General features: G+C 42.4%; 2 protein-coding genes across 3 annotated transcripts; one reads left to right on the forward strand and one right to left on the reverse strand.

Annotated features, from left to right (window-relative positions):
* The first annotated feature begins 9,385 nt into the window (after positions 1-9,385).
* On the forward strand, positions 9,386-11,489 carry SIVA1 (SIVA1 apoptosis inducing factor). The gene is made up of 4 exons (XM_069018427.1): positions 9,386-9,691; positions 9,807-9,983; positions 10,630-10,786; positions 11,262-11,489. The coding sequence occupies exons 1-4, from the start codon at positions 9,574-9,576 to the stop codon at positions 11,317-11,319; spliced, it is 510 nt and encodes a 169-aa protein (XP_068874528.1). The 5' UTR covers positions 9,386-9,573; the 3' UTR covers positions 11,320-11,489.
* Positions 11,490-27,240: 15,751 nt separating this feature from the next.
* Positions 27,241-105,631, reverse strand: AKT1 (AKT serine/threonine kinase 1). 2 transcript variants are annotated; one of them, XM_069018425.1, is made up of 14 exons: positions 105,247-105,631; positions 98,651-98,827; positions 66,352-66,480; positions 59,576-59,687; positions 56,725-56,872; positions 50,013-50,144; positions 49,780-49,845; positions 47,870-47,938; positions 47,040-47,165; positions 45,634-45,762; positions 41,201-41,415; positions 33,800-33,887; positions 29,141-29,243; positions 27,241-28,593 (listed from the first exon to the last, which is right to left on the reverse strand). In XM_069018425.1, the coding sequence occupies exons 2-14, from the start codon at positions 98,694-98,696 to the stop codon at positions 28,514-28,516; spliced, it is 1,443 nt and encodes a 480-aa protein (XP_068874526.1). In that variant the 5' UTR covers positions 98,697-98,827; positions 105,247-105,631; the 3' UTR covers positions 27,241-28,513. The 2 variants fall into 2 exon arrangements, with proteins under 2 accessions (XP_068874526.1, XP_068874527.1); XM_069018426.1 differs by lacking the exon at positions 105,247-105,631 and adding an exon at positions 104,559-104,588.
* Positions 105,632-114,608: the final 8,977 nt, after the last annotated feature.

Below are 114,608 nucleotides of genomic sequence, written 5' to 3' on the forward strand. Positions count from 1 at the left end.
ATGGCATGAGAGAAGTGGAATTGTACAGCCTGCTTCAGGGAGGTGGGGAACTGGGTCCTTTTTTTCCCAGATCACTGGTCCATCACAAACAAGCTTTGATAATGAGTGCATTTTACAGAAAGATTTCAAGATTTTGCTATTTAATCTCACATATACTTACAGGAAATTAGTTGTTCTATAATACTTTAATGTGTTTTTAATATCTGTAGTTTTCTGGAGCAGACACTGTTCATTAAATATTTGCCCATCAGTTCCATAAGATGGTAAGAAAAAACAGGAAAGAAGGTCTTTTGTAAGTACATACACTTTATATCTTCCATTAAGGTAAAAAAATTTTGGCCAACAGCTGCATTTTTCAGTGGTAGAAAACAGTACAAATTTTAACATTATCTAAATAAATGTGTTTGGCAAGAAAATGTCTTTGTCAGGGAAAAAAACCCCAAACACATGTATTTGAATGTTTTCACAGTCTCAAGATAATACACCCTTCCTGTGACAGGCATTACCTTTCAGGAGCTGAGCACAGACACCAGAGTTTACATAGCAGGGCTGTAAATAGTGCCTCAGATAGCAGTGTTGGGTTTCAGGTGATACCTTTACAGTGCCTGAGGAGTGGCAGAGCACTTCAAACAGTTTAGGTGGCTGCTGAAATCCTTAAAATACCCTGGGCAGAGACACTGGAGACAAGTTTTCTTAAGGACTGCAGAATACAGTCAACTATTCGTGCCCTTCCGGCAGAAGTGGCAGTATCCACCTTCATCTTTCCCCACAGGAGACAAAACTTTTCATGCCAGCTGGCCCTAATTCTTCAAATGTGAGGAAATGGTGTTTACCACTGAGGTTTGTGGGCCTGGCTGGCTTGTAAATGGAAAAGATCCCAAGCAAGTGGTGCTGGAGCCAGCTTTTGGGGAATCTGACAAAATGACAAGTGTGGAAATACAGTGCATTACCAGTCACGATAATAAAAAGGTGTTTCATGGTGCTCTTTGCACCATGAAGAGGAAACTCACTGTGTCAAACCTACAGTAATTAGAGTTATGTTTCCATTGAGATTCTTAAAATAGTGCAACCCTCTACCATGAATGGAAATCTGCCCTTTGAGCTCTGAATTCCAGAGTGGCTGACAAATGGCAAAGACATTGATAAGCCTGGGCGCTGGGCCATGGAAAGCTCCTGAAGCTCAGGAAGAGGCTCAGGGTTCCCCATGTCTCAGTACACTCTGGGAAGCACCTGCTTAAGGAGCAGGTCAGGTCAAAAAAGACCTGAGGTTTAAATGAGATGTTAGGATGAGTATGAGCCAACAGTGCACTTTCATCTCAAATAAAGCAAATGGTCTGCTGGGCTGTACTGAGGGGGATAATGGCCAGAAGAGGGAGGGAAGGTGCTTCCTATTACTTATGTTGATGAGCAGTACCACAGATTCCTGCTACATGTCTGCTGGTATCCATTGTAATGGCATGTTTTGTGCCTTAGTAAAGGGGTGAAGAAGAAAAGGAGAATTGGCAAGATGATGTGATGTTCTAGTTTCAAGACAGAGTAAGACTCATTTTGCTCCCAGTGCACAGTCAAGTGTATGTCAGTACCATGGTCACAGATTTGCTGCTCAGTTCCCACCCCATAGCATTGAAAACAGGCAGTGCAGTTCGGATTTCATACTTCAATTTTCTTGTTCTTCATTTCTCCCAGCCATTGAGGCTGTGCCTTTGTGGTGACCTTGGCAATGACTCTTATCACTGTTTCGTGCTTTCGTTGGAAGCTGGGATCTTTCAGAATTCAGGAATGCAGTTTGTAGCTGTACCAACGGGGCCTCAGTCATGTCTGTCTGAGATAAAATATAGCTTGTAGACATTTACTGAGTAAGTTCACAAAAGGTTTGCCTTGTCATTCTGAAACAGCATTAAGCTTCTATCTATACCTTCTAAAGGAGATTATTGGAAAATGGGACTAAGACATCAAACCCATTCCCTGAGTATTTTGTCTACTGATTGTTAGTATATATGTTCTGCAGAAAAAATAATATGGCTTCAGTGATCTCTATTTGCATAGATTGGTACTGGAATAAGTAACATCTCCAGCTTTGCCAGAAGAACTGAAGTTGTAATAAGAAAGCAGGAGGCTCATGTGCTGGGTGCTGAACCTGGCCTGAAGAGCAACCCATGCCTGGGACAAACTGGTTGGGGGCTGTGAATTTTGAAGAGCTAGGAGGAATGTCAGGCTACTCTTCTCCCTTATTCAATCAGTTATTCAATGCCAGTATCACAGTTTTATATTTGAACCAGCTACAATGGTGCTACATTTGTATATTTAGGTAGCCCTTCCTACAGCTTAGGCAGTGATAATGGATCAGTATTAGAAACAGAGGCTACACTGAACACCTTCACCTACAATCTGGAGAACTTCTAAATCTTGCAGATAGGAAAGGAGAAAAGAAGGACAGGATTGTGTTGCACCAATATCTTCTCTGAAATCCTCATGCAGAAAAAAAAAATATTAATGCATATACATAAGAAGCTGCTGAGCATAAATACATGGAATAAGTTATAGATTTTAATATACATGGAAAAGAAGTCAAGTGAAAGAAATAAAAGAAGTTAGCTAGTTAAGGCATTACAAATAGGATAAGGCATTTTGTCTATTAGAGATTGATTTGCCCCACACTATGTAATTAAAATACTAAAGCTGGTACTGATGAAAGTCTGAGCCCTACGCAAAATGCATTGATGATTTCCATGCAGAGGAAACATGCCAGCAGCACAAAAAAGTCTCATTCTATTAATTGGCACCCTGGATGGTAGGCCTAGGACTGAGCATTACTTTTATAGCTCATACCACACCACTCATGCAAACTGCCGAGCAGAGAGCAGAGAATGAGTGCCTTCAAGACTTCCCAGCATAAATGGATTTCATCTGCAAAGGCTGTGCTCAGGAAATTTCCACATTAGCCCTTGTGATGGTCCCTGTAGCTGTGCCACGTTATCCTGGCAACGTTCAGGGAATTGCCTTGACTCTGTGCAGCTTCTGTTCCCTGCACAGAGATCTTCTCTGTGCAGGGCTGACAACACAGCCACACATATTTAAAATAAACACATTTTGTGGGCTGCTGCTGGGGATGGTTTGTTAGACATGGTGAGTGCAGAGTTGGGTTCTTGGCCAGCCTGCACTGACAGTCCCTTTGAGCTGAGCAGATGCACCTTGAGTTATTCCATCTGAACGGATGCTCTGGGGAATGGAGAGAGGAGAGCACATGAGGAACAACATATAAAGCTGTCTCGAAGCAAGGATTCACTTCCACAACAAGATAATAAGAGCAGGGCTGGATGCAGCTGCAACATGGAATGAGGAAGGTTTTGCCCAGCCCTTCCCAAGCCATGTGTGGGAGAGGATGCTTGTACTGTGTGGGGATAGTGAAAGCTACCTCTCAGAGCCTCTCCCACAGAAATCCACACTGAATAATGGATAGCACAGCTTGGACAAAAATTTAAAGAATTCTTAGGACAACCACCTAGTATTAAATCAAAAACATCGTTGCCTGCAGAGAAAGAAAACAAAACACTTGTCACCATGTTAGGCCAGCATAGCAGTTCTCACTGTCAGAGCTCATATTCCTTTTTTCATTACAGGTTTAAATAATCTGGAAAGAAGCAAACTGAAAGGAAACTGTGTAACAGAAATGAAAGCACACTATGGAAGGGCCAGGAACAACAGCAGCCGTGAAAAAAACCTGGGGAAAGCTGCTCTTTTGTAAACCCCATCAGCACAACAATAACATCTTTGTAACAGCAAAAATAATTTATAGTTTTAAGGGTGCCCTCTAGTGAGTGAGATCCTCGGGTGCTCTGATCTGCTGAGCAGCACTGGTGTATCTCAGGGCTGGCAGAACAGAAACACCCTCTGAAACTCAACCATGCTGTGCTAATTTAAGAGCAAGCACTGGCTGGGGTGCCAGGATGGCAGAGCCTTGACTTAACAGCAGCATGTCTCAAGAGCCAGCCCTTAATCCTGCACATCACTGGCTTATCAAATATTTTTTGGATGTGCACATCAACTCATCAAGATGTGGGCACGAACTCTGTGCTAGCAAGTCCTCATAAACCAACAGGGCCGTGTGAACAGATAATGTTTGAACCAGGTGTAGCCCTCTGAGCCCAGCTGTAAACACATTGTTTGTTAAGGCTGGCGTACTAAGAAAAGGACATAGAAAAAAGAAAACAGCCCCAAGCCCTTCCAGTGAAAGCAGGTTTATGCAAAGAGGGTTTTTTTATCTTCAGATCCATATTGCAGAGCAGAGAAAGGACAGTGCAGTGGGACTGAGCACATGGGGTGTGGTGCTTTACCCCAGGCCTAGCAGGGGATGTGTGCCCATCCTGATAGTCCATCCCATATAACACAGGCTGCATGCTGGCACATGGCCAACTACATGAGCTAATATACTTTCCACTTGAAAGAATTTCCAGAATATTCCTTTAACTGTTTTAGCATGAAAACATTAGAGAAGAACTAGCGAGTTGGCCAATATCCACTCATTTGATACCAATTCAACTAAGGAAACTCCATATTTAAAGAGGTATAGGAGGCAGAGTACCACCTCTGTGTGATGTGCTTCAGTATCTTTCTAAATGGCCTAGTAATGAAAGAATAGAACAAATGGGGGGGAATTTTTACAATGAACCCATGGAGAGGAGGGCTTTGGTATAAATGAAATTGAAGGGAAAGTAAAATAATTTGAAAGTCTGGATTGCTATTTATCTGCCACCTGTTTCTGAAATGGAACACTTTGGTTTGTTACTGTAAGTTTCCTGCAAAACATGGCATAGAGGGAAAGAAGTAAGACTGATAAATATTTAGATTTACAAAGCCAAATTCATCCATCCTGGTATTTTTCCTGACCCTGTCTAAAACAGAAGGCAGAATTTTCTTCAGTTTGCCATGTCCCAAGCTTGTAACTTCTTTCCCTTTTAAGAAAGCTTTCAGTATTGAATTGCAATGTCTGTGACCTACACTTTGATTTTTATCTGCCTGTTTATTTCTAATTATGTTTTGGAGTAGTTGAAAGCATTGACTGACAGGTAAACATTTATTATGATTGTCTCACAGATGGATCAGATGGATCAGATGGATCAGAAACAAAAAAAAGTCTTTAAACCTGTAACTGCTTGTTAGAGTATAAAAATCTAAATCTACGTTTTGTGGGCAGAGTCTGTAGCACTTCAGGTCAGAATGTGATATACTTAATTAAACTGGTCTCAGTGCAAAAGGAATGCAATGACAATTGTTACCAAGGGCTCAGCATGATCCCAAGGACAGGATATTGGTAAAACAGAGGAAGCTTCTGCCCATTCAGTGTATTTCTAAGTACTCTAAAGGAGGGACACAAGCAGTGAGGTATCAGAGAGGTGTCTGTGCAGAGCCCTGGGGCACCCAGGGTTCCCTCACTTCCCACACGGTTTTCCAGGCTGTGAACTGGGATGTGGCATGGGTGATGTGGATCAGGACACGCTGCAAAGGAGTGCTTCAATGTGCAAAAAGTATTTCAGCTTGAATAAAAAGTGAAGACAACTTTGTAGTCATGGATGTTAATCAGAGAGTCAGTAGGGAATGGTTATTCATTGTTTTTCATAAAATCAGACATAGGGGGCACCCAGAGTTCTTCTGTGTCTGCCCTGAATTTCTTGAAGCACTGGTAGAAATAGAATACAGGAAAGACAGGCTTAACAACAACAGTCCATTTTGCTCCTTAAATTTGCTTACTGGAAATGGAAACAGTTGAATATATATATAAAATACCATTTTTCTTTTTGCCATAGCTAACCAAGCTACCAACCAGACAATTTGTCTGTAATATTCACACAGGCATGGGAGAAGCAAAGTAGCAAGAAAAATACTGTAATTTTTATTCTCTGGTTTTTGGGTTTTTTTGGTTTTTTTCACAAAAAGATTTTCAAGGATAAAGCAAAATCATGGTATTTCACAGTTACCTTCACTGATTTGGGATGTGTTTGGGCTGCTTTTTCACATTCAGAATCTCATTAAGCAACCTGAAAAATCACCAGCACTTATTTTCAGGAATGCTCAGTGCCAACAAGATTTTCCAGGTCAGGTTTTTCTGCTACTTCTAAATCACCAGTGGATCCTCCTCCAGGCTCACTGCTCTGAAACTAATAAAACACTCAGCACCATTATGCTGGGTAACAATTCAGAAGACAGGCAGGTGAACCAATTCCCTCCCTGCAGGGTGCTCAGGCCTGCTGGTACACAGCAGAGAGAATTATTTTGCCTTCATAGCTTGCAAAGAGAAGAGAGTTGGTCAGTAGCAGGTGTTGGTGAAGGTGAGTCTTGCAAAGCAATTAAGGGGTGTCACCACCTGAGGCTGACTCAGAGAGCAGCAACAGAACATTCATTCCTGCAGTGGGGTAGTGGTGGCAATGTGTCAAATGTAATCAGACCTCAGGGAAAGTTGGACTTGGTGATCATTGTGATTCCCTTGCAACTCAGAATATTCTGTGATTCTGTGAAAGTGCCCTTAAATTTACTCTTCAGTGACAGCAGCAGCAGCCTGAGCTGCTCCCTTTCAAATCTACTTTGTATTTGAGATCAGTGTTTCAGAGCACTCCTTCCCCACAAGTGGAATAGTGCTTTTAGTTCTTTCTTCGTATTTCACCCAGTTCTCAGACAACTTTTATCCACGTTTATCCCATGCCACGTTAATGAAACATGTGATCCACTGTCCTTTATCCTTACAGGGCTCTTTCCAACTGGAATTACATTCTGATTAACCAATATTCCCCAGAGAACTTCAGGAACATCAGAGTGTATAGCTAATGAATATTTACAAAGTAGCTTCCTTAGACAGAAAGAAAAGGCCACGAGTTTTCAGTATGCAGTTGGAAAACTCTGCTGAACATCCTTAAGCATGTATTTGCAAGTATGTGCAGAAAAAGCCAAAGCAGAAATCCTTACAGATAAAGGAGCAGTGCCAGGAGTAAGATTTTGGAGCTCAGAAGGGATTTTTGGGAATCGCTGTGAGTTACAACCATGACTTCCACTCCACAGAGCAGAAGACTGGGCTGATCAGCTCTACAGAAAAAAAAAAAAAATCACATTAACCTCTATGAAATCAGAGTGGTTGTACCTGCAAACTATTAGCAGTTCAGCGACTCACTCTCATAATTTTGGTGTTTGGACAATGCTCTCAGGCACTGGTGTGATTTTTAGGGCTGTCCTGGGCAGAGCCAGGATGAAGAGATTGATGATCCTTGTGGGTCCCTTCCAGCTCAGGATATCCTGTGATTCTACAGCCATAGTTAGACACTGTGCCCAGTACTACTGCTCTTGGTGTCTCAATAGTTTTGGAAGAACTTGAGCAATGAAACCAGACCAAAGTTAGTCCATTAGGTATTGTGGCCCATTTTCAACACACTGATCTATGTTGTATATCTTGCATAATTGTATTTTCATATAAATTATTGCCATTCTAAATCTTGTGCTGGTATTGAAATTGTACATTGAAGTTTTTATGAGTTTTTAAATGAGAGAAAGGCTTTGAAAAAATACTGATTCTGTCACTACTTTTTGGGGAGATTGTTATCGTTTGGTTTTTGGTGTTTAGAGGTTTTCTTTGTTTCTTTGTTTTTTTATTTCTTTCAGGAAGAAATGTACATCTTTACTTGATAACTTGTTTTTGACCAGAACAAAACAAAGAAACCATGAGTAAGTCCTTCACTCTTAGCAGACTGTAAGTTCATTCATGGAATAATCACTCCTGTACTTGGTTGTGATTCTGTCCAGAATCCCACAGTACATACGGAGAAAGACCTCTCTGGAAGAAATAAAACTCTCTTGACAGATCACCTCCTTCAAGTGACACAAAACAGCACCTGAACTCCAGCACCAGTTTTAAACTTGTTTGCCCTGAGGAAAACAATGTATTTTCAAAATATACATAGTAACCAGACTGGCTGCCACTTGGACTGGCATCTGAGGCTTTTAACCCATGAAACCGCATCTGGGCTGCTATAGAGACCACCTGTAAAAACCAAATTAATTGCAGTAATTCCCTTTTACAGCAGAAGGCATCGGGGAACTCCAGATTTAGCTGAAACTGTGTCAGTCTCCAAAAGCTAACATGCCCACAAGTGGTGAACCCACTCCTGATGTTGGCTGGTGCTGAGGAGCCCACCAGAGCCCCCTGGCCAGACAGGAGTTCTCCAGCCTCCTCGGTGGTTTTAAAGAGTGAATTCTTGTGCCTGTACACATTTTTTTTGGTTCCACAGCATTCAGACAGCCCAAACCTAGGCGGGGGGTTTAGGCTGCACAAAGAGCTCTGTGAGCCCAGCATAATGCAGGGCCCTGCCAGAAGGGAAAAGAGGATTCATGAATGATTTGGATGCAGGACTGGAAAGGATACTAAGTAAGTCTACAGATAAAACAAAATTGGGAGAAGCTGTTCCTTCCCTGGAAGGCAGAGGCCTTGCAGAGAGACCTCAACAAGTTAGAGGGCTGGGCAATCACCGACTGTATGAAGTCTGAAAAGGACAAGTGCTGCTTTCTGCACCTGGAACAGGGCAAACCTGGATGTAGAGACAGACGGAGGAACTGGGAAAGGGACCTGGGGTTCCTGGCAAGTTAAACATGAGTCAGCAGTGCCCTGGCAGCCAGGAGGGCCAGTGGTGTCCTGGGGTGCATCAGGCACAGCATCACCAGCCGGGCAAGGGAGGGGATTGTCCTGCTCTGCTCTGCTCTGGGGCAGCCTCACCTCGAGTGCTGGGGGCAGTTTTGGGTGCCACAAAATAAGAAAGACATAAAGCTATGAGACAGCTTCCAAAGGAGGGCCACGAGGGTGGTGAAGGGTCTGGTGGGGAAGACATGGGGAGTAGCTGAGGTCACTTGGTCTGATAGCCTGGAGGAGACTGAGGGGAAAGCTCTGCAGCTCCAACTTCCTCTTGAGGGGCAGAGGAGGGGCAGACACTCATCTCTTCTCTGTGGGGACCAGCGACAGGACGTGAGGGAATGGGCAGAAGCTGTGCCAGGGGAGGTTTAGGAAAAGGTTCTTCACCCAGAGGGTGGTCGGGCTCCGGAACAGCCTCTCCAGGGAAGCGGTCACAGCCCCAAGCCTGACAGAGTTCGAGGAGTGTTTGGACAATGCTCTCAGGCACATGGTGCGAGTTTTGGAGCGTCCTGTGCAGGGCTAAGAGTTGGACTCCATGATCCTCGTGGATGCTTTCCAACTGAGCAGATTCCGTGATTCGGGGTTTATTGACAATCCCGAGTCCCAGAGCTGGTTTCGCCTTGCCCCGCCGGCTCCACGCTCGCCGCTGCGGGCGCACGGAGGTGACGCCTGGGGGGCGGTGGCATCGGGCGGGGCGGCGGGGCCGGGCCGCCGCCTCTGCCAACCCCGCCCGGCGCTCGGGACGGGGCGGGAAGAGAAATTTTCCTCTGCGAAGGAAGCTTTCGCTTCCCCGCGGAAAGAGCGGAGAGGCCGCGGTTCCCGAGTGCCCGGGCCGGGATGTGAGGGAGGCGGTGGCGCGACCGTGACGCGGCGCGGCGCGGCGCGGGGCGGGGCGGGGCGGCCCGGCCATGCCGAAGCGCTCTTGCCCCTTCGGGGACGCGGCCCCGCTCCAGCTGAAGACCCGCGTGGGGCTGCGGGAGCTGAGCCGCGGCGTGCGGGGCGAGGACTACCGGCGGGAGGTGTTCGGTGAGCGGGGGGCGCAGGGGGGAGCGCCGGGCCGGCCGCCCCGCCGGGGGATGTGCCCGCCGGCCCGCGGCCACGGGGAGCCCGCCCCTAACTCTGCTCTCCTCTCCCGCCGCAGAGAGGACCCGGCGGCTGCTCTTCAGGGGTGCCCAGGCGTACATGGAGGGCGCGGCGGCCGCTGCCCGCCCGGCAGAGCCGGGGCCGGCCGGGGAGGCGCAGGGCGAGGGGCCCGGCTGGAGCGGGCAGCTCCTCATCGGCCACGACGGGAAACTGCAGCGGCGGCCCGCGGACACGGGTGAGTGGCCGCGGTGTGTCACAGAACCGCGCAAACCCCGAGCTGCAAGGGACCCATGGAAGGGTAACTCCTGTCCCGCCCAGGACGCCCGCGACGTTTCCAACCATGAGCCTGAGAGCGTTGTCGGAATGATTCTTAAGCTCTGGCAGGGTTGGGGCCGTGACCGCTGCCCTGGGGAGCCTGTTGCAGTGCCCGACTACCCTCCGGGTGAAGAACCTTTTCCTAATATCCAACCTAAACCTCCTCTGACACAACTTCAGGCCACTCCCTCGGTTCCTGTCCCTGGTCACCACAGAGACCAGTGCTGCCCCTTGGCTTTCCCTCACAAGGCGGTCTGTACTACCATGAGTAGTTGTGTGCTGTGTAGTTCTTCTTTATTGACTTTACTTAAAGGAAGTGTTAGATTTGAGCTGACGGATTTCCGAACTGCCGCGTGTATGTTCTGCTTTAAAATCCCTTAGCCTCTTGCTGCTGAGCAGAGAAAGAACCGAGGAAGTTCCAAGAGGCGCTGCTGCCTGTCCCTTTGCCTGCCCGAGCGTCCTGCGAAGTGCTGCCGCCTGTAGCTCCGCAGCTCCTGGGACTCCCAGCTGCTTTCTCTGCCTTGCTGTAAAGCTCATCCATTCTTTACCGTGTCTTTGCCGAGCAGTTCCGCCCGTGGCAGCGTCCCGAGCCTGCTCGTCGTGTGTGAGGACGGCCGATGTGAAGGACGCGTGTGCGCAGTGTGACCGGTTCGTCTGCCAGAACTGCAGCAGGCTCTGCAGCTGCTGTAACACGGTTACCTGCTCCTTGTGCTCCACTGTTGAGTAAGTGCTTTTCGCGTTTTGAAGCTTATTTTAATTACACGTACCCTAAAAGCTCTGGATGCAGCAGATCTCTAGCTCATGCATGCAAAGAACTCAAACTCTTCCCATGCTTCAGCAGCAGTGAAACTGTCTGAAACATGTGAACCAAGATGCCTGTGTGAAGCAGTCTTATCAGCCTTAGTGCAAGTCTAGTTTAACTTCGTATTTAAATGTTGTAGGAGACAAAAATTTCTCCTGCTTTCCCACCAGCAGTATAGCATGCTGGTCAGTGCTGAATGCATGCACTCCCTAGGAATAATCTTAGTTTTTTGCCCTCATTGTTAACAATTCTGTGACACAAAGAAATGCTGAGTGTGCTGTGTGGGAGTCCCATGGTTGCAGTTGATAATGGAAGAGTATGCCATTGTTATGTTCCAGAAACAGTAGGCACACTGACTTTGTTTCTTCTGCTTTTGTTTTTTTTTTTTCCCCCTAGTTATGGTGTTGTGGGAGAGCAAGTTCTCTGCAATGGTTGTTCAATATTTCAAGTCTGAAACTTGATGAAATAACCCTCGTGGTTAAAACGTCCATGAATTTCATGAAGTCTTCTCCTTACAGCTAATCCTTTTAGCATGTGAATTAGTTATGGAATTTCTATGTTTTATATCTTTATACTGGACTTTTTAAATATTGTAGCTAAATAAACATTTATATTTTAAAGCTTTTTAGATTATTTTGAGTCAGCTTTTTCCTTTTACCTAGCTGTGATATGCCTGTCTGGAAGGGACCACTCTATGCTCTTACCTGGTGCTCCTGATGTGATACAGGATTCAGAATATTCTCTCCACATGTTGGTCGTGTTAGGACACACTTTTGTGGGATCAGAATAGAAATCAGTTGCTCCTTCTGGGCTTTCAGGTGAGTGTGAATCCATTCTGGACACACACAACATTTTCTTTGTGAGCTAACTAGGAAAACCAGCCAGGCATGAAGGCTTTTCCAAATAAAACAATGTGCTGATTCTGGTTAAGATTTTTTAAGCTATCACAATTTGTGCTTACTGACAGCTTGAATGGTTTTAATCTTTTTATGGTAACTTTGATAGAAAGAGCAATAGCACACGAGGCTTGGAGCAGAAAAGCTTTTCTCGATAGTTAATGTTCCAGTACCTCCACTGAAAGGTCTTTCTTGGAAAGCAACTTACCTGAATGAGTTGATCATCTGTACTGTAAACTTCATGTTGTCCTGAATACCCACTCAGAAATAGCTCACAAAGTGGTCTGAAAGATGGTCAACACTCAGGGGTACCTCTCCATAAACCAGCTCACTCCTCATTTTCCTTTCAAATCACTGCAGAGGCTTAGTATTGTTTGTGCTGTAGGAGTGAAGTAAAGTACTACTGAACAGCCCCTCTAAGTAGTTTTCTTTTACTGATTTTGCTATGTTTCATAAAAAAAAGACTTTTCATCTGGCAAACCAACTATGCCCAAGAGAAAACTATGGTGGTCTTTGCCTCAGGAAAATGCTGATTTGAGTGGCTGATTTCAGACTGTAGGATAAAAGGAATAGATTTGACACACACAAAAAATGAAATCCTTGTGGCACAGCTAATGGTCTGTTTCTCAAATTCTTTGCCTTGAACTCCTGAAGCAAAGCCTGCCTCTCATGCTTCCCAGTCTTCTCAACTGTGATTAGTATGTTTTGGGTGGAGTAACCTTGTTTTACCTGTTTTGCTCCACTTTAGCCATTTCTGTTTGAAGAGATGGAAAGGCCCTTGCAGTACAAATTCAGAGCCTGACTTCTCCCTCGTGGGGACACCTTTATTTGACATTCTGTTGGAGGCATTCTGGGTTTTTGCATGTCAGAATACTGCAGCTACCCAAAGAGAGTGGTAAATGCTCTAGCAAAGGGTGGGGGTAGCTGTTGCTGAAGAGCAGCAGTTCTGCATAGCTGCACTGGCATGGCTTTGGGTGTATAAGCCACAGTGAGGTGCAGGATGACATCCTTTCTAGCCTCTGTAGCACTTTGTATAACCATGCAGACACTTCAAAAGCATTCGTGCCCTTTAGCATTTCCTGAGGGATGTCACTTCACTCTCAACCATCTGTGCCAGCCTGGACTGACCATCTGTGCCAGCCTAGATGTGCTGATGGATCTGGTTAGTTTTCCTGTTCTGCGTGTTTTGGAGCCAGTTAAAGTGGAAGACTTCACTGGTTCTTACTCCAGTCTTCATTTTGAGCAACTATGAAATGTCTCTTATCTTTGTTCCTGTAACAAAGTCTCAAGTCAGGTGAGTAGTGAAAGAATTAGCCAGGGTGTGCAGGAATTCTACAGCATTATCTATCTTTTCAAAGTTCTAATAGATGAAGTCAGGATGGTGGCAGATCTCTGGTGCAGTTCCCAGCTGTCAGGTATCACAGAGCAGATAAAAACGTTGCTCCTGTGGCAATCATTTTAAACCACAAAGCTGAGTTTTATGGATGGGAAGAACCTGTGGCTTACTGCATTTAGATGTTAGTTTTAGGAAAGAGTTTTAAAACTTGGCTTTGTTTCATTTGAAGCTTTAAGCAGTGAACAGAAGTGTTTTTCAGTCAAGCATATTTTTCAAAATGAAACCTTTAAGTATGTGTCTGCTTTTTCTTACTCTCTCCTGAGGGCAAGAGACTGAAAACAGTGTTTTGCTTCTAGGCTCTGGGAGAGATGAGACATGTTGTTTACAAATGATTTGTGTTTCAAACTAGCTGATAGAAATGGGTTTTTGGCTCATTTAGTCAGTGCTGTATTTCATAGAAAGCTGTCCTCTGTAAACAATGACACGGATTTCATGGCTTAATGTTCTTATTTGTTATCCTCTAGCTGCTTGAAGGATGGTTGTGCATTAGGATAGATACCCAATGCAGTATGAAGAGCTGGGAGAAGAAAAGCAGGAGGGCTGGAAGAAGGGTAGAGGCTGGAAGGAGCAGGGCAGGAGGAGCACAGAACAGTGTGGCCACCTCTTGCATGGGGTGGTGCTTCATACATATAAGAAATGGGGTTTAGTGGTTCCCACATCTGTTTCTCTGGCTTCAGAAGGTGAGAAAACTGCCTGTGTCTACCAAAAGACTCAAATATTATTCAGGAAAGTTTTTTTTCTAGTCCTGCATTTCTCAGATAAACAATGGGAGGTAGGACTGAGGACTGTTTGTAAATCTATAATGCCTACAGAAAAAAAAAAAACAAAAGACCTGTGTGAAGGGAAAAATCTTTGGGTGAGAGGTACAAAGATTTTTTTCTTTGCCTAATTAACTCCTACTCACAAGAGCTTGTCTGTTGCCACTGATTGTTGAGCTGTAATAGAGTTGTAATACAACACATAGGGTACCCCTAGGACTGTAAAGGAGAGCCAGAGATATTGTCTGGTTTATTAACTGAGCAGCAAGTTGGGTTTAATACTGTCCTTTTTTGTTGTTATTGTATGTTCTTCCCCTCCTGCTCAGTGCAAAGTGTCAAAAATCAAAGTTTGCCTGCTGTTCCAAAGGAAGGACATCCCCTGAGGAGCCAGCATATTGGTGGGTAAAAATATCCTGCAGTAATGATTTTACAGATGGATGAGAAACTTCTGAGGCCTGTATATCATTACTGGTGACATATGTCTCAAAGAGCAGACCTTTATGTCTAAAAAGAAGTCAGCAGATCTGATCAGGATTAAACAATTTCTTTTAAGACTAATATGTGAGTAAATTCTAGAAATGTGTGGTTTCAAAGACACCAGATATTTAAGGACAGTCTAAAGTGGTAAATGTCTACAGTAGTCTCCAGTATCTCCACAGTGTGTTAGAACAAACCCACAACATTGTAAAAAAGCTCAGTGGAAAGAACAAATACACTTGAGTAGTCTCCTTCAGTAGCATTTGTCCTGTGCACATAGTAATTCCCAAATATTTTGCAGTTCAGGCCAGAAGTCTGCTTTTTTCCCAAGAGGAAAGTGAGCCATTCTACAGGTGATCCAGACAACAGGAAAAATAAAAATAAATAAATGTTAGCTCTCCATTCTGTGATTGATGTGTCTTTTGTTTAATATAGCCAGCACCTCAGCCTCTTCTCCTCCTTTTGTTTTAGTGTCCTACACATTTGGGCCCTGACTTGTAGTCAATTCATATACTTTTTTTGGTATTCCTTTCTGAACAGGTGATAACTAGGTGCAGTTGTATTTTATCTCAGGACAGGGCATAAACCCCAAATTATGCAGGTGAGAGTGAAAGACAATGTCTTTTTTTTCCTTATGAATATGGGTAAGACTTTTATGCTTTGCTTCTGTGCTATGTTTGCTGCCATCAGCTGTGACACTCAGAAGTGTCTGCAAAGGGCTTAAATCTTCTGAATCTTTCTTCGAAGGGGTGCAGCCAAGAAGTAGAAATGGAAACAGTATCTTTGTCCCCAGTTTTGTTAGGCCCGGTTCTTTTGAAAACACCCATCTGGCCTCTGGGTGGATTGATTAGACAGCAGCAAATGCCAGCACTGTGCAAGGAATAAATACTTCTCTTTCACCATGCTCCCTACTAGTCATTGTGTGATGGCCTTGGGTTTTGACAGGATCAAACTGGATTAAAAATTTGAATCCCAGCAAAACTTACCTGTCATTAAGCTCCCAGGGATGGAGTATGTGTACAAACTTGCATATACTGCTGCATTGTAACTTCTGGTTAGGTGTAATACTGTTTCATCATGGCAAATCCTGCAACTAAAAGCTGTTTGTCCTGACTTTACCTTTCATCTGGATTCCAGGAGTGCTGACTACCTGGACATGAAGCCCTCTGTGCTTGGAGAAGCTCCAGTTGGGATAGAGTGTGACAGAGTATCTCCACTGTTTGTTCTGTGTCTGTCAAGCTTTGTCCTCTGTTCCTTGCAGTGATTTACTATCAATTGTCAGACTAAGCTGAGATCTCAGCCTACTGCAGGAATGTGTGGAGTTGTCCAAGCAGAGGGAGGGAAACCTCAACTCACCCAACAGCAGCACTCAGCTATGTGCAGAACAAAACTGCTGCAGCAGCACAGGGACTCCAGAGCCCAACTTTGCAGCACAGCCTTGGGTGTGGCAGCTTGGAAAAGGAGAGGGGTGCTGGGGGGCTCTTCCCAGAGAGCATCTTTCTCCCAGCAGGCTTTTAAATGAGGACAGGTAAGGCTGAGAAACACCACCTGTACCCCGTGTTGAGTTGCCCAGTGCTCTTTCCTCCACTTTCTTTGGGGCTTTTCATTACTGAGAAGGGGAAGGTAGCAAAGCTTTGAACATTGTTTTTAGTAAGGCAAATTGGTTAACCTATTAAAAGTAGCCAAGAGGCCTCAGAAAATGTTAATGATTCTTTAAAAAATAAGTAGGAGCTATGTAATTTAAAGACAAATACTTCTTGTGGATAGAAAACTATTCTAAATTACTTTTTATTTTACATTATTATAATTGCAATAGTGTGAAAGTGATCACACACTTTGTATATTTTAATAGCTAACACACACATATATATAACTTCTTTTTTTCATATAGATATTTTATATTGATAGATACTGAAATACCATACCTTTTGCAGTTGATTGCATTTTGAACTGCTACAATTGCAATGCAAGCTTTAGTATTTGCTGGTGGTGTGTATTCTGGGTTTTTGCTATTTTATTTTCTTCCCTTGGGGAAAAACTCAGCTGGAATCAAAATATTATGTCTTACATTTTTATTACAAGTTTTTAGTTCTCATGGTTGTGATTTGCATTAAAACCCTGTGATAGATGTTAGGTTACTTACCTCTTGCAGAGCTTGTAATTGCTTGAACATTTTGTGGTTATAGGATTTACTTAAAATTTTAGGATTTATTTAATTGTATTTTCTTACATTGTTTTACTCAAGTGTAATAGTTTAAATAACGATCCACTTCTCATTTGTTCTTTAAGATGCAGATGTTTTTCTGTTTCTTCTTTCCCTAACAAAGACATAGTTGTAGGTTTTGAGGGCAGGTGTCCCCTTGATAACCTACACAGCCATGTCAGAACCCCCATGGTGTCACCAGGTACTGTCCTGATCTGTTCTGTACGATTTCTCTTAAACTTGCACTGAATTTCAACAGCTGCCAGCGGCTCCTTGTGCAGAAGTGCTCTTTAATCTGATTAGAGGCTTAAAATAAAACAGAATCCCTCCTCCAACCTTCGCAGCCGAAGTTTCACCTCCAAGCCACAGGGTGGCAGCGTGATGTTGGTTTTGTGTCTATTGTTACCCAAATTCTTGGGGTTTTTTTCTCAAGTCCTCAAAGCTTGATTGGTACTGTAATAATTGGACTGCAGATTTGGGGAGGAAGTGTGTTTAAAAATATTCCCCTCATAAATCTGTAGGACAAAACCAAATGTTCCCCAAACAGATTTTTAATTGTTTTTTTTAATCCCAAATATTTTGTACCATCCATAAAATATGGCCTGAAATTCAGAACAGACTATTTTGCTGCCTGCAGACAAGAGCAAAATGTAAATCAAATGCAGAAGCATAAATTGATCACGTTATTTTTTCCTTTGAATTCTAACGTAGCAGTATGACAAGGTTATTTATATGCCGACATGTAAGTTATGTCACTTTTTTCTTAAAAAAGAAAGCCCAACAACAAAAAACAACCCCCACCAAAAAAACCCCAAACCGAACATTCCTATTACACAAATTTTTTTGCATTTAATTAACATATCCTACTCAAGTTCCTTCTCATAAAGACATGAAAGAGTACAGTGATGTCCATGCCAAGAGCAGGACTGTAAGTCTGGACAAGGAAATGTATCGTGGGGTGCTGACTGGCAGTGGCACCTGAGGGCTGGTCCTGGTGGTGGTGGAGTGAAGGTGAGAATTGTGCCAATCTTTGAGGAGAACAATTTGGGGGATGATGGGCTGATCAGTCTGACCTCAGTCCACAGGAAGATTAATAGGGTGAATCCTCACAAAAGCTGTGTCTGGCTCTACATCCAGGCACGTGAAGGGTGAGAACACAATTGGAAACAGTCACACAGATTTATCAAGGACCTATTACATCTGACCAACCTCACTGGCTTTTTTGATGAGACGAGCAGCAGAGGATGAGAGGAGAGGAATGCAGGTGTCCTCACCTGGGGAAAGGCAAACCTTGTTGGGCTGCAAGAGCAGGGGCAGCACAGACCCCCTTGTGCCAGAGATGCAGAGCTGCTACTGCTGCTCATGAGGCTTTAGTGGCCCTGGGGACCCTGCAGTGCAGAGAAACAAGGGAACAAGAAGCTTGGCAACTTCCAGGTCGCACATGGGGCACATCTGTTCTCTTCAGAGTCTACCAAAAGCACAAGGATTTCATTATTTTTTGAGGACTGAAAGGCTGTGTATTGAGGTGTGGTGCTTTTGTTTACACTTAGGAGTTTATAGTACTGTTGAAACTCTTCAGCACTCTAAGATCTACTGCCTTCTTCTGTTCTCCTGAGCATTGATTGCTGCTGGCAGAAATGAGGAACTGGTACAAGGCTATGTGGCCTGAGTATGTCCACTCTTACATCCTGTTTACTCTGCTAGAACTACTGATATGATCAAACTTACTCATATCCTTAGGTGTTTTGGTGGGATGTGCTGTAGAGTGCAGCACTTTGCAGAATATTGATTCCTGAGCCTAAAGAAATGATTCAATTTTCAACCAAGTAGTTTACATACAGAATTTAATGCACTTTTATGTATCTCGTCCCAGTGAGTTTCATTTTTGGAGCTTGGTTCTCCCACGCTTTCTTGCACTGAGTAATACCTCCCCAAATGAGTAATCTGATTGTTCTGATTTCGCTTTCCATGATAGCAAGATTATTTACTGCCCCAAAATAGATTTTGAAGTATTTTTAAATGGAGTAAAAACAAGCTTAGAAACCTGGGACTGTGATCAGTTGGGATGACCAGTATAAGGAGTTAAAGAACAGTAAAATGTAAGGTTGAAAACGTGTAGTCAACATACAGATTTTCATGGTCTCCTCCCAAAAATATTAAAAAAGAAAGCCAGCTTGAATATTTCCTTCATAAATTGTTTCTTCTTCTTAAGTGGTTTAACTCCAGGCTGTTCTGAAAGTCCTCACTTCTCTGAAAGAACTTTGGTCTCAGTTGGGTGTAGTCGCCTGTACTGCTGCTTACAGAGCTGGCTTGAAGAAATTTGTGTACTTAGGTGGGTCACAGGAATGCAGGAGCTTTCTTGCTCAGCTCGGGCATGGAGTAAAGAAGTATTACAGAAAACTGCTTTGTGAGTTTGGATCAGCACTGCTGAACACTAACTTCTGTAAGTCCTGAAAATACTTTTTGTTCCTCACCTATCTCATACTGGAGTGTGCTGTCTCAGTGAGACCAAGAACTAGAAGTTATTGAACATCGAGTTAGAGGGACTTTCTTTCTACACTGGTATGAGACTTCACTCTGTTTACTCTGTGCTCTCTCCTGTACCCCCGTCATGTTTGGGATCACTGCTAGAACAGTTTTTCTTACATCTTGCACTGACTTTGTCCCTTCTGTGCTGATGCTGCTGATAAGGACACAGTGAGAGCCTGTGCACTTCTCTTCCCCTTAGCACTAAACAGTTTCCCATTTGTGAACTGCAGTGCTGTCCTTGTTCTGCTGAAGAAATCATCAGTGCTCATGATGCTGTCCCTTCATTGCTGCTGCTTGTAATCTACTGCAAAACAACATGATTTGGGGTTCTTCCACCTTTTCCTTAGTGCCAGGCATTGTGGCAAGTGCAGCTTCATGAGGAGTTGTGGCTCTGAGCTGTACCTCAAATGTCTGTGGTATTGATTCCACACATGGTTGCTTCTGCCCAAGTTAAATGAAAACTTCCACCATAACGAGTGTTGCCAGAAATGAGAGTACCCTTTAAAGTTCAGTGGCATACATCACTTGGACATGAAAACTAGTTCAAACCTCAACACTTGTTCTCTGTATTTTCTCAAGAATTTCAGTTCTTGTGAGGCCTTTAACTTAGAATATTTTCTTGGTTTGGTTAACTCCTGCTACCATCTGTTGTTCAGTAACAACTCGGAGCCAAGGCGGCTGATGGAGATCTGAGTTCTCCTAGATCAGCACTTGGCACCACGAGCTTTTTCACAACCCAACAAGCAGTTCCAACAGCTGCATGCATGAATCACTTAAGTTATAGTACCCTGCAGCACCCTGTAAGAATGGGTTTTGACAATCTGGTCAGATGCCACACAAGCAAAAGCGCGATGAACTGAGCTCCTTGGAAGGTGTGACATAAATTTAAGATGATTATTTTGATACGTATTTTAATGTAACATGCTCCATGGTTTCATTACTGTTCAGAAAGTTTTGGGACCACCTAAATTGCATGTAAGAGTTTATAATTACTGAAAAAATTCAGTGGGCTTGGGGGTGTGTGTGTTTATTTGTTGTAGCAAACTATTATGACACATTCCCTGTGGCATTTCATATTACTGAGAGACAGTTTGCCCCAGCAGTAGAACAGCTCTTCACATGCTTTTGAGTCAGTCTATATTTAAACCTGTCTCCAGCAGTATTTTATTTCAGTTGTTTTACTCTGGTTTGCCTAGCTGTGGATGCATTCTTGATTATGATCTGTGTTTATTGAAAATTTGCTGTCACCGAACCATAGAGTCTTTTAGGTTGTAAAAAACCTCTAAGATTATCAAATCCAACCATTAACCCAGCACTGCCAAGCCCAGCACTAAACCCTGTCCCCAAGTGCCACATCTACACAGCTTTTAATACCCCCAGGAGGGTGAGTGACTCCACCATTCCCTGGGCAGCCTGTCCCGGTGTTCACATGTGCTCTTCCACAAATGCTGCAGAACATCCTTTCATTCAGAGCTTGGCACTGCAAGGGCACCTCTTAAAGCTTTGCAGAAGGCTTGTGTGGATTCCTGGTTGGTTTCGTAGCAATCAGCCTGGTGTCACTGGGCAAACTGGGCTGCACAGCTGAGGATCTGCCCCTGTGTGTCATTTGTGTTATACTTGTTTAATGATAACCATGGCTTTGGCTGAGTGTTTAACACGAGGCCATTTACAAAGAATTTATGGAGTCCATATGTTTGGATTTCACTTAGCTGCCCAAATAAGGGGGGAGGGAGCAGAATGGAGGTTGATTTTATTTTGAACCTGCATCTGCAGACTAGCTGGAGCCAAGCAGGGTAACTATAGGATGGGACAGTATCATCCAGGAATAGGGTGTTAAAACTTCTTGGGCAACTTCCACAGAGCTGCCTGGCAGGAATTCCCCCTCAGTTCCTCTAAGAAAATGAGATCAGTGGGTACCCAAGGGACAATGTGGGCTGGGTGCCAGAGAGGAGAAGCTTTCCATGGTTCTGCAGTAGGATGGGAAAGGACATGATTAAGTCTTGAGTTGCAAGAGTTTTATCAATATTGTTGTTACAAGCTTTTCACACCACTAGAAAAGTGGATAAATTGGTCTCAGGATGTACAGGCTGCAGACAAAGGCAGTGAACTTGAGGATGCTGAAGTAGCTTGGTTTTAGTTTCCCACATTTTAAAGAGTTGTTAAGCGTCTCTAAGAGTTTTAAAGAGAAGATGTAAATATTTTCCATCAGCAATTTTCAGTTAGTGTCTTATCAGGTACTTAACTCTACATTTATAGAGAACTCTAGATAGGTTGAACTTGATAGTTCATACCACAAAGCAAACCAAAGTGAGATAAAGGACAGACAAATTTTCTGTTTTGTTTTCCCCAGTTTTTTTTACACTTATCAGCTGGAAATCCACACAAATTTAGGTATGTCCTGTAACAGAAATGGATGCCAGACAGTAAGGGGTAACCAGATATTTTTAAAGCAATCAATTCTCTTCTAACTCTACTAAAGGAGCAAGAGTGTGTGACAAAACGCACTGGGCAGTTATCTTCTCCTCTTACCTGTAGCAGAATTGATATTAAAAGTATCAATAGGAATAGGAAATCACTTTAAAACTCAACAGGAGACTTGCTTTTTTCTTTGTTTAGGCCAGTATTTCATGCCAAAATACACCAGTGAAGAATCTACATGAAACTTGAGGACATGGGTCTGTACAGACAGTGTAAGTGTTCCTATGGATTTGGGTCAGATGAAGTCTCCACAATGACCCAAGGAGCATCCAGCATGAGGAAAATAATTATTTAAAAAGATATTCTGTCAGTTGATAGCAAACCCTCTAAAAGGGACTGCAGAAGATGAGAAACAGGGAAAGGCACAGAAAAAGAATGAAGGTGAGGGAGGAGGAAGGAATCCCTTGTTTCCTGTGTGCTGGGAAGGGACAGGAGAATGATGTCATAAGACAAAAGGCAAGTAAAGAGAACTGGAATTCTGAAAAAACAGACTGAAAAAAGGGAAAAGGGACTCAGTAGTGCAGGCTGGTCTCTACAGGTACCACCCAGCAATCTGCATCCAACCTCCGTGCAGCGGGGAACTGAAAGACCATGTCCATGTGCCAGCTTTTTCCCTGCTCCCAGGAGAGGAGATCTGCTCAGCAGAAGACAGATGGCATTGCCATTGCCTGTGCTCCTGTGGGGGCTTTTTCCAGATGGGGAGTTGGAAGCTTCTTTGTGCTGCTCCAGCCTTCCTGTGCAGCAGCCCTCGGGTGCTCAGGGCTCCACCAGCCTGCGTGCCCAGATCTGGTGCTGCTCAGACGTGTGCAGCTCAGCACTGAGAAAATTGCAGCTGAACCCGTAGGAAAATAAACGGATTTATATCCAGGGTTTTCTTCCTGTTTGAGGTGTCCTCGTTGACTTCTCCTTTCTTGTAACATGCACCTGTGTTTTCTTACTATTGAGAGATTGCTAATAAAAGCTGAGTTACTGTCAGTGATCTGAAAAGAAAGTTGCCACAACTGTTCTGCACAGGGGAAGCCCACACAGCCCTGTGCCACTCACACTGACCACCAGCCAAACCCAGTGCTTTGCTGCATTCCTTGGATGCCTCTCCTACCTCAAACAAGGCACAGCTATGACAGGTTGCTCAAAGTTACCTGAAAAAACACTGGGCAGCCCAGGAAGCGTCGCCCTCATTACAACTCAATTTGCTGCTTACAGGAATTTTTAAGAAAAGATCATTTTAAATACCATTAGCCACCTTTGATCTCCACTTTCTTCGTGTTGAGCAAGTCATCACAGAAAGTAAAACTTTGCAAAAGTAACCTGATTCTAAGTTTTACAATCAAGTAAAGGGAGATAATAAGTTTAATCCCTTTATCTTAGTTACACATTAAATTTATGACCTCACCTGCGTAAATAAGTATATTTTGATCCGCTTTCTTCCACTTCCCTTCCTCTGCAACTTTCCAGTCTGCAGTTGCTCCAAGAGACTTTGTTCTCTCTGTTTTTACTCAGTTTTATTTTACATGCATTACTGGATGGTCACCAGGTATTCCTGTCTTCCTGTTTAGTTTCATTTCTCCCAGTAATATCAGAATAAGGGACAATCACAGCAGCTAAACACACCACACAGAAAATTTACTATGTGCTGCAACCATCTAAATAATATCACTCCATTTTTGTTCTTGAAGTTCATTGAAGGGCTTATGTTTTGATCTTTCTGCACATCCATAAAGCCTTTAACAATCACTGGAGCAATTTATCAAATTATGTGAGAAAAGTTCATTAGCTATTTAGAAAAAAAAACCACTCAAAAATGCTGTATTGACTCCAGCCCTGTGTGTGGGAGAAGGTGTTGGAATTGTTCTCCAAAGTCAGATCTGTGCCCCACTAAATTAAAATAAAAACCCAGTTTCACAGTAAGGAGCCTCTAAAGCACAGCAAGTCCTAATTGCAGAGAAGGATGACAGAATTACAAAATAAGCCGAGTTGGAAGGGACCCACAAGGATCATCAAGTCCAGCATGCTTAAGAATGGATTTCATGCTCCCTTTAATCAAATTTTGATGAACTCTCAGGCACTCTGCTGAAGATCACAATCACTATTTTTTGTTCTGATATAGATTTTCTCAGTACTACACAACTTCCTGGCTAACAGCATCAGTACTGTAAGGACATGACAGCACAAAGGAACAGATACAGGAGTTTACCAGTAACTAAAGATCACAACATTTGGGGTAGGGTTTGTGTGTCCTCTGTGAAGAATTTTCACGCTAGCATAAAAATTACTTTATCTTCTGCAGGGTGAATGTAGTATATGTGGAGAATTTGAGAGACCTTGAGAATCCAGAAAATACAGCAAATGCTGTCTGTGTTGCCACTTATCTTCTTGAAACAAACTCAAAACTCTGATGAAATGCAACATCCAAGCAGTTACAGTAACGTGACAGAAGACATGAAGAAAGTGTGGAAAATAGGGTTACATTTAACACAAAGCCCATCTCAAAACCCAGTTACGGGCAAAAAACCCCATATGAAGCAGCACTTCAGCGAAGGGGAAACAGAACTGAGCTATGTGCAGGCTGAAAAACCACAGAGGGAAGTAGAGTTTTTACACATGAAGACCTTGATTTGGTCCTCAAGAACCCACCACGCTCACAAAACCAGGGTGGTGACCAGCAGTTACAGTAACTAAAAAAAGTGTCAAGCACTGTAACAAAATGCATTTGTTTAAAATGACTTTGGACAGAGAGCAAGCAGCCATCACCTGATTAGAATGCAGCATATGCTGCAGCAGACAGCGGGCACACGTCTGCACGCTCAGCTGCAGGGGGATAATAAGCTCCTATAGGCACTGTGTGTTCCTTGTGCGTTACTCCTCGTGGCAATTAACCTCCCTGCTATTAAAAACATCGCGCCCAAAGTGGAAGACAAACACACTCATTTGCAACACTGAAGAAACAAGATCCTTTATGTTCGCCTGTTTCTTCAACTGTGTTTTTATCTCTGAAGTTCTTCTAGATACAGTGAAATAAATCAGATCTCCTAAGCGATCATTTCCCAAACTTCTCAGGCAGAAGATCCGTACGAGTCTCACAGGCACTTTCTGTGTGTGGGCTTCTCTTCTGCAACTCTTGTCTCCTTGGCGTTTGCACTCCCACTGTGGGCTGTGACCTCTGATCTGAGACCACCATCCTACAGCCAGCTACTGGAGATAAAAATCTGTTTTGGCATGTGCTCTCTAAGAAGCCAAGGGTATTTTCTCTGACAAAGATTGAAACGGCCCCACAAACACTCAGGAGTATGAGAACACAATGCTGTTGCACTGAGCACTTCAACACACAGACACAATCCAAAGCAGCAAAAAAAAAATTCACCATCACTTAAAGCAAGGACCATCCAAATCAAACAATCCAGGCAAGTTTTTGCCCTCAAACCTCCAAAAACTATCATAATTTGTTTCTCAGGTGGAAAACTGGGAACAAATTCAAACAGCAGCTAGGACACTTGAGGCCAGTACGAGAGCTGGAGAGCAGGTGGAGGTCACCTGCTGGAGGGGTGAAGGTGTAGAAACAAAAATGAAAAAAAAGCTGCTCATTCTACTGGGAGGGTGGGCGGGGGGGGCAGTGAGAAGTCAGAGTTTGTGCAAAATTGGGAATGTTATGAACCACAGTTATCTTCCTCCACTTTAAAGGGAGAAGAGCCTGACATATCCTAATGGGATTGTACTGGATGTTTTAGTTACACCAGAGAATATAAAATGGAATTTGCAGAATTACCTGGCTCCAGCCCATGTCTCTTAACCCCGAGCAGCACTCAGAGCAGTGTCTGTTTCAACCACTGCCCAGCTGACCTCAATTCCAGACTGCAGTCACAGGCACACAGAGAACTTACTCATGTGCTCCTGCCAAGGGGTTTTTTTCCTGTTTTTCTCCCAGTCTGCATTTACAACCAAACTCCTGGTCTGTAACACAGATACACTACCAGTGTTCAGAACTTGGGATGCACCATCTTTACTGCAATGTGCAACACCAGAGCATGGTGACTTTTGTCAGTGCCAGAAGGAAGAATGGGGAGGTTTTGGCTGTAGAGATTGTTAGAAAAGTTCTGAAGTTTCAAATGAAAGAGCTAAAGAAACATGCAAGATTTAAGCAGTCTCTGCATATATAGTACAAGAAGAATCTGAGGTGAATGACACTCAGGTCACAGATTTTTGCAATAAATTTTCTGTGCTAAATCAAAATGTAAAGAACACATCTTATGTTTGCAGATAAGCAGCTGTAACAGCCATAACCACTCAATTATGGACAACAGGTGTTTAGAACAATCACTGGCAAAATGAGGGAAAGTGTCCAGAAGACCCAGCACTCAGGTGTGGCCCTCACAGTTCTCAGTTGCTAACAATACTAAGATTCAGAGATCTTTGGCAGCTTTTTTTGAGTTCCATTATATATAAGGGAATTAAAACAATCCATCAGCAACAACTGGCAGAAAAATGCTGAGACATAATCAGCCCCAACAAAACAACGTGATCCATGCCTGCTCCTGCACTTGACAGAGCAGATTTTCCTGGGGCAGATTATGGTAACCTTTGCTCACTCATGTTGCCTATATTTGGATGCACAAAGTTGTGTTAGTTCAGAACTTGTCAAGACTTGTAGACTTCCAGAAGAGTTTCCTTGGACTTCGTCCCTGGGCTGGCTGGAGACTCGGATGAAGACTTGGAAGCAAAGGAAGGAGAGCAGTTAGATCAGACCTGCCAAACAGGACAGGCTGTCCAGCACCAGTCCCTACAGAGACATGGATCTCTTCTTCCCCCTTCCCTCCTTGCATAAAACACACAGTAAATTGCACTGGGAATTACAGCTTATTCTTTGAACCAAAAAACGTGCTGGATGTTTAATGGCTTACTACAGCTGCAACTCCTGTTGCTCAGTCTGAAGCACACTGCAGTTGTTGCTGGATGTTCGTATCTTGTTCTTTGTATTCTTGTTTGAAAAAGGACATTCCAGCCTTCTGTAACCACCTCCCAGCTGTGATTAACATTAGTGCCTGGAGAGTGTTAGAGATTGTACAGCACAGACTGGCCCGAGTGGTGGAACAGAAATACCTTTGCAGATCAGGACCTTTGCTGGCACCAGGAGGGCAGCAAAACAAGGCCAGTCCTCATTCACCTCAAGACAATTTATTCCTGGCACACGGTGCATTTCTCTGAACAAGTGTTTTCCAAAATTATCTTTGCATAATGATCAGCACAGAGATGAAACAACTCAGGAGGAACAGAACAGCCTGAATCCCTCAGTGATAAGCACATCAAACTTGAGAAACTGGAGCAGTTCTTGCATCTCTGCAAATTCAGAAGGCTCCTACCACAAGAAATAAGAACCTAACTTGCGAAAGAAATTTTATTTGCAAATATTGTATTTGTATTTGGGGAGAAACTTTAGTATCATGAGTAAAAATACTAGAGTTGAATGTTGTTAAAAAAAAGTCAAGATGATGTGCAAGCACAAGAGTGTCTGATGGAGAGGGGAAGGGAGGGTTTTCATAATATACTTCCTTTCAAATAAAAATATTAAATGCTACTTAACTGGAATACATGTCATCATTTTTTATACAGTCAAGAGAATGAAAAAACCAAAAAAAAGGCGCAATTTAAAGAACGCAACCTACAATGGAATAACTTTATTCGCAGCAGAGACAGAATAAGACTGCTTTTATGAAAATTACAAAGAAACATGATACAACAAAAATAGGGTGTGGGGGATTTCCCACAAAGATTAAAAATGAAAAACAAAAAAAAAAGTTCACTTTTTGAACACCATTATTATTCAAACACATATGAAGTTTAAACCTAGTTTTTTTTATACATGGGAAACACTGTTAAACTGAATCTTCAAGAGTGAGAAGGCACCATGAACTGTTGGTTGATACCTTTAATGCACACTCAAGAAAGAAGAAATGATCTGGCATGATGCAAAAAATCATTAAGTGTTTATATATATTCATATATCTTTTTGTAAAAAAAAAAAAAAAACGCGGCAACAAGTCATTACGTCAGTGCCAAATGTACTCGTGTCTGGCCGACTCGCTCATGAGGATGATTTCTCACTTAGACCTGTGTGGTATTTCTGTACAGTGGTGGAAGTGGGTGATTTTGTGTTGTTGCCTTTCATATTAGATTGGTAAATCAAGCGTTTTCTAGGTTCTGAGAAGCCAATCCTATGAAGTATTCCTAAGTTCTATGCAAATGGAATCATTAAATGCACTGTCTAGAAAGAAATACTCATCTGTACGGTGTGGCAATCCCACCGGATTCAGTTTGATATGTAATGTCTTGTAGCAGATGTTATAACAAAAATAACTTTTGCTTTTTGATTTACCTCACTGAGGCCATTAATGCTGTTCCTATAGTTGGTTTTCTGGAGTTGGATGACACTTCACTGCTGTCCAAAATGAGTTTGAACCTTAACCCTCCAGAGTTTGTTCACTTTGTTGCTTATATTATCGCACTAGCTACTAAAGTCTTATATCTTCCTATATAAATCTAATTGTTCAGAGTGCAGATTCTGTATTTAGATAATGAACTGTATGAAATAAATAAAATAAGGGGATTTTCTGGTCAGAGTTGCTGATATGTTGAATACCTTAATTATTTCTAAAGTAAACAGTTTTGGTGTATATTCTTAAAAACCCATGGTCATTCAGCATAAAAGCCTTGACATAATACTTAAGAATGGATTTGTTCTCCTTCTCAAAAATGCATCAAAGAATTGTTTTAAATACAGAATCTGTGAGGCTTCCTACAAATTCACCTAAGTCGTAATACAAACACAGTTTGTAACTTGATAATATAGAAAGTTCTCTAGTGTCCATTGAAGTAAGGTCCCCAAAATGCAGTCTGTTTTGTTTCTGAATGGCAAAACATTAAGCGGTTCCACTGGCTGAGTAGGAGAACTGAGGAAAATGAGGTCTTCTCTCATTATCTACACAATCCATGCTGTCATCTGAAAGACGAAAAAAACCACCAGGTAACATCTGCTACCTTTTTTTATTTTCAGCAAATCAACAGTAAGATAATGCATGGTACAGTTATTTCAGAAAATAGTTGTTCAGATGTCCATTTAAAATTGCTAGGAGCTGCACTGCTTAAATCCACATCCACTGTTCTGAATTTCTGGCAGTTGGGATTCATGCTCAGTTATCACAAAAATATATTTTGATTGAATATGGACATTAGCCCGTGCTCAACTGACTGCTTGCATATATACAGTGCATGTGGATATGGAAATGTGCAAAACTCATTATTATCAGTGATTTCCAGTGGGAATGTGCAGATTTGGAAAAGACAACAGTACAAATAATTTCACTCTTATGAAACAGGTTTCTCATTTCCCCAACTGGAAAGATGTGGAAAGTTTCACCTCAATTCACCAACCTCTTGGTCAAATACATATGGAAAACCCTCACATTTAAACTGATGCTTTTTCATATGTGCTGAAGAGACTCATCTGATCTGGAGAACACAGTGAGAAACATTTGGAAAAACTTTACCTTGGTCAGGAGGAGTGATTGTTATCATCTGTGCTGTAAATTCTTCATCAAAGTATCTTGTATCTGTTTCAGATGTAACTTGTGGCTTGAACGGAGGTACAAGCTATGAAAAACAAAAAGTGTCCATTACAGGCTCTTGCAGTACCGTTGTTGAAACAAGTAGAATTCAATGTAGTTATAAGCTACAGTGCCTTTTCCTACATTCCTAAAATGTCTAAAAAATACCAGTTCACAAGGAATAATAGTAAAAAATACTTACTTAGGTGTGCACTTCCTATTTATGGGGCATTTAAAGCATTTTTTTCCCTAGCATTTAACTGCACAAAGAAAAACTTAGAATCCTAAAATTTCTTCAAGTAATAACATGCTGACCAATGTTTAAAAATAACAACACATACTGGTTCCCCACATAATTATATGGAAATTAAGGAGGATGAAAATGAGTAAGAAAGATGCTCAGTGATACCAAACTGATCAGCTAATCTTGTGTATCACCGTAACAGTTGTAACATGCACCAAAAAGTTTCAGCTACAGAGCTACTGTGCCCGTGCAGCTCATGTTGGAGGTCTGACCAACCCTGGAGAATTTAGGCCAAGGCACCAGCAACATTAAACTTAAATACTCCTGGTCCCCAAAAGCAGTTTGATGTCAAATCTGAACTTCAAACACCTGGAGTGCTTACAAAAACCTGAGCCCAGTCAGCAGTGAACATCCTCCTTTTGCTACAGCAGGAGCTGTGCTCGTTGGGGGTTTATTCCTGAGACTCGCTTGGGCAGACAGGCTGGAAATCATCCATGTGTACCTAGGCAAGCTCTGGCAAGAGCAGCTCCAGATGGAGCAGAGCTGCCTGGCTGGGGCTGGAGGAGGAGCGCGCCTGGGAAGCGGGATGGGGAGCTGGCTGCATACAGATGTACACACTTGGAACATGGACAGCTCTGGAGGGCAACGGAGCCGGGATTCAGACCCTGCTCACCCTCCCCTGCACGGGGCAGCAGAACCAGGATGTAAACACGGCTCTGCGCCCTCCTGAGCACAGGGAGCCGCGCTGGGATCCCGCTCGCCCACCACCGGGGTTACGTGTGGCCATCTTTTAATAGCACACAGCCACACCAGGCAGCAATTTAGGAGCGTGATTGAGGAAGCATAGGGCTTCCAATCCCAAGCTGCAGGGAAAGGTTTAGCAAGGAGGACAGTAAATTGCTCCAACTGGAATTATGCACTGACCCCAAGACGTGCACTTCTGCACTTGCACAAATAAGAACAACACTGACAGAAATCACTGCCTGGAAAATATCAGCAAATCTTCAATATAGAAAACACCTCTTCCCCACACCCAACTTTTCCTCCTGCTTGGATGTGAAGAATCATTTGTTTGTCAAGTCAGCAAGTAAGAAAAGCACTGATTTCAAACTCCCTGTCACCAGGATCGTCCTTCTGATCTGTTTTGAGAGCACCTAAGAGTGTCCTGCCATACACACAACAATCCAGTAAAATGCCTTCATTTCCAATGTAAAAGACTGTAAGAAATGTAATCTATAAATATGGCAGCGTTCCACATACAAAGAAGCATTTACTGTTTAAAATCAATCTTTAAAAATTTAGGGACATAAAAGCTCTGTTTATTGTAAGAGAGCACAATTATGGTATATATTCATCATCTTTTTTTTTTAATTACTCACAATTCTCTGTGCCCAAGAACAGCTTAAAGGAGCTGGGCACATTACCCTAAAAAAAATATTTGGTCCTTTGAAGTGTTTTTTATGTCCTGAATTTAAAAAGGAAAAGGAAATAAGATATCCCAAAGTCAAGAGTCACTCTGAGCCTTGCATTCCCCCTGAAGCTATCGAAGAGGGAATGCTTCACATTATAATGTTAATAACACTTCTCAATCAAATCACACCAACATATTACATGCAAAAGCCCTGTGGAGCATGAGGATTCTTCCTTCCTCATGTAACTCTATTCTCTCTCTCCTTGGAGCAGCCTCTGCCTACTTCTCAAAGTGAACCTGGGTTTGTTTTTGACGGGCTGTGCATGTGTGTGTGTGAAGCTCTATCTGTCCTTTGAAGCTAATGGTGGTTTTGGCACTCACAGTGCCCCTGGTTGTTCTGCTTGCTGTGCACAGCATGGAGTGATTTAGGACTTGGGCACTGCAGCAGACACCTGAACTGAGCACATCAGAACAACTCAGAGCAGCAATCCCAAGCCAGCACACATGTTGAATGGCCTAGTGCTGCCTGTATAATTTTCCTTTTATTTTAGTATCTGTTAAAAGCAATTTGAGACAGATTATGATGCACCCACAAGACATCTTTTCCCCCTAGCTGTCAAGTTCTGAGCACTATGCTGGAAACAGAGGGGAAGCTACAGAAAGCTCCAATGCCGGCTTTAACAAGCAAATATGTCGCCTTACTGAAAAGCTGTCACTGCAATAGCTCTGCAGTTCAACTGGTGGGGAGGTGCCACCTGTAGCCTCCCACGGCTGCAGACCAGCATTGCTACCCGCAGGCTCATGCTGGTTTAAGAGAGAAAAAGGACCAGAAAAAACCCCCATGTGATTAAAATCTCTGTGTATGTTTTGCTTGTGGGTGGGCAAAATACTGCAAATTAAACTGCACCTTTCTCTGCACCAGAGACAGACAGCACTCTTCCAGGTGAGCCTAATAAGCATTTTAAATTTGGGGGACAACCCCAGTTATTCAAAGCTCCTTATATTATAAAGCAAAGCTATGTTTCCAAAAAGCTTAATTACAAAGCAAATGTTCTGGATTACCCAAACCCATATTCATATACACATTCAGCATTTCTGGAGATGGTGGGTAACCAAGCCTAGCACATAAACACCTCTTGGCAGCTGACAAAATCCAACTTTAATCCATGGGTCTGCACTTCAGGTAAATGCTGCAAGACCCTCTTTGGCACCCAGAATGTAGGAAGCAATTACCTACAAGCTCTCCATTTGCACAGCACGCCTACTTCAGATGCAAACACTAATGGGACACGAGCAAAGCCAGGATCTAGACTCCTTGGATAGTCCAAAGTCAGGAATAGTCTCAATTAGCACACAGTCTTCTCCAAAAGATGTGAATATTTGGAATTTCCTGATAGCTTTCAGAATAATCTGAATCAGTACCACTACAGGACAATTTATGAAGACTTTCTCAGTCCTATGAATAAATACATTGCCTCCACCTTGTGTGATTTCTCTTCTGTTCAGGGAACTGGGACTACCACCAAATACCAAATAACTTCACTGAAAATGTTTGAGCCCCATTGATGGCTTACCTTAAATTGCATAAAACCAGCAAACCCTCAAGCAGGCAGCTTGTCAGCTGGCTGAAAATGGGGACAACTTCCTGTTTAGAACAGGAATTCAGATCTACTTTTCATGTTATAATGAATAAACTCCATGGAACTCTCTCCTGTCCTCATGACTGCGTGCAGCTCTCCCTCAAGGGATGCTCTGAAAGGACTGAGGTCTAAAGTCCTATCTACACTTTCAAGGCACAAAACCTTGGTTTATGATTTTTCAGTTCCCTTTAGCCACATAGATCTGTGAGGAAGTGAAAGAACAGCCCTCTCTGTAGCTGTATACAGGCACTGGACAATTCTCCCATTACAATATGGGAACTCAGTTTCTGCCAAGTTTCCTACCTGCTCCCACCAAGTTTCTGCCAAGTTTCTTACCTGCTCCCACCAGCTGGAGGGACAACTAAACTGTATTTAGAGATCAAATGAGATCTGATACCATGAGGAACTGCTGGGGGAAGGAGGGAAATCAGGAAAGGCTGGGATTGAGTGAGATCGTGTGGCACCAGTAAATGGGAACCCTGAATCAGCAGCCCCATGGTTTAGCTGGCTGCATTTCACGAGCGTTACGAAAATGTGGCTGGTGAGAATCAATCATGAGAGGACAGCACACCACCCTTAGAGCACAAAGCAGGGCATCTTGGAGGAGTGAAATACTTATCTGAGAAGCAAGGGGCAGTGAGGCATAGACAACTGATGAAACACATTCTTACAGGAAGGGCTGGGCTTTTTGGCTTCAGTGGCTCCCACTAAAAAGCCAACAAACTCAGTGGTCTCAAGGAAAACCCATCAGAAATACCATGAAGTGCAGACACTTCATATCTGTCCTTTGCCACATACAAAAAATTGTATTATGCTTGAATTGATGTAAAAGACTACACTTGTCTGGACTTGTCTTGAATGCTGACATTAGACTGAACAGGCAGGAAAAATGCAATTGCAAAAATGAGCCCATCGTCTACTACCGCTTCTAGGCAGTCTGGCTTCAGATGCTCATGAACCAGCAATAACTCTGGGCTCACAAGGGATACATCAGACAAAAGCAAGAAATGGCAACAGGAGTTCACAGGAAAGGCCATTTTAAAAGCTTATATACTCTCTAAATTTGGAAGCGATTTTGATTACCTCCTATTTATTCAGCCATAAAACCATGTATCTCATTAAGAGACACTCCTATCTTTGCAAAATAAAAATCCAGAACTAAACTGATTACAGTATTTTAAGTTGTTGCTAAAAACAACTGCAAACCTTTTCTGTGGAGGGTTTCTGTGTACCTTTAGAGAGCAACAAATTTGAAACATTCATAACCACAGCTACAATTCACCTTGGGAGAACAGTTGTATAAATACCTTTTTCTCGTATACATCTTGCCAAACAATGCCAGCAAAGAATTTGTGCTGCATAATCTCCTTGGCATCATCAGGACCACCACCTAACCTGTAGGAGGCAAAATATGTAATTAAATGTTTGAGTACAGTTATTTTTCTAATACATTTTTTATTGCAGTGTACTGAAGAAATTCTGAGTTTATATAATGCATTTGGGAGCAGTTCTAGCATTTGCAATGTGTTTGATTTTTTTTGTGCAAGGCCTATTTTAGGCTTCAACACAGTTCCACTAAAAGATTTAAAAACATGCTAACAACCAGAACAAAGATCTCTCTTAGACAAAGAAAAAAAAAAAATAATCACAATTCCAAAGATTTGCCCTTCAGGAAAGATGCTGTCCTGGGGACCACAGCAGATCCTGTAAAGTAAAAGGTCTGAGGCCCAGATCCTTCTCTCTACATTAACATGCAACTACCCCTTACAGTTTTCTAGAGCAAAGTAATGCTAGCAGTAAAACTGAATTTGAAGTGAAAGAGAGGCAAGGCTTTTTAAGGCGAACTGATTTATGCAACCTGATTTAAATTTCCATTAAAGAAAACAGTTGACAACTGCAGTGATAATATCACAGTATATGCAAATCCTTCCTCCTCCTTGGCTTCAGGAAAGCACAAAGGGTGTTTTATTGACTTGAGGTATATCAAGATAAAGCACTTTTATTCCAAAATAAAACTGTCCACACAGCTTATAGATGTGATCAGTTTAGCTAAAGTCTTGAGCTAACTGATGCTTAAATTTTGCTGTGGAGGTTAAAATGTTCTGTAAAAGAATGAACCACATCTGCAAGCAAAGGCAGGCACAGAGACAACAAAACAGATACTGGGTAATTAGCAGGAGAGTCTTTCAGGTAACAAGGTTAAGATGACACTCAGGATTTCAGGTACAAGAGGTGTCACCATGTTCACCCAGGCTGATCTCCAGGATGTACCTGTTCTCCGATGCTTGGTGCCACTCGCAAACTGAGATATTGACCCTGTTTCAAGAGTTTGAAGCAATGACTCATCAAGACCCAGGCTAGAGTTATACTGCTGCAGACATGAGGGACACAAGGCCTGTTCTCTGAGCCTGAAGCCAAGACCTGGCCAGGCCTCATCCACTGCTGCACAACATCTGGCCCTGAATGTCCTCTGGGCCACGTGCAGTAACCCCGTGCCCCAGTTCATGATTATCTGGGGATAGAAGGGGGGAGTTGGTTCAAAATCTCAGAGAAAATACGAAAGCTGGCTAAAGCCCATTGAAGTGGTATTTTTACAGCCTGAGACTGCATGTGCTGGAATGCAGAATGAAGGCACAGTGCTATTGGGACAGCACTGGATCATAGTTCAGCATGGAAAGTCAAATACTTCAACACTTTGTTCACAGTGCCAACTGGGAATGGATCCTGATGCATTCAACCCCTCAGCCATGCCCGAGCACCATCTGCAGAGAAGGCACACTGGCAGAGGCCACAGCTGTACCAGAGAAATCCAGCAGCAGAGGTGCCTGACAGTCCAGAGGCTGTGCTTGCTTCCTTGCCCTCTTCCATTCAGTGCCACAGTTAACCTAAGGGGTTTGTTCCTTATCACCCTTTAGAAAATGTGCACTGGAACAGCTCCCCAGCCTTCCAGCACCTGGGTGACTCTCTCCTGCCCAGGTAAGCTCTAAGACTAACCCAAGTCCACCCTAGAGTCCCAGGGGCCAAACCAAGCTGGACAGGTGCTCTCCCATCTGCCTGACAGCACTTTATACAGCTGTGGAGCAGCCTGGAACAAACTCCAGGGCAGCCTGGGAACAGAAACAAACTCTGTGAGTAATCATTTCTCGGCTGGTTCCCCCCAGGTCTAGTGGCTTTGCCAAGTCTCTACCAGACTCCTTGTTGCTTCCACAGCACAGATGATGATGGCCAATGAAGAGAGGGTGGAGTCAATCCTCCATCCACAGATGTCAACAGACTACACAGGAGTTTAGGAGTGACTCTGGGCGAAGAAGCACCTGAATGGTGTCTTGCAGAAGCAGGCAGGAAGGCTGGCTGGCTGCAGCCACGTACAAGTGCTCTGCAGAATATGTTATCTAATACGAGCCTTTGTTCCATGAAGGGCAAACACATACTCGGGGAAATGCCAAGAAAGACTCCAGATGTTTTACTTACCTTTTAAAAATTACGCAAATCCAGTCAAAGAGAATGGCAAAACAATAGAAACTTATTATTTTGGGTATGGATTTATTCCAAAATACAGTTTTGTTTTTCCAGAATTAGTAGGAAAGGTCCCTCTCAAGGAGAACAAAATTAAATTGGCAACTAACACAAAAATCATGGTTAAGCACCAGTGAGAATGCAAAGAGCAGCAGGTTTGTCTTTCATAGGGACATGCAATAAATAAAGAAAAATACAGAAGAAATAAGAGCTCTGATGAGATTCCTGGATAACGAAGTTAAATTCTGCACATTTATGTCTTCAGACAGAACCAAAAATAGTATATATAGGATTTGCAAAGCAAAAGCTATAGAAATTTACAGTATACAAAGAAATACAATAGAAAGTGTAGAGGCCAAAAAGCAATCTAAGGAAAAACAAGAGAAAACATCCCTCAAAACCTAACTGCCAAACAATTCTGGTTATTCATTCAGCTTCTACCTACTTGAGAGACTTTCTTATTTTAGTTAAATCCAGAAGTGAAAATTATTAATAAAGTGCAACATCAATATTAAACTTAAATGATTTTCACATTTTAAATTTTTACAGAACTGCATATTGCTTTCAAGTCCCTTTAACCATTTAATAACAAATGCCTGTGCTCCACAAATCAAGGGCAATCAGCCATCATTCCACAGACACATCATGTAGAAATATTTTAAAAACTTACTATACTGTATTGTTAATATATGTATATAAATACAGTGTATGAACACACAGGAAGACTGCAATTAGTGGATGGCATGAAAAATAATGTATCTCTACTTGCCCATGTAAAAGAAAACAGTGCTCAGCTCCCAAGTCCATTCCCAGCTCTTTAAAAGGAACCAGCACACTTCTGGTTTTCTAGCCCTGTCTTCACGTGATTTCTCTGAGCCACCCCTGCCCCCAAACCTGGTCCTACAACAGCACAAACATTCCCACCAGGCTCAAGAACAACAGCCCCGCAAAAGCTGTTGGTGTTCACAACTCTGAGCACACAGATGCCCATTTCTCCTCTGATACAGTCAAGATGGAAACTAGAAACTTACTTTACTATGGCACTTACCTTCAGAGGCTTCTAATAGCCACAGGGAAGGATTTGGGAATTGTGTCCACATCAATTTCCTGTGACTGGCACTATCAGCACAGAGAAGCTCTCTGTGGCTTTGAGAACAGCATGATTTGATGACTTCAGATTCGGAAGGAAAAAGCCACATTCTTCCCAAAGACCTGCACACAGAGTCTTCGGGTGCTTTCCTGCTCAGAGATTGTGGAAAGCCTAATGCAGCTAACTCCCAGCTCTTTGCTGAGCTTTACTTCCCCACTTCCTCATTAACCACATGCATGTAACACAAACATGGTAGATCCAAGAGGCACTGAAAAAGCTCCCACTTCCCAGCATCAAGAGTCATGTTTAGGTTGGTGAAGCTTAGGAAGTCTCTAAAGTAGTGGTTTCTATAAAGCTGGGAGAAAAAATTCTTTAAACTTGCCTCTTATGTTTTTCTCAGCTTCAATTTAGATCTCTGTGGGTGAACTGTTTGTCTAAATCGCTGTGGACAGAATGGATTTAGACCAAAATTATCATACACAACAGCTAAATCTCAGCCTATCTCAAAACACCTGTTGAAACATTAAGACTTGAGCATTTGCAGTTCAGCTGATACACAGAACACTGGAGCTGTGTGGAGACAGAAGCAGTTTCCTACTCAAAGCACACACATTTCAAAGCAAACACAAGTTGCCTGTCATGTGTGGTTCCAAAACTCTGCATGTCCATAAGGCATTCAAGTGTGCTGTCCAGGAGGACCAGCTCTTCAAGGTCACTTCCTCCTGCTGGCCACCAGCTAGCTGGGACCACCTCCAGGCCCCTGCAGTCCCCACAAATGTCACTTCTAACTCCTCCAACTCCAGCAGTGGCTGTGAGGGCTGCAGACCTCCCTGTGCCTAAGAGCAAGGGTGCTCAAGAGCCATCTAACCTTTCTGTAGCAGAGCACCACAGAGGACACAGACATCCAGCTTAACTACAAATCTCCTTTCAGAAGGGAAAAATCCAAGGAGCTTGATTTTCATACAAGTAAGGGCTTGATTGACTTGGATATTCCTGAACATCTGTGGCCAAAGCTGCACTCCAGATGTGGAAAGAACCACCATGGCTAGGGAAGAATGAAGTACCAGATCTCTGTGTGGCTGCAAGAACTGACCACCAGGTCCTAGGGAGCACCTTCAGCTCTCCAAAGCCACAACCACAACTCTGTGAAGTTATTAGATCTTTGACCAGTTTGTGAAATGCTGCATCATCTTCCTCTCATTCTTGCTGAATGGCAAGGTCCAACAGCAGCACAGAGGCAGGTAAAGCAGCCTGTGACAAGGACTAAGGCACGAAGTGAAATCCAATGATCAAAATTCAGATTAAACCATCCTGAAGTTCTTTCAAGTTAAAAGCCTGCCAAGATTCAGAGCTTGCAAGACACTGATTATAAACCCACCCACCCATCTAAACTTAGCCCTCTTACATGGGGTGCTCTGACCCATGCCCACTTTCACAGGCTGCAATCTCCACAGCCAGAGGAATAACAATAAAAGCTAAAAACTTTGTTGTTTTATGTGTGAAAAAATGCTCTGATTACCTTCTTTCATTTGATCCATGTCACAAAGCAATGAAGGGGAATTTCAGGTCACATTAACAGGAAATATTTACAGAATAGGTTTTTTCCTTCTTAGGAAAATTAGGGCTCACATTACAAGATTAATAAACTTCTATCAATCCCAAAAGAAACTTCAAAATTCCTTTTCTCTTACAAAATGGATTTCATATGACCAAATTTAGAAAACAGGCATGATTAAAAGCAGAATGCAATTTATTGTTCTTCACATTTTCTCCATATGCCTGGGAGTTTGAGACCGAACTAGTATTACTGAACACAGAGTGCTAACACTGCTTCTATAAATCCAGCTCAGGTACAATAGGTCATTTTTAAGATTTAATTCACTGACACAGATCACAATTCCTTAGATCCTTGATATCTAACTTAAACTATCCTTGTCACTGAGCTTCATTATATCAACCTTTATTGTTGGGTTGGTTGGTTTTTTTGATGATTTTAGGGGAAGTGACAATATTTCTCAGCTTCCTTTTTCTCATGGTTTTGGCTGCCTCCTCCATCTCACTCTGAAGTTCATCCACAGTTATGCTGCCAATCCTGATGCTTTCTGCCACAAACATTACAATGACACCAACTTCTGTCCACCAGTGGGCTTTACGGAAGAGGGGATTTCTGCTGAATTACACAGTGGCTCCCCAAAGCACCAGACTACCACACATTTTAAAACTTTTCAGTAATGTATTTTTCAGTAGCTCTCTGGCCGTTTTTTGTCCATATGGCTCCGTGAGCTCAGTGTGAGTCAACCACCAAGTATGCCAGTCACCCACCCCCCAGCACCCAGACCACCCAGAAAAAGGAACATAACACTACCAGGGCAGGATGCAGGACTTCTACCTCTAGTACTTCCAGATCAGTTCTCCATGTTGCCTGAAATGGCACAAAGTGCAGGGGGTTTGCTGAACCACAACTTCAGTTAAAAAGTTGTGCGAACACTGACTGGGGAGAAACCAGTATTTAAGAACAGTCTATGATCCAAAAAAAGCTTGGGAAGCACCAGTGTAAATAGGCATAATTACAATAAGGCATGTGTGCAGGCCTGTCTAGTCAACAGTTACTTCTACCAGCAGCACGAAAATCACCTGTCTACCAGACCAGAGCAGTGCTGCTTCCAAGTCTGCAGAAGACACATGTGTAGAAGTGGCTATTTGTATAAAGTAAGCATATTGTGGAGTAATTATTGGCACTGGGAAAATCTCGTCATTCGAAATGAGTGGGTGTTCTTTGTTTGTAAACAAATTGCATTGTGGTTCATCAGAGATGCTCCTTTAAGAACAAACTGCAGCAGATGTGGCTTGTGTTCCCAGTGACTGAAAGGCCCCACCTGAACAAGCTATGAAAGGGTCACAATCGCCTTTAACCCAGCACTTTACTGGACAGGAATGCTGTTGGCAGGGGCTGCAGCCAGGCCTGCAGAGCACAGAGGCTGGGGGCTGCTCATCAATTACACAACCTTCTCCGGGAGGTCCCCTCGCAGGGGCTGGCTTCAGAAAGAGGTGCAGCTGTTGCCACCTTGTACAAGGCTGGCCAAGTTCTGGGCTGCAGCCGTGCCCCACTCCCCACGTCACCATCAAGATGAATCCTCCAGTATTAGAAACTGTGGATTTGCATTACAAGACCTCCCAACAGGATTTTCCATCAGAAATAGTGACGGAAATAGACTACAGTGATGACAGAAATCCTTGCTACAAGTATCCAGGTAGTGGCAAACCCCATTTTCCTGCTGTGTGCACACACATGCACGGAGACTAAACAAACACCAGAAAGCAAACCGGAATTCTCTGCTTGCACCTCACATGAAAGGTTTCCCATTTGGAGCCCATTAACAGTGAAAGGTTCAGGACAGGAGATCAGGGGCAGAGTCACAATATTATTTGTTTTAAAAATGTCTGGGTTGACAAGATGGCAGGTTTTTAAACTGATGTTTATCTTTGTGTGAAGGTCAACATCCTCTCTGGATCTTGTTCTATTTTCTGTTTGTTAGCCATTAAGGGCTTGGGATTTTTTTGTTTTGTCGTTTTTTTTCTGTTTTTAAATCAAGGGTTATTTTTTAAATAATACAGCAATAAAAGAAAAACAAAAACAAAAGGAGGAAATAAGAAAAGTCGATTGAGCATGGTATAAACTCTACCACAAACATGGTACAAACATCACCACCTACTGTCCAAAGCAGGATGCTAAATCACTGGCACAGATTTAGACAAAGATTCAGGAAGGGACAGCAGTCTCAACTGCGACAGAAGGTAAGAGCATTTGGTGCAGAGCACCTTGTAACTCACAGCAGCCACTGGATTCATTACAGCCAGGGTTAACTTTCTTTTTCCCAGGCTATAGTTTTGCTTTAATGGCAGCCATCATACTCTGAAATTCAGCACCAAAGGTGTTTCCTATCACTATTCACGCTGTCAGCTCATATAAAAAGTTGAAAATAAATGAGTAGATCCACTTGCTGCAGCTTGCTGGATAATCATTTTGAATGGATTAAAAATTAAATTACAATTTTGTCTCAAATACCTTAAAAAAAGTGTAACTATTAAGTAACAGCCTCACCTTTGCTTAGGATCTTTCTTCAGCAAACCTGACAAGAGAGATTTTGCTTCAGGTGACAATGTGCGTGGAAATCTGATCTCCTCCATAAGGATGAGCTCAAAAAGCTTTTCATGGTCCTGATTGTAGAAAGGGAGCCGGCCACACATCATTTCATACATCACAACTCCTAAACCCCACCAGTCCACTGCACGGCCGTAGTCATTATCCTCCAGAACCTGCCGAATGTAAGGAAAAAGCTTTAGAAGATACTCCCAAACCAGGCATGACCCACAAAACTCAAGAAGCAAAATTTACCCCAGCTAGTCCATCTTTCACAACACAGCCAAATCTACCAGCACAGTACTTGCAGAAGAACCATGTGAAAAGAAGTGGCATCCATGCTCACCATCCTAGGTGAGCAGTGGGGGGAAAAGGAGGCAGCAGGTATGTTACAGCAGCCTCCTTGTCTTCCTTCTCCCACTCTCTGTTGCATTATGGTCACGATAAGCACAACCTTTGGAAGTCCAAAGGCCAAGAACTGTTCTCAGATTACAGTACCAGCTGTTAAACTCTCCCTTATTCATCACAAACTGTTCCAAAAGGGATCCAAGTTTTTAGAAAAACCACAACCCACCAAGAGGCCAGTACAGAGAGAAAAGACCATCAACCTGTTCCTTGAAAAGGAACATTTCCACCATCTTCTTATCAACCTGCACGCCAAAGGGGTGGCTCTGCACATCCTAAAAGGACCACCCACAAGTACTCAATGACTAATGTACATTAAACACTAAGAACCAGAACACCACTCCTAACATTTGACAGGCTGTAAGGCTGTAAAACGGCAGCCAAATTGTCTGGAAATGTTTCCCCTCCAACCCCTTGCCCCGCTCCAAAGGCACTCCTGCCTCTGCCTAGAGGGCTGCAAACACAGGAACAGTCAGTGGGGTGGATTTCTGCCAGGTCTCACAGCAGCCCAGCACAGTCCATTCTTCCCTTCCCCCAGCATTTCTACCTAGCAAAGCAGCGGCTGGTGCAGGGACTCGGGACCCCAGCAGCACTCTCCACCTCTCCCTTGCTCCAGAGAAGCCCTCCCACAGTGCATTTCTGAGCATCTGCACAGTGGGTTGCTGAAGGGAGCAGGAAGAGTTTTGTGGCTTGTGCAGTGGATAGTACAAGGACTTCTCTAGACTTCGTGTCTCCTATGCAGTTGTCTGTAGCTGACACCAACATCTCATGTTCCAGATCCTGTCCTCAAGTTTTAGTTGTCATCTTTACTCCTTGCACGGGTCTGCACTGAGCTGCTTACTCTTGCTAAGAGCACAAACCACAACTGCACAACCATCCTGTTTTCTTGCTGCATGGTGTCTGAGTGAGCTTTACATTCCTACGATTCAGAATACTTAACACTCAAAATTAAAAAGCTGAAAGAGCCAAAGTTGGTGCAAGTTAAACAAAAGAAAGATCTTAACCTCTTACGAATCTTGATATAAAGGTTTTCTGCACATAAAAAAGAAGCATCGAGGCACTTCATGTAACAACTGTTTGCACTCTGCCTCTCTTTACTCACTAATTATTCCCTTAATTATCTGAACAAGGGAGAGGGCCTGCAGTAAAAATCAAAAGGCTGCCAGGTATTAGATTACCCCACGTCGGTCTATTTACAGCATCCCCGGCCCTATGATTCACACCAAACGACAGCTGGCTGTACAGCTGCCCCCTCCATGTACACGGCCGGCACAGCTGCCGGCCCGACTGCATTCCAGGAGCGCCCCGTCCTTCCGAGGCATCCCGAGGCATCGCAGCCTTACAGAGATTGTGTGACAATGCAGTTCCCGCTCTGAGTCACCCCACTCAACGAGTGCTTCCTGTTCGCACTCCCCTACGCTTGGCTCACCTAAAATAAAACACTCACATGGCCTCCAATTTGTATTTTTACTTTTTAAACTGCTGCAAGACATGCAATAGGAGAGACTGAAAGAAAAAGCAAACCATGGAAGCCTTTGCTGTGCACGTAGTTAATGCTACAGGTGCTTTCAAAATGCAGTAAACACTTCAGATGTTACTTTTAAAAGTGTATTAATACTCTGTATTATAAGCTAAATCATTAACTTCAGTGATTTTCTTCCCCTCCATTAATTTTAAACAGAATACAAAATGCTTATTTCTTCGAAGTTCTTTAGGACAATGAGCATACCCTCACATTAGTGATTGCACAGAAAAGAGTAATGTTGTGAGTATCAAAAATACACCGTAAAAAAAAAAGATATTGCACTCATCCATTATTTATTGCAACACACTGGATAGCTGGGGAGCAGTAAAATAACAAGGTTATTTCACTTAAATAAGGGATCATCATTTTCTAACAAGCAGCTCTAGACTGTTGAGCAATGGAATTTGAAAGAGAAGGCAGAACAGCTGTAAACATCACAGCCAGTGATGCATCTGACACATCAAAGTTGACATGGTTCAGTCACTGTCATCCATGCATGAGATTCCAAAAAAAACCAACGATGCAACAACTGTACAGACACGCTGCTGTGCCCGACTCAAGTTACAAATGCAGACAGGAGCATCAACGCCCCTGCTTTTAAGGATCTATGACCTTAAACACATGGAATATTGCTCACACACAATTTCCAAATTTTCTGCATGCTATCAACCCGATGACAAAAGCCTGCAGAATTTAACACTCCAACTCACAGATGGGATTTGCAAGTAAGAGAGAGAACTGAGTTAATCAAAAGGATTTGTCCTTCAGGGTTTTTGGATGAGCCAACTCATCATAAATATTAAATATTAAAAGTAAAAAATAATAGCAAATAACAGAACAGAAAGAAAACATAACTGCACAGGGAATCCCCACATTCCAAGTTAGGGAAAACCAAAACAATAAATATTTTTATCCTCCACATAAAATCCTTGATGAGAAACTGAAGTTCAGCAATTGATTTAAGAGGGAAGCTAAAATAAAAGCCATGCTTATGAATAATAAACATTCCATCATGCTGCTAATTACTCTCTGCATCAGTAAATCTCAAATTGTGGTGCATGGACCCCAATTTGGATTCACTAAAGACTTCTGGTGATCCATGGAAAAGCTGGCAGTCATCATGAGACTGGCTCCACCTCTTTGCTGCAAGCTACTTCGACAGGTGCCCATGTTCTTCATTATTACAAAGGACTGGGGGCCCTTGAAAGCAGCTGGGAGTTAAAAAAAAACAAAAACCAAACAAAACCCAAGAGCATGCTGCCACCACTATGTAAGCAGGGAGCACAAAAGCGCTGATCAGCAAAGACATCAGCTCTCAGAAGAAATATTCCTCCTCCATGCTGGTTTTCCATACTTTGCATTTCTTCATAGTTCAGTTCAAGGCAGTTTTGCAATGCTCAAGTCTCCAACTCAGAGGAAAGCTGTGCCAACAATCTATAACCTGCCGGCACCCCAAGACTTGCTTCTGCCTGTGCTCCAAGCAGGATGGAAATGTAAACGCCACGGGAAGCACGGGAAGCAAAGCCCCACTGCAGGGGAAGCAGCCCTTCTGCAAGGCACACACCATATTAGCTCAGGCTCCGTGCCCTACAAACCCAGGAGTCTGCTTCCAGACAGATCAGAGCACGGGCACAGAAAGCAGCATCTGCCTGCGGAGCACCGAGCGTACGCGTATCCCCCACAACCTAACTTCACTTTTGATCTGCCCCTAACTCACTCCCAGCTGTAACACCACCCGTGTTGCACAACTCACAGTGTTTCCAGGAGCAAACCTGCAAATGCACGTTTGCATTTTGTGCTTGAAAAGAAAAAATAACACTTGCACAAAACAAAATTTCCCCAAAACATACCGTTTGGGGACTGAGATCCCCTGCCTGGATTTATTTCCTCTGAAATTGAAGCATTCAAATCAACACTGAGAAGTATCTTGTGCTTTTATAGTCATAAAACAGTCAGTACTTTCAATGCATGCCATGCTAAATACTGCAGAAAAAGCTTGGTCTGTCGTGTTTCTGAAAACATGTCACCTTTTACTGCCCTCAAATAGTAAAAGAATTGGACAGTACTTTTACTTTTTAAGTGAAGTCCTACTGATAGCTTTTAAACAGGACAACACACAGCAAGCTGCAAAACAGGTAATCAAGTAATCTATCATGTAATATTTGAAGTGATTAAAAAGGGGGTTTTTTTAATTATGTATCTGATACAAGAAACAAGCACTGTTCTTGTAAAACGTACATACTCCCTCAAGTGGAAGATACTACCCCGCCAAAAAATTATCACATATCATTATGCTAAAGATGTGTTCCAGATCATGATGAATAAAGGAGTCTCAGTATGTGTAATTATATAACAGCAGTTAGTGCATGAGCACATCATGGCACAGGAATTATTCTGTACTCCTACTGCTACCATGGAAGGCATGTAAGAAGGCAATTTAACATAACAGCCAACATAAACATACCTCTGGTGCAAGATACTCTGGAGTGCCACAGAAGGTCTTCATTGTTGCTCCATCCTTGATGCCTTCTTTACATAGTCCAAAGTCTGTTATTTTTATGTGTCCATCTTTATCCAGCATAAGATTTTCCAGCTGGGAAGAAAAGCCAAATTAAAAGACATGATTACCTGTAACACACACTGGTCCTGAGCATAATAATCAAAGACATTAATTTTGCAGATCAGTTTTCAACCTCATTCTCACTAAGACCCACAGTAGCTGCCAGAGCACAAATGTAAACATACGTTTGTAACATTTTCCTCAGCTCTTTAGGGAACATTAAGTAACTAATTTGTAGTCTTGGTGTAACTGACCACATATATATAGAAAGATTACAGAGCATAAACTCTGTATTTATGCTTCCACAATATTATCATAAATAGAACACCAGTTCTTTTGCAAGTATATTAAGTATTCCCCCTCACACAACTTCATCCCACCTTTTACTCTGATTTTATGAAGTCTGTGCCAGTAAGTAATAGCAAATAGAACAGAAATCATATACAAGGTTAAGGAACCACTTCCAGAGAGACCCTTTAAATGAGAATCACTGGATACATGTACTCAGCACAAGGTATTCATCCCACCTTGAGCCTCTAATTTTTGAGAAAGTCACCCAGGTATAAGGATGGTTTCCTCAGTGGATCAATAAAGTGCATTACAGAGGAAATCACGGTGATACGGGAGACAAAATCCCAGCAGAGATCCCAAAATTACTTTGACATAGTCTGAAAACATTACAGAACATGCTTCATCTTAGACTGCCCGTAAACAAACTACCAGTATCCCTTCATCCTGTCCTGAAAACTCCTCTCTGGAAGAAAGAAAATGCTATTGTTGCATTTTCCTCAAGAATTTCTCAAGTTTGTTTGCCCTGAGAGATCTTGTTTGGTCGGGGTTTTTTTCCTCTTCTGTCCTCACCAAACAAATGAGTAACTTGAAGCTTAGGCAATTTTCTAACTGCAAACAGGTACTTTGAAGATGACGTGACCACACTGCAAGGAAGTGCAACATCTACACAGTGTGAATTTGCATTTACCTGGTAAAACCAGGATTATGTTCCACCATGCAGTAGCACCAGCAAGGTTTCTCTCAGAACACAAGCAGGCAAGTGAAAATCAAACCCCTGTAGCCCAGTAACCCTTCATGTTCTCTGAAATGCTGCCAGAGTCACAATAAATGCCTTATGTAGCCTCTTGGACTATCAAAGGGTTTAGACATCCTGTAAAGTCCAGCCCAACAGCTGCAACAACAGTTTGGATGAAGTTCAGTCAGGAAAGAATTTCTTAATAGTTCAGGATCATTTGCTTTTTTTAACAACAAACAAAAAGCCAAACCCCAAAAGCCTGTAAAATGATTTTTCTACATACCTTCAAATCTCTATAAACCACATTCTTCTCTGAATGCAGGTAATCCAGCGCTGAAACAATCTCAGCCCCATAAAACCGAGCTCGGTCTTCAGAGAAGACACGCTCTCTTGACAGATGGAAAAACAACTACAAGAACAATAATTTGTTTACTTTAGATGTTTCTGAAATATGTCTTGCACTTCACAGGCCGTCCTGCCTGGAAGGTGCTACTACCTATGAGAAAACCCCTTCCCATCCTCACTCAGCTGTGTTCCCAAATGAGTTAAAAAGCATCATAAATTAAATGATTAGATAATTATGTCTCATATTCACAGATGCACACTGATAATAAATTCATGTACTACAGTCTTACAGGTTCAGAAAATTATAAAGCTATTTTTGACTGAACTACAATTACATATTAAAACCACAGCCTAATGCACGCTTTAGAGAAATGCTAATATTCCAACTTTTCCTTCTTGACTGTAATAGTAGCTTAGCAGTTTCTAGTTCTCCCTCCAAGTATACTCACATTATTAATTTAGAAGTGTTAAAACTTGTCTGGAGAGCAACTAGAAAGCAACCTTGCCTTCTTGAACTTCTAACTGTCAGATTACAATATATTCCTGTCATGTAAAATATGAACCTATGTCCAAAACCTCTATGTTGTAAAAATGGAGTTAAAAAAATTAAGACTCTTACTTAATGTTAGTTAAACCTGCAAACAGCTCTGTTTAACTGGGACAACTTGGATTAATTAGAATTGCAAAAATGGACCTTAGCTAAATAATGTCAAGCAGAATTAGAACAGGAAAATCCTAAAGTATTAAACAGTATTGTATTTCCCTTACCTCCCCTCCATTAGCATACTCCATAACAAAACACAAGCGATCATGTGTCTGAAAGGAATACTTTAAAGCCTGAAACAAATTTAAACCAAAACTTAGGAGACATAGTGACAGTTAGCATTTTTAATAGATTTTCAGAAGCAGACATGAAATTTTCTATTTTAGTGAACTTTCTGTCCTTAAATCTTATATAACACTTATACTTTTCTTGTTGCAGCTGAGGACTTAATTCATTAAATAAATTTAATAAAACATTAAACAAATCCCTTGCAGAACCTATTATCACCTAAAATGCTGCAAAACAAAGTCCTGCCCCATTAACAGGGACTCAAAATGTACCAACAGTGACTGTGAAGTTTCCTCCTCAGGCCACAGGTTCAACTCTCAGATAAGAGGCCAAAACCAAACCCTGGAGCACAAGGTTTCACCGCACTGGCTACAAGACCTCTTATATGAAACACATACGTATTTTCACACACCAGCCCCCTGGTCTCTGCCCTGCTGCCTGCAACTGCTCCTGCTGACAGCCTGCCAGGGGACTGGCCAACACTGTCAATACCAATTTGTGAGCAATTCACAAAAACAGACCGGATGGAGGCTGTGATGGAGAGTCACAAGGTGCCTGTGTGTAGTCCTGTCACATGTATTCCCATGACAAGAGTAACATCAACTTGTTTGCCATAGTACTAAGATTTTTCATCACAGAATATGCTGAGTTGGAAGGGACCCACAAGGATCATCAAAAGTTCAACTCCTGGCCTTGCACAGAACCACCCCAAGAATCCCACCATGGGCCTCAGAGCGTTGTCCAAATTCTTCTTGAACTATGTCAGGTTGGTGCTGTGACCACTTCCCTGGGGAGCCTATTCCAGGGCCCAACCACCCTCTGGGTAAGAACCTTTTCTTAGAATCCAAGCAAAACCCAGTCTTGTAGCTAACTTCTCAGGACAGCCCTAGTTCTGGATATTTGGGTTTATAAAAGCATTAAAAAGAAAATACTGCATATGATATTGTTGTCTTCATTACAAGGGGTGACACTATTAAACCAGTCATATATTTTCCAGAAAAATGAAGGACTAGGTTTTAGACATGTCAACATTATTGATTATACTCAATACAGGCAATATTTACTTCCAGAGGTCATGAATTAAAAGGTCTGAATTCCAGCTAAGCCCTTGTACCTGGCCAAAGGAAACAACCAGGATCCTACAAAATCTCTTGGAGGCTTTAGTAAGTTGTAAACAATTCAGAGACAACTTGTAATAAATATCAGAAACAAAATCTTGAGACGGAACCTGGATATCTGAACTCAGCCCAGAGAGACTGATGGCACTGGAGGTCTAAAATGAGAGTATGGTTTGATTTTACAATGCAAAAAGAAAGGAGCAGATAAAGCACAGTCCTGCTCTTCCCTTCCCCATTCCACATGCTCACACCACCATCCTTTGGCTGGCATTACCAGTGCTCTGATTCCACAGTGAGCTGTTTCTGGGAGCTTAAAAAAACAACAAAGACAAAATTAAAGGGTTTTCCCCGGCCACTGTATCTTCCTGAATTTGTCTGTCACAAGATCAGGGTCACCCTGATCTGTGCTACAAAGACAAGACCAAACATTTGAAGGACAAGGAAAGCAGATACTTCTCTCAGAGATAGCAAGTCATTAAATGGGTGAGCCCTAAAGTCAAACCACACCCTGAAACACTGTCTTCAAGAGGTGCTAAGGACCTGCTCTGCAAGAATCAGAAAACTTTAAAAAGTATTTTAATTTGTGCATCCCAAAAATGGAAGGGTACAAAAATACACAGCCACTCTGAAAACACAAATCTCAGCTGCATTAGGTAAGTAACAAAAAATAAGGAAAGCCTTGGTGGTTGTAATGTCAAGTTACACTGAGCAGAGGCAGAAATGCTTACTGTTAGGAACGGGTGCCGAGAGTTCTGTAAAACTCGGTTTTCTGTCAGCGTGTGCGCTACTTCATCCTGAAACACAAGGAGAAGGAAATCAGCAAAGTGATTCCCCAGATCAGGGGTCCATTTCAAACACTAACAGAGCAATTATTTACAAGTACTCTGAGAATCCTTCCCATGACTTTGCCCAAAGGGTGTATCAAGGGTGAACCCTGTCCCCAAGCTTCCGATCTACTCACCTTTGCTACAATAACTTCCTTCTTCAGAATTTTCATGGCATAATACCGTCCAGTTGCTTTTTCTTTAACTAAAATGACCTTTCCAAAAGTGCCTTTTCCCAGTAGTTTAAGGTATTCAAACTCATTCATGGTCTGTTAACGACACAGATAAAGAAGAACTGAATTACAAGATCTAACTATTCTCAGACCAGAATTTCTGTTCACGAGAGAATGCATTGCATACGTCACACGTGGTTTTTTTAATCCTTTTGTTTAGTAGAATTCAGGAGCAGAAATGATTCTTCCACAAAAATGAATGCCACTGCACTCCCAAAAATAATCAATCAAACTATTTACAGAAAACCGTAAGCTTTCAATTAAATGAATGCTCTTTTGCATGACTCAACAGTGCAAGTAACACTCAACATATTAATCCATAGCCATTCTGACCTCTTTGTCAGTGCAGACATTCATTAAAAAGCACACGCTGCTCTGATTCCAGGGAATAAACCCACACCTTTTTTCTGATGTTCCCCACCTCTCTAGGAGACCAGTTTTCTTGTGCTTCATTGAACATCACCGAAAACCAAAGACAAAATGACTGCCTGTAAGGCCTCTATCTACTCGCTCAACAGGACATTTGAAAGGGCTTTACAGTGGTTCATATACTCTGAGTCGGACACATGGGAGAAATACCAACCAGATACTCTCATGAGGGTCAAAACAACACACAAGTTTACTGGCAAACTTCAGAAAGTCAGGCAACTTTGGCTAAAAGTTTACTGCAACATCCAATCAACAATCAACATTCTCACAGCATTAACTTGGACCATTCAACTTAGCAAACTTTAAACTCATTCAATGGTGAGTTACTCAAAATATTCCAACAAGAGGGAATCAGAAGAAAAAGAAAGGAAGACAGAAAAGATATAGAAAAGCACACATACAGCTACCAGCTCCTGGGTTCCAGCCATGTTCAGATCCAAACTCCAAGAAGAGGTAGGGTCCAGACAAGATGATGGCCTCGTGTTCGGCCTTAAATACCCCTTGGCCTTCATGGGCCTTTTCCCCAGGTGGCACTTGTGGTCATTTGGCCACTCAGGAGCTGGGTTAGGGGAGAGTGGAGCACTGCCTCTGGTGTGCCAGTGACTGGCAGCTCTGCCAGGCTGGGTGGGTGTGGGACAGTTCACTGCCTCACCAGGGCAAGGTCTGACCTGCCCCTTCTCCCACACACATGCATCCCAAAATGTTGCAAAACATCAAATCCTTCCATTCCCTGACAACCACCCTGCGGCTCAAGATATTGACCAGGACCACAATAATGGTACCTTTTGTCTCATGGTCTAATCTAGTAGACAGAGCAGAAAGGAAAGGACAGGAAAGTACACTGGAACTCATATAACAGGCAATTGCTATTCCAACAACTAAAGCGTAAATCTAGTGAATTTCCTCCTGTGCAGTTCATCACTCCCCACCCCCTCAGTCTCTAGAACTGCAGGCGAGGTGTGATTCAAATCAGGATCCGGGGGAAGAGTTCATGAACCATTCTCTCAGCTGCAGTGCCTCAAGAGTCCAGCAATTTGGTCTGTGATTTCCTGTGCGTTCCTTGAGACAGCACTCCTCTTCTGCGAGGTTTGGCATTCTTGAACATTAGATAATTTTATACAATTATAATTGATACTTGTTGGACTGGTAAGTTGGGCTCCAAAATAGCTTGGCGAGTTCAATTTAGGATTCTCTATGTCTTATTGATAGTGCAATACATTGCCAAACTCTGCACGGATCAATAGTTAGGCTGCTTTGCCTTTTGGAGTCCATTCTCTTAGAGGTCCAGGTTTCAGCACAACCTAAACAAATATACATGTCCCAAATTGCCACCCATATCCCTCCCACCAAGCAGGTTTCGGGGGGGATTACTAGAACCTGTACCCATGGAAAGAGGCAGAGGTCAGTGGGCAGCATCAGAAACAACATTCAGTAAAATTCTACTACCAAATGGTCTGAATTGCCTCAGGAGTGGGGTCAAATATATAACAACACTCAGTCATTCCAACCTCCACAGCATATCATTTTAGTCAGGGTCCTCAGTTTGGACCAAACACTTTCCAACTTTACCAAACCCTTCAGCAGTTCTCAAACCCCAAACCTTTTTTCTCTTAATCACTTATGCCTTCTTTATCTGCAGCTGGAACTTCCCAGCTCCACTTCAGCTCCATTGTCAGCCCCCTTTCTCCCTCCTTCCAAGGCCACCAGCAGTTCAACATCCTCTCCTTCTGCACAATCATGCTTCACACATCGCTTACCATTACTAGGTACACTTCCCTCAGTACAGTAATTTTATACTTTGCACTGACAGGAAAAGGTATACAAATTGTTTCCATCATCACATGAAATCCTATGTGTGAGCTCCCAAAACTATTAGAGGGAGGAATCTTTTCCACTCACTCTGGTGACAAGAGAAAATATGAATATCTCAAAATATTGCAGCCAACAAACTTATATAAACATATATGAACATAAGTATCTTAAAACCTTGTAAGATAAAAACATGTAAACACTTGGTGCAGTGAAGGACAGAAACTCCTCTGTCTTGTCACCACTTCATCCTCTCATGGAACACTTCTAGGAGAATCTTGGTTCCACTCAGACCTAGTTCAAAAAGAGGAAGCATCCACTTGGCAAACTTTTGTGTTCTCTGCCATAGAAAGTTTCACTGAATAACTAACAGTCTGTGAAAATAAACTTAGAAGACATCAAAAATGCAACTATCACTAATGAAGCTTAAGTTATCTAGTACCTTAACAATATTGAGTTAGAGCAGCCAGCCATCCTTTTGAGACCTTTTCACTTTAGACAAAATGGTTTTCGTTGGATCTACGTATTCTGTTACATCCAATTTTGCAAATTTGAACTCCAGTCCTTAGAGAACCAGTAATGCAAATTTGTTCTATATGTGTGATGTTAGAGTGGGAAAAGGACACTGCTGTCTTTTCTTTCTTGCTCACTTACCCCTTTGAAACCATACTTGCCACTATAATCATTAGGTACAAGGTCCTGCTAGGGTGGTGGACTAATCCTGGAGCAAAGAGCTGTGCTGGCATACTGGGGACACTGTTCTGAAACTACAAAATGATAAACCATTTCATGTATTTCACTCTGGATTTCAGATTTCATTGCAGCTTTATCTGCAGCGGATTAACTGTTTACTATATTGCCCAATACAGTCCCTCTGTTTCTCTTTGTCCAGAGCCGACTTTATTCACATAATTTAGATGCCTCCAGCTGCAGATCTCACAGCTCCATGTTCACTTAAAAGTCCTTTCCACTTCTGATAAAGCAGCTCTTTATTCCACTTCCAGACATACATCCAGTCTTCTGGCTGGTCAGGATATACTTGAACATTCTGTGTTATTACCAAGACTAAAACAACAAACTTGCACAGTGACAAAAGTATTTTTTCCCTTTTCAATAGGTTATGAATTCTGCAGCAGTTCTGCCTCCGGCCTCTAGTGGCAGGCAAGGCTCAATACCCACTGCTGCCAGGAGGAGGCAGTGTAGGAGGAGTTTGCAAAGCTTCACTGCAAGTACAGGGAAACTGAACTTCCATTTATTTCCACTGAACTTTTCCAAGTATTTGAATTCACCACCCTCTCCCATCTCACTTTTTGGAGCTGTCGCAGAGAGTTTTTTGTCTTGGTCTCAATCCTTGAATTTTGCAATAAATAACAACAACATGGGAGAAGGCCGACAGGGCACCAGCTGCTTCCCGTGCATTGGTTGGAAGCCCACAGGCTCCCACACTCTCCCAGTAATTTTATCACATGTTGAAGTGGGAGAGGGATGAGATTTTCTCCCTCCAACAGGTTTAAACTTTTCACACAATAGGTTGCTTCCCTCCTCAGAAAGCTTTATTTCACTCCCCATTACTGAAATTTTCAAAACATTTTCAGTATTGTTTTCTTTAGGACAACTGCTACTTTTCCCTTGCAAATTAACCAAATCTGTTGCAGAGTGTGGTATCATCACAACTGGCTCTGCCTCTTGATAGCAGGGCTTGGGGTGGAGGGGCAGTAGGGGTTGGCTTTGCTGAGTCAAACCCCTCCTCCAAGGAGTGGAGGGAGGTGACATCAGTGACATCATGCTCAGAGAGTCCCACCTCTTAATTTTTTACCGATGGGCGGAGTTTATGGTTTGGGGAGGGGTTTGGCTTTGCTGCATCAAATTCCTCCCAAGAGCTGAGGGGGTTGAGATCATGTTCAGGGAGGCCCAACTCCTCCCCTAGGCTGGAAGACCCTGGTTCATCCTCCACACCTCCCTCCACGGTGTTAATTTGCAACTCTAAAGCCCTTTTGCTCCCCACAAAGTTGTTTAACAGGTTTCTCAGGTTTGCTGCTAGTTGCTTTTGGGCTGTTAATTCTCACTCTGCCCTGAGGCGAGCTATTGTTTCAGCCTCCAAGGCAATTTGCAACTTCATCAGCTCTTTCTCCAGACACATGCTTCTCTTTCTGGGCAGCCATTAAAGACTCCGATGTGGAACCCTTACCAGGGTTTTTTCCCCCCTACTTTTGACAAAATTTCAATATTCTCTGCAAGTACCTGCGGTTTTTGCCAGTTTTTCTCAGACCACATCTCTCTGTCTGGGTCTGATCAAGCTTTAAAAACTTCCAACAACTCTGCAAATGGAGAGTTAATTCAGGTTAGGCTTCTATATCCAGGATTCCATAACCTCTTTGCCAGAGAACATCAGAAAACTACCTTCTTATTATTCTCCTTACTCTGAGTTGGATGCACGGGAGAAATGCCAACCAGATACTATGAGGGTCAAAACAACACACAAGTTTACTGGCAAACTTCAGAAAGTCAGGCAACTTTGGCTAAAAGTTTACTGCAACATCCAATCAACAATCAACATTCTCACAGCATTAACTTGGACCATTCAACTTAGCAAACTTTAAACTCATTCGATGGTGAGTTACTCAAAATATTCCAACAAGAGGGAATCAGAAGAAAAAGAAAGGAAGACAGAAAAGATATAGAAAAGCACACATACAGCTACCAGCTCCTGGGTTCCAGCCATGTTCAGATCCAAACTCCAAGAAGAGGTAGGGTCCAGACAAGATGATGGCCTCGTGTTCGGCCTTAAATACCCCTTGGCCTTCATGGGCCTTTTCCCCAGGTGGCACTTGTGGTCATTTGGCCACTCAGGAGCTGGGTTAGGGGAGAGTGGAGCACTGCCTCTGGTGTGCCAGTGACTGGCAGCTCTGCCAGGCTGGGTGGGTGTGGGACAGTTCACTGCCTCACCAGGGCAAGGTCTGACCTGCCCCTTCCCCCACACACATGCATCCCAAAATGTTGCAAAACATCAAATCCTTCCATTCCCTGACACTGCCTCACAGATCAGCCATTGGCTCTCATTTGTCTCTCCGTGAGGAAAATCATTGGAGGAATCAGAATGTGCTGGAGGCTGAGCAGAGACTCTGTACCATCAGCTCAGTGACCATGACCAACATGGCAACAGGACTTACACAACCAAAGGCTGCTGCAGCCTCATCTGGAGAAAGATTTTAAGATGCCCCCTACAGCAAACTTTTCCATATTCTTCCCTAGAGCAGTCTGAGGAGATTCTCTGCTAAACTGCTCAACACAGTTGATGCCAGGACCCCAGTAATCATTTTGGTTATCCTCACTAACACATCCAGGAAGAGACAGTCACTGTTTCAGAAGAATGTATCCAGCTGATGAATGAGGTGGTTCTTGCATTTCTATGAAGCGCTGCAGCAAGAGCAGGATCTATTAAGCCAGAGACCCAGAAGCCTACTGGCAGCTCTAACTCAGAGTGGCATGAAAGTAGCTACCCACATCCCTCTGAAAGCACTGACACGACACAAGAAGGTAACACAAGCTTAGTGAAAACACTGGTGGATGGCTGGTTTTTCATAGAAAAACTTTATACGTTTTCCCAAACTGAAACAAACTTATCAAAGCAGGTGAGGATGATAATGGTGAGATGAGGACACAAGAAGTGCCTACCTAAAATCCACAGACAATGTATTTGCATGGGAAAAGGTTCCATCAATTCCCTCTTGCAGGAACAGGTGGGAACACTTTGGAAAACAGAAATACAAACAGAAGAACACAAGGGCGTAGAAAGAAATGAAGGGAAGTTGAAGACAGATGCCTAAAAAGGCTCAACAGGGCATATATATCCTCTGGCACATACTCATGTCATGGAAGGCCATTGCTGACTTGGCCCTGCGTGTTCAGACTATGTAGTGCCTAATGCAAAAAACCCCCTCAAGCTGTAGGAGCACTACGGACAGACACTGCAGTGGCTGGCTGGAGTTAGCCTAAACCCTTAATCCAGAGCAATTAAATCCACTGGACTCACCCTACATCCTGCAAATCCACCAGAATACCTTTGCACCAGCCTGCAAGGAGTTTACAGACTCACATGGTCCAGCAGGAGCTTTGGTTTCACTCTTTGTACCACAGGAAAACAGGCAAACCAAACCCAGACCCGAGCTGGCCTTGAAAGCCATCCAGTAAGGACATGTGAACTCAGAACTCCGGCAGACCCAGACAGCCTCTGCTCAGCTCAGACAATTGTTTTGTCCAGAAGCTGCATCTACAGCCAATCATATAATTGTCAGTGGAACAGACATGGCTGGATGGCTATTTCTAGTCTATATTTGAGAAGACTTAAAAAACAGTGATTCCTGCTATGCCCACTTACCACTTTGTGTTTTGGCTTTGTCATAGAAACTTCCATTTCTTCGGCACCTGAATTATCACTGGGAGAGCCAGATCTAAAATCCATCATCTCTTCCTCTTGTTTCTTGAGGCTGTCTGCTACTGTTTGGATAGCTTTTGTCCATTCTTCCCTGGCAAAATATAGGCAAAGACATTCATTACTTGTGGCTTTAGACTACCATCTGCCATGGCAAAGATCACCAAGCAATACAGAGTCACTAATGCTCTCTGATGAATTAATGGAAGACACAATGAATTATGTGCATTTTCAAGCACTGTAAAAATGCATTTTTAATCACATATCTTTATTACTCATACTAGAAACCCAGTCTGGAAATAATACAAGGCTTTTCAGATAACAGAATTTCTAGTGGGCATTCAGTCAACAGCTCAAGATACGACCTGGTGATACAGAGATTTACATAACCAAAGCAGACTTGCTGAAACCAAGAAGCAAAAGGCTTCCATGAATCACAAAGCAATTAAATACAACTACTACATTTCTGTGGTGCACTGAAACACAAATCCAACTCCTGGGGACACTGGCACCTCTTCGCACACGTATCCCAAATTTTAGTGGCTTTAGTGACAAGGGATGTTCTTGGAGAAGGTATTAAAGCCCAGGATACTTAGGTTATTCTTCTGTTGTAAAGATGATGACAGCAGTACAGCAATTGCTTTGTAAACTTTAGCAGAATGTCAGCAAAAGCAGTGACATTTCATCTTAGGCACAGGTCTTGGTTACGATATAGTTTCCCACAGCTGTTTCAGCAATGGGTGTTCTGACAGTGACCCCTTCAACTCCCATGGAGACAACTTCCACTCCAGTGTCCTTTGGGAGATTTCACACCTTTGGAAGCTACTGAAGTGAAAGTTCTTGGCCTTCACTCGATTTCACTGCAAATTTATTGAACATGAAGAATACAACTCACAAGGGCTTCCAGGGATGGGCTTTAAGACACACACGGGCTGAAGACACATCCAGTGGACTATCTGAACTTAACATGCTTATTGCCCTTCGTATACGTAGGGAACACGATGTGGTGGTTTAGTTGGTGTTTTCTAGGCACTGGTTAAACTCTCCTCCTAAGGACATCCCAGGTAAAATATTTTGCTACTACAGCAGGATCAGCAATAGCCAGTGCTGATCAACTCTGTGCACAATCTGCAGCGCAACCATGCCATCCTCATCAATGTCCAATTTTTCACTGGTCCTATGAAGTTGTTTGTTTTTTTTAAATCATATCTGAACATGTGAGCTTCAGTTTGTGATGGATGGAAGAGGCAGATCATTCCCCAGTGGAAGCAAAGTCCATGGGAAAAAGTATCCCACACAAGTTTCTAATAAAAGCTGCACCACCTAAGGTCTTTCCCACCTTATGGATTTTGCCTGAATTGTGCCCTATTCATCCAGCCCTGTCTGGGGGCAGCAAGGTAAAGCCACACATTCTGAACATTCTCCCTATACTCCCAGCACAAACTACTCCATTCACTATCCCAAACACATCCTCTTATTTACTAGTCATATTTTTATATTCAGAATGATCACAAAAAGAACTTCTGTACTTTCTCTCTCCATCTCTTTCAAAAAACCAAACATTGGTTTAAAAGGCACAGAGAAAGCTAAAGGCATATTGACCTTCATATCTCTTTTGTTACTGACTTGGTTGAGATCTCGGCCCTCCTGAAGTGAGTATCTTTGATTTCTGCAAGAACAGAATTTCACCCTCAGCTTTTATGTCTCAAGAGTACACAACAGAGGTGACTAACACTCTGAGCCCTGAAATGTCACAAAGCTGACTTAATTGGCTAGGAGGGAACAAAACAAGACTGAAATACAATCTTCCCCCAAGTGGAAACTGCTATTCACTCCCTTTAGGGTCACTGACCACAAAGTTCCTAAAAGAAACAAGGACCAGTTTATTTTTCTTTGCTTTTAATTTGACTTAACCTTCTTCTGATCATTGTAACATAATCAAAAGCAATAAATCAGTGCATGCAAAGACTATGAGAGAAAGAAGTAATACTAGGTAGAATTTACTGGTCTTCAAAATAAACATGTGCCAGTATCATATCTAGAGAGGACTGGGGTTTTAAATACCCACTCCCTTACAGCAATGGTAGTGGAATAATTTCAGTTTCTGAAGAGCAAGTAAATATTTAAATACTCAGTAGTTGTATAATAGCTGTGCTGGAAAACTCTTCTCTCTGGAGGTAGAAGATCAATTCTCCAATGATGAGAGCACAGGATGTAGCTCTTAGCTTTGTTTCCTAAAAGATGAATCAGGAATCTGCACCTGCAGCAGATAACTATCACCTTTATTATCTAATTTGCATAAAACATTAGCAATCAGCAATGATACAACTAACTTTTCCTTTAGAAACAGGGTGTCTAAATAGATTTTAAAAGGTAACTATTTTGATACAACTCAACTCTGCCTGAATCTCTATTTCACTTGCGCTCATCCTTCCAGAAACTCCCAGGTCAGAAACTATTTTACTACCACAACATTTCCAGTGAGAAATGAACCTTACGTTTCCAGAAATAACTACCTCTGTGCTGGTACACACCTGCACCTGTCCATTTTGGATACCCAACCTAGCAACACTTCATTTACAAACACTGCTCAAAATCCACTCTCTGAAACCCCCCTTTAGAATACTTTTTATACTGGAAAATGCATTAAAACTGAGGCACTCAAAAATTGTCACTTTTCAGTCCAGACGTACATCATCTGATAAATAAGAGCTTCAGCAAAGGACTCACTATTAATGCTGAACACTTGCATCTGCTTTTGCAAGGAGTTTATGCATTAAATATGAATGAAACATACCGCTCCTCTGGAGTCTCCACATGAAATGTTCTTTCAATTACTGTGGTCCACTGGAGGCATCTAATGATAAATGTGTTTGGTTTAGGTCGCTCTGTCTTCATCAGCTGGCACTCTACCACAATCAAGGAAGAAAGAGTCATGGTACATAAGCAGGTTTAAATAATCATTTGTCTTTATTCTTATCTAGCAAACTGTTGCAATTAATCAGCCATAAAAATCTCTGTAAGTACTTCTTCAGGAGACTTGAGACAATTTACTGTGTTGATGAAACCAATAAATAGCTTGGGAGATAGCCATCTAAGCAGCTCCGAAATCAAATTCTGCTTTGAAAGGCTCCACATTTGGTCTGCCCATAGAGGTAAGCAGAAATGGGATGTGATAACACAGAAGCCATTCAGACTCAAGTCTCATACTCTAAAGGTCATCCAGAGCACAGCACATTTGATACACCTGGTGAACCAGTGGCAGGTCGGGAAGTCATTCGATAATGCAGCAATTACATACACAGAAACTAATGTCGAGCCCCCACATTCCCTCCAATTGACCTTCCTACATAAAACCCTGTCCGTGGCTTGCAGGGAGTTGAGAGAGAGCATTTGATCATTTTGCAGCGACCAGATGACGATCAGACTCAGCATTTCCAGCCCTCAAACACTAGAGGGAACATCAAACTGCAAAGGCACCCCCTGAGAAGACCCCGTTCCAAACGCCTTCGGGAGAGCTGCCGCAGTCGGATGCTGCACGGACACACAGCGAGCAGCTTCCATCACTGCCAGGGTTTAAGCACAACCTAAAAAGGCTACAGAAGTACAGCTACATGCAAAGCCACCACTTCCTTCATCAAAATCTTGAGAGCTGAGTGTAATTTTTTTCAATTTTTAAACCACATCTACTACTTTAAGCTTCTTAGGATTTTACAAGTGTTTATCCTTCAAATTAGGGCCAGAAAAATGCACCTGATAAAGGGTACACTTTAGCTCTACTAACAGAGATCTGAAAAACAAAAGAAAATCAATGAAATAGCAACAGGAGCCAAACCACTGCATTTTTAGATAAACATTAATAGAAAAGCTAATTAATTAAACAGCTCCTGCTAGAGGAAAGTCAAATTAAGAAACCAAGGGAGCAGGGGAAAAAAAAATAGAATATAATTGTGGGAGGTTTTTTCGTGCATTAAACTCTTTTCCTTGCAGTTAATGAAACCACAAGCTTGCTGTTATTTCTCTTCAGTTTCTAAATCGACTTCCAAGTAAATAAAAAGGCATTATGAAGACAAGAAGAAATTTCTGTTTACTGCTAGAGCTATGAACCTCCTCCACCATCAGCAACATGCAAGTCGAGGGCAGAATCCACCAGAATAACAGTACATGTTAGTAAGGCTACACTGCTACCATTAGGTTAATTTCACTATTGTGTAAATTTAGAATGCTCAGTTTTAAGTTCAAGCTCTTAATTAGCACCAAGATAAAATATTTACTGCCAGTGTTTTTTGGGTGCCATATTTTTGGCAATATATTTCATGCCTCATTTGCTGCTGGAATGATAAGCTTTTCAATTAGTAACTCTGCATTTTTCATGACAAGAAAATATAATTTTTCTTTAATAGCACGCTGAGGTTACACTGCATCCTACTAAACCACTCCAATTAGATCAGAGAAAGTTTATTAATGAGTCATGCAAAGGCTTTTGCGTGATAAACGGCACTCCTTCATTCACCCAGATTAAACGACTTCCACGCAGCCACGCTGGATTCGGCCTCCCAGCCACCTCTGTCCTCTCACAGAATGGCAACGAAAGCCAAACACCAGTGCCCGGGCTGGCGCAGCCCCGTGTGCCTGGTGCTGATAAATTCTGCTCAAAGATCTCACGCCTGTGCCCGGACCGCCCATCTCAGTTTAGCTGCCCTTCTTTATTTGTTGTTTGTTTGTTCTGCCTCCCATTTTTATCTGCTTAACATGATTAGATTAAGGCTGGGTTTGTCCTCAAGGAGCCTGCACAATGCAGCCCTAAGACACTGAATCTGCCTGAAGACTCAAAGAACAACATCAGGCTATTTCCTAACCTGCTGCTAATCCAGAGCTGTTCTCCCATACTTATACCGAAGTACGATGCTATGAAGAAATAAACAGAGAGGTTTTGCTTAGATTTTAAAAACACTTCAGAGTCACATTCTGAAGTAGCTGCACAGATATTTAAACTAGCCATGAACACCAGATTTAACCATTTAATTTCAGCATGATAAACCACGAAAGGCTTTTCCTGTCATAGAAAGGGACCAACTAAATGTCACTCTTCCCCTAAATCATCACTGTCCATTGATATTTGTTAAGCTTGCTGATCCAGCAATCTTTAAGGCATACAGCAAGATGAATAATAGAGATTTGTCAGTTAATAACCACTATAATTCAAGAATGTCACCCAGAATTGTTTTGTTTAGTGAACAATATGCTGTCTAATTACCCTGCTCAATCATAACAGCACATATCAAGAAATACAGAAGGCTTTACTTTTAAATTGCTTTACCAAAGTGCTGTACCACATAGGTTCTAGAAAGTTTGAAACTACCACTTACTTCTCACTATATATGACAATCACATGGATTTTATCAATGAAACAAATGAACAGTAGTTCCTTCCTTACTTTTAAACCCAACTGTGTGCTCTTCACTGTAGTTGAGAAGTTAGAGAAGCACCAAATTCACCTTCCCTAATGATGTACTGTACCATACACCACTCCAGCAGAGCTAGATACAGATGCTGTGTAGTATTAGGTATAATTTACAGCATGTTTGGGGGTTCTGCTATAAAAACAGTCACATTTCAAATAGGGGCAAAGGGTCGTTTGCCCACTTTGAACAAGTTTTTCCTGTGAAACAGGCACACGTAAGTATTCTCCATTTGCACCAGAGTAAGTAGTATAAACAGCAGCCTGTTAAAAATTATTTAAATTGCTCTGAAGAACCTCTTGATTCTTTCCTGGTGTTTGGTCTTTTAAAGTAAGTAGGACAGAGAAATTGTTCCTAACAGGAATAGACACCAAGGCATTCAAATGGAAATTACCATTTTGTATTTGAAAGACACTTAGTATTATCCCAGTGACTTTCTAAAATGTCACAATATTTGCTTTCCCAGCACTTAAGCTAAAAGGCAGATTACTTTCGATGAAAGTGTCAAACTCTGCTCCCTGTATAATGACATCACACTTAAAACAATAATGTCAAGGAAGAATCCTTCCTATTCCCGCTTTAGCTTCTTTAAGGAAGTGTATGGAGAAAAAAGAAAAAGGAAACAAAAAAAAAAGGAAAAAGGTAAATGAGGAAAAAAGAATGATGAAGAAATAAAACTTCTGGAAGAAAAACAGGAATATTATGTTGAAGTTAGCACCACTGGATAGATTCAACTCTGAACTGTTCAGCATGGCAAAAGCAAGGGGCCAGGAGCACCAAGTTACAGACCTGCACAAAGGTGGCTCTTAGTAACAGCAGACAAAAAATCCAACCACTAATCTAGCCATCCTGTGCCCTCTGATAAATGCTTGACTGCAGACACACACTCCTGTCCCAAAAGGAGCCCTCGTATTGTTGAGCAATTATGTTTTCAGCAGTACAACAAAACCACCACAGTCCATCTTCCTTTTTGACAGCTGGGAGAAATAATCCCTTTCTAACAGGAACAGCCTCTCTCCCTCCATGTGGTTTTTCACAATATACTGCTTTTCTCAGTTATATGGTTTTAAAGGTTTATAACCTAATAGGGAGACACACATGATAATCTGAAATTACAATTGGTATGAAGGCTACTTATCTCCAAGATTTACAACACAGCCCCTATTGGTTATTCATCTGCAGGGGCTCTGGAGCACAACTTCTAGGTACACACTTTTTTATTCCTTCTACTTTATTAGTGGTAAAGTACAGAACACAAACACAAATAAGACTCAAAAATCTGTTTAATACTCAGGCACCATCTTTCAGAAGTGTTAATTTGGGTTCTTTTGGGTTTGTTTTTTGTTTGTTGTTGGTTTTTTTTTAAATAAATCACCAATAGGTAAATTCCACAGAAAATAATCTCCTTAAACACAGCAAACATTGATATACAGCTATTTTAAAAGGAAAATTAGGTGGAGAAAAAGTTATTTAAAATAAATTGTGAACCTCTCTTTAGCTAGAGGGCTTAGAAACAAGTTTTCAAAAATGTATGATCAAAACCCTCACAGACCAAAAGGAAAAGGCTAGTGCATAAGAAGAGACTGTCAAGCACAACGAAATCACACACTATTTATTGCTAATACTTTCTTCATACCTATTAAGGGAAAAGACAGGTCACCATTAGTTATCTTGTCACTGTTTTCTCACTAATTGACTATTTTCTACTTCTCATGGGCTGACAGAATCACTCAATATAAATTTTACACTACAAGTAATAAAATTCCCTTTTAAAAAAAATCGTCCTTTTACTTGCAAAGATAAAAAAGCCTACACTATTTTACAGCAGAAGAGGGTAAAGATTTTAATCAGAAACATGGGACCACTTCCAAAGAACAGACTGACAGAGAGACAGCCTGCCATCTCATTAAAAAAAAAATCTGGTTCACTAATTAGCAAAAAAAGTCAGGGCTATCATGGTCTCTTGGAGGAAAAGAAAACAGAAGGATTAATTTTTACAAAATATTTAATTTACATTCCTCTCACCTTTCACTGGCAGGAGGCTTCTACAGGCCTGTGCTCTGGCCTACGCCTTCCTCCAGAGGCAGCTCAAATTCATTCACACTAACTCTACACGTTAACCTAAATGAAAGGATCAGGCAAGCAGGTTCAAAGGGAAAGCCCATGGTGCAAAATACATCCAAACAATGATCCCTGAGATTAGCTCAGCTGGTTAAAGCCTGGTGCTAGTAACACCAGGTTTGTGGGTTCCATCCCCCTGTGGGCCATTTACTTGAAGAGTTGGATTTGATGATCCTTGTGGGTCCCATCCAACTCAGAATATTCTGTGAATCTGTCAAAGTGTGGAGGGCACCCAGAAGGGACAGAAGTGCTGGCAGCCCTGCCTGCTACAGGAGAAATTAAATCCTGGTGGGGAAACAGCTGCTTCTGTGACCCCAAATCCACAATAACGACTTCAAGAAAGGAGGCCCCACTTCAGTCATCAAGGCCTTCCCGACCTGCCACTGGTTCACCACGCAAGAGCCACTGCTGGGAACATCCTCTCACCCACCACTCTGCCCACGATGCCTCTTCCAGAGGCTACAACTCATCTATAGGCATGTGCTGCGTCTTCTCTGACAATGCTCCGATGCCATGGTAACAAACCTGTTTATCTATAAATGCTGAGACTGATGGGCTCAATCTGCCAAAAAAGCACCATATTCCTGTTGTGAAAACTGATTTAAGTTAACCCATTTTAAAGGCAACTTGTACAAAGAAAAAGTGATGGACACATTTTTACTCCTTAGCACTGAGCTGCCCAAGTAATGCAGTTAGCAGCAAGAGGATGGAAGAGTCCTCCAGAAAGTGGATTTGTTAAAAGCCTCTGGCTATAGACCAAGTACTGAATTAATTTATGAATTAATGGCTTTCTGCTGCTTTACTTTACCTTCTTGATCTGTAAGAAGATACCAGTCTAAAGAGGAAAGTACCATGTCATTACTGAAATGAAAACACTATGACAATTCTCTCTCTAAAACGAGACAATAAGCCCCAAAGCCCTCTTGGCATCCTGCACAGAGGCACCAGGCAACAACATATCCATTATTTATTCCCATCATCACTCAAAACAGGTATACGCTGCTATTGGAGGAAAAACAATGAACACTTCCATTAATTCCTACTGCTGCCCAGTCCTGTTCCAGGAGCAGGGTGTCCCAAAATAAATATCTGCTTAATGATCAGCTACAAAGATGAACCCCCGTATTTCGAGCTACCCTGTAATGAAGAGGGAAAGCCCCTACCCTTCTCTCTGCAGAGCTTTGCTTTCAGTAGTCACCAGGAGCACAGAACAGATCATTGTTAATAACAGGTGCCACAATGATCTATTTTTAAGTGGTGGAACGAGACACAGGCAAATCACGAGACAGGAAAGATTAAGAACAGGAGAAAATAAAAGCTGGAAGTATACAGCAAAAGGTTAAAAACATGAGCAAGAAAAGGAAATTATCTTCAGTGTCTTCTATCACATCCTGTGCTGCAGCACCTGAGCAAAGTCGGAAATGTTTGCATAGGAGAGAGTGCAGAGGTTAGGAGATGTTATTATTTCCAAACCCTTTTGTTGGCTTTGATAGAAGAACTGTGGGTTTGTGGTCAAAATTAAGAAAAACCAAGCGTGTTTCATTAAAACCTGCACTCACTCTGCATTCTTTTATGCTAACAACTTAGTAACTGACCTATGTCAATGCCACTGGAATCCAGATCTGGTGGCAGAAATGCTTAGGCTGTGCCTGCCTGCCAAGTACATGCACCTGGGTGAATTTTCACTTTAAAGCTATTTGCTGAGTAACACACATACAAAATATTAACAAATAAACCCATTTTATTCAATAACCAGAAAGGGTAAGTTACTAGAAAACTTAAAAAAAAAAAAAAAGAAAAATCAGAGCATCAAACCTCTACATCACAAATCACTCCTGAGAAACACAGTGGGATTTATCAGCTCAAATAAACACGCTTAGTGTTTAGATACATTGCTCTGGGCAGGAGTGTCACTGATGCAGCTTACCAGCTATGTTACAAGAAGACATCAACCCCTAAACTGGACAAGGGAGCAGCAGAAAACACTTACGAGCTACTGAGAAGTTATTTAAAGGTGATTCCCGCTGGTCAACATCCTGCGGTCGTTCCTTGTAGCCAATGAAGGTGCCATCGTTCTTCAACAGAAAATACCGCGGCCTCCATGTTTTGATGTATTCTCCTGGAAAGAGAGGATGTGAAAAGGGAGACAACATCAGAAAACACCCCAAAATACTGACACACCAATAATTTCTGTTAATATTGAAACTACATGTCATCCTGACAGCAGCAGTTTTAAAAACATTCAGTTCAGTCTGATACAAACAGTGGAAAAAGAGACGCACTGAGTCACAGACTGATAGCGATGCTAGCCATGAAAATGGGACTTCATAAAAGGTAAACAGCTATGTTTTGTTCTACTATCCACTTCGATTTCCATTCAAATTCTGCAACATCTGCCTTAAATGCATTTTAAATTTTAAAAAAATCAGAGCAGATGTCCTATGTATTATTTTTGCTGTTGTCATTTTTCATACTGACAAGTGGAGAAATTTTTTTCATTTACATTTTGCAGCGCAAGTATTTTAAACAACAATGGGTAATTTACTAATTAGTCAACTGCTTTATCAAATGAACAGTCACTTTTAGACCATAAGAAGATAATTCTCTGCTTATGTTACATAACATCACTCACTTCTCTCACAACATCTCAAGCATGAAACACAAGATGATATATCACAATATGAAGGGGAAAACACTGGATGATGTATAGCCACCACAAAGCAGAAAACAAACATCTACTCTGAAAGATATGCCACCTTTCTTTGTCTGAAGAAACACTCTTTGCTCACACCACGCTACTGCTCATCTGAGTAACCTCCACAGCTGACACTTGTGTGACTGTGTTACAGCCGCATTCAAAATGTCCAGCAGTAGAATATGAAGAAAAGACTTAATCAAAACCTCAGTTATTTACTGGATTTATTAAGCTGGTCTTCAGGGAAGGAAGACAGAGGTCCCAGCTATGGCTCTTCTGTCAGTATGCTTCAGTTTTTTGCTTACTGACCAGATCATTGTTTTCTGAGGCAGTCTCTCAAGAACCTCAAATAGCTTTTCATGGTACCAGGCTGCCCCTCTAGGTCCTACAAGGTCCTGCAGTAACATTTCTACTCAAGTGAATCACAAAAATCTCATTCAAGGTGTTATTGAATGGCCAGTGAATGTTACTGTGGCCACAGAACTGGCCACACTTTTCCAATTCTGCTCACCCCAAAAACTGATTTAAAAATTTTAAAAGCAAATGGTCAACTACAAAGCACCCACAGCTGCACATCAACCATACCCTCCTCCCTTCTCACTTGTGATTTCTCACTTGTTTGTTTAACACTGGGGAAAAGATGAGGGAGCACACTAGGAGCTGAACTCCTTTTCCAGCCTGCCACAGCAGGACCATCCCTGTGCACCCTGTGATGCTGCCCTGCAGTAGCTGGTGCCCAGTGCCCACAGGTTCACCTGCTGGCAAGCTCTTCAAACAACGAAGAAGAGTGAGAGAAGGCTCACCAGATTTATTGGCTCTGGCAACCTTCTGCTGCTCTCCTGTTCTCCCAGGCTCCTCTCACACTCTCCTCCTTTCCCGCTGCTCAGCTTTCCTCCACTGGTAATTTCTCTCCCAGCAAAGTGCACCCTGCCCCAGGAACTCCCTTGCAGCTGCTTTGTCTCTTTCCTCTCCCCACAGACCTCCTCTCCGTCTGCAGTGCAGTTTCAACCTGCTTTGGCAGCAGCTGTGTCACTTCTCCGTTCACACTCACTCTTCTCCCTCCTGCACACAGAAGCAGAAGCAAGCCCAATGCCCACACCACACAGCCACGGGTGTACACAGCCCCCACCAGCTACTTTCACCTCTTTAGTCCTTGGTGGGCTTTCAATTTTGTAGTCTAAGCAAGAAACTAAGAGCTACTGAACTGTTAGAGAGAGTCACACAGAGCCACCTATGCAGTGGCCATGTCTGCACAAAACATCCACTTGAAACGGATGAAACAGGTATGGGGCAAGAAAGAGGAGAAAAAAAGGAGCACAAACCTCCTCAGTGTTTTTTTAGAGACAACTGTTACTGCTCTAAGTGTTACACCAACCTATAAGGGGTTTACGAAAGTGTCATCATCACTCCAGGAATTTCAGAAGAACTCACCTGTCATGGTTTAACATTTATAAGCAAGGAGGTAAATGTAGAAGGTTTTGTTGTCATCATCTTATTAATTCTGACCTTAATTAAATGCTGAAAACTTTCTGGGATCAGCAGGAGATTATGAAGCCTTTCACATTTAAATTATCAGTCCAACTCGGCCCAGATCAGTGAGATTACTCCAATCTCATTACTATTACACCACAGATGTGACTGCAGGGACAAGAAGATACATGGCATGCTCAGCCCAGCTCTTGACTACAGGTTTGCCAGGTAAGCAGGTTGGGGAGGTGGCTGCCCAGACTATCAGGATTTTGGAACATGCTGTTATATACCTGACTCATTGGTATTTTCGTCTCTTGCATAAAGCACATCCAGGAGATCTAAGAACCACCACATACCCCTTCTCATACACGCACTTAGGACTAAATCCAGATTGGATGGGACAAAAAATATCTGAACAGGGACAAGACAGAGAGCTTCCACTTCCCTTACTCTCTAATTTATGCTACACATCTTCCCCATTGGCATTTACAGAGGGGATATTAATTATTTGCAGATTCTGAAATGATTATCTGGTTATTTTCAGTGAAATATACGTAATTTTAAACAGAATTACACTGTACTGTCACAGGAGACATTCTCTTAGATTAGATGCTTATGTTTGGCTCTCATACTTTCTTACAGCTTTATCCCACCAATCTGCTTCTCTGTTAGAAACACATCCTCTAACAGGATTAATCACAGTCTTTAAAATGGTGCATTCTATACATATACAGCATCCTCCTCCACACTCACTCTTTCTGTGAGAAAAATCAAGGATTTCATTACTGCCAGCCTTTCTGCAGGGAGCATTCTGCTTGGATCTTCCTTTAAGCATTGCTTTAGCTGGTTATGGCTCCTGATCCACCTTTGCAATTCGCAAAGAATTAACATGATTTTATTTAAATTTTTTTCCACATGTCTGGATCTTAATGAATACTGTAACACGGCAATCTGACATATTATTGATTATTGTTCTTGCCAAGGAGAATGTGAGGCACAGTGCAGCATCTGTGGTATACATTTTTATTATATAACAGACTGAGGTTATACTTTTGCATCCTGCAAAAAAGTGGCAAGACACTGCCTGGTGTGTGACTCCCCAAACAGATGATCTCCAACTATAATTTACATTCAAGCCTGAGCAAGCTATCGTTCTTCTGCAGAAGCTCGGACACACCGATTCACCAACAGTCATCAAAAAGGTGTACAAAGTACATATTGTTAAGAAATAAGTTTATATTTTTATGATTAGCTAACAGACTATAAATGGCCAACAGCCCACGAGGACCACATCAAAAGGTGACAGCCAATCTGAGTATTAGAGGCAGAAAAAGAGTTTGTCAATACAGACAAAAAAAAAATTATGTGGAACTGCTGGGATAAAGCTGTCTGAAAAACATCAACACCTTTTCCTTCCTCCGATATACTCAGCAAGCTGTCATGCCTCAAGAGTAAACTGAGCTGTTTCAATTTTTGCCCTGTGTTCTTTGTTCCTGTTGCGGTTTTGTTTTTAAGAATCACAAGAAGAAGTTACTTCAAGTTACTAGTATTAGCAGTTATGTAGTCACACTATAAAGAATTGTACCGAGTACAGGAAATGCAAGCATGTGTGGCAAATTCTATCAGACAACACTAAAAAAAAAAATAATGATCCACCATGGAAAAGTGAACAATTTACAAAGCAAAACATTTTCTCCTCTGTGATTCATGGCTTGTGTAATGCCCTGGCAGAGCCTTCTTTGTTTTCAGTAACAGAATGCTAACACTGCAGAGACAGGAAAGCAAAAGCATGGGTTATAAATCCTACATATAAAATCCTGGAACCAAACAGACTCCTCTGTAGCTTGCTAGCTTTATTATTTAAAATCTTTATGTACCATTCTGTTTACTCCAAGCAATTTCCAAATTGCAAAGATTCCCAAACTGTATATATCTGGAAACATACACAAAGATTGTTATAGACTGATTTCCCTTTATTGCCTTGTGTCTGCCCCCACACACTGCACATTAAAATACTTAACACACACTTAGAATGTAAATCCATCTCATGCCAGAAAAGCTTTTTCTCTGTAACACATACTGCAAAGCACACTTAGGCCTGAATATTTCAGAAAAAGTTAAACACAAAACTCCTTTGGTTCATGAAAAGTTAATTCTGCTGAGGATTTACAATAATGCAGGGTTAGATTATTTTCCTCTCCTCCCCACAACAGTATCTCACCGAATCTGGAGCTGTCTACCACTGATAGAGTGTCTAACATCAGAAACAGCTGCCACTCCCTGGGAAGCTCACGGGGTAAGTGGAGAATAATGAGCAGCAAGCACCAGCAGAACAAAAGAAAATCCATCTTTATTTACCAACTGCTGCATGCTTGTTGCTGCATCAAGCTCATTCAAAGCCAACACCACACCCTTTAATTCAGAACAGACTATATTTAAGAAGCCTCTGCTTTTTTTTCTTTAATCAACTCATACATACCAATGGTTTGGAAAGAAAAAAAAATCATTAGGTTAACCAAGTCAGCATCCAATGCTACCCTTGATATTTACAAAAGCACCGGACCAACTATTAACTTTCTTATGGCCCAAAGTAACCAAGTAACAAGCCCAGGAGCACTCACTGAAAACAAGGTCTCAGTTACAAGAAATGCAGTCAAGTGGATACCAGAAATCTACAGATAAATAATACATTAAACTTTCTGCTCTAAGCATCAGAAGTAGCACCTTTAATCGAATTTAAGCTTAACACTCAAAAAATTAGAGCTTCTGAGTTATGCAAGCCTTCTCTACATTCCCACACGCTCTGATGATGTACGACACTCCCTGCTTGTACAGCCCCAGTTCCTGTCCGAGGGAGCATGAAAGTTATGCCAATCGCAGCGCTAATGTGCCACCCGTCAAAGGCAGAGTGACTCACTTCTGAGCCTCAATGGCCATGAGAAGTGGTCTGCATCCTGTCGGCCTAATAAGGACTCAGAAAACAGATGCCAATTTCCTTAAAGACGTGAAGCTTTCAGGAGCTGCCATCTAGTTCGTGCTGAGGAGTGGGACAGGGATTTACAGCTAGTTTTTACTGCTTGAGTAAATTGGGTAAGTGTCCACTCACTTCAAAACCAGCTGAAATCAGAACAGATTTGGAAAAAGAAAGCCGGGCTTGAAAACTTGCCTTTGCATTTCTAAAGCACTCGGAAGCAAACCCTTTCCAAGTACAGGGAGCTAATTCTGGATCTTAACGACCTGACATCAAACAATTAAGTCTAGGGTGACCTGAATGAAAACGCTCATCTTAAATATGTTTTGTTTTTTATAAAAATAGCAGCACAGACACCCACCAGGCTGGTGCACCACTCTTCGCTCCCCTTAGCAAACTGTCAGAACAAGATATTTAAACACAGTAGATTTTCGGTAGCTTAGGGAAATCAAAAAGAAAGGAAAAAAAAGAGGTTATGTTAATGTCTTTCCCAACACGCTGGCAGAGAGAGGAGGACCTCTGGTTTGTCTGCCTATTCAGAGGCGCAGCGAAGGGGCCGGTTCTTTGACGATTTTTTTTGGGCCCCTCTCTGGATGCCTCCTCGGCCACCGCCTCCAGCACAGCTGCAGAGGCGCTCCCTGTGCCTGGAATCTCAATGAGGCGGCCGGGCCTGCTGCTGGAGCTGCCCCCCGGTGGGGAGGGCACCCACAGCCCACGGCCACTGCGCCACGCCAGTGCGGCAGGAACAGCTCAGCTCCTCTGCATGGCCAACGCCGCACGGCTTGGCTCTTCCACCTCCTCTGAGCATGGCCAACGCTGCACAGCTCAGCTCCTCTGCGCCTGGCACGGCCCTAAAGTGGGGTATCGCAGTCCCAACCAGCTGATTCAAGGCACGACAAATCGGTTCTCCACTTTCTTCCCCCGCGGGCAGTGGGACGGCTGTGGGGTGCATGGCCAGGACTGACGTGACTGCCAACAGGTTCAGGAGAAGTGCCGCCTCCTCCTCCTCGGTTTCAGCTTTTCTAAACCTCCTGCCATTTCTCACGCTCAGGGAGAGTTGCAATCCAGGGCACCTGCTTCATTATCATATCTTGGGGGAATATGAGGGGGGAGGGAGATGGTGCTGGAGGTGGGGCGAAGGGTGACGGATGAGCCGTCTGGCCTTCGAGCAACAAAGGGAGCCGCAGAAGGACAACTCCTGGTCACCTGGCCCCCCACATCTGTAAATTAACTTCAGAAAGCAGCACACAGCCTTTGCTTAGGGCTTCCCACAGCGCTAGGTAGAAAAGTAAATGTACTGGAAGCTGCCCCTGTCTTTAGTTACACAACAGCACAGCTGGGAAACACCTAACGAAGAAGGCAACGGGTGCTCTGATTCACAAAGCCGGCCATGGGAGAGATGAGAAGTCAGATTATGGAGAAAGAAAAACAGATTCTCACCCAATACTCTCTCTATGCAGGGGATGGACAACTACCACGTTCTCAGATTCCATCTCTGCCAAAGGGTTTGAGATCACCAGCCAACACCACCACTGCAGAAGATGACACCTCTGTATTTTTTACCACTATACTTCAACTGTATAGTTATGTAAAACTGAAACATGGAGGTTTATATTTTCCTTTTCTTCTTTTTTTTTTTGCTGAATTTCAGTTTAGAAGGTCAAAAATGTTGCCATATTGCTTACAGCAATCAATTTAAGCAATACCAGATATTCCCAAAGGAGCAAAAGAGAATTAATCAGCATGTAAAAAACTCCTTACTCCTACCTTTGGCACAGCTTAGTCAGACTAGTCCTAACCTACAGCTGTCTCCGGTGGGAGAAGATGTAAATGAAATTTCATTAAAAACAGCAGTTTTAAGGATAGCTACATAAATTACAGGAAAATATAAAGTGATTTCTTAAGCTATCCTGAAAACAATTTCAGAGTGAATTGCATCTTCACTACCTCATGGTGCAAACAAAAGGACTTAAAAATACCATGAGGTGTCCCAACACAATTAGAGAAATCTTTACTGCAATAAACTTGCAAGCAGCTACAGCATTGTAACAAAATAAAACATTCCTGTAAAAGAAAGTGCCATCATGTATTTCTCTGCTTCTGACAGGTGCCCAACTCTCTCCCATTTTTATAAATAAATAAAAATGACAGAGGAGGTGTCAGATTCACTGAACTGAATTAAGCATACTTAGAACAATTATTTCTCCCCAAGTCATTTTTTACCTTGACTATGATGGAAAATAGCACAAGCAGCTAACAAGGCACTTAAGCTAATAAGCCTCTGCAAGTTTTTAAATACCTTCCCTTAGAGGAAGGAGGTAGCTACAACTATTCCTCAAGATCAATCTGAATACAGTCAGTATTTCTGCAAATCAGGCTCTTAAATACACCCCATGTACTTATAAAAACAGTGTGACTTAGTCCCCCAAAGATTTTATGTCTACTACAAATACAAAGAAAAATAAAAACTAAACCAAAAACACCAAACACAACACACCCTGGTGTATTTGAACAAGGATGGGCTTTCTAGACAGCATCTGAAAGCTGATTCAATTATTCTACCTCTTTGCCTAAGAATACTTAGCCATGACTCCTGTGTTTATCAGAACACATGCCTGATTTGAGTATCACAAACCCAGTTTTGTTCTTCAGTAAATCCCATCTAGAGACTGGCAGTGTCTGAGGGGACAAAGCAAAAAAACACACACAAACCAAAGCTCTTTCAGAACAAACTAAGACTGAAATCACAGTTAACTTGTATTCCTCAAGTGGCCTAAACATAGGGGATGTTCAGGAAAAGCATCATTAATTGATTACAAATTGTTTTAGGTCACTTCCCTCACTCTGCCCCATTAAAAAAAGATTAGGTGAGTCAAAGACTCAGGCAAGAGTGATTTTTATGATGTATTTATTTGCTTTATTAGCATTAAACCTAAAAAGTACTCAACAGAGGTTTCTCATTAAAATACCGAAGTTGTGGAGGCTGAGGGAGGACCTGGTAGATTGGAGTGTGGCTGACCATGGGAAAGCAAGAGCAGGGGAGGGAAAAAGCAGGACACAGTCATGAAGAAAACAGAAAACATCCACATCGAGGATGTTTTCATCCACCACTCCTTAAGTCCCTGGCTCGCTCTTCTAGGCTCCCATTACCACATCATTGTGTCATTCACAAAGCGAATCAAAACCTCAGGGAATTGTAAAGAAATGGAGAAAAAAAAAGGCTAAAGGACATTGGGGAGATCTATGGAAACAGCAGCATTTCTAAAACAGATGATATGGACCAACTTCAGAGACAGTTTGAAAAGGAGAAAAAAAGCTCTCTTTGTAAAAACTAAGCTGCAGAACATGGACTTCAATAAATAAGCAATTTATGGAGAGTAAGAAATTAACACATTGTATTGTTATCCTTTAGCTTCTGGGTTTGAGTCCTAATTTTCAACATAAATGCATGGAGTTGTTTTTGGCCATTTACAATAAAAGCACTACCAGTAATTGTGTGACCATGCTGTGCATCAGGAAATTTCTTAAAAGAGCCAAGAAAATAAAATCAATGTAGAATTTTAAACACGTTTATACAAACAGTTACTGGGTAAGTATTTTGTAGAAAGATGAATGAAAGCTAAGTTAAGCAAACATTTCAATGGAAAAAATAAGAAGTAACATTAAAAAAGGTGGTGTCTTTATAGGGCTGGGGTTAATCTGGAGTTCCCTTCTTCATTTTGTCACTGGCAAGTCTACAAAATCCTGAAGGAGCACAAGGAGACCATGTTAGTTCTAATAAAAAATTTCATTTATCTTGAGGCATTTAATGGCCATCAATGGAAAAATTAGAAGCACTTCCCAGAAAGCAAGTTCTAATATTTGTTATCATAGCAACCTCCTGGTTACGCCTCCAAATTTAGTATTCCACAGATAAGTTTTACTGAGTCACTACCCCAAACTCAGCAATGAAAATCTCCTCCAGATAACAGGAGTGCTGCCTCACTTAGGAGGAATTTTGCAAAGTAACTTAATTGCATGCTGAGAATTTATTAAAGCAACTTCACCACTGAGTAGTGTAAGAGCAGAACAGCCACCGTAGCTCTGCTGCTAAGCTTAGCCGAGTAACACAGGCATAAGAAACTTTGCCAAGGATTTCTGTGCCTTGGACTGAGGTGTGTCATCACCGTAAAGCAGAGCACAACCCATACTGCTGCCTCAACAGGGTCACAAGCTCAGTCAGACACACGATTACAATTAATTTATTTTTATAACAGACAGTAAAAACATTGAGTTTTAATACAAACAAACAGCAAAATTCCTGCTGCATTTCAGCGGTACCACGATTTAGCCCTGTAACATGGAAACATGTCTAAAATGCAACTAAAACCAAATACATATAATCACAAGTATTTTTTGAACCCCGAAGTTATCTGTTATATTAAGCTCATTACACTTCTCCCTAACAGCTTCAAGCTCCAGGAGAGATGTATTCCAGTAAGTCACAAGATCTGTTTCTTACACAAGGAGGAAAAGAAATAAAGACTAACCTGAAAAAGACACAATGAAGACCCACCTACTTTGACACTGCTACCATAAACTAATTTCCTTGTTGCCAACAGCATCTTGCTACACTAAAGTCACTTTTCATTTTAAAAATAGAATAAAAAAATAACAGTATACCCCACAAAGAAGTGGGAAGCATATAGACACAAAAGACGGGAGCTTGAATTGCACTTTCCAGTCCGCAGTGCCGCATACCTTTGTTTTGGGAAGACATGGCAAAAATTCCAATCTTCTCTATTCAGACTGCTCCTATAAGCAGGGGAAAAACAAATATCACCTCCTACCCCCAGCCTGCCCTAAACTCACACTAGTTTCTGTGGCCATCAAATCTGGCACTTGCCTCACTGGATCTTCTGAGGTCAGGGACTGCTGCATCAGCCCCACCTTTCCTCCGCACCTGGTTTTCCAAGCACAGCACACCACAAAGCTGCTCTTCACCATGCACATTCCTTCATCTACCCAAATCCTTAAAGCCCTATCCCATAACCGAGCACATTCCACTCTGCAGTTCCATCTTCCCACTCTCACTAGGATGTCCCCAAAGAACAGAAGCAAAACAAACTGCAAAGCACATCCCTGTAATGCCTAACTGCATTACAGCTACCCATCAGGTATAGAACTTGCAACAACTACAACAGCTGTCCAGGAAAGTCAGATTGCCACACTTCAAGTATGAGAACACCAGAAAACCATAAATAAAGCGTTAAACGCATATGACAACTTTTTGCTTTTTCTTGTTTATAACTTTTTTTTTTTTTTAAGAAAGGAGAGAGAAAAAGCCCTACAGGTCACCTGGTGTAACATTCCTGAAGGCCATCTGGGGCTGCGCTCGTGCCTCAGGGACCTCCGGCAAGGAAAGTACAGACGAAGGTACAGAAAAGCCTGCATGCAAGCCCTGCTTGATGCTTAGCACACGCTCTGTTTTACAGCATTTCCTGCCACTGTCCCTGAGCTGACACTTTCAGCTCAGGTGGCAGCTGCTGGGGGCTCCTCTGCCACTCCAGGGATCAAGCCAAGCAAGGCCACCCTGCAAACCCTGCTGCTGCCAGTAAGGTGGGAGGGGAGCAGGAGGAGAAAGGGGGAGGATAGAGGCACCTTTGGGAGGCAGAAAAGCGTGCTAGACATGAGTTAAGATGTGGCTACAATTCTGGCTGAAATCTGCTGCATCAGAGCAGCGTTGACAAAGGGACAAGCTGATGGGCACAAGGGAAGGCGCTGACTGGGCTGAGCACACGGGCAGGCAGAGAGAGGCGGCAGCCTGACCCCCACCCCAGGCCACACCAGTTGTGCCTGTGGCCATCACCAGTCCTCTCCTGCTCCTGTCCCAGCACCAACGCAGGCAGCTGGAAGTGCAGGTTGTGCCCAGTCCATGGGGAGAGTATGCTCCTCACTCACGACCTCGTTCTTGACACACAGCCAAATCCAGCAAGTTTAAATATCAAAGCTATATCCTTTAGATACACACAGACACGTAGGTATGTTACACAGAGCTAACGTGGAGCCTGGCTGTGAACACAGTATCGCTGCACTGACCCTGCTCCTTCACATGCACAGCCAACACACACAGTAAAATCTTCCAATGTCACACTGGCCACAAAGACTGTACCAGGTCTGGGGAAGCTATAAAGTTTAGATTATTCCCATGTTAATGCTTTTGCACATTTCTTTCCCCATCCCCTGTGAGAAAACCTTTTTAACTTCAGGATTACAGCCTGAGTATCAAATTAAGAGACAAAAATGTTTCCAAAAAGCAGTCTCTGAACACTTGCAATTTTCATTTATCCATCCACCACATACTAAATGAACCTTGGTTATGGGCAGACTTATTGCAAATTATGGTTTTCTAAATGAAGACACATTTGGCTACAGAAGTTGGACAGTACAGGTAACACCCTCTTCTTTAAAAAAAAAAAAAAGAAAAAGAGGGAACAAAGGACCCAAATAAAAATTACTGTCCTGGTATTTTATTTGGTGGTAAAATTGCAGCTCAACTAAAAGATTAACTAAGCACAAATCCGCTACTGGGTCCCTATCAATGGTTTGAGAAATGTCTTTCTATACACTTTTCTTCTCATCAGAGAATCCAAATTTCCTAGTTTAATCATTTTCCCATTTCCAAAAGAAACTGAAGCCTTTTTAAGCAATGAAAACATCTAGCTATTTAATCACAGGTACAGTAAAGATTTAAATGGTTTCGAAAAATTAATCCTTAATGATAGAAGTTTCCCAGGGAACATTAAATCAACAGGTTCCAAATTTCAGGTGTAAAATCTGATTGAAACTGCTGCTCTGCAAAACTACAACATTCTCCTGGCCATCTTTATTGAAAAGGCAGCCTGAATTGCTACTTCCATAAAGAAATATATCCAATATTAACAGGACTTCTACGAAAAATTCTTGATGGCATGCAAGGACTCCTGTAATTAACCCAAAGGTAAAATTTACAGTAATTGGTCATATAGAAATCAACTGCTCAGCAGATACGCATACATGCAGGCTCTCGTTTCATGCTGCAGTTGGAATTTCTACCAAATTCTGGGTGGTGGCAATTAAACAGCTTCATTTGCAGTCCTCTGTTCTTTGCACCTAATTCATGACAGCACACAGGATGAAGTGAAAGGTGGTTATGGCATTTCATCAGGTATGCTTCCATGTCTTAATCTTCAAAAAGGAAACTACAAACAGTAAGCTGGAAAAAAGATGATGATGAAAAAGCAAATAAAACGGGAGAGGGAAATAAATTTCATTTTTTAAAAATTCCTTTTAGGATTATAAACATCGGTGCCTTTTAGAAAGAAGAGATTCAGCCATATTCCCCCTTCCTTTGTACTGAAGTTTAATAACATTCTCTCCAAGTTACCAATTTTGAGAAAATCACTGGATAAACACTTGTGTTAACCCAGCTACATGGCTCAGTGCCAAATGTAATGCCAAACTTCCCAGTTGCAAAACGAGCTGTTTTTACACACCAAAGTAACCACGCAGCAGGCCTGCCGAGCCTGAAGACAGCTGACAGAGATGACTGTTGCTGTCCCCCCATTGCACCGACATCCATCCAAATACCAACATCTGCTGTGCTACAATTTACTTTTTACACAACATTTAGCAAAACAGTGCCTCTGACTGCAACATCATTAAGGAAGTAACAACAAATAAATCGCAAAGTCCCATCAGACAATTGTAAAATTAAAGCATAGCTTGCCTTGCATACACTGAGCTTTAGTTCAGACGTATTGGACTTCAGAAATAATAAGCATTAGAAAGTGTTTTATTTTATTAAACACACAACACAAAATTCCGTAAACCATGACAAGTGTAATCCATCATTACAGTGTAAATTACAGTTCTGAGGATATTGACTTGACTAAATCGGCAGAGAAGCAGATGCCTGCGAGGCAGCACGGCCTGCCCGGGACCATCGCAGCAGCCCAGACTCCTAACAAGATTACACCGTGCCTGGGAGCATAAGCTCTAAATTCAGGGCCCGCTCCTTTCCAAATACCCAGAGTGTGTATTTGTGCTTGCAAAGTAAGGAATTAACATTCCTAGAAACTCAAGTGCCCTTTGCTTTAAAAGCAGGGCTGAGCATGGGGGCCAAAGCAATCGAACACCACCACACAGAAGGGAGCTGGGCTCTGGTAGTGAGCCCTGTTAAAAATCAACAGTGGAGGGGGTTCAAACCAGGATTTTGGCTCCTAAGTGCAAGCCAAGTCTGGTGAGTGGTTCCACTGTACTGCCCAACACAGTTCACACCACAGAAGACCCAACACGATCGGTGTCCTCCAATTAGCTCACACCTGCATCACTCAGGGTGCAAGTCAAAATGGGGCTGCACTGCCACCCTGACACTGCCACACGGCTTGGGCTTTTATAGGCACACAGGCAAAAGAACAAAGAATTTTAGTCTTTAAAATCGTGACCAATTTTAAAAACCAGCTCTTTGCTCCTTCTGTCCTGCAGTAAGCCTGTGAATGCAAAAACAGGAAAAAAAAACCCACCTCACTTTCTTTTGAAAAGCAGATACTGAAATGAAAAATTTAATGAAAAAACAACCTGAATTTTATTAGGCATCAATTAAAGGGTTTTCCCTCAATCTTTCTGCTCCTCATCATCCTCTTTAACATCTTTAATCAAAAAAATGTTTGAGTTACAAAAAGCAACATTTTTTGTTGGAACAATCAGTCCCCCTACATCTCCAGACAACGTGCCTGTCAGGAACAACAATATACCCAACACTCAGCTCAAGATACAAGAACTTGGCAGGCTGTATTTCAAAGCAGTTTCACCAAAACAATACTGTTTCCCTTAAATCCCTATCAGTTTAATAGTGGAAGACAATAATATTTCAGATAACATAGACAGCAAGCGTTTTGGTAAGTTCAGTGGACATTCTTTATCCAATCCAAAAATAGCCAATGTCCACAGCCACATTAACAGAAATGCTACTTCACCTTAATTCATGCTAAAGGCAAGGGGTTAAGGCTCAAATACTTCTCGGGGTTTTGGCCAGTGTTGATCTGTGTTAGACCAGTTATATATGCACACACACAAATACATATATTTATATTTATATGCCCACTGTGGGACACAGGAGAAGCTATGCAAAGCACAGCCTGTGCCCAGATCCTCTCCCAGGCAGGGGTTTAGAGGACAGACTCCTCTGTGCTAGCTACTACATGTTTGCACAACACAAGTCAAGGTCCAATTGGAAACTTATTTGTAGAGTTGTTCCTGTGCAAACTTTAAGTTCAACCTCTGAGTTCAGAGCTGAAACACTGTTTGTTTGTCCATTTATCCCCTGGCATGGTTGGCTCTTTGTCAGGCAGATGTATGCCACATGCAAGTCATTTCCCAACCTCTCTGCTCCACCTCCCTCCACACACTCTGCACACACTCTGACCCCTCAGCAAATGTTCTGAGAGAGGAGGAAGTGTTTCTGACAGTTTACATACTCTTCACAACAATTTTATGCCTGAGTATAAATGTCTTCTCCTGCACTACTTGTAAGGAAACAAAGCAAAACAAACACCACTTCCCAAAAACTGAATGCCCTAAACCTAGCAGCAGGAAGGGGGAGGGAAGGGGTGGAGAGGAAAGGACAGAGAGGATGCATTACACTAAAGTTATTTTTGTCCTGTTCAAGTGGATGGGCAGAGACAACTAAATATAGAATTTATCAAAGCAGGTGAACAAGAAAGATGACACGAGCGCCATGTTCCAAGGAGCAAGCAATAAACGAAGTATATTTTCACTTCCTGGCCCAAAAAGCTCACAAAACCAAACTGATTTGCATGAGCAAGATTCAACTAAACAAATACTCAACTCACTGCCTCCTTCCCTTCAGGTATGTGATGATGTACATGTTAAGCAGACAGGTTTTCTGTCTCTTACCTGCTTGTACTGTATATAAACAAGACTATAAAATCCACACTAAAATGGAAAGAGCTTCACTCTGCGGTGACTCTGGACAGAAAATCTTCAGAAGAAAGTATGCTTGCACGTACAGCTGGGTAATAAAGCTTCGCTTGAAATCAAACATTAAGGATTGTTATGTTGTCAGTGGCAACACAAAGGATGTGGTTTCTATGAAATTTAACCGGTTATAGGGACAATTGCTTTCTTTTGGTCACACTGCAGTCCAGGGCTTGCTCAGAGTAACTGCTACAGTAGTTTGGATTTCTCAAGTGAAAATCCATGCTTACGTATTTTTAACTCCTTCCAGGGTGTGAGTTAGTCTGTGAAATGCCCTGGGTCGCAGGTGCCAGAAGCACACACTCCATTCAGTAACCATGAGCAGGCCAGGCTGAAATAAAGACAGCCAAGACTTACCAGGCTCTTGGGCTTACAGAGCCTGTAGCCAAGGACCTTAACAATCAGAAGGACATGAAGTGCTTCTGTAGGCACACAGGAGTGAGCAAGGAAACCTTCAGAGGAAAGACACGGCACCGGTCAAGCCATGACCTCAGTGGAAGCCACATTCACATCAGTGCCATCATCTACCACTGGGCTCAAAAAACAGAAAGCTTTTATGTGGAATATTTCCCTTCTTCCATCTGTGCTCCCAGTTACCACAGTATCCAAGAGCCCCACAGTTTGAGCTGCATTTGTCCTCACAACATCCCTGTGAAGTAAGGAAGTGCTGTTATCACCACTTCACAGACAGGGAACTGGGGCAGAGAGAGAGAAAAATAACCCTATCCGAGGTGATTGTATAAGGAGGAAGTTTGTGGCAGAGCAGGGGAAGACTGGCTTCGATTCTCCATTCCAGGATTGTACCCTCATACACCAGACACCTCTTCAGCTCCTAGATGCTCTGCCTTCAGTTTGACTGCCCTACCAAGTTCCCCTGGGCCACAAGGAATGGGAAATGCATACGGCTTTTAGCAACAGCATTTCCAGCCCAAGAAAAATGGAAGAGGGTATCAGATGTAAGGGTTGTTTGCATTCAGAAGTCCAAGCCTGAACAAGGAAAACAACTTCCAAAATAACCACCATTATCCTGGTATTGTGGGAAAAGGAAGGAAGATGTATCAAGTTTTCAAAGCAGAAAATTAAAAACATCCATGACAGATCCTAAGTATAATTTTAAAATAATTAGTGAAAGTTTAACAGGAAGCTGGTATTAGACATGCATCCTTCAAGAATCTCCCTGTTCTAGACATCTTAGGTTAGAACAGTAAGAAATTTCTAAAAAGTGCCTTTGATACTATAGCTATCTCATTTCAGACACAGATCCAAACACAGGTCTAATGTAGTTTCATATGGAGACCTTGGCTCCAGACTTCACACAACAACATTGTCTTAGATAAAACAAATTCCAGAGGCTGCACACTGCTCAAGGTTTCCCATTCCTGGCTGAGCCAGGCTTCAACCCTCAACAGCTCTCTTTTCTAAGTGAAACAGCGCATCAGGTCCAAAATTTACTCTGTCCTTTGGGACTCTAGTTGCAGCCATCCAGAGAACCTGTTATGAAATAATCTACAACTTAAGAGCATTCCTAAAGCAGCATTTAATGTCAACTGTTTGAGGTGACTATTACCCTGAAACAAACAGCAGAGATCCATCACACTATGGATTACCAGGTCTATTGAATCTTACTCCAAAAGGTGACTGCTCATCTTAATGGCCAAAAAATGACAAGACTGCTACTAAACCATCACGAACAGGCCTTGATGAATGACACAAGGACTAGGACAAAGAAATAAACTTGTGAGTTGGTGATAGCTGAGGGCACCTACTCAGCCATGATGAACTTGCAGGTCACCTCTGCTATCCATGGACTTATTCTGTCAATCGCTGCTGGTAAGCTGGACCTCATGGCCCAGGCTGTGACTTTTACAACAGGCTCTTGCTGTAAACTTCAGTCACCAGCAACACGATGTGCATCTAAAGCACACCTCCTCTGCCACAGAGTCTGAAGGACCTGGAGCCAACCTCTGCCACAGAGCCTGAAGGAGCAGTAGCCAACCAGCTTCTTCTGAAGGCTGCACTATCCGGCACCTAAGTCAACTTCTACCAGGGACAAAATAGAAGCCCTGCTTGAAGGTGACCAGAAAGAAGAGAGCTAGTTCCACCACACATCCAGCTGCTACTCCCAAATCTTTCCCCCTTCTTTTATACCAGGACTATAAAAAAGTGAAGGAGAAAGGCTGGGATGAGGTTAGAAACATTTCTACTTTCTGACAGTGAGCCTCACAGCAACAACAGCCAAATAAACAAACGAAACCAAAACTTCCAGCAGCTTCAGAGCTACATAGCAATCTTAGTAAACTAGATATTCTAGCAATTAAAGCAAAAAGCAACTTTTGGGTTCAGAGTACAGACCAGAGCACTTATAAAAACTAGTAAATAAGCAAAGTTTATTACTCCAAGTTTTGAACCTTTCCCTTGAAAAATCACAACTTCTGTATTTGAACAGATCAGCCAACACTGAAAAATGAAAAGGCCTGTTTTTCCAGACAACTGAGGAACTGCTATTTATTTTCTGTTTGATGGCCATCACAAGGAATATGAAAAATAAAACTACCTCTACAAAAATAAAACACCTTTACAAATGGGGTTGTTATTCTCCTTCAAAATCAAGGTGGGCTTTGCCTGAGATTCCCAATACCCCAATATTAAACTGGTCAAGAATCACAGAATACTTTATTGTCAAAAAGAGCCATTTGAGGTGATCTGGTCTGATCACCCTTCACAAAGTGGGGCCACTCAGAACTCTACAAGAGAAATCCTAACACTAATACTGCATGTAGGTAATTCAGAATTTAAAAAATACAAACACAAGAAAGAGAACAAATGCAACTTTATCAAACTGCAATTTTCAAATCAAATTTGAGGAACAAAATCTCAAGCCTGCTTGGCCCTCATTTAACCTCCTTACCTCCAGTAACTGGTCTGAGCATTCTAAGGGTCAACAGAAAGACGAGTACCAATACATTCTCTGTGTGTTCTGGGCATAAAAAGGAGAAATGAATTCACTGTTCCTCCATGGTTTATTTCACCACATGAATGATGAGAGAAAAAGCACAGGATTGTGCATGGTCACAAAGGTATGCACGGCCTCTGAAGCGTGAACATATATCTACAACCACACATCCTGTTGTGTGTCGTTCCGTTTCTAAAATAATGCCGGAAAAGAGGAAAGTCTCCAGAAACATGAGGTTTTGCCATAAGCACACCCAGTCTAGTCACAGGAATAAACAAGCCTCTCCAAGAAACCAACAAGAGCTGCTGTGAAGTAGCCCATTCCTAGTAGCCTGGAGCAGCTCCTGAGAACAAAGCTTTCCTGAGGCCATAGGGAAGGTTTCTTAAAATGCATAGAGAACTTCATATATATATATATATATATATACATATGTATGTATGTATATATGTCTCCATTTTTTGCACAATCCTACCAGTAAAATGTCAGAGGATTAATAAAAAGACAAACCCAAACCCCAACCCTTAAAAATGCATAAAACTTATTACTATGTATCTGAATTTCCCCCCCCCTATTTTAGATGCAGCTTTCTATAACATAATGATTTGTGTTACTGCAGTACACAGCAACTTCAGGTACACATCTGGATCTGAACCACCTGCTGTACACATGGAACAATGAGCCAGTCCCTGTTCTGCAGAGTCGACTGTCACAGGACAGGGACAATGGAAAGCCAGACACAGACACACACAAAAAGGGGGACCAATTCTGGGCATCGCTGGCAGCAGCAGTCTCAGTACACACACATTACAAGTTCATTGGGGCCTTTTATAAGCAACACAAGGAGCCAGAGCTTTTGAAGAGGATAATAAAGCAGCACTGCAGCTGTTTACAGGGACCATTTCCCAAGTGTGAAAGGGTAGCACAAGAGAAAGCACATAAGTGCTTGCCTGCCTCTACGTTGTAGTCACAGTATAGACACATGCTAGGCTAACGGGAGGCAGAAGTTAACATCTTAATAGCAAATTAGAGATGGTAAAAATAGGTATGAAAAGCAAAAGCAGCTGGTTTTGTAGCTCAATGCAACAGAGGAACTAGTGGTAGGGACAAAGCAGCAGCCTAAAGAAGGAGCTCTGCCCTGCCCAGAGCAGCGCTCTGAATGGGACACGGTTACATGCCAAGCATACAAAGATGCAAGATGATGCAAACCTTAGAAAAGTATATTCCCCCCCTCCATGTTTTGCTTTTGTTTTCCATTTTCAAGAATAAAAGTATAGTCCAACAACTACAGAAACTTTGAAAAAATCAACTTTGAAGATTAAAAAAGTCTCTGCAGCCTATCTGCTTAGAGCTGCTGTAGAGCTGAGACAAGACATTATTTTTCAGAAAGAAATCTGGCCACCTTCTGTTCCAAGCAGAGGTGACATACATATAAAATCATGCTTTGTCTGAAATTACAACTGGTATTACCCAGGAAACACAGACTAGACTGGGAAAAATACCCATTCATTCCAAATGGTGCAGTGTGCTGAACTGAACTTGGCTGGCTAGCAGTCTTTATTCTGTTCTCATAGGTTTGCTTATCTTAAAATCATTTTATATTATTCCCAATGAACAATCTTCTACAGACGCTCTAGCGCTGTGGCTTCCATTCAAGTCAGAGGGTAGATATTGGTAAGACTGGGTCATAACAAAACCTCAGGCATTAACAAAAAAAAAAGTTACATGAGTTATTACGGAAGGATGAAACACCTACAGAAAAAAAGTTCCTACTGCAGTAAGAACAGCACATTCTAACCCAATAAAAGCAATCACCAAGTCTAGTCACAGAGCACACTAGAAATCAGATCAGTCTATGCCAATTACAAGGTGTAAGTTTCAAGCAACTGCTCTTAAGGCAGTTGAGCCACCATGGCTGAAGAGAAGACACTGCTCCATTGCATCTGTCTTTAACAGGGCTGTCCCACCGTGTTCAAAATTTAAGGTCACATTTGGTTGCCGCATCTTTGCAACCCCACTGCATAAAGGGGGAGAATTAACCCAGCTTGTAAAAGAAACAGTCTGGAGGAAAAATGCCTCATTTTACCTGAACATGCTGAATCTGGTAAGAGCTGACAGTCAGGGAACACACAGAACCCTTTAAAAATACACAGCATCGTTTATTACACTGGGACAGTTCTTTGTGTTGCACAATCCAAGCTTTTGTTTCAAGCAAGAAAATGTTTTCTAAATATTTTGTCACCATGACAGTCCAGCCTTGGACTCTTAATTCTGCCCTTGGTTACTTCAGAAAACCCCTGTGAAGTCAGCCGTGTTGTACAGCTTGTCACTGCATCCCAGGCTGCCAGGAAGGCTCACCTGGCAGTGCAGCCACCAGCATCCTCTTGGAGCTGTGTGCGCTGCACGGCTCTCTCAGCCTGACTTACTGCCTGCCACAAACTAAGACCCATGTGAAGAAACATATGGAAGAGGAAGAGAGGTTTGCAACTATGAAGCACCAAACATCTTCCCAACACGTTCAGCTTTAACAGAGACAAAACCTATTCCCAAGATAACAGAATGAAAAATTTTAAACACAGAGAGAAAATGAGGCATAGAAAAACAACCCCACTTTGAGGGCCCTGTTCCAAGTAAAAACATGTCTTTCAGGGACATTAATTTGGAAATTAAATCTGAGCAGATACAGCCTAAGTCCACAGCACAAGTCCCCAAGAAGAGCAGTGGAGCATTTCCGTATGACTCAGGAAGTCCAACAAACACTTCTGCAGAACAAGATCAACAGGGTGTTTATATACAGCAGCAGCGTCATGTGAACGGGCGGTTTAGTTTGTGAAATGAATGTTTGCATTGTCATTAAAAAAAAAAAAAAAACCAAACCAAAAAACACCCTCTATTCCACACTTACAAGTTTCCAACACAAAAACATAGCAGAGGAAGGAAGTACTTCAGCAGCCAAAATTTACAAATTCTTACCATAACTTTGGCGCAGTAAACTTCTCCAGTGTCACAAAGGCCTATTCTTCAGGGGGCTTGGTTGCCTTTTTTTTTCAGAAGGACTAATCCACATGTGAAGGCTATTAAAGAACACACAAAATGCCAAAAGAAGCATAAACATGCACATTTTGTGTGTGGGTCTGTTTTCCAAGTTATATCTGTTTTTCCTTACACAGATACCTAAGAACAGCCTGGATGCAGGTATTCCTGCTTTCTCACTTTTTTTCATGAAGCTTGGTGAACTTTTTCCTTTCCCTCAAAAATGACAATGCTGCTTTAGTTCATTCAAATCAGTGACAGAGATTCACCCTCTTGAGTTGCATGCACTCAAGTGGTCAGGCTTCAAGAATTTAACATGGAATGAAGATTTTAATACAGAGGGATTTTGCTTGCTCGTTTGACAAGAAAAGAAATTCCTCACAGTAACCTTTTAATTGTTTGAGAGGCACCTTAGTAGAACCTCACAGAAAATGCTAATACTCTAAGTTACACTCGCCATTTCTGCCTAGCAAAACAAATCCAAGCTCTGAAAGTCAGCACTTTTTCCTCTTATTATCTGAAGCTACATAAAAGCCCTAACATAGATTTGGAAGAAATATAACAGAAAATTTTGTCTGATCTAAGTACATAGAGCTAAATTTATCCTTCAGTTTCCAAAACACCACTTGGAGATTGGGCATTTAGAGTTCTATTCACTGGCTAGAAAAAAGCCAAATGGTACATTTTAAAAAACTGACTTTGAAATATTTTTATGAGAACAGGGACAAGCTATGTAAACCCTAAAATTCTGTGGGTCTTTGTACTCACAATTATTGTCGAAAACTAAAAGGCTCATATTCCCTACTAAGCAAACATTTACAATTAAATCCATTCTGCACAAAGCATTTGCATTTTGAGATAGAACAGTCAGTTGTTCAGCTGCTGTGATTTAGATGGATTGGTTCATTATTCCTGCAGTTCGTTTTCAGCTACACTGTATAACAAAGGGGTGCCAATGTAGTCGTGAATGGCTTTAAAGCTAAGTATGCTGCTATTCTTCCATGATGATGTAATTTCCCCATCTCCCCATCTCTCAGATCAAGATATCTTGACTTTACAGGCTAAACTTCAGCAGAAACGACAGAAACAAGCTGTCACAAGTGTTCAATAGGCAGTAAGGAGATACTGCAAGTCAGCTGTAGGCTGCTGCCAGCAAGTTTACACTGGTTTTCCACAAATGAAAATGCAATTTTCCCCTAATTCTTATTTAAAATAAATACATTTCTTATCACGCAAGTAATAAGGCAACTTTGACTTCCACATCAGGAGATACATCAGTTACATACCTTTCAAATGTTGTGCTATAGTAAAAACATACCTACGTAAGAAAAGAAAGACCAGACTTACAATTATCCCTGATGCAAAGAAAACTTCAAATTGAAAAAATCAAATAGTATTCTACTCTTTCACTGTCTATAAAATAACACCAAAGGCAGTATTAAAGTCACCGATTTCATTCTTTAAGAGGGATTAAAGAGAGAGAGTGACTTCTTACACAGGCAGACAGTGACAGGACAACAGAGAATGGTTTCAAACTAAGAGAACAGATTTAGATTAGATGGTAGGAAGAAATACCTTAGGCTGAGGGTGGTGAGGCACTAGAACAAACTGCCCAGAGAAGCTGTGAATATCCCATCCCTAGAAGTGTTCAAGACCAACCTGGACGTGGCTTTGAGCAACCTGGTCTAGTGGAACATGTCCCTGTCCATGGCAGGGGGGTTAACTTGATCTTTAAGGTCCATTCCAACTCAATCCATTCTATGCTTCAAGCAAATAAATTATTTTTCTATTAACAACCATGTAAAAAGGTAGGATTTCTTTTTAAAAAAAAATGGAAAAAGTCCATGATGATCTCAAGCATGGTCTTCTCAACACACTGCCCCATCAGCATGAAGAGCACTTCCCAATGACTTGATCAGTGAATTATAGTGGCATAGGACTCATATCCTGTGCCCAGAAATCAATGTCCACCTAGAAAACTACTTCCAAATCCCACAACCAGCAGTGTACCACAGATAACCACAACTGGATTCCAGACTGCCCCATGCATAAACTTCCAGTAGAATAATAAACATTTAATACAGCTAAATCTACGCAACTACACATTTAAGTCGAATTATTTGAATTATTCCTTGGTGTTCCCAAAATTTCATTCTACTTAATGAGCAAAGGAAGGCAAGGAGACTGCATGATCAAAAGCTAAAAATAATAAACTAAGACAAAAATCTACATTACAAAGAAAACACTTTCACTTAGTTAAATGATTGCTATTTATAGATGGTTTATTGACCACAGACAGGCGCAGGGATATGTATGACGTGTAAAAACACCAGTCCAGACAACCCGTGCCTGGAAGCCCCTGAAAAGCAACCAGCAAATAAAAGGTTGTATTCCCACCCTGCAGAGCCCTGGTAATGGATTTTGAGCTGCTTAACAGGTTGTTCAAGGGTGTAACCTTTTACTAATACTCCAACTGAGAAGCCCCAACATAGGCATAAAACCAAAAATATACAGAATTGTGTGTAGCCTTGTAATTCTGGGCATAAATCCTAGTTAGTGCAAATATTTTCCACACCAGTTTAACCACATCATTCTGCACGAAGCAGCAATGTTGTCAGTAGTGATACGGCACATACAAAGGCTTGTATGGGAAGACACAGCAAAAATTTTAATTAAGTATTTTTTCTCTTAAATCTTAAGATTTAAATGGAGTATGATAAACAGAAAAGCAGTTCAAATACAGTTTCATTTCTATGTTTCTATTAACAATTAGACCCGTCAAGCATCTTACGGATAATGAGAAATTTATTTTTTTCATATTGCTTGCTTTCTGAAGTGTAATCAGGATGTGTTTTGTGATCCCCAGACCCTTTGGCAACAACTGCAAAAATAGCAGGGTGCTAATACTGCTAAGGCTAAGAGGCCAGAAAAATAAAAACCACACACTTCAAATTATTTCAAATCCTCTATATTTTGAGCTTTTTTGTGACAAGTAATTAAACAGGCCTTTTTGTGAAGCAGGCACTCAGGTTATCTTTTCCAATTTTTCTCAACACCATGAGGACTAGCAAGCTTCTCTGCTTCAGGAAGAAAAACAGGCAAAACTTTGAAAATCTTGTGACTTCTGCAAGGGGGAACTGATTTATAAAGCCACCATAAACATACGGGCTGCACTTAAATTTTGAGAATTAGTAGCAATTACTGTAAGCAGCCCTGACCTTCATCAGCACCTGAAGTTCAGTTCAAGGAACACCAGTGTCAACTTCTTGACTTTCTATCAGCAAAAAATGCTGGTCTTGAAGACCTCTCCAAGACAGGTGGAGAGAGTTGGGGCTGTTCAGCCTGAATAGAGGAGGCTCTGGAAAGACCTTATTGCTCACTTTTTATACATAGTGAGGGCTTTCAAGAAAGACTGAGAGAGGCTTTTTATCAGGGCATATTGACAGGTTACGGTTTTAAACTATAGGAGAGTAGATTTAGACTACATAAGATGTAAGGAAGAAATTCTTCACTCTGAAGGTGGTGAGGCACTGGCACAGGTGGCCCAGTGAAGTTGTGGACGTCCCACCCCTAGAACTGTCCAAGGCCAGGTTGGGTAGGGCTCTGAGCAACATGGTCTAGTGCAAGGTGTCTCTGCCTATGACACAGGGGTTGGACTAGATGATCTTTAAAGGTCCCCAACCGTTCTAAGGCTGGAGCTCCCTCCCAAAACAGGTATCTCCTGCAAAGGCCGTGGCTCACCACCAGCACAAAGCCCACTTCTCTGGCATGCTCATCCTGTGGCTCTCGTTAGGAGTCCATTAGTAAAGCACAGGCAGAGGAGACTGATCTGATAGCCCCATAAATGACTCAGATGCTGCACTCAGTCTCAATACGAGCATGAAATGCCACTGCAGCCATGCACAGAACCACTGACTCTGAAGTGTATTTCTACATGCAGTTCACCAAAGGCCTCGGTTTTGGACAGCACTTCAAAACATACTCTCCCAACTTACCCAAGAGACTCGGGGAAACAGTAACTGACTTGCCCACAGTTTGTGATGATTGTTTACCTCAGCTGTCCTCAAATATGACCATGCACTTCTGAATAAATTGACAAATTTCACAATGTTATTTGACCAGCTATCTTTTTCATATTTTTGGCTCAACTTGAAGAGGTGGGAGAATAATCCCAGAGGTCTGTAACATGTTTTCCAACTGCACTCAAAGTTGGACTTCATTATTTCCCTCTTTCAGTTGCAGTAAGTGTTTCTCACAAAAACACACTACTTCACACCTAATATGGTGCTATTCTTTCTCCATTCTTTTTCTTCCTCTTTCCTCACATAGTTTCCTGGTTTTTGTTCCCCCTTTAAGAAGCACATTGTACCTACAATATAATGCATCTGAAAATAATAATCCCTCCTCTGTCTTTCCCCTCATGAGAGATGACTTTTTAAATAAGACTTAACTAATATTTTTTTCTTAGTAAACCAGCTACTCCAATATGTAAAAGGAAAAAATCCACACAGCTGACAGGTATTTGGTTTTTACAATGCTCTGTCTCTTTTAAAATACATTAAAATTAAATGTTGAAATATTAAGCAAATTTTTTTCCAATAGATATGAAGGTCAGTTTCCTAAATGAATCTAACCACCACCCCAATTTTTAAGAGAATTATTAGAAACGTATAAAGTGTATGAAAGGAGAGACACCACACGTCACCATGTACTGCTCTAAGAGCATGAAAGTCCTCACCAGCTTTTTCAGATGAAAAGTCTCAGGCAAGGAGTGCTAAGCAGGAGCAAGTTTGGGCAGGGGAAGCCACAAGCACAGACAAGGAGTGTAACTGATGGTGCTTATACAGTGGCAGCACCACCAACTGGAAGGGAAGGAACCTTCTGGCATCCATGCAGGGGTTGCAGGGGAAGACATTTCCAAGTGAGGACAAGGCGCCAAATTTACAATGTATGGCACAGCACCTTGCCCAAAACCACTCCTGCAAGAGCAAGGAGCAGGCTTTATTCTCTTGCTCTCTTTACCCCAAAATAGCATACTCACTCAGTACTTCTTTCTTCCTACATCCAAACCTGATGACTTCTCAATATGACTACTGAGGAAAAAAAAAAAGAACAGAAAACATGGACAGCTTTTTTTTTTTTTTCAGAGGCCTACCTTTCCCTTTTTGAAAAGGAAGGAACCATGAAAAAGAAAATCAAAGCCAATACAGGCACTTTCTGCATGATCCACTGTATCAAGCATTCCCAGACTCGCTTTTACAGGGCTTGCAACGTCCTAGATCCCTCATTCTCAAATCCCTTTTAACGACAAGTAACATTAATTTATGACACTATCCCACTTTTAGAGATAAAATTGGGACCTAGTTTATTTCTCTTCTGATGTGCAATAACAGAATATGAAAGTAAACTTCCAGGACTGACATAAATAACGTGGGCATCAACATCCAAGCTCTTCCTCTTTGCCATTCAAAGCGAGAGTGTTTAGTGTCACTTGCATTTAAGTTCCAGTTTACAATGAGAAAAACATCTAACCCAGCATCACTTCTCTAAAGAACTGAAAGATGTTTGTGAAGATGTTGGAATAAAGACTTTTTGGGAGTAATTTTTACTGAAAAAAGAGACATTTGGACATCACCATTCAAAAATGTGAAGTTGTGGATTAAAGAACGGATTTAATGCAAAAAGGTTCTGGAAGAAAGTTTTCTGAAAGGATGCTGGAAAGTAACAGAGAGAGACAAAGACAAGTAGTCTGCTCTGTGAAAGGAAGATGAGCCATTTCTAGGCTACACCATCTCTTTCAAAGATGAAGTACAGTACAGTTACACTGTACCAGCTGATTCTCAGCTTCTGACTTACCCTGTCATCAAGAGCAAACTTTTTACAGTACACTGGATCCAGCCTGTTTCCTATGATCTCTCCACAAATAATTCCATCAGATGAGATTACCCGCCAAAAGTCTAGCTGACTAGCCATTATCAGCTCATATTTCTCCAGATGTTTTGTGATCTCATCCTTTCTTAATGTCTCTAGCATCTTGCCTACCACCAAGGTCAGATTTATTGGTTGACAATTTCCTGGTTCCTCCCCAGTCCCCTTTTCCCAGAACAGGACAAGCAAAATGAAAGCAACCAAGAGCTAGAATTGCAAAACTATTGCCCATTGTGTTGAAAAAGAGACACACAAGGAAAACCACAAACTGACACAGCTTATCTTTTGTTTCCAACAAGAAGAGCAACAGATTTCCCTATAAACCCAACCCTTCAGCTCTAGAAACAGCATCAGCTTTTTTCCCTCTGTCACAAATTTCCCCACTCCATTTTTTGTTCAGCCCCTATCTTGTTTCTTACCTTTCCATTCCCCCCAGCTTTTCCTCTGAAGCAGATGTGCCCTCTATAGCTGGCATCTTCAGAGTTCAGATGACTCTTAGGATCCTTTGCATCAAGTGCCACAGCCAGTCTTTGAAATACCATGAAAGCCAGACGATCCTTGAACTAATTTGAACCTCAAAGGTTCTTACTACACAGGTCATCAAGACAGTGCATCACTACATCCCAGTGACAGAGAGAAGCCAAGTAAGAACAAAAAAACACCCCAAAATAAACCACACACACATACAGAAAAAGAGGTAGGGAACATGGTGAGAACAGAAAAGAGAGAAGAAAGAAGAGGTGAAGAAAAACAGCAACACCAGAGACCCCCTGATTTAAAAATATATCTGGTCATATCTTGTAAAATCATCTTTTGATTCACACTAACAGAATACTGAAAGTATGAACCTGTGCTCAAAATAACAAAGCTAAAGTTCACCATCTGTGCTATTCTGCTAGAGAAAGTTAAAAGAGCAACAATCAGCATTTTAGTTCTGGTTTGTATTTTACATATGGATCTTGCACCCATTTTCTGCAGTGAAGCTATAGGAAGACAAATCACAACAGGCCACTTGCTATTTATTAGGTCATCTGTATCACTCCATTCATTACAGAAATAATTCTTTAAGCAAAAGAGAGAAAAAGTATTAGATCCAGAAGTAGAGTAAGTATCTTATGTATTATTCTTCATTTAAGGGCCTCTATTAGTTTTGATCAGCTTGTAAGACACAGATTATCAGTCAAATAGTTTTACTTGCCTGAAGTCCACAAAAACTGACATTTAGAGGACATGTTCTGGTTTTCATGGTTAAAATTACTATGTGGTGTTAATATACTATTTAAAAACAAAATAGCTCTGCATTTCCTGCTAAATATTAATAGACGAATACACAGGTCTCTCCAGCTCCTTATAATTGCTTCTAATTTCTCAGACTGAGAAATCAAGATTTTTCTATTTCCTTTTTCAAATGTCAGTATATGTTCTTCCCTCCCCCTCTTTCCCTGCCTCCAAAAGACTCCTTTTTTTCATACAAGTTTATGCCCTATTAAGAAAACCGGACATACTAGGGAGGACAGAGATGACAGAGTATCAAAATGCACAATCCCCTCTTTGTTAGCCATGAAGAAAGACTTTAAAAAAAAAAAAAAAAAACAGGATGAAGACTGGAAACAATAGAAGGACCTTTATAAACAGGGACCAGAGCAGAAAGATGCAAGAAGTCCAATGAGATCTTTAAATGGATCAGTAAAGCAAGTAAAATACACTTGGGCGCACCTCTGTAATCCAAAAAGTTCTCCCCACACAACCAAAATTAAGGATCCTCATGACATACATTCAGAAAACCTATAATCTCTGAGGTCAACAAGCAGCAATTTGGGCAGATAATTTTCTCCTTCTCCCCTCATATTCAATCACAATTATAGCACCTCTGCATCGAACCATTTACCCCATCCCTTCCCACTAAACAAAACCTTCAGCATCACACAACCAGGGACTGCATACCCTGGATGTACACACACACAACACACCAACCCCATGCCTGAGCTCCTTCACAACTCCACCTGTGTGTTGGAACAGTTCAGCCATGCACTTATCCGAAGAGTGGTCACAAGCTACTGTCTTCACACAAATCTATCCTCACCGGGATTTGAGTAACAGCACCAAGCCCTGCCAATGGGGAAAGGGATGGGGAGGGGAAAGTTCATTTGTGAATTCTTCTATTTCTGCCTGGTTGAGGTTAGACATGTCACAGACACAACTGGCCCCTGCACAAACAAACATCTGCACTACTGGAAGTAAAGCTTCCTTTAGTGACTGACTTAGAGAACTGTCAAGAGCTCTCGGTCAGGCAGCAATGCTTAATTTCATTTCTCCATTTCTATTTTTAATCTTGGAAACAAAAACATAAATGTAAAGCATGCTGACAGAAGAAAACAGCCCTACGGTTCTAGAAAGCCAAGCTACTTCCCTGCCAGGCCGAAACACCTGCTCCTGCTAATGATGGCTTTATGCTTACTTACACCTGCCATCCAGAAGGGCTCCAGAGCACTTTGCAGCCTGATTTACACATACGCAAATCATTAAAACCACCAAAATTAAGCTACTGCTGGGGTGAGATGTAACAACTGCTTAACTGCACACAGCCATACTGTTCAACTGCTCAGGACAGGAACTAAGAGACACCAAAGCCAAGGGGAACGTTAGGTTGAGAGAGTATCATTGTCCAGTCTGGATTTTGGCCAGTCACTACCTAAAATATTTGCATGTGGAAAGCCCTAGGATCTTTACAGAACATATGTAGTGCAACCTTTATAAATGTTGTTATATATTTTATAAATGATCTAAAAGAAAAACTATATATATATATATATATACACACACACATATGTTTCCTATATCTGAGATCCCCCCCTTTAGCAGTCCCTCCCTGCACTAATTATTGTTTATGCCTTGACTTCAGAAGCTCACCGTATCAGACATCAGTTTTGGAAACATCCTGTGGTTGAAGCACTTAAACTAGCAGAGCCAGCAAACTGATAGTGTCTGGCAATAAATGTAGATTATTAAAAAAAAAAAAAAAGATGCTTAACAAAACACATGCACACACAGAGTGGGCAAGTTATCCCCCAGCAAAGACAGAGCCAAAATAGCTGAATTTGTCAAACTATCCCTAAACAGCTACAAAAACCAAGAGAGTCCCAGAGCTGACACATTGGCAGGCTGAAGACAAGATAGAGCATTGCTTTCTAAAAACCTCCTCACAAGGACAACACTGAATTAACAGTTACAAAGTCAATGGAGTGGAATGAAACAGGTGTCACCACACATACCAAGAGGGCAAAAACGCACTGGGAAACAGGTTAAAAAGATTAGGAAACCTGGCATCCAAAAAATGCCAAGATATGTTTAACAGTTTAGGAGTTTGGGCACAAATTTGCAGCATCAAATATGTGGAACATGCAGAGCAACATTTTGAAAATGGAAATGTGTTCAGCACATCATCTCATCATAATATTATCAGCAAACTATCTGAGATAATCATCTGTTTCTCTAAGGCAATTTTAAAACAACAAAAAATATCAGATCAGGAGATCTGGGCATCTTTTACTAAGACCTCCTCCAGAGGTCTCCTTACTTGAAAGCAGCTTTATTGTAATCTTAGAAACAACACAGATTCAGTTCCCAAAAGTAAACACAGACAAACCTGAAATACAACATGATTGTTTAAAAGTTTCAGACACATGTGCCTCTGAATCATCCTGACAATGCCTTTTCCATACTGTTTAAAATAAATGTTTCTCCCTCCGATTTTTGTACAATGCTCCTCAAAATAAAAAAAAAAAAAATTAATTACACATAAGTGCAGGAAGAATTGCAACAACAAATGGTTAAAAACACTCAGCCTGAAAACACTGTTTATAACTAAAAAAACCTCTCTGATTTGCAGTTTCTAGATTCATAAATGGGAATGGGAAGTGTAATTCTGTGTTTCTTTCTTCTGTTTAATCCAGACACAGAATAGTTCCCAAATACTTTGTCAGAACAAGGCAGCCTGGATACAGCAGAATTAGTGAATGAGCTATTTAAGCTAATGAGTGCAAAGGTGTTTCCAACTGAAACAAACCGGAACAAAAAAACCCCCACCCACAGCCCTAAAAGAAGTTGAACAAAATATCTGTACATCAAGCATCAATCTGCTAAACTACACTACATATCCAATTGTTAGAAATATACGCTTCCACCCTTTTAAAATACACATTATCAACATGTTTTCTAAATTCCTAGAAATTTCATATTGTTGCTGAAGAGCCACCAGCCTTTACCAAGGTTATGATAACGCATTTCAAATTTCTTCCATAAATAATTATGCTACACCTTTCCACCTTCAGGCAAGTTGTTGCAAACCCTCTAGAAAAATCCTGAGTCTGCAGAACCATGTAAGCTTCCCGACTGCTGGAGCACACAGATTCTGTTTTCGGTCCAAAAAAATGACGCTATCATGGAAAGTACCTAACACTGCTCTCTCCTTTCCAAGAAACAATAGTAGAATACAAAGAAACAGGTAAGTCAGGTACCGTATAGGATCTATGCTGTGGTGCTTGAAAATGAACACCTCCCCAAAAAAGAACAAGCCCACTGTTTTGGGAAGAAAACATGTAAGAAGGCAAGAAGCGTAATGATACATGCGACTGTTTTTTCAGTTTTGCCACTCTGTCAAGAATAAGGACTTTTTATAAAAATCAAATGGCGTTAGTGGTACAACTGAAATGCACAGAAGTGCACAAACTAAAGGCTGTTCTTCCTGTCCAGGACACTGGTACCCAGAGCAATTCAGACACAAACAGAATAGCACATTCTCTAGCAAGTCTCTGCAAGAGCACAGCATTGCTCAGAAATACAGGCATATTTTTCACTCTTCAAAAACACTCAACTTAATTCTCCCTTCTAGCACAAAAAGAAAAGCTACAGACCAACATATAAACCAAAATTATTTACTACAGTTTATCCTCTAAGTAGCATCTCCTTCACTTGCTACCTTTATCATCATTTTCAAAGCAGTTGACACCGGTTTTTGATGAACACACGCACGCACACACACAAGAAAACCCCTTATACATGCATTTTCTAAAGCTTGAAAGAAAGTCAGGCACGCTCCCCATGTACTGTTTCCCATGAAGATGAACAGGAAAATAATGGATTATTTGCTAAATAATCATGCTGCTAAACACCATATTAGAGAGACACGGAGTCAATTTACTGTCCAGAAGGGAAGAGTCACTTACCTCGTTTGTGAAGCCAGCCTTCCTTCACTATCGCTACTTCATTCATAATGGCAGGAATGTCTCTTGAAAAACCAGTTTATGGCAAAAGATCACTCTGTTGAAATTCCTGAACTCCAGCAGAAGGCTCCACAAGAGGGACGAGAGTTTTTCCTCTGTTTTCCTCCTTCCCAGCTATTTCTAAAAGGATCAAAAGAAGAGTACACCATCATCTCAAAGCATGGCACAGATGTACAGCAAGGCATACAACACAGAGTAGCTTTCATTGCTGTGTTGTGGGTTTGGGATTTTTCTGGTTTTTTATTACTATTACAAATCTTAAACAAGGGCTTAGCTCTTCACAAGAGTTTTTCTATCTTGGCAGGTGGAGGTGCCAAAATACATGCTTCCTAAAGTCCTGCTCCTCCACTGAGTAGGCTGATCATGGGCAGACTCACAACACTAGCAGATGCTGTCTGAATTACAGGTGGATTCAAGACCTTACCTAACTAGACCTCCATCTCTGCAACACCACCTCGTTCTTTGCAATAAAAATTCTGAAATATCACAAAAACCAGTTTTCAATGTTTCCTGGTAAGGAAGACTTCCAGAACATCTCCTGGAAGGTTTCTTTACAGTCTGATAATAGTCTATTAACCAGCACACAGCACGTCTTAGAGATAAGACTCTGACAGTAAACATTCCTATTCTGCTTCACGTTTTCCTACCTTCAGCATCATCCCCTTAGTCCCACTCAGATCTCCTCGACTCCCCAAAAAGTGTCTTCTCTACCTTTGATATTTCCAACTTTTACCTTTCTTAGAGATATACAAACAACCATAGATAAGTTCACGTACCTTTCTGTTATCCCAAATCAGCCCTTATAGCACCCTGATCAATTTTATTGCTCTTCCTTAACTCCACTGCAGTTTGCTGCTGCCTTTCTCACTATGAAATATACCCAAGCACAACTTGGGATTTTTACCCCTCTGCTTTATGAGACAAAGTCCCTCTCTAAATAGCTCAAGATTGCAATTTCTTTTGAAAATGTGCCTTGCTCCTGGCTGACTACCACAGAAACATTCTGTGCATTTGTCTCCCCCACTGAATGTAATTTCTTCCCAAATGCATTAGCTTTTATTATTTTTCTAAATTGAATCTGATTATTTTCCTGCTTGTGGTACAAATAATCTCTGCTTTTCTTTAATTCTTCTGTGCTCTCCGAAGTGTCCATGCCGCCATTCAATTTGATATTACTTGAGTGATAAAAAACCCTAATTGGTGACAAATTCCCAGCAGTAACCAACAAGTTTAATGAAACAAAACCCAGCAGCATTTGTAAAGTGCCACCAAAGAGCTGGCTTTTACTGGAGTCCCTCATCAACCACCAAGACATCACATTCCCACCTAACAAATACATACCACCTCTGCATGCATTTGGCACATGTGCATCTATTATCTCTGAGCATGCAGGTGATAGCCATCCATCAGAAACTAGATTAAAAAGCAACTAATTCCCCATAACTCACTAAGACAGGACACTGGATGGAAGAAAACAGGTGGTCAAAATGAATCCAACCTAGAACTAAAACCTCAGCAGGGGCAGAAGGCTTTGTACCACACATCAGAGTGATCTGAAACAGGCAGCGTTCAAAGCACGAAGCTTAAATTTGAACAAGTTCGATTACTGCCAGCAGAATGGATGGAGAAAGGAGGTCACTCCCCTGATACTCTGCCTACAAACCTACACTGTTACTGTTCCTCAGCCTTTCCAGTTAATAGTTTATGTTGTAGACCTCCCCAGAAACGAGGTAAGTCTGGGGTTTTTTTCCAAATTACAAATCTGCTGATCTCACTAGTTAGAATTATCAGCTCCACGAAACAGATGTTTGCCTGAGGGAGGGAAGACACACAAAAAATTACATTGGAACAAGTGACATGTAAGAATTCCTAATTTCATAAATATGAGAACACCGTATGCTGCAGAATAGAGACCAGTAATCCACAGCTGCCACAGATACCTTGGAACAAACTCCTTTAACTTCAGAGCAATTAGGATAGAACCTGACAAACATAGCAGGCTTTTTCTTTTCAAAATGGCATGCATACACAATAGCCATGCAAGCTAGATTTGCTTGCTGATGTCAAGAGGAGACTACACCTCACTTAGAGGCTTGAGCAATTTGCAAAGTGTTGAACAAAACCCCCAAGATTATCACAGCTTGAGTATGGAAATGCAACACCCAGGTGTGAAAGTTAACACTTCTAAGTTTGTGTCATACAGAGTGCAGGGACTGTGCAATCCTACCTCTGCATCCTGAATTCAACCATTTAGAGGCACTGAGCAATCAATATCCTTTCCTATAACCACACATAAAAAAGGAAGCTACAAGACAAACTAAGCTGTAGAAAGGGCAATACTATTATTAAAAACATTAAAAAGCATGAAGGACTAGAATTCTCCAATCTGCAGGTAACTTACTCCAGGTTTTCCCAGGTTAACACTTGCCAGGATTACCACTTGGCAGCCTCCTGCTTGTCATCACCTAAACTGTCATCTAATAACCCAAATTTGAATGACAACAAAGCCAAAAAAAGCAGATCAACAAAGAAATCCAAAGTTCAGAGGAACTACTTTTTGTACTCTCTGTGGTGTCCAAGCAGCTTGGACTGCCTTTTCCCTACCATTTCTATCCAAGAAACATTTCCCACTTGCTATTGCAGCTGTACTCTCAGGGATGTGTCTTTACCTGCCTACCTCCTTTCAGGGAAGAGGGATGGTGAAGGGGGTGGAGGGTTTTGCAAAGAAGCCATGGCACAACAAAGTGGGAAAACATTAAACATTCCCTGACACCAACCTGCAGCATGGGTCCCCACCTCAGTCCTTCAGTCAGCTTTATCAGATCACTTACTCCACATGGAGAAATTTGAGCTATTTTTAATTTGCAATGTGAAGAGCAGGGGATCCCTTCTCACTGTCTAACAAGATGTCCACTGACACCGCTCCAACAGCAGCAAACCTGCTCAATCTAGTGTATTTTAAAACACACATTCAGGCTGTGCCTAATACATCTATTTTAGTAAGAGACATTACTGAAGACAGTGGCAGCAAGCAAGGGTAATTTCTCGGAATAGAAGAGCAGTTAACTATAGGTCAGTGTACTACTGAAGATGTGTAAACCAGAAAAAGTTCCTTTTCCATAAAATCCTTAGAGGGAAAAAAAAGAAAAAAAAGAAGAAAAAAAAAAAAAAGGAATGATTACAGTCCTCATTTATGGCCATCTAGGAATGGTTCCCAGTGAAGAGAGGGCATCTGAGGTAAGTATGACCTGGCTGCTCCAGTCTGTGTCTGTAAAGGACTGAATACTGTCAAAAGCTAAACAACTTGGTCTTTCTCTTAGCTTGTTTTTCAACACACATTTCTGTAATACTTTTTTTAACACTGAAATAGTCCTCACGCAGCTGAAGTGCTGTAAATCATGAATGGCATGACATCAGCATTGTATCATGGTGACACTGGTTTTGCGTACATATTAATTCCTTAAAGGTTATTAACTTCATAAATAATGAGATAACTCACTTCCCTAGGCACTGCAGCAGCAAAACCTGCTTTAAGGAGTCACTCAAACCAACCATCCAACAGAAGGTGGAGCAGAACCGTCTTTTCCGTATTTGGGAGCGTCGTGCTGGAGCTCCTTCTCTCGTTCTCTTCTATATATTATCCTCACCTTCTTTTTTCTCTAAGAAATTAGAAATATTAATCTGTACTTCCTGTCCTCTTTCCAATGCAAAGTTTTATATTTGTTTCCACTCACACCCTAGAGCAGATCAGGAACAAAAGGAAGTCTTCCATAAGGCCGATGTTGAAACTTAAGTTTATGGGATGCAGAAGCACCTATGGCAATCACCTCATCTTGATGAGGGAGAGTAAGCAAAAGACTAAACGGAGAATCTGACCCACCAGCGTCAGTCCTGGCATGTCAGACTATGTCCGGGCTGTACTCAGCAGCCCAGATCAGAAAGCAGATTACAACAAAGCATTCCCCTGGGCTAACACTTTGCCCTGTCACACCACCAGTTACCAGTGCCCACTGCCCTGGTGTGGCACATTCCTGATTCTCCCAGGACACCCTGAGCCCAAATGTGCTGCACATCCTTATGTGTTCTCATCACGCACAGCAGCAGGACCAGGCAAACCAGGATCCAGCAGCCCAAGTTTGCCTACTGTGGCCACATGACACTGTCATGAGAGCACATGAGGTACACAGGAACTGGACTGGGCCAGGGTGGTGCATTCGGGCCCGTTACATGGGATACCATGAGCAACCTACAGTTTCTTCCCGGTGCAAGCTCCCAGCTGACAGCCAACTGCACCTAAACAGCACAGACACAAAAAAGCTGGGATCCAGCCAACGTTTCAAGTGGAGCCTACAGATAGATGTTCCCACCAGGCTTTGACCAGTGAAGTACATCTCCTGCGTTACGCAAATCCTGCCCTGGGTGTTTCATGGGAGCAGCAGTGATTCCAACGTGCTCAAGGCCCTCTGAGCCTGCAGCAGCTTCGCACCATGACCCAGTTACCAAATCTGGGCAGACAGCTTTCAAGGAAGCTTAGAAGGACCAGGTTGTTCCACCATCTTAACTTCCCTCACAAAAAGGCCTTGTGGGCCATGGCTTAGGTGTGGTCACCAGTATTTGCTACTATGTGCTGTGTGTCGAATGACACCACATCTAAACTGGAATTTCATGCCATTTCAAGTGCAGCTGATCACAAGGTTCACAAAGGTTTCTCAGATACTAAGTTATGGGGAAAATGGTAACTGGAAAACAAATCTCTACAGCCACATCCTCCCTTTTTTTTTTTCCAATCTGTTAGCCTAGTCTGGGTTTACAAAACGGTAATTTGAAATATTTGTGCTCTCATGCCTTTGCTGATCAATAGACAGGAGGTTAATGCTGTTCATGTTACGACATCCAACTGTCCATGCTGCAAACATAACAACAACTTGATAGGACAAACTAAGCTACCTATTTCAAAACTGAGTATGGCAGAAAAGCAACTTCTTCATACCCCCACGTCCAGCCCAGAAAAAAATCCTCTTTATGTTCCCAAACAAGAACAAGTCGTTTTACAGTTTATGCTCATATAATTTAAGAACTGTGCTGCTCGGAACTTCAGTACCAACCTGAGATGTTTTTAATCAAATTACATTTTACAGTATTTGTAACAGAAGTTTTGTTCTGTCCCCAAAGAAATCAAATCAGTTGTGGAAACTATTTAATTGTTAATGTAATCACATCACTTATTTTTATAAGACTGTAAGTGAATACTCGAGCTAAAAGTGACTTGTGGACACTGAATCAATTCTTAAATTTGATTTACCACTGCTGCACACCAAAAACAGTTCTATAAACACCACACACAACACAAACCCTCCTATTTAAAAAAATCTAAGGTAGCTCCACAGTGTCTTAAATCTGCTAACTCAGACAAATGTTGTGGCTGTCACCATGAAATTAACTACTACATAAAAGTAATTACTAGTCATGCAGTATGTCAAATTTATTTACCTGCAAACAAATATTCTTCAGCATTAAGTGTTAGTATCTCCCTTTTATAACTGTTATTTTGAAATGTACATCCCTCCTGTGCTATAAATAAAACAAACAAGCGCAAATCATGGATTTGCTTCTTACATGATAGACGTGGTAGGAAAACAAAGCAAAACAGTTAAATATTTCCCACAGGGGTGGCTGGGAGGGGGGACATGCCACCCATAAGCTGTAAGCTGTATCTGCATCACTAGCAGTCCTGTCAGTAAAATATGTTAAAAGTACCAGAACGTTTATATTCTTGATTATGTGTTTCACAAAGAAACAGACACAAGTCCTACAAGTCTCTAAGAACATTTCGGCAACTGCAGAATTTCACCTGGGGGGGCGGGGGTGGCATCTGCAGGCAGCTCCCTACACCTCTGCTAAACACGACTGCAAAAAAAAAAAAAAAAAATCAAGTCCACAAGCGCTGCACAGCCACCTACACACGCCAAATGCCCACGGAGAGAATCACACCCCCGTCGGCAAACACTCAGTGGTCCGCAAAGCGGAGCTGGGCTAACAACGCGGCCGCACAAGACAAGGGGAGAAAATGGGGGCGGGGGAGGTGGGAAAAATGGGGGGCCCTCGGCTATTTTGTTCGCCGCTGTTTCAGAAATATCACGAACCACCCCCCAGCCACCCCCAGCGCCGTTTTCCCGGGGGATGCTTGCGCAGGGGCCGGGGCGGGGGCAGGCCCGAGGAGAGCCCCCCGCCCCGCCGCCCTCTCACCCACCGCATCCCCGGGGAGCCAACAGCTTCCTGTCCGCTCCGGGCCCGCCGGCAAGACGGACCGACCGGCCAGGGCCGCCTGCAGCCCGGCCCTCCTCGCCCCCCACCCCGCCCGGCCGTGCCCGGGCCCGGCGGGGCAGCCCCCGCCCGGGGAAGGCGGTGGGAGAGCGGCCGCCCCCTTTCCCGTCCTTTCCCTTCCCTCCCGGCTCCGCACAATGCGGCCGCGCCGAGCAGGCCCCGGCCCCAGCGCTTCCTTCCCCCAGCCCTTCCCAGCCGGGGAGCGGGTCACTTACATGGCTGGTGCCCGGGGAGGAGGCGGCGGCGGCAGGGGAACGAGCCGGGGAGGGAGGCAGGGGAAGGGGAGGGAAGGGGGGAGCGAGCCAGCGAGCGAGCGGGGGAAGGGGGCGGCCGGCGAGGCGGGCGGGCTCTGCGGCGGGCGCCGAGCGAAGGCCTCACTGGGCTCCCGGCAGCCGCCGCCTCCTCCTCACCATCCCCGGGCGGCGGGGCGGCTCCTCCTCCCCCTCTCGCAGGCGCTCGGCCCGTGGGGTTCGCACGCCCGCTCCGGCTGCCGGCTCGCCTTCCCCGCCGCTCCGCCCTGCGAGGCCGCCCCTCGCCTCGCTCCGCCGCCGCCTCCCCCCGCACCCCGGGGCCGCACTCCCGCCGCCCGGGCCGGGCTCGTCCCGCACGCGTCTCCGCGGCGCTCGCTCACACCCTCCGCGGAGCGGCCGCCGGATCCCGCCGCCGCCGCTTCCCGCCCGTGCCGAGGGGCCGCCCCGCGCCGCGCCGCTCCCCGGACGGGGTTCGTGGCCTCGCCACCCTCCGAGCTTCCGCAGCGCCCGCCAGCCCGGCCCCCTCCGCCCACCCGCCGGCCCGGCCCCAGGCCCCGGGGGCGGTGTTTCCTGGCCCCGAGCGGCCCGGTGTTCCCCCTTCCCCTGGCACCGTCCCGGCCCTCGGACCGGGGCGCTGGGGACGCCGTGCCCCGCGAGGGATGTGGCCTCTCCTGATTCGGCCTATGAACCGGCTGCCTGGAGCATGGACAAGTTCACAGAATCACAGAATCAATTAGGTTGGAAAAGACAGGTTACGAGTCCAACCTATGACCAAACACCACCATGTCAACTAGACTATGGCACTAAGTGCCACATCCAGTCTTTCCTTAAACACCTCCAGGGACAATGACTCCACCACCTCCCTGGGCAGCCCATTCCAGTGCCTAATCACCCCTCCTGTGAAGAACTTCTTGCTAATGTCCAACCTAAACCTTTCCCGGTGCAGCGTAAGACTATGTTCTCTCCTCCTGTCACTGATTGCCTGGGAAATGAGACTGAACCCCACCTGGCTACACTCTCCTGTCAGGGAATTCTAGAGAGTGATAAGGTCTCCCTTGAGCCTACTTTTTTCCAGGCTAAATACCCTCAGCTCTTTCAGCTGTTCCTCCTAAGACTTGTGCTCCAGACCCTACACCAGATGAGTTGCTCTTCTCTGGACAAAGGGCCACTCCAAAAAAGAGGGACCCAACCCCTCCATAGGCAAGAGTTCCAGGCATCTCCAGCATTTCAGACTCCAGGGAGGGCCAGGCTCCTTTAAACCTCTTGGAGTGCTTCCAGCAAGCTCCCCCAAAAGCATGGGGTGCCAGTTCTGCTTCTCTGTGCTCAGAGCTTTCCTTTACACTCCTGTAAAACACCAGATGATTGAATAACGAGGTACCACAGTACCTTGGATGATACTCCAATATCCCTTTCCACAGCGGACAGGCTGCATTAAGGAATTGCCCATGGAGGGGTCGGGGTAGCGATTCTGGATGTTGCACTCCAGGCCGTTCTGCTCTCACAGCAGGAATGGCTCAAAACATCACAAATTGCTTCAACTATTGCTTACAGCATGGCAATATTTTTGGTAAGGTTTTGAGAGCCATTCTGCTCTAAAAAAACAATGTTGTGGAAACACCTATGACAGATTAATGTTTCTCCGCCCTTCCAAATCAAAATTGTCTTCGGTCATTAAGGGATTTTGCTTATTCTCAAATTGACAGTGCCATAAACATTAACTGGGCTGTAAGAACTGATTGGATTTCTTCAGAAACATACGATCACTGATGATCACATTTCTGCAATCGGAAGCTGGCTGGAATTTAGGAAACAGCACATCTTCCTGCAGATTTGCACTGTTGGCAACATAAAAGTGCATAAAACGCATTTACAGCAGTAAAGCTGGGGAATATAGCTCAGCCTTTACAAACCTATTGGATGTAATAAGAACCTTTTTTTACCGTATCATTTTGATGATTGTAAACATTTATTGAAATTCACTTTCTTCTTCTGTTTTGATCAGCTAGGTCTGACTAATCATATCTGTCATCAGGGTCCCTGAGCATCAAATGGATTCCTGAATTTTGGGTACACTGGTGTGCTAGAGGAGCCAACGAGGCAGAGGAGAAAATGCTTCAGTCTTCTTCATGGAAGGTGAAAAAAAGTAATGCCTCCTTTCCCACCAACGTACAGAGCAGTTCCTGCTGGCAGAGCAGCTACATCAGCATGGGATTTTCTGTGCATCACCTTTAGGTTTACTGGGGCATATTTCAGCACAGTTTTAAAAATGTACCATGCAGGCACTTTAGCAGAGTAAGCAGGCCCCATGGTACTGGCCCAGTTACCCAGGGCAGAATGGAATTGCTGTGGGAACTCTCGAAGATGTAGGTAATGGAAAGGAAAAATCTTGGTTTGTGATCACATTTTGACCTACCATGCATTACTTACTAAATACTTCATGTGTATTAATATGTAGGTAGTCCTTAAAGGTATATTTAAACTTATCATCAGTGTGCAAAGCTTGCAGTCAGCTCAGAGGACATGTATTTTACTTAACAAAAACAAGAAGAAAATTCATTTATCAACTAATTTTGAGCCTTCAAACTGTGGTTACATCTAAACGTAGAGTGCATTTAAGTATAGGTGTTCATTGGCTGTTAAACCTTGTGTCCAGTCGGGGGGATCTATGGTAATAGATCTAATTTTAGGAGACCTTTCTTGCCTTCCTAACAAACCCTCTCCTGATTGATAAGCTCCCATGCTGCATGGTGAGCAAGGTCATTAGGACTTCCCCCTGCAAATGAAGCGGAGTTTAAAAAATAAGATCATAGAGTAAACAGTTTTCTGTCCTGAAGAGAAGAAAATAAACGTCCGTTGTTTGCTAGAAAGGAAGTACAATTTAAAAAACCCCTCCAGATTTCAACATGAACATATTGTTTAGATTTTCTGACTGTTGATTTACCATGATGAAAGACAGGCCCAAACTAGAAAGTTTGGATCCTGATCTGGATCTGACATTCCCCAAATCTGAGGGGGAAGTGTGATTCAGAGTCTGGAGTAAGGGCTTATCTCTCAAACACAGCAAAGTACCGTGGATAAAAATACCCAGGTAAAGTAGGAAGTGCCTGGCCTGCAACAACAAGAGTGACTTTGTATCAACAATGAACAAAAGCAGCTTTTTTTTTGCTTTAAGAACAATGAAATCACTCAAAAATTGTTATAAATACAAACAATGTGGGTTTTATCACTCAGCTATCATCAGTGGGATTATAGTCTATAAACCCTAATTTTCAGGGAAGTCCCTGGATTTCCCTGAGCGCTTCCTCAGATTTCACATCTGTTAACTCTAGTTTATTAAGTGCTTCAGGATAAGGTGCATCAACTGTGCCTTGGTATTACATTACTTGAAAATATTGAATGTGGGAGTTAGTGGCAAAGAATGGATGATTTCCAGACAGTGTATTGATACCATGCCAGAAGGGCAGGCACTCCTGTTCCCATCCATTTTTAACACATATATAGGTAACAATTAATTGTGTCACTTTAAAAAGTTATCTCTAAATGTTTAAATTATGATGCTTTGGATAAAATTATCCAGTCAGGCATAAGAAGAAAGACTAGCATCTTTGCTAGTCTTTAGATGAAGTAGAAATACTGAGTTAACCCCCAGTAGAAAAAGCTCTGTTCCTCCATGATTTCAAGTAATGACAGCACCTCTGTGGGCCAACAGTGAATTTGTTCCTCCCTTTTTAAAAGGTGGGCTGTACTCAGACATACTCAGGGGATAAAACTTTATGACATCTTATTAAAATTACAGAGCTGGTATCTCAGTCTAGGCATTAATAGATTTTAAACAAACAACTCAGTTTTGGTCTCAGAGAAAAATCTAGCTCAATAAAAATAGAAATTAGAAGTGCTTTTCACAGCCCCAAATATAATAAACATAGTTGTGCTTCTAAATCTGAACTAGTCCAATGTTTGAAGGTGTATTTCTCAATAGCAAAACAATAGCAGGGTCTTTGGAAAAAATAATAAATATAGTCATGCTAAAACATTGTGGGTTTGCTTTTTAGAAATTCATCTTGAGACTAAATAGATGTATGAGTTCATTTGTACTTCTCTGATGGCTTTCGTACAGACCTGGGTGTCAGCTGGACTGGTAATGTGGGGAGCAGCACTGTATGAGGCCTTACTGCTCTTCCTCATGGCTTGCTAGAAGTCCTGGAATAGGCTGGACAGGAGACTGAGCTTTGGATTCCTGTTTCTATTCCTGGTCACCGGGGTGCTAAAGCTGGACAGCCCTGGGATGGCAGGGTGTCAATGCTGTTAACTCCAAAGTGAGAGCAGTACAGTCCTCTTCACCAGGAATGATGATAGCCATGACAAGGGGCAAACATCCTATGGGGAGTTTGGTACCTAAACAGGAACCAAATTGGTTTGCATAGAAAATGCACTAAATGAAACATACAAAAATAGCAAATATATCAGTTCTGTGCCATACCCCACTGCAGTCGCTTTTGTTGTTACAATAATAACCACAAGTCCCAGTCTGGACTAGGCACCAGTAGGCACTGTAGACGCACATCAGAAGACATGGGCTTTGATCTGAAGGGACTGAGGTCTGCTTCAAACTGCTGCTTTTCCCCCTTCCTTGTAAAGTAATACATCATGAGTTCTTAGATCAGGAAAGATACCCAAAAAAGCTAAAATTCCAATGATCTGTGTGAGAGAACATCACGATCTTAACTATAGTCAGATAGGCAAATCCTCTGAGACTAAAATACTGCCATTATAGACACATATTAAAAGAAAAGTAAAAACTTACAGGTTCCTGTTGCCTTCCCACCCCTCACACACCCAATGCTGATTATGTTCTTCACCTAAAATTACAGAGCTACGCAAGGTGTGGGCATATTAACTTGGGGGCTGTTTCAGTGGTTGATTACCCCGCAGATCCACACGTGCAGATCTCTGTGAAAGGAGCAGCAGCCACACTGCTGGATGAGGGCACAGTCACAGCAGTGGATCCTTGGAGCACTTGATCTCCAGGTGACAGCCAGTGCAGAGCAGCTCAGTCTTCCTCATGACATTTGCAGTTTCCTAAAGAGCAAGAGTGGCAATCAAGTTTTTAAGGTTTTAAGCATTATGGTGACAGGGGCTTCCCATATCCTTTAAAGTGTATATACATATGACATTTACCCAGTGGACTGGCAAGTGTTTTTATTATTTGCATAATAATGCTAGAAGAGAGGGGATTGCTTATAATTTCTTCAGTGTGTTTTTAATGGCATCTGCATGTGTGCAACAATCTGCTATGTTTTGAATCATCTGCTCAAAATTACTTAGTTTGGAAACTTAAGGGCAGAAGTGACCGTTCCAGCATCATCTGGTCTGACACTCTGGCTACTGCAGCCACAAAATTGTGCTTACTAATGTCTTCATTTATATTCATATTCTGCTTTATTTTTAATACAAGAAGCAGTCCTGTGAGAAGTGCAGTAATAATTTATATATTATAATTTTTTTTTTCTGTTTGAGCATCTCTCTCCTATGTTTCTTTGATGTCTAAGCTTATGCTACCACTTGCCCTCAGTGAAATCACTGAGTTCTTCTTTTCTGCCTGATGTCTTCTTGTCACAAAACTTTTGAGTGCTTTTTCTAGCCTTTGGCTACTTCTGTACTGGTTTTGTTAGCTGTGCCTACAGATAGGCTTGTGGCTATGGCACTCTGTGGCCAGAGTGAATTACATCCATCCTGCTCTGAGGGGGCTGGGCTCCTCTCCAAGCCCAAACCCTCTTCCTCTGCCCTCAGCCTGAAGTTCCCTAAGAGCAACAAGCTGCAATGCACTTGGTCTGTGTGAGCAGTAATGGCCCTGGAGGAGTGGTTTTCAGGAGTGATTCTGTGGATGTTGAGGACCCCATCTCCAAACCAAAGGTGTTTCAGTGAAGTGGGGGTGCTTCAGGCTAGCTTTATTTGGAGTCCCATGGACTATATACCCAGTGATGGCCAGAGTTCATGTGAACTGCTTTGGAGGATCACACTGCTTTAGGTTCACTGGAAGGGAGCTCAGTTCAGGCACTCCCAGACTGGTCTGTGATACAAACATAACTGCACTAAATCGGTGTGATCTGGAGATCTGCCTCAACAACACAATCCTGATTCAAGCATGCTAGTAGAGGGTAAGGCATTGAAAACATTGCTGCCACCAGGAGCTGATTGTATCCAGAAGTTAAGAAGATATTAGGGAGAAGTTTAAGAAGGTATTAGGAATAAGAATCAGACACATGTGCTGCAAAATTCAGGCTCAAAACCCCTGCACGTGTGCTGATGTGACAATACCTGTTTGGTTGCCCACCCCACCCCCCACCATACTTGGCACATAGCATCAGTTTTCTTGGACTTCTAGTCATCAGACATTGCGTGTCTGCTGAGCTTCCCATCCCAGCCTGGAACAGAAGGGCTCATGCATTAACTGGGTCCAAGAGGAACCTGTGTAAGTCAGGACAAGACTATTCCTCCACGGCTGTGTGGGACAGGACCCAGCTCTCGGCATATCCATGTCCAGTGCTGAGCACCGTCGCTGCAGGAGCTTCTTGGTGCTCATCTAACACACTAACTTTTAAAATAATAAGGGCAACCATGAAAGAAATCAATCTGTTGACTGGCCTTGCAGTCTTCACTGCCCTCAGCCTTGTCATCTGCATTCAGCTGGAGAAGCGACTGCTCCTCAGCCATTTATTCCCTGCCAGCCCAGAGGGAATCAAGCCCACTGTGTTCCTCTGCCGCATCCAGCCTGGCTCTCATACAGCGTTCCCGCTGCAGCCCCGGAGCCTGCCAGGACAGGCTGGCAGTTGTAGGGAATGATGTCACCGAATGGGCAGGGCTTCTTTGCCACCGATAACATCTTAGCAGATGTCCTCCAAACGTGCTCACAGTTCTCCCAGTATAGCATCTTTATTTTCCATCTACCTTTCACAGTCCCACCTTTTAAGCTAGCAAAAAGGTTACTCCTTGCTAAACACTGTGTTAAAAACTGGAGAAGAGCTTTGCCAAAGTTGTTTTAAGTGTTATTGATTTATTCTTAGGCAGAAAAACTTTGCATTTCAGTAAAACACCACTACTTAGATACTTCAAAGCATATAGGTACAAGATTATCACTGAAAAAGTTTGTGATTTTCCTTTATTCATTTACCCTCTTACAAAATAAAACAAGGGATCAAAGAAGTTGCTACCCATTACCTATAATGGTATGTTCCCCATAAATCCTGCAGGTTTTACTCCCACCTACTGTGCCTCATCCCTATTTAGAAAATCAGATCTACCCCAGGGTATCCTTCTGGACGTGTAGAGTTCCACTGAAATCAGCAGGGATCTGTTTAAGGACATGCCTGCAGAGAGTATCTGTTATTCTATATTTACACAGTACCCAGCATAATAGGACATGAAACCTGATTAAAGCCTCCAAACACTACTGCCATGGAAATCAGTCTTGTTATTGACTGATGACTCAACATGTCTGGATTTAGATGGAAGAGGGCTACTTTCAATTCCCAATTCTTTTATAGACTCTCTGCATAACCTAGCCAAGTCATTGAATCTCCATACCTCAGACACTCCTGTATTTAATGCAGAGAAAGTCAATCATTGATTAATTCCCTTCTCCCAGCCCATTCTGCGGTTTTTGATTGTAAGTTCCTTGGGGCAGGCATTGCCTCTTGTCAAGTTCGAGGACAGCACACAGCACCAGGGAGCTCTGGCAAGCCTATAAATGATAAAATAACAATCATGTGCAGTAGCACAGGAGCAGCTGTGATTGTCCTAATATTTGTCCTCACAGAGTAATTTTTAAATTGAAAGCACACCTGGGTTAATACAGTACCAGAAGAGGCTCAACCTGATCCTGGGATGATGACAACCTCCAAGTAACCTGAGCTACAGCATTACCTTTAACAAAATAAGAAAAGGTAAAATGAGGAAGAGTAATAGAGTTTTGTGGGTTTTTTGGAAAATGTAAAGCGATATGGAATGGATTCAAGCCTTAAATAAAATACCAGCAGCCACACAGCTTTCCCTCTTCATGAGAACAGATGTGGAAAGCCATTATTATAATTTGCAAATAATGTTACCCCCTTATGTGTGTCATTGGAGCTTTTTTATGACATGGATTCAGCTAGAGAGTTTCTTACGTAACACTGTTATTCTGTTTTCGCTTCAGATGTAGTTATCAGGTGATGGTTTCCCATGCAAAGGTTCTATTAATAAATAGCTATCAGTTACACAGCTATTTAGCTTTCAAAAATCAGTGTTCTGAACTTGTGAAGGTATTTCCTAGGCTGGAATATTTGCCAAAATTTAAGCCCAGGAGCAAGCACAGATCCCTGCAGGTATGCCACACAACTTGCACAGATGACCATTATTAATACAAATCACTTCAATTAAAATTGACACGTGAGCTAATTAATAGGATGTTGATTGATAAACAAGACCTTGCTCATTTTATCCAGGCATTTGTTAATTACCTGCCCGATGTTGCAGCCGACCAGCGAGGACACACTCCTGGCTCTAAGGAATGTTGTGGGCTTTGTGTACATTCCAGTTTACCAGGGATTTGCTGTACCTAGAAAATAGCAGTATTTTTTTAGCCATGCAACATGAAGTTTTGTGTCTGCCTGTATCACAGATGGGATACAGTATGCATCAGTTCATTCACAGTAAGGTAAATAATACCTGCCGTGTGATGCTACAGTAATTTTTCACATTATTTGCTGACCATATGTATATTTTTTGTCTTGTCTACTCTATTTCCCCCCCATTTCTGAGTGCACTGGCAGCCTCCACAGCGCTCTGTAGCAGCGAGCACTCTGCGACACTGTTGCAGGGGTTCCCTACAGCAGAGCCTTCCCAGTGCCATTGATCAAGCCACAAGCACTAGTTAAGTAATGCAAGGTTGCTCTAATTCCCTGACTCATCTTCTGCTCCCCCTGGAAATCCTAAATGTGGTGCTGGAAACCAAACTGCAGTCCTCTGCAGCAGGATGAAGTAACTTTGATTGCTGAGTCACCATGTTGACCCACACAGCTCAAATGTATAGCTAGCAATAGTCAAAAATGCTCATTGTGATCTCACCACAGTCGAGGTACTAACTGCATATTCCCTGGAAATGCATTCAGCCTCGCTTTCAGCTCAGGGCTCAGATTCCCCAAATCACTATTTGTGTAGTGTTTACAAAAACACATTTCATTTTAAGTAGCCTTGAATTATTATATTCCTGGGGTTCTTTTTTTTAATGCATATGTCATCTTAGGGCTAATCAGCATTCTGCTCTTGCATTTGCAAATGCTGAGAAA

The sequence above is a fragment of the Aphelocoma coerulescens genome, chromosome 5 (genome assembly GCF_041296385.1).
Source record: "Aphelocoma coerulescens isolate FSJ_1873_10779 chromosome 5, UR_Acoe_1.0, whole genome shotgun sequence".
In the NCBI taxonomy this organism is placed as follows: Eukaryota; Metazoa; Chordata; class Aves; order Passeriformes; family Corvidae; genus Aphelocoma; species Aphelocoma coerulescens.

Bases quoted from the DNA above. Each gene is read 5' to 3' on its own strand.
- SIVA1 (XM_069018427.1), top strand. From the start codon at position 9,574: ATGCCGAAGCGCTCTTGCCCCTTCGGGGACGCGGCCCCGCTCCAGCTG. The intron at 9,692-9,806 runs GTGAGCGGGGGG...CTCCCGCCGCAG, and splicing joins CTACCGGCGGGAGGTGTTCG to AGAGGACCCGGCGGCTGCTC. The intron at 9,984-10,629 runs GTGAGTGGCCGC...TTTGCCGAGCAG, and splicing joins GCGGCGGCCCGCGGACACGG to TTCCGCCCGTGGCAGCGTCC.
- AKT1 (XM_069018425.1), bottom strand. From the start codon at position 98,696: ATGAATGAAGTAGCGATAGTGAAGGAAGGCTGGCTTCACAAACGAG. The intron at 56,873-59,575 runs GTATGTTTCATT...ATATTTTGCCAG, and splicing joins GTGGAGACTCCAGAGGAGCG to GGAAGAATGGACAAAAGCTA. The intron at 28,594-29,140 runs GTAAAGTTTTTC...TTCGTCTTTCAG, and splicing joins AATCACTCCTCCTGACCAAG to ATGACAGCATGGATTGTGTA.